The 144179-nt window shown below is 43.8% G+C and overlaps 2 protein-coding genes and 1 non-coding gene across 22 annotated transcripts; 1 reads left to right on the forward strand and 2 right to left on the reverse strand.

Moving 5' to 3' along the window:
* Positions 1-460: 460 nt before the first annotated feature.
* ZBTB38 (zinc finger and BTB domain containing 38) lies at positions 461-78457 on the reverse strand. 20 transcript variants are annotated; one of them, XM_088840211.1, is made up of 6 exons: positions 78026-78457; positions 76826-76900; positions 44580-44684; positions 37773-37996; positions 17208-17245; positions 461-7355 (listed from the first exon to the last, which is right to left on the reverse strand). In XM_088840211.1, exon 6 carries the CDS (start codon positions 7353-7355, stop codon positions 3735-3737), a length of 3621 nt encoding a protein of 1206 aa, XP_088696337.1. In that variant the 5' UTR covers positions 17208-17245; positions 37773-37996; positions 44580-44684; positions 76826-76900; positions 78026-78457; the 3' UTR covers positions 461-3734. The 20 variants fall into 20 exon arrangements, with proteins under 20 accessions (XP_088696337.1, XP_055268682.2, XP_088696341.1 ...); XM_055412707.2 differs by lacking the exons at positions 17208-17245; positions 37773-37996 and adding exons at positions 9716-10033; positions 58824-58889; XM_088840215.1 differs by lacking the exon at positions 37773-37996 and adding an exon at positions 58824-58889.
* On the reverse strand, positions 39216-39287 carry TRNAY-AUA (transfer RNA tyrosine (anticodon AUA)). The gene has a single exon. It is a non-coding gene; the product is annotated as a tRNA-Tyr (tRNA).
* On the forward strand, positions 46156-46906 carry LOC148778871 (uncharacterized). Its single transcript, XM_088840234.1, has 2 exons — positions 46156-46414; positions 46683-46906. Exons 1-2 carry the CDS (start codon positions 46156-46158, stop codon positions 46904-46906), a joined length of 483 nt encoding a protein of 160 aa, XP_088696360.1.
* Positions 78458-144179: the final 65722 nt, after the last annotated feature.

Raw genomic sequence — 144179 nt, forward strand, 5'->3', positions numbered from 1 at the left:
CAGATGCCCAAAGTATCAAGGCCTCAGTAAGAAAATCAGAGTTGAGTCTGGGGAGCTGACCCTACCATGGCCTCCTTACAGCTGAGAATGTGACAGCTGCCATCACAAGCTGTACTACTTGGTCGGGTCTCTTCCTCACTCCCTGTTCAGTTTACATTAAGCATTTCCCTCTAAGATGCAGAGAAGGAACAAAAATGTGAGCTTTGGAGCCCATGGGCAGCCAAGGGCTGGGATCCCGGCTGGCTGGCTTTGGGATCTTCTCAAAGTCACTTATAAAACGCAGATAAAGAAGTCCATTTCCTAGGATTGTTGGGAAAGGACTGAATAAGACAGACCGTGGCAAGAACGTTGCCAAATATCTGGGAGTTAATAAGTGAAATCTCTTTTCTGTGGATGACTGGAGCAGAATACTTCCAACACTCAGGTTTATCATAATATCAGGCCTATCCAAAACACTAAATGATAACAAGATTTCAGTCGCTTTTATTCTGCTTTTTTTTTAATGTCATATTCCATTTGAGTCCTAAGCATGTAAGCAGGTACCATGGAATGTAAACAAGTGAGGAAACAGAAATATACTGAATGAATCATATGTGAAACAACGCTGTGACTCATACAAATGAAATTGCTGCCTGGCTACACAAAAGAATTAACACTAAAATGTTTAAAAAGAGACAACATGAGAATAAGCTATTTTAATCAAGCAAAAACAAATTTATATCCATTAGTTCTAAAAATAAAATTAGACTTTTCCAACCCTTAACATCTGCATTTAATAATATCTTCTAACCAAAATACAGATGCTAAAACAGCAAATTACAATATATCTTGTACAGCATACAGTATGTTTCACTGTTCACACTTACTTTAACTAGTTGGTCGTTATGTACTCAATGCATAAACATCACTTCGAATAAAATTTTCACAATTAACAAAAAATGTGACAAGGCTGTCTTAAAACGGCTCTGCTATAAATTGTATAGAATATACAGAATTACAAAGTCAAGTATTTTTTATCAAAATATACACCCCTCCCTGAAACTAACACAAGCTATCAACATTTTAAACGAATAATACAATTATAGAAAATATTTGCAAAATTATTTTTTCATGTATAAATATTCTGCCATATTTACTTTGGTCTAGAATTATTAGCATACAAGTCCACTTAAAAAATATCCACATGGAAGGGCTGGGAGACATCATTACATGTAATCATTTTATATTTAGAGTTACTTCAAATCAAAATGACTGAAATAGACAGTAATTCTTGATTCATAATCCTGATTGAGATAAAACAAATTGGTAGATCACAGGATTGCTTATTCAGTTTTCTAATTATCAATTCAAAATGATTTGCATAAGCCCTTTGTGACTATCTCTTTAACAAAACCCAAATGAATGGTTCAGGTGTACGTATATACAATGTATAAAATAAAGTTAACTCATTTGCATTTTTCCATTTTCCTCTATTACATAATACTGTTTGTAAGTGAAAGCAGATGAACAAAAGATAAATGCAAATACAATATTGGGGTTATTTAACAACAAAGTACTACAGTATAAAAAGATCAGCTTTGATTATGTCCTTTTCTGGGTGTTTAGATGCTTTCTGGTCCACCCCAATCCATATGAAGTCTTCTTTGTGGAGATATCACAACCCTTGAAGAGAGAACCTGGAGTCCTTCAAGCCATTTCTTCACAATGGCAACCTTGCAGCCTTGCGTAACCTTGGGTTTCCAGCTGTCAAATCCTGTGAACATGAATGACTGCAGGTCATCCTTGAATTGGGTTCCAGATTCTGCTCATACTGGTGTTCTGGTGATCAAAATGGGTAAGAATGTTTTCTCTCCCCCTCCTATTCTGGCAGTTTAAAAAGTTAAAGAATCATGATTTCCAGCTTCCCAGGAACCTAGTCCATGTGACGGAATATCCTACAGGGGGGTAAGATTTTGAGGGCAGTGTTGATGATGTGAGTCAAAGAAAAAGAACATTAAACACGGAAGTGGGTTTTTAGAAAAGGGGCTGAAAGTGGCTCAGTCATGTCTGACTCTGCAACCCCATGGACTATACAGTCCATGGAATTCTCCAGGCCAGAATACTGGAGTGGGTAGCCTTTCCCTTCTCCAAGGGATCTTCCTAACCCAGGGATCGAACCCAAGTCTCCTGCATTGCTGGTGGATTCTTTACCAGCTGAGCCACAAGGGAAGCCCAAGAATCCTGGAGTGGGTAGCCTATCCCTTCTCCAGCAAATCTTCCCGACCCAGGAATTGAACCAGGGTCTCAGTTGTCTGCAAACATGAAGACAAGGCATCTGACTTGTGAATATATTCTATATATATTTTTGAAGCATGTAAGTCATGGAACCTTGTCACTCCACATTCTATCTCCCCACCCTCCAAAGACAAAGCTCCATTTGAGGCAAGGAAGGTCATCACTTCCTACCCACTCAAGTCATTATTGGGTGGGCAGGGGTGTGTGTGTTTCTGTTGTCCTTTATTTTTTAAATAGTATATGCTTGTGGGCTGCATGATTTCCAAGAAGGCTGACAATTGTAGGGATTAGGCTTTCTGTCACTTTCAAGTGCCTGGGAATTCACCACCATACATGTGCCTTGCACTTAATTTCCAAGACACTCCTTCAGTGAAACAGGAGATGCCAGGTTTTACTTGAACCCTTGAAAATGGTTTAATCTATCTGGAAAGACCTCCACGTCCATGGCCTTGTGATGGATGGAAGACTTCAGGGAGTTTCAGAAGAATTTGACCTTTTTTCATTTTCTGAAGTGAGGCCACTAGAAAGTAATACACACCACAGCACAGGTAATCACAAGGAACTTCTGGGAAGGTTCTCCCCCGTGGATAAGGCATGACCTATGTTTTTTGGGACTTGAGAAGACCGGTTCTAGTAACAGCTCAGCCATAACTTCAAGAGAACAGCATTCCATCTAAAAGCATACACGTGCTCTGAAGTCGTACTCAAAATGCTTCCTACTGATTTTTACATCAGTTCTCATTATTTGCAGATCTATTGCTCATTGTTATAATTCACTACAGGGGACATGGACAGTTAAAAGTTATATAGTGCTTTATATCTGTATTTTACAAGGTTTGTGTTGCAGAAAAGTAGTTCTAGATAACGTATGAATGTCCTACTTGGGTTACTCATTTCACACGTATTTTCAGCTATACTATTATTTCATATGTACCCATTAATTTAAACACATTTTAATAGTGCAGAAGCTGGATGAGAATAATGACTGTCATAGCTCATTTACCTTTTAACATATTTATGAAGGTGACATTTTCATGATATCTGACCCTTATATCTCCAGTTACTAAAGACAGTTCAGCAGCCAGCTCCTGTGAGCACTCATCAGAAAGTTTTCAATTACGCTAAAATTAAACTCTTTTTTTCTCCCACTGGCAAAAATATCACAACTGAGAACTTCATAAACTTTCACAAGACACTTGGGATACTGGAAGATTCGGCTATTTTGTTTTTGCGTACTTTGCATGAAGTTAATGCTAAAACCCAGAGAGGATATTAGGATCCTTCTGGAATTTGAACAAATGAGATTTTCTTTGTTACATTTCACTCCTTCATAACTGTTAAGTGAACAAAACTAAACAGAAACAAAAGAAACAGCTAACTAAAAAAAAAAAAAAAAACCAAAACAAACCCACCAACTTGTATTCTCAAAGGTTTTTTTTTTTCCCCCTAAGGATCTCCATTCACAGGACATTATCAACAACGGTTTGTACATTATCCTTTTGGTCAGTGCCTTCTGAATCAACGAAATGTGGATTCTCCAGGGGACTGGCGTTTTCCTGGCCCGTGTCACCTTCTGCTTTCTCCTGCTGACTGGGGCTTTTGAACAAGTGTTTCTTCTGGTGCATTCCCAGGGCAGCAGCTGTTTTGCAAATTTTGGGGCATTGGAAACAGGCATAGCCCTTCCCGTTGTGCTCCCTGATATGCCTCTGCTCGTGATTCCTTTTCGTGGACAGATAGAGAAAACTCTGAAAGCAGAACTGACAGTGGTACCGTTTTTCTCCCGTGTGGATCCTTTCGTGGATTTTGAGGGTCTCGTTCAATGTGAAGGCCTTGTTGCAGTACTGACAGACGAACTCCTTCACGCCCAGGTGGATGCGCTCATGCTTCTGGAGGTTGCCGTGCACGGAGAAGCACCGGCCACAGGTCTTGCACTGGTATGGCTTCTCTCCCGTGTGGCACCGCATGTGCATTTTGAGGGTGGAGGGGCTCTGAAACTGCTTGGCGCAGAGCTCGCATGCGTAAGGCCGGGCCGTGAGATGCCGGTGGGGCCTCCCTTGGCTCCCGGCCCCCGAGGCTTTGTCTCCGTCGTCGCAGAGTTCACACTGCAGCTTAGGCATCTCTTTGTTTTCCTCTTCCTCGAAGGCCTTCTCCTGCGGAGCCCTGCCCACTGCACAGTCCAGGTCGGCCGGGTATCTGCACTTAGCGCTCGGGCTCCTGTTTTCATGCTCCTTCCTCCAGCTGGCCTTCCTCATTTTTCTCAACTGTCTGGATTTCTTCTTGGGTTTGTAGTTGTAGTATGGGCGCCACGGTTTGTCCGTGGAATCCTGGTCACTGGCATCGTCAAACATCTCGTTCATCTCCACGCACTCGGACTGGCAGAGCCCGAGAGGGTTGTCTCCGTTGGCTTCCTGGTCGCTCTCCTGGGGCAGTGTCTCCTCCTGCGTTTCGTACTTGGGTCTCCGCCCTCTCTTATAGAACAGTTTAGAGCCGAGGATGTGCCTCTTCACAATGGCTTCATTCCCGATTTTCACCGTAATTTGACAAAGGGGCGCGACGTTGCTGTTTGTGGAGGTTCCCGGGAGAGCGGGCTTTGCGATGTAGGTTTCAATTTTACTCGTTTCTTTAATGGTATTTGTAGGTTTGCCCAGTGAGCCTCCAGGATCAGCAGTGAACTTGGACTCCTCTGGTATTTCTCCCCTGTTACATGGGCCAGCTTTCTTTTTCTCCTTCATGCTCTTGGGTCTGCTGACGGCCCTCCCAACTTTGTCTGGCTCAGCGGGCTTGCCGTCCTCTTTTGGGGTCTGACTGACAGTCTGGTCTGAAGGGGTTCCTCTGGGGCTGCAGCTGGTCATGGCAGCAATGGCATTGCTGTGCATTATTACCGATGAAAACTGGCTGCTGTGCACGATGACCGAGGGGGCTGAGCCACTGTAGCTGATCACAGAGGTGGAGTTCTCACTGCCGTTACTCACAGCCAAAATGGGCACATCCCCTGCCCGGGGGTCCGAACTGACAGCGTTTTCAGTGGAAGAAACCGACACCTCTGTGGAATAAAATTTATTGTCCAGATCCACTTTCAACTCTCCCCTCTCGCCCCATTTGGTACCCTCTGCGTTTTGTATACTGGCCGAAGTGGGCACGTCCTGACGTGCTGGTGTTTCCAATGGGATGGCTGGACTGTTGGTCAAGGTGTTAACACTGTCCTGGAAATTCAGAGTAGGTAATTCAGAGCTGTGTGGATTCTGAATAACATAGGGACCAGGTGCAGGCTCATTCAGCTGACTGTTTTCTCGAGCATTTTCATAGGAAGAATGTCGGTAGCTCTTATAAGGAGCCCTCTTGCATTTCATGGGCAGGAGCCTGTAAAGTTTATATGGATAGACACTAGGCTTCAAGCCTCCGTTTGCCGTTTTTTTACTGATGGAAAGTCTATGATCGATGGCATGGAAAGACTTCTGGTGGTTTTTGAGTATATAGTAGGTCATGAATGTCTCCAGGCAGAAAATGCACTGATACCGCCTTTCCCCTGTGTGCCAAATCTCATGTCTTGTCCTGTACTCAGCCAAGGCAAACACTTTGTTGCAGTAATGGCAAGGATATGTTCTCCTCCAGGAGTGAACATTTGCATGTCTTCGGAGGCTGGATAAAGTCACATAACTGCGTTTGCACACCACGCAGCTGTAGAGCATTTGCCCATTAACAAATTTAACCATGTGTTCTGTTTCTGGCAGCGTACTCCCGGGACTGGAAAAGTCACCAATCCTATTCTCAGCTAATAAAGGTTCTGGACCTGTGAATGAACTTCCATTCTGCCCGATGGTGGGATAGTTTTCTAAGAAGCGCTGATTCCCTCCAGGAACGGGCACATGGCTTGCCCTCATGCAGATCTGCTCGTGCCGATCCAGCCTGTTGAGGGTGCTGAACTGCTTGTTGCAGTGCTTGCACACCAAGGGCTCCTGGGTCGGCTTGTGAAGCTGCATGTGGGCGCTGAGCAGAGTGCTGCTCTCGAAAGATTTGGAACAGCAGCTGCAGTTGTAAACGAGAGGCGGCACCTCGGCAGCTGGCGGCCCAGGGACATCAGAGGATTTATTTTCCTCCGCCCTGGGAAACTGGACCTCTCCTTCATTGTGGCTGGGAGATTTTGAAAGGGGAAGAACTGCAGCTGGCTGCGGACTTTCTTCTTGACGCACCTCCACGTTGCTTGCTGGAGGGGGTGGCATATTTTCCGGAGTAGAATCTGATTCCTGGCGTACGGAGAGTGTCTTTGGCTTTCGGCATGTTTTCGGTTTTGCTGCAACAGCTTCAGAGTTCTCCTTGCCTGTTTTCGCAGGTGAACTGCTGTCCTGTTCCTGGGCAGGCTGACTTCTGTAAGCCTCAGCCACGGCAGACACGGCAGACACGGCAGACACGGCGTAGGAGTGCTCGGCGAGGGTGCGCACGGGCTCCACCTCGTGGCAGACGTCAGTCCTCTCCAGGCAGAGGCTGGTGTTTCTCATGGAGTCGGAGACCTTTTTGAAACTTGCTCTCAAGTCCAGCGGAGAGAACATGTTATTACTGTTTTCAGTTTCGATGATGGAAAATGCATTTGTGATCCTTGGCCCGTTAGTGATGGCTGGTTCTTCATGCCTTTTTTCATTTTTTTCTTCCTTAACCACTCCCTTTTCGGTAATGCAGAATACATAGGGACCCGGGGAATTGGAGAAGTTGCGATCAGTAAGATCTTCCAAGAAGGATATTCCCAGCTTTTTCCCAGCAGCTGCGAGATCAGTGACAGTTTCCTGTCTCTTGACGACCACTGTGGAGCTGTAGATATAATTGAGAATTTCTGTAAACACTTCAGCTTTGAGATCATCCAGCTCCAGGACGTGGCTGGAAATACAGATGGTATGGCTCCAAAAGATGTTTTTGAAATAAAGGCTTGAAGCAGCCAGGACATTGCTGTGGGCTTTAAACTTGGTGTCTTCCACAATGATAGTGACATCACACAAAATGCCCCGAATGCGCTGCTCATTTAAGATGGAGAGCACTGTGTCGCTGTGTAAGTTGTCCTTGAGGTCCCTGGAAAGGGACATGACTGTCATCTAAAAGAAGAGGAGAGAAGTGGTCAGAGATAAAGGTCCTTCCATGAGGAGCTCTTTGGTTTATAGGCTATTTTGATTTTTTTGAAAAACTTACTTTTTGTATGAAAATACAGGGTTTTGTGGCCTTTGTTTCTTTTTAATCTCATTTTGTTGTTGCTCCAAAGACTTGGAGTCAGCCTTAGAAGCTTAATCTTTATCTTGCCCCAGCCTGTTTCTCATACCATTACTCATAGTTGTGATAGCTGGAAATCCTCCCAGAACTTTTTCTCTGACTTTCTCCAAAGTTGTAGGCTACATATACATGTCCAAATTTGGGGGGAGAAGGTTCCCCGATAAGTGTTAAGGGTCTCATCATCCCTCAGGGTGCTGTATTGAATTCTTACAATCAGGCAATGTCATGGTCCCATCACAAGACTCCTGTCTATTTCTGATGATCCACCCTAATGATTTGATCCAAACATAGCCTGCAATGCAGGAGACCTTGGTTCGATTCCTGGGTTGGGAAGATCTATTGGAAAAGGGATAGGTTACTCCCTCCAGTATTCTTGGGCTTCCCTTGTGGCTTAGCTGGTAAAGAATCTGCCTGCAATGAGGGAGACCTGGGTTCTAGCCTTGTGTTGGGAAGATCCCCTGGAGAAGGGAAAGGCTACCCACTTCAGTATTCTGGTCTGGAGAATTCCATGGGGTTGCAAAGAATCGGACACGACTGAGTGACTTTCACTTTCACCTTAGTTCATGAATCAAGAAAATTATTTTTTAAAAGTTTTCCTTAACTAAGCAGTGTGTGTGTGTGTGCGCGCACACACACGTGCACTCAGTCGTGTCTGACTCTTTGTGACCCCAAGGACTGTAGCCCGCCATGTTCTTCTGTCCATGGGATTTCCCATGCAAGAATACTGGAGTGGGCTGCCCTTTTCTGCTCCAGAGGATCTTCCCCACCCAGGGCCTCTTGCATTTCAGATGGAGGCTTTACTGCTGAGCCACTGGGGAAGCTGAAGCAAGCAGTATCTGTAACTATAGGTATTGAGTGCTCAGGGAAGAAGCAAGAACTGAAGGAATCATTCCTCATTTGTGGCTCTGAAGGGTCTATAAGTGGAAAGTCTGACCACCAGGGGCCCCCTGCCCTCTGCACTACTGGCCCGTATGGGGACCCATCTCATTCCTCTGATTTCCCTTTTATCATAGCCATAGTAGACTGGGGTGTTCAAAAATAACTCTGCGAGGTACTAAAGGCAACCAAAATGGAAACAAAACACAAAACCAGAGAAGTATGTTTCTGAGTTTATAATACTGTCTAGTCACAGGTTCTTAAATTAGCACAATTTAAAGGCACAGTGGCTCTTGTTCCGGTCTGAAGATCCCACTCCTGTTGTACTCAGGTCTTATTATGCTTTATGTTCTATAATGAGCCTGGGTTGGCCAGAGCCTACCCACTACTGTTCTAGTGAGGGACAGTCCAAAGCACCAGCTTTCATGGTTACCTTCAGTTAAAAAATACACGGTGCATAGGGACTCGAGACAAAAGTGAAACTAAAACTTACCTTTAAGAGGTGTGATGCTGTCTGTCCTGTTCTATTATCTTTCACTTAAAAAATGCTAACAGCAACTCACCAAACTAATTTCACTATATACTAAGAGATCACTCCTGCACTTAAACTGTAGTGCCCTGGCCAAAATACCTGCTCTGGTCTAAAAGACATAGTACCCAGCTGCTGTTCATCAAGTCTCTCTCTCTCTGATCAAGCGATGTCCAGAAAGCCCATACAGCTTCCCGCTCTTTAACTCCCAGTGGCCGTGTCTTCCTAGCACTGGAGTAAAACGTTTAGCTCATGGCATTCATTCATTCAGAAAGACCAGATGGCCATATAAAGCCTCTCTTTTTACCTTTTTGTAAAGCAATTATGAGCTGTGCCCATTATGTTATTTAGTGTCCTTTATACAAGAATCCATTTGATAATTCCTTTTATCTCATTTAGCCACTGGAAAAAGTGCATTTCTACTAACATATTCTTCATTATCCAGATAATGAGAACAATGCACTCACCACTTTTCTAATTCTCGAAATGAGGAAGCTTAGAACTAATGTTTACCGTCGACTGTTGTAACCACCGTGAGCCTGGGTTTCTGGTGTGATCACTGTCTCACTTTCTTTAGTGATAGCTCTTCTACTCTTGTTTTACCTGCCTTTACCTGTAACCTTCCATGAATCTTTTCCAGGGATGTGAGGGACTACATCTTTAAATAAAATTAAGTCAAAAGAAATCTTTATGGCCCCCTCTGTACCCCTGAAGAGAGAAAGGGTCACCCCTGAAAGGATTGCCAGAGTCTATCCTTCACTGGCTTACAGATCAATGACCTACCTACTTGGCAGGTGCCTCTTTGGTCTTCCGTGAGGTCTCTCTGTTTTGGGCCCCTGGGGGATCTACTTTCTCTCCCTTCTCATATCTTCTTCTCCTCTTTGGAAGGGTCGTGTGTGCTCAGTCGCTCGGTCATGTCTGACTCTTTTCAGCCCTACAGATTGTGGACCGCCAGCCTCCTCTGTCCATTGGATTTTTCAGGCAAGAATACTGGAGTGGGTTGCTATTTCCTCCTCCAGGGGATCTTCCAGACCCAGGACTTGAACCCTGTGTCTCCTGCATTGGCAAGTGGATTCTTTAACAGTGGCACCACCTGGGAAGCTTGAAACGGTCAGACCAGATCATAACAGGCTCTAGTGGACTCCCCACAGCAAGTTTTATATTGCAAGTACTAGTTATCATTAAAAGTTATCATTAGATTTGAGTTAAATCACTCAGGATCACTGAGGCTTCAGCACATGGAGAGGATTAGAGGGAGGCCAGCTGGTTGCAAACCATCAGGCCATCCTCTAGACCAGGTAAGAATTAATCCATCCACCCCAGACAGTGTGAGAGCCTGGGAAGGAATAGATGGCCTCAGCCCCACCTAAAAAGGTGAGATGGGGAGAGTTAGTATGGGAATTCAGAATTTCATTCTCTTGACCATTATTTCTTGAATATTGGCTGAGTGCTATAGGAAGGCAAGAGTTCATTTCTCCTTGAAATAGAGATTTACTGAATACCTACTTCATGCTTTGGGACAGAAGTTTTTGAACCTAGCTATACATCTGAATCACCTGGGAAGCTTTAATATAGTACAGAATTTACAAAGGCCCCTACTCTGCCCCTCCAAGATTCTCATTTGGAACAGCTGGGGTGAGACCCTGGAACCTAGATATATTTTTGTACTTTATTTAGCAAATAAGGAACATCCTATTTGTCCCTGTGATAACAAATTTGAAAGGCACACGAGTAAACACTGAAAAGTCTTGTCTCAGAGGATATCCACGTGGTTTTTATCCACCAGCCAGAACCAGGTCTGGGCGCTGACACTAATCCAGCACCATTACAGAAACAAAAATTCTGCCCCCAGAGGCCTGCAGTATAGCAGGGAAGGTAAGATTGGCAGTGAAGGTGTGGGACCAGGAGTGCTGGAACAAACAGGAGCGGGAGTGGCCCCGGGACGGGGCGAGGGAAGGCAGGAGAGCCTCACCAAAGCCCTTTCGGGAGAGGTGACACTGATTGCAGCGCTGCCTGCGGAAGCAGATAAAGCTGAGGGACACGAAGTTCAGTCAACGAGGCACAGCTGAGTTTCGTGCCCTCAAGAAGCTTGTAATCAGGAGCCCATGTCACAGTTTAGAACAAAGCATCCAAATCCATAAATGCAAGGTTAAGGCAGTGACAGTTGTCAAAGATGCAATTTCAAGTCATATTCTACATGTCCAGTGTGCAACGGAGTGTGAAGTCTGAAGACCACGGGGACCCACTGCGGGCCTTGAACACACCTGGTCCCGACCAGCGGTGTTGGACACACGTGGCATCTGGACCATGTTTTTGGAAAAAAAAAAAAAAAGCTGATGTCAAAGAAGAGCAAGATTTAACATAAAATCAATGTATCTTTTCTTGGGAAACAGGGAGATTGGACAACAAAGGGGCTGCTGCCTGCCTGGCAACCGAGCAGCTGTGTCCCTGCGTCCCTGCCACCTGCACGCACCCGCCACCTTTCCAAGCACTCACTGCCAAGTGGCTTCTCTCAGCACCAAGCCCAGCCTGGCCCCTTTAGTCAGTTTGGTTTGTGCAACTGACGAGAACATAAAGTAAAATCACATTGGACCCAGAGTTTTGAACAGTCATCCTTACTTTAAGGATATCCCTAAAATTAGAATTCAGACTTAAATGAGTTCGGGGGGAGGCAGTCATTCCCACCAAAAATAGTATTTAAAAAATACTTTTAAAAAAATCACTTAAAAAAAAGTGATCTCCTCTGCTATATTTCTTCATTGAGAGTAAGTGAAAACATAAGTCTTAGGAGTTCTTGCCAATGGAAAGCCCACAACAGACTTCAGAAAAAGAAATAGACACAGGAAAGCTGATGAGATTAAGTTTATATGTAACATTCTGAAACATGTACTAAAAAGCAAGTTTCATATAATATGTCTATTATTTTCAGTAGTATCACTGAGATGGAATAAATAAGCATGAAAAATGTTATTGTTACAAAATTTTTGGTGAGCCAATATTTTAAAACAATAAATCAATCTGTAATTAGCTAACTGTGATCATCTGATTTATGTTACTATTTTCCTGAGTTTGTTTTTTAGTTGTAAAGCTTTTAACATACACCTTCTAAACACACAAATACACATACGTATATGTCCACATGCACATACCAATAGATCTATGATTATATAAATATATGAGTATGTGATGGTGGAAACAGATTTTATAAGCACAATAAATATCATGAACATATAATTCAGCATCTAAAACAACAAGACACTTGAGAGAGAAAAGGGGATACAACTAATAACTGTGCCAGATAAACAGGTATACATTGGGACTATATCCTGGGAAATGAGGATGAAGGGTCATCCTGTATTTATATATATTAAAAAATATACATATCTATATAAACTAAATATAAAATTCTACATTATAGTTTTAATTACATGTGTATACTGAGATAAAGTATACTTCATAAGTATTTAAAATGCTTTTAAGAATTTTATAAATATATGATAAACATACTTTATACTTCATACCAGGGCCACTGGGAAATTCTACTTAATTAGCATATGTAGAATCTGCTGCTGCCTTTGTCTCCTGCATTATTCCAACCTTATATAATACATTCATATTATGTAAGGATGGGCGCTTAAGATGCTTTTGATGACTAAAATGACTTTTCTTTTTTTAAATTGATTTTCACTGGAGTATAGTTGCTTTACAATGTTGCGTTAGTTTCTGCTATTCAGCATAGTGAATCAGCAGCATGTTTACATTTATCCCTTCTTTTTTGGATGTGGTTCCTCTTTAGGTCACCGCAGAGCACCGAACTGAGTTCTCTGGGCTGTTCAGTAGGTTTTCATCAGTTATCTATACATTATACATAATATCAATAGTGTGAATATATTCATTCTCATCTCCCAATTCATCCCACCCCACCTAAAATGACTTCTTCGCTTACTTTTAGAGTTAATTAGTATTTTAAAAAGTTAAAAAAAAATCTGTGCTGATGGTAAAATATGCAAACAGTACAGAAGCGGATTAAGGTACAAAATAGAAGACCCCTCCCCGACGCTAGGCTCCTCAGCTCCACTCCAGTATATGCACAACACACACAACTCACGCACTCCCTACACGAGTCCTCTTCTCATAACTCAGAAAGATTTCTACATTCTGCCTGTATGAAGCTTTGGGAGAAACACTGCATTCCCTCTTGAGGCTCTTCTGTCCTCACCCCTAGCTCCTCTGCCTGGTAATTCCTGTAAGTGACTCATCTCAGGTGACATCTCCTTCGGTCAGCCTCCCTCCTCAGGAATTTCCAGTCTGGGGTTCCAACCTTTATTGTCACATGCAATATTGTGCATTTGTACACATTTCTATCCTTCCTATTTGCTCCTTGAGTTTAGGGACAGTATTGGTACCAATGCATTGTTGATTCTGACAGTGAGTGAGCAGAGAGACATTGGCTCCTCAGGCGCCGCAGCAAATGGCTTAAATAACATATTGTACTTAGAAAGCTACCTGATTTAAAGCTTTAAAAATCAGACCTGGGTGAACCCAAATGCTACTCAAGAGAAAGCAAAATTACTAGGAAAATAAAAATAAATTCCTGTGCCTTTTTTTCTTTCCTAGTTTCCTTGTAACCTGGAGGGTTCTCAAAGTATGTTTCATGGATCTCTGGGTCTCCCAAGACCCTTTCGGCAAGTTCTTGAGGTCAAAACTATTTTCATGGCCACACTAAGATGTCATGTGTCTTTTTTACTGTGTGAACGTGTGCACTAATGGTACAAAACCAAAGATGGGGAAAGCTTCTACAACCTTAGCTGACATCAAGCCAGTAAGACTTGGATTAAGCAGTCATTAATCATTCTATTACACCTGGACCCTGGAATATACATCTATTATTGCGTGTACAATCAGAAGGACACATAAAACACTTCTGCTGCATAATGAAAAATGATGACTGCCTTGAGAAAAAGCATTTGGTGTTTCCTAGAGCTCTGAGTCAAACTTAACAATTTTTTTTTCATGGAACATCATTTTTACTTGAAAAAAATTACTGATAAAATAACCATGGCTATTCAGATACTGGTACTTGGGCAAACACTTTCTTGAAAATGAAATAAGTGAGTCTGTCATTTCAAGGAAGCAGCCATTTTGCTGCCAGTAATAAAATCAGACTGGCGCAAAAAACAGAATTTTGGAAAACTTGTATCTACCACAATGAGCTCAACACTCCTCAATACATAATGACTTTTCTGATGATGTTGGTGGTGATGTTAATGGAAGTGATTTTTGGATACTGAGTAATGAATTTGGAAGATATACATGGCTCAGTGAACCAATATTTTCCAAATGACCAATGCATATTACCAAAAAAAACATGCATGAGCTAAAAGGTGTTTAAGAGAGAGCCATATATTTACATGTAACAAACTACAGAAAGTTCAGATACTGATTCCATGTTGCAATTAACCGTTAAAGTCCTACTGGTAGATACTGGTGTAGCATCAAAGAATATCCACAACTAACTAAAAAGGTTATTAAAAAAAAAAAAAACTTCCCTTTTCCAACTACCTAGCTGTGTGAGGCTGGATTTTTTCCCATATAGTTCAATTAAAACAACACATTGCAGCTGAATCCAGAAGCAGATTTGAAAATCCAGCTATCTTTCTATTAAGTCAGATAGTAAAGATACAGTATACCTTTGAACAGTGCAGGTTTGAACTGCTTAGATCCACACGGATTTTTTTCACTAAATACGTACTACGGTGCTACATGATCCACCGTTGGCTGAACCCACAGATGCAGAACTGGAGGAAGGGATACAGAGGGGAGATTTTGTGGAGTTTTGACCCAGTGGAGAGTCTGTGCTCTATCTAACACCTGTGTTGTTCAAGGGTCAACCATATTTGCAAAAAATAATACCACTCTTCCCACTAATTTTTGCTTTAGAAAATAGTTATTTTAAAAATAAAAATGTATCATTTTACCATGTAATCGGGTTTACCACAGTCAATTTTTTCAAGTTAACAAATAGTTTTTAAATTCTCGTTTAAAATTTTGAATGTAACTCAGATAAACAAAAGCTCTTTGGGTCCTTAAAGATTTATAAGAATGTAAGGGGGTCCTCCTGTGAATAAAAAGTTTGAGAACCACTGCTTTAAGCTGTAAGAAAATATTCAAAATCATATTTAAATAAACGACTCAGAAATTATTTTACTCAATAAAACGAATCACATGTAAGACAAAATGAATAAAAGTGTGCTAAAATACAAAGCAGAAATACCCAGGAGTCAGGAGACATCAAGGCACAGAGAAACACAGATAGATACACCCACGGTCACACAGATACATACACACACGCTATAGCTGTCTTTAATTTTCTAAGCCTGCAGTGACTGCTACCTATCACTTGAGTGTGAGCACAGCTGTAAAACCAGGTGGACCAATGGTCCCTTCACACTACACTCAGGTAAAAACTGCTCCTCGATTTGCTGCCTGTATTGTTTGTACAACCTATCATTGCTTGAATCTTTGCCTTCAAGTCTCAAAGGCTGGCTTGGTCATAGCATTCTGTTTGCCCTTAGAGTCTATCCATTCATCTACTAAATTAGGCCCCTCCCCATTATATCCTGGATACCTGTTCTGGCTTTGAACTTGAAAACAATTCTTGGCAATGATCTGAGCAACTAATTCCTAGTATTTCCAGCCTAATTAAATCTTCCCTTCCCCAAGTAGACAAGGCAATTTTACTAAAGCACAGAGAAATCAAAAACTTAAAATGACAGTTTCCATAAAAATTTTAACTCTTCCAATGTAAACCAAAAAAAAAAAAAAAAACTTGAAAAACCTCTTTAAATTGTTTAACCAGTGTAATTATTATGTAACTTCATAGAGCTTGTTAATAAAATCTGGTGTACTTTTATTAGCAAGTCTTTAAGACATCACAGATGGAGACTGAAGTAATCCTGTCCAGTCTGCATTCTTAGTGAGAACTTGAAGTCGCTTACTCAAGGCCACATTCCAGGGCCAGACTGAATCCCATTTTTCTGTATCTTCTGATCAGAGGAAAAGGCCAGGAGCCCTCTCGCAGCACCTTGGCCACTCAATTCCCAATGTACATAGTAATGAAACTGAATCAACGGAGCAACTTTCTCCTCTTTCTACTGCCATGCTTCTATAAAAAGACACTTAGAAATAAAACCCAACTAAAAAAAGAACACACTGTATTAGGATACTGACCTGGAAGCACGCACAAGTCAAACTCACAGTCTATTTGGGGCCAGCGCAAGGCCCATATTGAAGTAGAATCTACTGCGTGGACCCGCTTTTCTCTGCGGAAAGTGTTCTGACAAAGGACACCGCGTCGGTGATCTGGGTCCACATCCCACACACATCTTTGCAGCGCCTTTTCTCACAGTCATGTTGGGTGACTACGTCAGACCTCCTCACGTGACAGGGTCTTAGAAACACATGCATCAGATCTCGGAAACAGATTACAAAACAGAAGCCCTTTATGGAGTTCAGCGATGTCTAAGCAAAGGAAAATCCTCTCACGTTGCCTTCTAAATGCAGCCCAAAAGGAGCAGAGAAGAGCTGCATTTATCAGACTTTCACGCATTTAAGCTATCAGATTCAAGAAGGTGTAGCATGACAAGGGAGGTCTGTTTTTCATCTGAAATTCAGGTGGCTGGAAAGGTAACATCAGGAAACTGCTGCAGTCCACTCAACAGGGAGGCAACTTGGCTTGAGCCACCTTTCTTGAATATATTGTTTTGAAAAGGTAAACATTTGGTCTCCAGACTTGTAGTTGCATGCATATAGATTGTGAGAACGAGTATTATCAGATTCACAAGTGACGCAATGTGCCCGGTTAAATATTTTGGGTTGCTTGTTTGGAAAGATGAAAGGGGGAAAAGGTCCTTTGTTTCTTTTTTTTTATTATCCTTTTTGAAACACAGCAGTGTTTAGAGCAGGTAGCCCTTGGGTTCATCTCACGATTGAGCTTGCCCAGACACTTGCTTGCTTAAGAAAGCTGGCAAATGTGCTTGGAGACTCTTATCTCTAAATCCCTGAAGTGCTGCGTACGTTTCTTGTCCTACCAAATTCCACTGATATTTAGAGGTGCTGATGTGAAAAGGAATTTTAAAAGTCTGAATGCTGTGGGAACTGAGTTACCAGAATGACCAGGACAGGGGTCCCGTCCCCTGGAACTTCTCATTTTATGGGTGAGCTTATGATCTAGAGTTGGTATCAAAAGCCAAATACCTTTTTCTTAAAGGCCTACCTGATTGAATAGACCCGTTCCTCTCAGTTGACTGTGACCTGTCAGGGAGGATGGAGGGAAGAACCATTATACACCGTGGCTTCTGAGCAAAAATGAACTTCCTGCTCATTGCAAGATGGGTTATCCTAAAGAAAGGACAGAGAGCAACTTCTGCATGGTGTTAAAACTATCTAAATCCGCCTGCCATTGCACCCTTGTTCTCCACCCCTAGCTCCCTGCACCCCAGCTTTCTAGGGACTCCTGCAAGACAATGAATCACAGTTTGCATGGACTCTTTCTGGATGAACCAGAACCTGGGCAGAGAGGAATGAACCAGGTAATGCACGTGAAAAGCACCAAGCACAGTGCTCAGCACACAGCAGGGGTTCAAAGAATACGGGTGAGAATCAGCTTGAGAACTGACTCCCAGTTCTGTATTCTGCTCGCCTGTGACTGAACAGAACCACTTAGGCATGCAATGCGTAGGGTGGTCTTTTAACTGCACAGAGGAGATCAAGTCAGGCCCTGCCTAGAGCCCTTCAGTGGCTGTCCCCAGATGCTAAGGTGGAATGAAGACCCTCGCTGTGGCCTGTGAGGCCCTGCACTGTCCATGGGTCCCAGCCACTACTCCCAGACTCCCACCGCCTCTGCCACAACTCTGTGCTCACACTCGGTCCTCCCTCTGCTGCCAGTCTCTCCCGGCCCAATTCCAGTCCTGACCAGGGGGCTGGCGCACCCCTGCTGTAGACCCAGCTCAGATGTCAACTCCGAGGGCCCACCCCAACTCTCTATATGCTCCCGCCTCTACTTGCCCTCACATCACCTTCATGCTACATCCTTCAGCCTGCAATTATCACAAGTATTTGCCTGCTTGTTCGCCGTCCACTGTGTCTGCCAGAAAGTAAACTGCAGGAGGGAAAGGACTGTATTCGTCCCGTTCACGGCTGTGTCTCCAGGCCACAGGGCACGGCAGGCACTTGGGAACTATTTGAAAGCACAGAGACTCACCCCGATGAAAAGAGCCACCTACTCTCCTGGCCCCACTTATCTGCTCTGCTTTTTCTTTTCCACAACACTCACAGCATCCCCATACACTGCAGAATTTACTCATTATTGACTGTCCATCTGCCTGCTAGAAATTTAAGCATCACGAGGACAGAAATCTCTGCTTTTCTGCACTGATGCATCTTAGGCACCTAGAATAGTGCCTGATACATTGCAGGCCCTCAAAATAGTCATGTACTAAATGAACAATCTGTACTAAAAGCAGATACACGGTCCTAAATCTGCATTATGTATGGATAGGCACTGTATATACTTCGAATTACAAGGTTCATCTATGTGAATTTCCCCAACCAATTTTGAATAAAACTGCTTTCATCTGATACATTTCAGGTTGTAAAGCACTTTACATATTAATCTATTTAATCCCCTTCATAATCTCGTGAGGCAGACACATAAAATGGAGACACTACTACCAACTCAGGGTTAAATGCATGAACAGAGTCAGTGCTCACCACACGGAAGCTGCTAATCTCAAGCCCACGGTACAGATGTGGAAACGGAACCCAGGGCACTGCCTCACTCACAGCAGAGTGGTAACTGCTGATGCGTGCAGCGCCCAGCCCCCTGCAGGCTACCGCATCACGCATGGGCACAGAGCAGGAGGGAAGTCGGAGCAGCTGACTCGCCATCTCCGAGCACAAGATGGCTCGGCACCACACCCAAGCTGCAGGCGGGTGGTGCAGGCTCACCCCTGAAAAGCCCGAGGCAGGGAACAGACCCGGGTGAACTCCAAGAGCTAGGGCTGGCCAAGGGGTAGCCTGCCTGGGCCCCACACCCAGAAGTCACTGAAAAATGCTGCCTGACGTGAAGCAGAGTGTGCCAGAGGGGTCCCCTGAAAAACCAGCTGGGGATTGGAGCTCAGGCAAGCCGACCCGTGACCATGGACGGTAGTTACCAGGGCAACCTGCTCATTGCCAGAGGATGAGCCTCAGGCCTGGGACCTATCACGACTTCCCCGGGTGTACCGTAATGGGACACAAGGCAATTCCAAGGTGCCAGCTAAACACACAGTCAGTCAGCGTCTGCCCCACAGCCCAGAATTTACTAAACGGCCAAGGCTTTTACACTTCACTCACATGTAGCCAACTTAATATTTTTAGTATTAAAAAAAAAAAAGTTGATTTTTAAAAGTTTGTTGCCAATTCAGTCCAAGCATGTGGGCTGAATCCATCAGGAGGATGAGTTTTCATGTGACTCCCCCCACCCCCCACTTGAGTATTTAGACTTATCTTTTCATTACAGGCGTGGGGATGATACAATCTCAGGGATCATGAGACTCAGGCTGGGGACCTATCAGTAGGGATAAAGCATGAGACCCGTGGTGATGAAGCATCAGGGGAGGGTTAGGGAAAGAGAAGCTGTGGGGTGGGGCCGCCTTTGGGAGGAGGCCTTTCCATGACAGTGAAAAGAATCTCCTGGCCAACATGGAGCTGAGACACAGTTAGTGAGGCTCCTTAGAACTCTGAACCCAAATTCCAGTATCTTTACCAAGGCTTAGAAGGTCTCTGTGATTTGACCTCATTTCCTGCCACTCTAACCCACACCAGCCCTCCTTCTGCTCCTTGAATATGCCTAGGATCTTCCTACTTCAGGGCCTCTACACATGTGGCTTCTGAAACCAAGAATGCCTTTCCAGCCCAGGCAGCAGCCTATCCTGGTCTCTATCCAACAATCCATTACCCCTCAATCAGGTTTACCTGCCCTATACTCCTCAGCAGACTCTTCTTTCATAGTATATACTATTCCCAGGTGGAGCTAGTGGTAAAGAACCGTTGATCCCTGGGTAGGGAAGATCCCCTGGAGGAGGGCATGACAATCCACTCCCGTATTCTTGCCTGGAGAATCCCATGGACAGAGGAGCCTGGAGGGCTACAGTACATAGGCTCAGCAAGAGTCAGACATGACTGAAACAACTTAGCATGCGCACACACACACTATGGTTGTAGTTAAGTATTATTTGACAAATGTGTGCTTTACCACAAGTGTATGAATTCTGTGAAGGCTGAAACTATTTACCACAGTTTCCCCTAGCTCTCAGCACCACACTTGGCACATAACGCGCTGATAAACTTTTATGAAGTAAATGCAAAAACAAAAAACACCCAGACAACAAGCTCTCTAGAGCCCACCACACCTGGCAATGTTGACCAGGCTTTCTGGATCCAGAGTTAGGTCAACACGAATTGCCCTACTACTTGTCACTGATGCTAAAAGGTTGAACATTAAAAAGTCTGACACTGTAAAAGGAAAAACAAAACACACACACAAAAGCAACTCTGCTGATCTAAAACTGGAGCTGGATAAGACAAGCGAGGGCTGTGCACTGCCATAAAGTTACTGCTGCTCACACAAGGTAAAACAATGAAACACAGCTCTGAAGCACCAAAAAATTGCTTACTATTATTGCTTTGGCTCAAAGAAAGGAAAGAGTATTTCTTCAAGCTCTAATGACATGCTTTGTTCTGTTAAAGACAAAAACAACAGGCCCCAAATGGAGCTGCTTATGCTACGCCCCATGTCATCAAACTGGAACTTACTTAAGAGTTCTGGCTCTCCCTGCAATGCAATCCTAGACTAGATATCAGCTTAAATCAGGAATAGACCAATAAGCATTAGTTAGGTAATCTGCCTGACAATCCCTGTCACCCCCTATAAGGAAAGGAACCTTGCAATAACCAACCCACCTTTTTGCCTAGTATAATTTCCTTGTTCTGTTCCCTTCTGCCAATAAAACCTCTCACCTTCTGTAGCTCTTTGGAGCTCCGCTCTGTCTGCTAGATTGGATGTTGCCTGACTCATGAATCACTAAATAAAGTCAGTAAGATCTTTAAAATGTACTCAGTTGAATTTTGTCCTTTTGTCTTTAAGCCTTAAGCATTTGGCCTTTGTCTCCTGAATGCCTGGACTGAACTAGCAACAAACTTTTAAAAGTTAACTCTAAAAAAAATGCTAAAAATTTCAAGTTATCAACATGGGAGTGCAGCATAAGGTCCTGGTGCTGGGTGTCTAAAAAGGCTCCATTTTCGTATCTGTGCTCCCTGCAAGCACTCCCAGGGAGGTCCACTTTCTGGAACCACTTTTCAGTTCCTTCCAAGGTTGTTTCCCTCACTCAGCCTCCTCATGAGATGCTGATCAGGGGAAGGGTCTGCGTTAAGTGAAGCACAGCTGGGTCTGTGGCCTGCTTCTAGGTCCTGTAACTGTGGATGCTTGTGTTTCCTGGTACAGATTTGTGACCCCAAAGGCATACACAAGCCCTCTTTGCCCACCAGGCAACCAGCAGTAAGATGCAAGAGGCATCATAATGTGAGCTTACAATGGTGGTTCTCTGCAGAACGGTACATCGGACTCACCTGTGGAATTTCAAAAAGAATAGGAGCCAGGTGACACTGCTGATACTGAATCCGTTTTGGGAACAGGATCTGGATAGGTGGGTGTGTTGCATCCTGCTGAAAGTTACCCAGGTATGTTGTGTACACAAGCTGGCCCACTGCTTCTAATTACCCTTTGAAGAATCAGGTCACTGCGTCTCCTGTGGGTGTTGCAGCCCCTCTGGGTAGCCTCCCTGAGAACTGCTTTAAAGTGACATTGACATTCCACCATATGTGTGTCAGCGTCCCCCACTCATTCATGGGACAGGAGGAAGCTCACCTAAATATGCCAGCTGCGTGCTATGCCCCCAACACCACAAAAGCACATCCCTGTGCCCAGCAGCGCTCAACACACTCCGTATACGCTGTTCTGATGAGGCCTCACAGCAACCTTATTTTGAAAATGAGAAAACTGAGACTTGGAGAGGCTGTGTAATTTGACCAAGGTCATTTAGTCAGCGAGCAGCAAAACTGGGATTAAAACCTGAGCAGGATGACTCAAAAACTACACTCTCCACTATACGTTTGGAGCACCAAGAAACAAAGTACTTAGCTTTTCCTGCTATCAAAAGTCCTTTACTGGTATCAAAAGCTCCTATGCTCATGACCCCAGCCTACCAACCAGTGTGTGGGCGCTTAGCAATCGGTAGCCTGTATTTGAGCAGGGCACCACCTACAAGGGGACAGGTTATGCCCTATGGTATGCTGTGGGGTGAGGGTCTTGGGGGGGCTCATAGCCTGTCCACAGTTTGGTTGGCCCCAGGCAGGTACCCTGCTGAGGACTACAGCCCCCTGCCAGAAGGGGCTGTATCCCCCATTTGCACGACGATTCTATACGGATCATCAGATGGCCTTGGAGTGAACACTTAAGGTAATTCAGAATTTTCCATAAATTTCTACTTTTATTTTCTTTAAAAAATGTAAACTTCAGGGGCTTCCCTGGTGGTCCAGTGGCTCAGACCTTGTGCTCCCAATGCAGGGGGTCTGGGCTTGATCCCTGTTTGGGGAACTAGATCGCACATGCTGCAACTAAGAGTTCAAACGCTGCCATGAAGATCCAAGACCCTGCATGTCGCAACCAAGACCTGGGACAGCTAAATAAATAAGTAATTTTTTAAAAAAACTTCATTTTAAAAAAGTCATCAAAGTAATAGATGACACTATTAAATAAACATTATCATTTTGGTCCATTTCCATTTCAAGGTAATATTTATCAAATGTCTACCACCCTCCAGTTATTGAGTATAACACAAGGGGCTACCACAAGAAGTGGGCACAGAAGGGGCATACTGCTGCTGCTGCTAAGTTGCTTCAGTCATGTCCAACTCTGTGCAACCCCATAGACGGCAGCCCACCAGGCTCCGCCGTCCCTGGGATTCTCCAGGCAAGAACACTGGAGTGGGTTGCCATTTCCTTCTCCAGTGCATGAAAGGGAAAAGGGAAAGTGAAGTCGCTCAGTTGTGTCCGACTCTTCGTGACCCCGTGGACTGCAGCCTACCAGGCTCCTCCGTCCATGGGATTTTCCAGGCATGAGTACTACAGTGGGTTGCATAGGGGGGTGATTAAAGCGACTGAACTAAGAGAGCTGAGGGACCCCAGAACACTGTATTAGTCCACTCATGAAGCAGGGTTCTCCTGAAGGATAATGTGGGATACAGCAGACCATGTCCAGTCTGGCACCGTGGCTAAGAGCCTGAACTCTGGTGTCCAGTCTGGCTCTCATCACATTCTGGCTATGACCTTGGGCAAGCTTCTTACTCTGCACCTCAGCTTCTTCATGTGCAAAATGGAGCTAATAATAGCATCTTATCAGGTTAAAATGAAGATTAAATGACAGTAACCATGAAGTGGTTGGCTTAATATCTGGCACAAAGTCAAGCTTAATAAACATTAGCTATTATAACTATTACCAATTAATTATTATTAGTGGTAAATGTCAGTAGGAACAAGTATTACCAAGTCTTGACCACAGCCCCAAATACAGGGAATGTGAAATTCCTCAATGGTAGGGACAAATACTCTATTTCACGGAGTTCCCCAGTCCCCCTCACAGTGTTAACCACCCTAGAGGGGCTCATCAACTAATCATCTTCCTAAGGCCAAAAGCAGTTATTACATCTGAGCCTTAGCCTGTATGTGGGCATTGAGTTGCAAGAATCATCAAAATGATTTTCTTTAGTTGCATCATATTAGCACTTCTTCTAAGCCTATGGAAGAAAGCATTAAAATCTTAAATAAAAATTATTCAAGTTGGCTATTAGCAATTTTTTAGCAATTAGTAAAAGCTCGATAGGAAGGAAACTAAAATAATGTATTTCAGAGAAATAATTTATACATTTCTTTTGTGTGCACTTGTCTTTTTAAGTCAGAAGGTCATTCAACTTTTGGCTACAAAAACCAGGCCTGGGGCTGGTCGTTTATTGGATCATGTGCTTGTTTTATTTTTATTTTCTGGCCATTTGGCACATGGGATCTAAGATCTCCAACTAGGGATTGAACCCATACCCCCTGCAGTGGAAGCATGGAGTTTTAACCACTGGACTGTAGGGGAAGTCCCACGTGCTTGTTTTATATGGTGAAATTCTTTTATTTCATAAGAAAGCCTTCCCTGTGTTCTGCTTCATCACCTCTCCTATCTCTTTAGTCTCTTGGCAGACCACATTTGCTCCTCTGCCCTCACACAGAGGGTATTTTTGCAAGGGTAAAGTCTTAAGACGTCCTCTCTCTTACTTTAAACTAGGAACCTAATAACAGCAGTTTGGTTATGATTTATTTTAGAGAACATTTTGATGTTCTGGATTTTTCATTTAAAAATCTTTTTAGTTTCTGTGTCAGTTTAATGGATTCATTAGGTTGTGGCTGATTCAGTGAAATTTTGTTTGAAAATCTGGGTTTGGTCTTGGGTTTTGCACATTTATGTGCTGATTCTGGATTTTGGTTCAAGCTGCCATTGAATTCCCTGATTAAAAATTTTGACAACTGTCAGAAGGAGCCAGTTGTGCCAAGCTTTCTTTTTCTCGGTCCCCGAGCTGTCCTTTCTCCTCCTGTGGAGTCATCTTTATCCTCAGAGGGCAGAGCAGGGCCCCCACTCACACACTCCTGGGCTCAAACTCCAGTCCTGCCACTTAGTAGCTGTATGGATTTAAACAAGTTAATTAGCATCTCAAGACTTGGGCTTTTTTTTTTTAATCTATAAAATGGATATAATAGTGCAACTTAGTTCTTAATAGGATTAGAAGCGACAATCCAGACAAACCACAGTATCTCAGTCTATTGCTCTTTCACACCCTGATAATTTTCCATGAAAATTCCAGAAAACAAAACAATCCCAGCAACTCTTTTCTTTAGCTCATCTCATTATGATAATAGCAACCAATTTAACGCCTGTTGGTTGAAAGGGTGTTGGAAGCAGGGGGTCATTTTGTAAGTGGGGATTTCCCTGGGGCTGAAGTGGAGCAACGAGTGGCCTGGAGAGTCCCTGGCTTCAAGGGCTTCCAGGGAGCCTGGGCAACTTAGCTCTGGCGGGCCAGACAGGCAGGAGTTATGGGACTCAGGTCAGGCTGACCCCAACAGAAGGGAAGTTAGAAAAACATACTTGTGGAAAGGAAGTACAAAAATAAATACTCAGCAAAATAAGGGACTGTGGGTAACACACTGTGTGTTAGTCGCTCAGTCCTGTCTGACTCTTTGTGATCCCATGAATTGTAGCCCACTAGGCTCCTCTGTCCATGGAATTCTCCAGGCAAGAATACTGGAGTGGGTTGCCATTTCCTTCTCCAGGGGATCTTCCTGACCCAGGGATCGAACCTGGGTCTCCTGCATTACAGGCAGATCCTTTACCGTCTGAGCCTGTTAGGGAAGTCTGTTAACATGGGTATAGTAATGTAATTAAAAGAACACTTTCAAAGAACAGGTATATGTATCATAATATAGTATCAATAAAGCCAGTAACTATGTGTTAACAGGTGCAAAATCAGTGATTCTATTATTTGGGGGAGTCCTGCATGCCTGTTACACATATTTCTACCAACCCAACTATGAAGAACGAGCAGGGAAAAAGAAGCTGGGTTCTCAACAACCAGGGAGAGCTTCTACCCTCGAGTGGCCTCTTCAGGGCCACGGGTCGCTCTTTTCAGCCTGGTAAAGGCACTGAGCAACACCGCTTCAACCCTCATCTTAGCTCTGAATTAGATTATTGCTTAGTTTTTTCACATACAGAAATACCAAGAACATCCAGATGGCTAGTCTCACCATTATGAGGAGTAAGGGTTGGGGAAGGCAAAGCATTTTTCAGCTCCAGTGCTCTGTTCTCTTTACACCTTCAATCTGTTCCATCCTCACTTTGTGGAGAAGGCGGCCTTGAAGCACAACAGGGCAAGCGATGCTCTGAGTGGTGATCAATGCCAGCAAGAAGGAGAGGGGACGAAGCAGAGTCCTGGACCAGGAGAGGTGGGGCTGGATACAGGACATGGGAGAGGGAGGCCAGAGGAAAGGGGCCTGGGGCTCCCTCCTGAGGCCTCTGTACTGATGCCCCCCACCCTGCTAGGAAATAGGACCCCGGGTGCTGTACCACAACTCCTTGGAAGGTCTGGCTTACTGTGTCACTGAACATGCCCACTCTACTCTCCCAGGTGTCAAGGGCATAACAGGGTCAGAGACATAAAAGTAAATTCCCCAAGGCAGACCCTCACTTTGAGAGCAGGCAGTTCCTCTAAGGGATCAGCCCCTCATGATCCCTGAGGAGCCTTTCCCAAGGCAGCAACTCTTTCACGACTGTGTCCTGAAGTTCTTTTCCACTTGATGACTGGAGTACATTCCCAGTTCCCAGTGCCATGTCCACAAGATGGTGCTGAGTCCACACAAAGAGATGCTCTTGGGTCCTGAGTCACTGGGGATCCAGTCCCTAAAACCTTTCTCAAAATGGGCAGATGAACAAATTTCATTTCAAAATAAATAGACCTTGGGTGTTTTAGATAACAAAAAGCATAGAGCAAGTTTCTTAGTGGAGCACGCCTTCTACTTCTTCATTTGCTATAGATGGATTCTTGATATTCTTCAGACCAGGGGTGGGGACCACTACACCCAGTGTGGGAATTTCCTGCTTAGAGAAGCAGTCCTCACGTAGAGCCCTCAGTTGTGACCTCTGCATGTGACAGCCCTTAGAAGGTTTGCATGTCCCTTCCCTGGGCTAAACATCTAAAGTTCCTGCAACTAGGCCCCAGCAAAGAGAATTTTATAGACAAGGAACTTTAGATAGTTTAGTCCAACCCTCTCATTTTAGATATGAGAAAATGGAGGCACTGAGAAGTAGAATGACTTGCGTAAGGTCTCATGGTATCACTAAAACAGGATTCCAGATTTCTGGCTCCATACACCTTAAGCATATCACTATACTCCTCAACTGGCAGCCACCAGACCTGCTCACCGACACAGGACCTTAGAATGTTCTTGACTTCCGTAAGCCCCAGTCTCTTCACATATAAACTGGAGCAAATCATACAGACCTCGTGGGCTGCTGGGGGGATTCAATAAGAGTAGCAGGTGGCGCTAGTGGTAAAGAACCCACCTGCCAACGCAGGAGACATAAGAGATGCGAGTTCAATCCCTGAGTTGGGAAGATCCCCTGGAGAAGGCAATGGCAACCCACTCCAGTATTCTTGCCTAGAGAACCCCATGGATAGAGAAGCCTGGAGGGCTGCAGTGCATGGGGTTGCAAAGAGTCAGATGCGACTGAAGCAACTTCACACACACACACACAAACATACACACACACAACAAGGGCACCCAGTCAGGGCAAGTACATAGCAAACAGTGTGTGATAATTGATTTTATTTATAATATTCAGACTTATGTTTTGGCATGGAGTTCTCCTTTCTGCCTTTGTGTTCTTCTTCCTTGGCTTCCCAACTTTCAAGGCTGAATTTTTAAACTGATCAAAAATTCATGGCTTCCCATGCTACTCAGCTGGTAAAGAATCTACCTACAATGTGGGAGACCTGAGTTCCACTCCTGGGTCAGGAAGATCCCCTGAAGAAGGAAATGGCAACCCACTCTAGTATTCTTGCCTGGAGAATCTCCTGGACAGAGGAGCCTGGCGGGCTACAGTTCATGGGGTTGCAAGAGTCGAATACGACTTAGCGTTATCTTTCTTTCTTTCTTTTCTTTCAAAAATTCACTCATTCGCGTGAAATGTAGTTGTGTTCCTTTGGTCCATAATTTCTAGTCTGTTGGAATATTTCCGAAAGACAACGCTATCTTAAAATATAACTACTGATTCCTTAAACACGATATGCTGACTCCTCTTTCAGAAACTTCCAGGTAAGTCTAGGGTGGTAATGTCTGTGACAAAAGGTGGTCTCCTCTGCTCTCCTCCAAAGACTGGCAGAATGTGATCAGTCTTTTTATCCACTCAGACTTTACCATCAGGACTGTTATACTGATGACGACTTAGAAAATATTCTTCAACTTGTTAGAATAAAAAAAAGATAAAGCTCAGTTTCATCTAAAAGAGGAAGAAGGTTGCAGCCACGCTATCAGGAAGCAGCCCTGACTCTGCGAAGAGAAGCTCCAGTGTGTTAATACACTAATATGTTTGGATGGAGACACTTGGACCGCAGGGTAAGTGAGCTTTTACCCTGAGACCTCAAAACTTCAGAGTTGCTGGGGATAAAGTTGTTGGGAATAGACTATGAGCTAAAGAACAAGATGGCAAGGCCCTGGAGCTGATCTGTGGTTCCCGGGCTGGTCCTTGGTTATAGGCATTCTCCCAGCTCCATTGCTGGAGAAGGCACTGGCAACCCATGCCAATACTCCTGCCTGGAAAATCCCATGGACGGAGTAGTCTGGTAGGCTGCAGTCCATGGGGTCGCTAAGAGTTGGACACGACTAAGCGACTTCACTTTCCCTTTTCCCTTTCATGCATTGGAGAAGGAAATGGCAACCCACTCCAGTGTTCTTGCCTGGAGAATCTCAGGGACGGGGGAGCCTGGTGGGCTGCCATGGGGTCGCACAGAGTCGGACATGACTGAAGTGACTTAGCAGCAGCAGCAGCAGCTCCACTGTATCAACAAGCACAGCAAGACTAATTTTCCAAACATTCTTCTCATTCCCTCATCCTAACTAGCTCAGGCCACTTGTTTTTCAGGGGCTCCCATCCCAGCATCCTCGGATCCTGTTGCTCTGCAGAATACAGCCAGCCTGTAGTCATTCCAGTGCCCGTATCTGCTCACCCGGAAAAACACTGCCTTCCCCATCCTGCGTCTTTCCAGACATCAACTTTCTGAAAACTTTCTTGTTCAACAAACATAGAACAAAAAGAAAGAACACTTCACCTTAGTCCTGTTTAGCCCTCTACCATGTATAAGGCAGACTTCCCTGGTGGCTCAATGCTAAAGAATCTGCCTGCCAAGCAGGAGACATGGGTTGGATCAAATTCCTTCTAGCATACTTAAAAGGAAGACTGTATGTATGTGATTCTAAATATTAGTAAATATAAACCACCATCTCATCTTCTGATTGATATGTTTAGTAGCTGTGTATCTTTATTGGCCAAAGTCAGTGTCAAATGTGTACTTGCCACTCAAAAAAATACACATTAGCTATTTTTACCAATAAAATGGGTTTCTCCTGTTCAGCCTATATACCACAGACATACTGCTGACTAGCTGATCATTTATGCCTTTTACTTCACATTCTCTGCCATTCTGCATGACTTGACCACACAGGGATTTATTTAATTCGTTCCGTAAAGTGAGAATGATGCCTGAGATGATTATCATGATAGTTAAATGAGGCAATGATTACAGAGACCTCAGCTAGCAGGTGTTCCCTTCAGTTCAGTTCTGTTGCTCAGTCGTGTCCGACTCTTTGCGACCCCATGGGCTGCAGCACACCAAGCTTCTCTGTCCATCACCAACTCCCAGAGCTTACTCAAACCCATGTCCATTGAGTCGGTGATGCCATCCAACCATCTCATTCTCTGTCGTCCCCTTCTCCTCCTGCCCTCAACCTTTCCCAACATCAGGGTCTTTTCTAATGAGTCAGCTCTTCATATCAGGTGGTCAAAATATTGAAGTTTCAGCTTCAGCATCAGTCCTTCCAAAAAAATATTCAGGGTTGATTTCCTTTAGTATTGACTGGTTTGATCTCCTTGCAGTCCAAGAGTCTTCTCCAACACCATAGTTCATAAGCATCAATTCTTCGGTGCTCATCCTTCTCTGTGGTCCAACTCTCAGATCCATACATGACTAATGGAAAAGCCATAGCTTTGACTAGATTTGACTAGCTTTTAAGTAGCTGTTCACTTAATGGGATTATATACTACTGCTTCTACTGCTTCAACTTCATTACATTCACTAAAACCAAGTAGAGTTTTTTTTAATATTTATTGATCTGGCTGCTCCAGGACTATGCACTAGGGATCTTCATTCTTTATTGTGGCACACAGGATCGTCTTAGTTGTGGCATGCAAACTCTCAGTTGTGGAATGTGGGATCTAGTTTCCTTACCAGGGATCAAACTTGGGCCCCCTGTTTTGGGAGTGTGGAGTTTGAGCCACTGGACCACCAGGGAAGTCCTTTAGGTAGACTTTTGTTTTCTAAAAAGTGCCTGATGTACTATAAGGCAGTACGGATACCATGATTCAGAGAAGCAGAAAAATGATTTCGTCCCCTTGGCCTTATTTAATCCTTTATTTCTTTTCAGAAAGCTCCAGGAGCCCACAGTCCAATGGAGGACAACAGACATGCAGACAAACAGCTCCTCTGTGACGATGGAAGTGCTCCAGTGAGCACGCCCAGGGCTGTGAAGGAGGCAGCCTTACACGAGTTTGGGGAAGGATAGTCAGGGAAGAGGAGGTGGAACCGAGTCTGAGAGACACTGAGAATTTCTCTGGGATCCAAGAAGGAAAAAGGCATTCTATTCTAATAAGAGGTCAGGCAAAGGCAAAGGAGCAGGAAACAGAATGACACATTTGGAGAATGGCAAAGAGGTGGGGTTTCCCATATGGCTCAGTGTTAATGAATCTGCCTGCCAATGCAGGAGACACAAGAGACATGGGTTGGATTCCTGGACTGGAAAGATCCCCTAGAGAAGGGGATGGCAACCCGCTCCACTATTCTTGCCTGGGAAATTCCATGGCCAGAGAAGCCTGGTAGGCTACAGTCTGTGGGGTTGCAAAGAGTCAGACATGACTTAGTGACTAAACACACAAAGAGGTGGGATGTCTGCTGCACAGACGCCGGGCAGGGCCGGATGGGAGATGGAGATGGAGAGACTGGCAGGCACCTGGTCATGAAGAAAACACCAGGAGGGCCTTGGGTTTGATCCTCCAGCCTGGTAGAGAAACCTTACCTGCATACTGGAATGGGAACTCAAGCACATGAACATGAACACTCAGGCTCCATCTCGAGATTCTAATTCGTTTGGTCTTGGGTAAAAAGAAAAAACTCTCCAGGTGATTCTAATGTGCACCCAGGACAACGGTGAGTCCTTGAAAAGATCTGAAGCAGGAATCATTTAGACAAATATGCAGACAGGTCATTCTGGGAGCATTTTGATGAGAAGGATGTCCGGAGGGGGCTGGAAAGAAGGCAAAGAGACAGCGGGGGATGGCAAAGAGAGAAATAAGTAAAAGCTATTTGAATGGAAGAATCAACTAGTTATAAACTCGAGGAGAGAGAAAGGGGGAACCAGACCAGAGGGCTGGTCTGGCAGAAGAAGAATTAAGTCAGTGTGCCCTCTGAGGAGCCTGTGGGAGACGCAGCTGGCACTCTCAAGCAGGATGCCTCCACAGTGGACTTTGATCTATGATGGACTTTGATGCTAAGAGGAAGCTGGGCTGAAGATGCAGCCATGCATCGCACTGACACACAAGCTGGCTGCACACATGAGCATGGATGATGCCCAAAGAAAGCGGATGAAAATGATGAAAAAGAAATAGGGCAAAAGAAGGAACTTGATCAATACCGATACTGAGAGGTGACTGGATGTATCAGAATCACCTGGAGGTTCTTACTAAGAATTTGGTTTCTTGGTGCTACCCCAGACTGAATCGGAACAGCCAGGGGGTAAGACCCCAGAAACTGATTTTTCCCAAGTTCCCAGGCACTTCTGAATCAAGGTTAGGCTGGACACTGTATCAGTTTGCTAACACTGCCGTAACAAACTACCACAAACTTGGTGACTTAAAACAACAGAGATTTATTCTCTCACAGCTATGGAGGCCAGAGGTCCAAAATCAAGATGGAGGCAGGGCTGTGCCTGCTCTGAAGCCTCCAGGGGGACCCTTCCTGCCTCTTCCAGCTTGTGATGGTTTTACGGTCCCTTGGCCTGTGGCTGCATAACTCCAATTTCTGCCTTCATCTTCACATGGCCCTCCCCTCTTACTGCATCTCTCTTCTCTGTGTCTCTTATAAGGACACTTCTCATTGGATTCAGGGTCCACCTGATAATCCAGGATGAATTCATCTCAAGATCCTTAAAAATTTACATCTGTGAAGACCCTTTTTTTCCCCAAAAGGGTCACATTCACAGCTCTGGGGATGTAGAAACATCTTCTGGTGGGCTACCAGACACCATGACGATAACTCAACTGGGTGGATGGGGGAGGGGACTGGAATCCAGAACTTCAAGCTAAATTCTCCAACAGTGGCAGGAAGAGGTGGAAAAAAACAAACAAAAAACCAAGAGAGAGTCATCTGCTAAGTATGCAGCTCCACTTCTAAGTCTCGTGCAGCCCTAGGGATCCCAGGCCACTACGTGTCCAGGGCTCCATCTGAAGGTACTTTAGAAAACAGAAAAAAGCACCACAATTACCGATTGATTAAAATACTACACCACGTTACCCTCAAAACAGAGGTGAGCACTTTGAAGGGCTGAAAAGGCTTTTATTTAATTCACTTTCTAAACTAAATGAATTTGATATGAAGCTAGGATTTCATCTCTAAGATGCTGTGGCCATTTTCTCCTCACCACCTTCGTAACTTCCAGTCCAAACAATAAGTCACCATGGGAGAACGACATCAGTTATTTCCATTTTCCGAAATATTTCCTAGGAGGGATTTCCCTGGCAGTCAGCGGGTATGGGTTTGATCCTTGGTCGGGGGAGCTAAGATCCCATATGCTTTGTAGCCAAAAACCCAAAAAACATAAAAAAAAAAAAATCCACAGAAGCAATAATGTAACAAACTTAATAATGACTTTAAAAAACAGTGCACATCAAAAAAATCTTAAAAAGAAAAAAAAGGTGTTTCCAAGGAGCAGGCGATCCTCTCAGTCACCAACACTGAAGAAGGTTCGGCTATACCTCCCTTCTCATCACCTACCAGTGTCCCAAAATCTTCACAGACTGCCCTCATTTTTACATCTACACATGCTCTATCTTCAAAGTTCTACATTATTACTATTTGCGTGGGCCCCCTGATGCACATAAGTGGTCTATCCTCTAACAAGGAATTCCCCTGCTCGGCAAGAGGGTCTGCATGGCCAAAGGGTCGATGGCGAGTGTTGCGGGTGGGTGAGTAAGGAGTCGGGTACTTGGCTGAAGTTAAAGTCGCAGCCAGGGGGCAAAGCTTTCAGGATCAGATTCTCAGTGTGGTCAAAACCACCCCATCATACAAGCCTACAGTGTAATGTGAAAGGCACACCTCTCCGCAGCCTCCACCCAGACACTGTCCCAAAGAGACTGTGTAGAGGTACACAACCAAGTTTAAGGTTTAAGGAAACCAAGTTTCCATATCTGCTGGGGAAACGACAACAGTTATCATGGTGATGATGATGGTACCAATGACGATAAAAGCTAATATTTACTAAGCACTTTCTACATGCCAGGCCCTGTGCTGAGTGTTTGCAGACATTATGACTCACTTAGCACCAAGAGAGCTGATGAAAAGGAGAGTGATTAAAAGATGTTTAGAAAAAAGGGAAGGCATTATAAATTCCAGGATGTTCGGAAGGTCAATAGAGTGTCAACAGAGAAAGGGAGGACAATTTTCACATTGTCCCAGCCTAGGATGAGTTAGAAAGTAGCTAACTGCCTGATATTTCAGAAAGCATCCTTGGACCAAGGAGGTCAATATCACAGACCAGGTTTATCAAGATATGCCTGCTGTCCCCTGTTTTCACCCCATTGCCCAAGACTATCCAGATCAGCCTTGGCATTTAACTGCCTTGGGAGTGACGTGGCCAGATAAGATGGGGCTTCCTTTGGTGGGTTCTTCCTGTTGCATCCTGAAATGGGCACTCTGAGCACAGAGCAGCTTAATCAAGGCTGCTTTGTCTGATGCCTCTCCAGATGTCCTTGGACACAAAAGCTGTGTTCTCCCGACGAATCACTTTGCCCGTATGAGATGGACACACTTCACAGCCAAAGTAGCTCCTTTCTTTGCTGTGACATGGAGAAGGCTCGAGGGCCATGAATTTTTCTTGGGCTGGGCCTTGGAGAGCTCCAAGCCCAACACTCTGCAGGAAAAGACTGGGCAGGTTGCCACTGAGGAAATCCAGCCTGGTGGATTGAGTCAGATGGTGAAGCTCTACAACTGCTGAGCAGAGCAGCAGTCCAGAGGCTGAATCAGCCTGCAGACCTGGTTCATTCAGCCCTACAGTACTTTAGAAGTTTTCATGTCCTCCAGTTTGCCATGATCTGACCATTCTATCTTCTTAAATCCAGCCTACATTGAACATCCATATCACCTTTCTGTCCCTGTATATATCAACATTTTAGACTCTAATCTACAATGACATAGAGAGAGATCACTTACACCTGTAATGTATTAGTGACTCACGGGCCTCCGAAAATTTAAATGGTGAGATACCAGTATTCAAGTTTTCAAAACTACAGAAGTACACAATTTTAATGAAGAAGAGGCGGTCAGAAGCCCTCACACAGAGTATATTTGGGTCACATAATATTTCTTCAGGTTCCACCTCCAGTTTGTTCACTCCCATGTGGAAAACTTCCTACTGTATGAGTCCTGGGAGACAAAAAGCATAGGTATCATATTCTCCACTTTGATTCAAATTGTTTTATTTTTAAATTTTTATTTGCTTATTTTTGGCTGTACTGCAAAGCTTGCAGGCTCTTGGTTCCCTGACCAGGGATTGAACCCAGGTCCCAGCAGTGAAAGCATGGAATAATAACCACTGGACCACCAGGGCACTCCCTAAAGTCATTTTAAGGATATGGTCTGCTCAAACTCTGAGAAACGGATGATAACTCCTCATCAGACCTCCACACGATCAGACTCACACTCTCCATTTTTAGAGAGGGTTCCAGGGGCTTCCCTGGAGGCCCAGTGGTTAAGACGCCATGCTTCCACTGCAGGGGGTGCAGGTTTGATCCTCTGTTGGGAAACTAAGATCCTGCATCCCATGCAGCATGGCCAAAAAAAATTTTTTAACTAAAAAATTAAATCTAGGAAAAGAGGGTTCCATATTCATCATTAGCAGGTGATGTAACAAGGGAAGCAGTAACTACAGAAGATGCACAGCTCCCTACCAGGTAAGGGCATTTTGAATTGATATCATGTTCCTTCACTGCATGACCCAGACAATAACAATTCTAGAAACTAGATCAGAGAAGCACAGCCTGGATGTCAAACAATAGGGTCAACACAATAAAACCTAACCAGCAAGATCACAAATGTCCTTGGGTAATCTCAGAGAACTTCTCAGTGGAACAACGGCGATCTCTTCAAGGAAGCAACCGTACCTGGTCTAGAGACTTTGGGGGTGCTGGTGCAGAGCGAATCCTTGGTTTGGAGACCAATCTAAGCATCTGTCATACTGGGGGGGCCGGGTGGGAACCTCCTGGAGAAGAGCTGCTCATGCTCATGCTCTGTCATACTTCCTCCCTGTCAACAGACAGCCCCGTGTTCCCAGCAGATCCCCACCTGGATCCATCCAAAATGCCAACGCACAGAGATGATTTGTATGGCCCTGGGCTGTCAGCTATTTACTTGAATCCACGTAGATACTTTCCTTGCACACACATTCCTTCTCTTCTGTTTTCCACAATCTCTCCCCCCAGTGTTTTCCACCATTTCTCTTCCACCTCCCGTTTTCCCAGTTTGAAGCCGCCTCTGGTAATACCGCAATCTCTGGAAATAGGCCAGGCATGACACACACCTTGTAGAACTGTCACTTCGCCCTGCAGTTCAGGAGTGCGGGTGACTGGAGGGACCATCAAACAAGCCCACCAGCTGGGCTGACGCATGACCAGAGGCCCAGAAGCTTGTCTGCACTGTGGAAATGCTACCAAAACCCTGGCCAGACACACACATGGATGCACAATGGTTCAGACAAAAGAAGCCGACTGGGAAAAACTGTGGGGTGGGGGGAGGGCAGAGTATTAAAGGAACTAATTCCTGTTTGCTTCTGCCAAGTTTACCTTCAAAATAAATCTGATCAAAACTAAATGAAGGTTTCTGGCAGTAGGGATCCAAACAGTTCTCCCTGCTCACCTGTTTTAGAGTGAAATGATCTGGGGGCGAAGGGAACAGGGAACAATTACGTCAATAAATAAGTTGCCTGCATTAAAAAAAAAAAAGTAAAATTCCCCAGACAAACCTAAACTCAGTGTAGATATAAGCCCACAACAGACTGTTGAGAAAAATTATGCTTTAAATACACTGATTAAAAAAAAAATCTAAAAATAGGCTGTTCAGTAGAACAGCTCGAGTCTCTGCCTGTGCTTTCATTTTAGAAAACAAATGCTCATGGACTTCTCAGGGGGAGGGGTTTAGCACAGGGATTCAAACTCACAGAAAATGGCCACCGGGGTTTAGAAATCTGAACGCAACTGCCAGGGGCACTCAAGGGACCTTCTGGAAACACAGGGCACTTACCTTTCACAAGAGTCAGTGCTACAGACAGATATAACCTGGGGTTTTGCCCCACCAGCGACATAAATCATGGGCTCCGAAGTGTTTGTTTGCTGAACGCTACAATGACTAATCACCCGACTTTTATTTTTCTCCCTGAGCCAGAGAATCTCACGTGGAGGGGGGGAACAGGTCATTTCTAATGTAAGGGAGCTGCTAGGATTGGAGGTAAGATTCCTGTTTAAGCTTCATACAAGAAAAAGAGAAGTTAAGGACCTCGAAAAGTATTTCCTAAAATAGGGACGCGCAGTCTTCTTATCAGACATGCCAATCATTCAATAGAAAAGAAAGTCTTAAAATAGATCATTCAAACATGGTACAAAGCTCTTGAGTGATTTCCTGAAACTTGTCAAAAACATAAATGAATATTCCGACTTAAATAAACAACCAAACAAGGTCAGAACTCACTTCGCAGTGTATATTCATTCACAGGGAAAAAACAAAATGTTCTCCCAGGTAATTCACAATGCTTCTGTGCAAAAAAAGTCAACTTGCAGGGTAGAGTGGCTAAAGAAAACTCCAGAATTGCTAGACCTTGACAGGAAAAAATCTTAAAGGTCAGGCTTTTTTTTTTTTCTTCAAACCCGATTTAGCACAGCACCCGGGGTGGGCCAGTTCTCTAATGTCTGAGTGAAACCCCGTTTGGGGCTTCATTTCACTGCCACGTCATCCCTTTTTCCGTCTATCCCTGTGCCTTCGGCTTCCTCAGAGTGGTCCTCCCACCCCTTCCCGTTTGAAAGCAAAGATGGAACATGCATTAGTCTGAGGGAAAGGGTGGACCAGGCAACAGAAAGAATTTGCAGCAGGGACCCCGGAGGCAGTAAGACTGGCCATGGCCTCCCCTAGGAGTACCAAGGACCACCCGAGACCTTGCTCTCCAAGTTCGGATCAAGGACTATAGGACCAGAATAGACGGGTCTACACAGGGACAGACCAGAATGCTGAGTAGGTTCTGAGACCAAAAAAAAATCCTCCCTTTGGTCTAGAAGTGAATCGGCGTTCTATGAGAGCTCATCAGAAATCTCCGTGCCTGCGTGAAAATGCTTATGCGTTTGGGGAGACGGATTCTGAATGCCGCTGTCTTCTGCCTGGCGAGATAATAAATTCAGCTCTGTTTTTACTGAATCGCTGGTCTTATTATCTAGTGATAATCAACTCTGCAAATAATCACAAGGGTTCTAACACAAAAACAGGAAAAATAACACAAACAGAACGGGACCTAGAAACAATATCCCATGCACAAAGCAGGAAGTGGCAGCTTGTATCTATCTCACCTGGCACAAAGCTGGCCTTCAGGGGGTGGCCGAAAGAACCCCAGGATGCTCCTCTAGCACTTGAACAGCCACTGGACTCCTCAGGACCACAGGGCGATGAGGACCACGTGCACAGGTGTGGCCAGCGACATAGGCTGTGCGAGCTGGGTCTTCCTCTTTATACTCCTTGAAAAAATGCTTCATTCCTCTCAAAACTAAATTATTGGAGACCTTAGCAATTTTCACTTAAATAAGAGAGGGAAAATTTAAAAAATAGGAGATAGCCTTCTGCCTCTCTTAGTTTAAAAGGAAATTTTCTTGACTCTCTTAATTGACAGGAATCCAAGAGCTTCGATGGAACAGGAAGTTTGCATTGTGGTGTCTTTCTGGTGACGTGTGTGAGAAGCCCAGCAGGCATGGCGGGCTGCTCTCGTCAACAGAACAGTTGGAGAGAGCCAGTGCTTCCTTAGGCTTGGCGTGCTGACTGCCCGTTCCTGCTCTCCTGATAATCCATCTTATGACAGGACCTACCTGTTTTTGCAGCAAACTGGACAGGCAAGGGACACTAGCTTCTGTTCCCCGTCTGCCACAAGTGGTGTGACCCTGAGCAAATCCTACAACTTCCCCGCACTTCCGTTCCCTTGTCTGGAATGTGAAGAGGCTGGGCTAGTTTATTTCTCAGGTTCTTTCCAGCCATAAAGTTTCAAACCACGATTCCTTACCTCCCATTTTGTCACCTGTTGATTGATTCCCCAGCCAGTAGGAAAAAATCCTCATTTCCTCCAAAGCAGACCATCTCTCCTACCCTTAAACCCATGCACTTTCCTCAAAAGTGTATGGGGTAAAGGCTGGACTCAAGGTCTGGCCAGTACAAGTACCCCTTGGAGGACAGTGGGAGGGAGCTTTGCAACTGGGATCTCTGGCTAACCTCAGACGTGGAGTTACCTTCCGCTTGTTTTAGCACATCTGCTTTTCTGCTGGGGAGGAAGTAGAATTACTGCTGGAAGGAGTCTTTTCCATCACTGAACCAAACTCTCTCAGGTTACAGGTGAGGAAATCAAGCCAGCACATTTCTGTGCCTTTCTTTCCCAAGGCTGCCCAGTAGGTCACGGGAACCAGTCCTAGGTCTCCAGTCCCATCTTTTACAGGATGCTCTTTGACCTCCCGCTCAAACACCCACTGCAGGGTTCTGGGCTCTTTCCCCTGTAGACTTCCTTAGAGCCTCAGGGAAATCCCCTAAGGAACTGTTTTAAACTTTCAAAGTGACACAGCAACTCTGGGAACATAAAGCCCCACACAGGGACAGTGACAGTGATAGCTATGAAGTGAAAGTGAAAGTGAAGTCGCTCAGTCGTGTCTGACTCTTTGCAACCCCATGGACTGTAGCTCGCCAGGCTCCTCCGTCCATGGGATTTTCCAGGCAAGAGTACTAGAGTGGGTTGCCATTTTCTTCTCCAGATGATCTTCCCAAGCCAGGGATCGAACATGGGTCTCCTGCATTATAGGCAGATGCTTTACCATCTGAGCCACCAGGGAAGTCTAATGACAGCTACAGCAAGACACAAATCTTTGACCTTATTAGTGCAGCAATCTACTGGTGTCTTCCCTCTAAAAGACAAGCCTGAAGCAGCACTTGGATGGTAGATAAGAACAGGTGAGAAAGATAGGGAGGCCCTGAGGGTAGGGTCCTGATCTGATGATACCTAGCACCGAGCTCATATTTGTTGAATGAATTCAAGTGTGCACATTACCTCTGTCCATTCGCTTCTTGTCAAAAATTCTGAGATTACTGGAATACCAGGGGCACGGGTCTCTAAGCCACAATCAGGAACGATGAGCTATTTCATGCTCTCAGTATGTGGCTGGGGAAACTACATGGGGTGTGGAGACAGAAGGCTGGACTTTGGAGCCAGATAAGAGCCCAGAGTGTGAAAAACTCATGTTTACAACATCAGACGGAACCTCTCAGACTCACTTTCTGCCACACCAGTTATTTGGAGATTCCAGTAAGATGGCCGAGATAATGCATGTGAGGGGCATAATGGACTCCATGAAATTCAGTTCAGTCTTCTCCCCTCAGGGCCTATGGGTTTAGACATAGAAGTCCTGATTCTAAGCAAGGTTCCAGGACACTGGTATCCTGTTCCAAAAGAAGTGAACTGTCAGTGGAGTGCCAACAACAGTTATAAAATGACTCAGTAGAGTTTTAATAAACATATCCCCATTGAGTCACCTGATTTTTAAATTACATACAAGGAATGTAAAGTGCAATTTAATAAACATGAGTCAAATATGCTTTATATTCTCCATAAATAGCTTAACACCAAACATATATGGATGTCTCAATCCTTTCCTGTGAATAAATAAAGAGAGCTGGGACGAGGAGGAGGAAAAAGGATAAATTATTCTCTCACCTATAAAATGAGGTTGGAAACAATGTGAACCAGTCTAAAAAGTATATGATTACAAGATGCGAAGAAAAAGGAAATATAATGACACAGATATTTATCAACCAGAAGACAGAGTCAGACAGACAGATGCGTCAGACTATTTTAATGGTGTGCTTGTGCACCGTTACTGCCATTAAATACATTATTGGTAACAACATTTAAAGTTGCACTGGTTTTGCAAACTCTGGGCATAGGAACAGGGTGTTACCACAGGAAAAGAAGTTGATATGAGGGCTGTATCACCCAGTACTGCTGTGGATACACCGCAGATGGCGACAGTGGGGTGTGATAAGACTACCATTCCTTCACTATCTGGGAACCATGTGTCTTTATATCTTATTACAAAATAATTCGTAAACATGAAATGAATAACACAAAACTTTTGAGTACAGGCACGTCTTTATGGATTTTAAATCAACCTATCAAGTCTCAGGTTTATCTCCTTTCTCTGCTTCCTAACAACTGGCATTTGCTAATCTTCATCGCTGCAGTACTTGTTTAAAATGAAGAGTCTCAGGAGTCTGCCTGAAATTTACTGAATTTGAGTCTTTGTGCAAAGGACCCGAGAACCTACATTTTAGTCAATCCCTCAGGTGTAATCTTTTATAAAAAGAATTTTTTTGTGTGTGATGTGGACCATTTTTAAAGTCTTTATTGTATTTATTACAATATTTCTTCTGCTTTGGGTTCTGGTTTTTTGGCCATGAGGTGTGTGGGATCTTATCTCTCCTACCACAGATCGAACCCACACCACCTGCACTGAAAGGTGAAGTCTTAACCACTGGACCACCAGGGAACTCCTTCCCAGGTAGATTCTTATCCACACTAAATTGCAGGTCATTTCAACTCTCACAGGATAGACTAGCTATCATGGAAGGTATGCACGTGCCATGACAAAATGAACATGCTAAAATAAGTCACAAAAATAAGCCTTTAGGTATAGACAGACATTAGACAGACATTCGGAGAAGGCAATGGCACACCACTCCAGTACTCTTGCCTGGAAAATCCCATGGACGGAGGAGCCTGGTAGGCTGCAGTCCGTGGGGTCGCTACGGGTCGGACACGACTAAGCGACTTCACTTTTTTCACTTTCACACATTGGAGAAGGAAATGGCAACCCACTCCAGTGTTCTTGCCTGGAGAATCCCAGGGACGGGGGGGCCTGGTGGGCTGCCGTCTATGGGGTCACACAGAGTCGGACACGACTGAAGTGACTTAGCAATAGCAATAGCAATAGACAGACATTAGACAAATATACATATACCTAAAAAATTGTAAGGGGAATGGAATTAGCATTTATTAATTGCCTACTATGGCATGGATCCTGACCAAGTTATATATTACTCAATCTCCAAAACAATCCTATTTGAGTTATGGATGGAAAAAGTTAGGCTTAGAGAGTAACTTTTCTGAAGTCACAACCCTGGAAAATGGCCCAGCTAGGTTGTGAAACTAGATTTATCTGACCCCAGCCTTCTCATTCCATTGTACTAAGCTCATATGCCCATGAAATACATACACACACGCGCGCGTGCGCACACACACACACACACACACACACTTTCTTTCTCCCCTGTCATACAACAGTCATATGGCAAAAGGCAAAATACAAAGCTGATTACTGTTAGAAACCTTCGCATCAACAGAAATGTAGTTTTTAAGAACTTTCTATCAACGGATATTCTTTGGTTGTCTGTTGACAACAGAATAAAGAGGATGACAACTATCAAAACCACATTTAACATCTTGAGATTTTAGTAATCAGAAGTGTGTTTTGGGGCTTGCCAGGATAAAATTTTTGCAGTGATTCTTAATCTGTGCAAACTACACAGTTTTTTTGGAAATGAAACCACTTGATATCCATTCTGCAAGTCATAGCATGTTACAAAGGAAAACAACAAATAAGGAATCTAGCACTTGTCAATCCAATGGCTGTCTTGGGCCTCATATCCCCTGTCTTGTTCATCTGGGCTTCCCTGGTGGCCAAGTGGTAAAGAATCTGCCTGCAGTGCAGGAGACCTGGGTTCACTCCCTGAGTGGGGAAGATCCCCTGAAAGAGGGCATGGCAACTGACTCTAGTTCTCTTGCCTGGGAATCGTGACTGAAGTGACCTAACACTTCACGCTCTCTCCTCTGGGAAACCCTCTGCTGCTGGCTTCCAGAGCCCTGTTCTCTCATTCTTCCTTGCTCTCTTGTCAGACTTTTTGCTAGGTCCTCCATAGGTCCTTCTTTTCTCAGAAGGCTCCATCTTCAAGCTTTGCCTCTCTATGGTTTTTCACTGGAAAATTTGTTCTCTCATCTCTTAACTTTTTTTTCTATCAGTGATTCTAAATGAGCCCTGGCCTCCCTCTGGGGTGCAAAACCACTGATCGTCTGGGGGACATCATACTTCATACTTCAACACTTCAAACTCAGCCCCTCGAAAGTGCATTCCTCACCCTTTTTCAAGTTGTCTTCATTGGTACCACTGCTCTGGAAATCTCAGTGTCAGCTTTAGCTGTTTTTTCTCTACTCAGATGTCAGATTGGGTCAGTTTTTCCCTTTGCGTTGGTTCCTTTCCCATTTCACTGCTATCATCCATTTCCGGCCTTCCCCAAGTTCCCCCTACCCTGCCTTTTCCTTCATGGACTGTGGTGCCCTTCTAACTGGTCTCCCTGTCTCTGGTTTCTGCCCTGCCTTTTATTCTGATTTCAAAGCAGGTACTCGATAAATATTTGCTGTGACATTTACAGAACTCCTAGAAGTTTGCAAAGCACACTCACACTCAACATCTCATTTGTTCCATTTGGAGCTTAAGTTTATTACAAGTAGCATTCCAGGCTTACAATCTGATTTCTGTTACTTAAGGCAATCACTGGAGCTACTTCTAACTTTGAACCTTGTAAATTAAAGCATCTCTTAAATTGCTTTACTTTTGAAGATTCAGTGTCTTGTGTGGCCTACAAGCTAAAAGAGAAGAGCATTTCAGGTCAAAGTGAGCCCTCTTGCCAAAATGCTTTTTTCTCTGCTGATAAAGGTGATGGTGACAGCAAAATCAAAATTTAAAAGAAACTTCTTTCTGAAGATTTTTAAAAAAGGTTTTTCCTATTTATCCAGTTGGCATCCTATTTACAAGTCAATCTCCAACATCCTTGGAAGCTGATATTCTGGCATGGTAACAGAAAAATTCTAACAGTTGAGCAATAATTCCTCACTAAGAGAATGAATACGACCATTATCATGACTATAAAAACAGAGTAATATGTTTGGTCTTAAATACCCAAGTAAATGCCTTAAATACCCAAATAAGAGCTCAATAAACATTTGTTGAATGAATAAATGAATTCAGAGCCGGCCTTACTATTGTTCATAAATTGAAAGCATCAGTTTCCACAGATGGATGGAAAAGTACGTTAAATTTGCAAAAACAAAAACAAAAAACCTTGCATTGAGGGGCCAGAACTGTGATACATCAACTACCCCGGTCTCTTCTGGGTCCACTCCAACTGCTGCAGAAGCAGGCTGAGGAGACGGGGGCTACTGGCAGGCACTGTCCTCTTGACTTGGCCTCTTGACTTGGCCTCTCTGGAATTAAGGTTTCAAGCTCCTGGAGGGCAAGCACTCTACCTTGAACTCTGTGGTCCTAGCCCTGTGCTCTGCATACCAAATGTGCATCATAAATGTGGTCTGAGAGGCAAAGTCCTCCATGACCTGCCTGCATTTTCACCTTTCAATCCTTCACATCTATACTTCCTTACTTTGCAGAGGTAGTGTGAGGAGTAAAAACACAGCACTTAAAGCATTTAACTCTCTGCCTTGCACTCACACACAAAAGTGCTTGATCAATGGTGGCTGTTATCACCATCATCTGGGGCTCGGTCTATGCCTCAAAGGTGGAGCTTAGTGTGCTGGGCTGTCAATACCTGTCAGTGTAAACAGTGTGCGTCCTGGGGGTGGACTCTTCACTTGCGTATCCTCAGGGCCTAGCACAGTGTTCCCCCTGTAGCAGGGGAATGAGCAATTAGGATGCAAGCTCCAGGCCTGCCCCAACCCAGCCCACTGGGTCTCCCTGAAGAGTCATTTAAACTCTGTGGGCCTTGGTGACGTCTGTGGGCCCTTCCGGCCTGAAGAAGCCAGAAGACAAGACTCACAGAAGCTCTCACGACAGTCACTGGCAGAACTGGAACTAGAAGGCTTCCATTCCCCCTTCATCACCAGGCACCTCACACATCACGTCTCCTTAATAACAGCTTGCCTAAATGTCACTGTCACTTTGTAATCCCCAAACCTGGTGGATTGCTGGCCGCAAAGCATAAGCTCCTCGGGAGCGGTTTAGCCCCTTAGAAAAAAACATCGCCTATTTCAAGTAGAGAACAAAAGATGTAAATTCGATTACCTCAGTTAGAACAGACCAGCTTTAACAGAGTTAGTGTCTTGAGCTTTGGAAGAAATCACTTGGAAATCCTTGGTTCTGAGTCCTCCATTTCCTCCACATCTAGATCTAAAAAGAAGTAAAAGAATAATGTCTCATGACTAGGTGCCAGGACCGAACGCATCAGAAACAAAAGTGACTTCCATTAGCATATGGACTGAACACCGACTGTCAGTCCAGCACTGGGCAAAGCAATTGACACAGGTGATCTCATGCAGACCTCAAAACACAGGAGACATCCCCCCATTTTACAGCTACATCAAAAGAGGCTCTGAAAGGTCACAGAATCTGTTCAAGGTCACAGGGCTCGTCTATGTTAGACCTGGGACTTAAACACAGGTTCACCCCAGATTCCAAATCCTGGGTTATTAACCTGTAAATCAGGGTTTAAAAACTTTTTTGACAGTGACCCACCATTTTTAAAAATCATATTACATAAACGGAAAGTCCAAAGCCTGAAAACAACGCTTACTCTTATTATATACAATGCACTCTGATATTTTCTAGTCTATTCTTTTTAATATTGCATTATATATGCTATATCTTAAAAAAAAAATCTGGTGGCAACCCACTAAACTGATTTCATAATCCTCTAATGGGTCTCTATTTTTGCTGGAAAAACACTACCCTCAGAGATAGTACCTCACTAGAAGTTTCTCAGAAACCGCGAACCTAATCCTCCTATGCTTTTTAACCATGAGAACCTGACCGAGTCGTCGAGCTTCATAATTAGGAGAAAAGTTTCTAACCTTTAAAATATGTCTAAGGCACCAAAATACGTATCATCCATTACGGATCCTTAGAAGAGACATTTAATTTGGGCCAAAGTCCAGAATGGAATTAGTCACTTACCTATAGGAGAGGAGTTATAAAGTGGCACCGCGGACAGACTAAAACCTCAGGTGATTTACAAGATATCCTGCAAAGAAGTGGCTAACAGCGGGCGGTCATGTTGTACCAACAGAGGAGACCTAACTACTGCCGAAGTAGGAGGCTGAGATTGCAAAGCCCTGGGGGCAGGGCCCTGCCTTCGCGCTTCCCATTCAATTCCAGGGGCTTTGGTGTTCACCACGGAAATCCTCAGGTTCCGGATGGGTCAGGACGGGGGTCCAAGTCGCGGTCCGAGGGAGGGGAGATGCGACTGTCAGCGCCGTTCCCGAGCCTGCTGGACCGGAGCCCGTCACGTCCCCCGCCCTTGGGTGCGCGCCGGTCCCCGGACCCCCGCCCTTCAGCACAGCCGTGCAGCTGGGCCCCGGCTGCGGCGCAACGTGCCCGGCTCCGCGGCTGGACCCCGACTCCCAGGGCGCGGGCCCGGGCGTCCGGGCACCTGCGGGCGCCGGGTCCCCGCAACACGGCGGCTCCCCGGAGTCCGCGGAGCTCCCAGCCCCGCGCGAGCGTCCCCGGGCCGGGTTCTGGGGCTCCTTCCCGGGAGCGCGGGGGCCGGGTCGGCCTCGCCTCGCCCGCCCGCCCAGCACACGGCCCCTGCGCGGGCACTTACAGGGCTCGGCCGCTGCCCCGCGAGCGCGTTCCCCGGGGGTCCATGGCGCTTCCGGACCCGCGAGTCAGGCCGCGGCGTCTCGCAGCACCGCCCAGAAAATGGACGCCGGCGGCTCGGCTCGGCCGGCCCGGCCCGCCCCCGGCGCGGGGCTGGGGACGCCACCCGGCCGGGAAGACGGCTCCTCGGCCTCAGCCGCGGGCCGCGCTCCGGGGCACCAGCGAGCGAGCCCAGGACCAGGCCTCGGGAGGACACACCTCGGCCCCGCGGGACCCCAAACCCAACCTGGGCGCGACGGGGAGAGGTGCGCGGGGGGCCCCCGACGGCCCCAGATGCCACCCAGGGGGCTGCGGCCTCAGCCTCCCTCCTCTCGGGAGGTCCCAGAACCCGCCCCAAGGGCCACCACTTAGGGGTCTACGGCCACAAAACCTAGTCCGTACCAGAACCAGGCCTGGGTTTGCAGACGGGTCCCCAGGTTCCGCATCCAGATCCCAGACAGCATCCACCCCCTGCCCGTTTAAGAGAGGCAGGTTTCAGAGTAAGTCAACTGCAGTTTTCATTTAAATTCTCAGGAATCGAGTGTCACCTGCGCTTTCCCATGGCTGACAGGAGATATCTAGACAGATTTTCCCAACGTGCTGTGGAAACTAGTTCGCGCAAAAGATCCAGGCCTCCTCCTGAAATAAAGCGCACTGCCTGCCTGCTATGCTGGACCTTTCGTCCAAAGATTCAGGGACTGCTCATTGAAAAAGTATTTACTGAGGCCTGCCACAAACTCGCCTTATGGAGGAGCTAACAGCCTAGTTAGCTATATTGTACAGGTTTTGTTTGCTTGTTTTCTACAAAACCATCCACCTTCTCTGCGTTTTGGTGGTATGAGTCTTAATTTTTACATTTTCTTTTGAAAAGATGCATTCCCGGGTTACAGTTTAAAAAGATAAGTCTGTTCTTTACATGACTTCACATCCTGTTTTTAGTTTGGAATACAGCGCTCTGCATCCTAGTTCCTTATCACGTTTTAAGATTGTGAACACTCTTACGGAAAACAAACCTATGGTTACCAAAGGGCAAACGTGGGGGTAGGGGCGGCAGGGATAAATCAGGAGTTTCGGATGAATATACACACATTACTGTAAGACAGATAAGCAACAAGGGACTTACTGTATGGCACAGAGACTCTACTCAATATTCTGTGATAACTAAAGAGAAGAGAATTGGAAAAAGAATGAATATATGTATAACTAAATTATTTTGCTGTACCCCTGAAACTAACACAACATTGTAAACCAACTATACTCCCATAAAATTTTTAAAAAGTCACTCCCAATGTAAAAAGAAAAAAAGATTGTGATGATTCTGATTAATACAGTAGAATCCAATATTATATACAAAGTTGGTAAAGCATTTTAATAGTCAAGGAGAAATATACTGACTTAAAGTCAAATTAAAGCATCATGTAATTTAAAAATAAAGACGGGGTTTTGAAGGCCGATAGGCTGGGCAACATGCACACACATGTACACTAGCAATTCCTAACTTCCTCAAAGCCAAGCGTCCTTTATTCTTTCTTTGTGGGTCACATTCAAAAAGAGCTATTCCACTAAATTGCATTTATTAACTAATGATTCATCTTCCCACTTAAAAAAACAACAACCCTGGAATGTTTTTGTGTATGTCCTTGCCCATCAGAGCTTCAACCAAAACCTGAGTGAACCCATTGTTAATCATGGACTCCAAACTAAAGAAATCTCTGGTCTGATTGCAACTTTATGTGTTTCCAGTGAGGCTTTTTGGAAAACTAGGCATGGGGATTAGGAACCTCAGGTTGGGAAGTGCCAGTATGAGGCATTGCTCTCCATACTGCGATTGGAAGGTGGGAAGGTGACACAGTGAGGCAGTTTGGCCTTTGGATTCTGCCTGCCTAGGCTTAAAGCCTAGCTTTGTCACTTACAAGGCTACTCGTTGACTTTAGGCAAGTTACTTAACCTCCCTGAGCCTCAGCTTACTCATCTGTAAAATGGGGCTGATTTTAATATTACATTTACTTCATAGGGCTTTTTGATAGTTAAATGGGATAATAGGTGTGAAGCATCTGCATTACGGTTGTTGGTGCTGGAAGTCAAGTATTCAGAGTTCTAAGTTTCTACCATCCAAGCAGTAAGAATCATAGTTCCCATGTGTAAAGCAACTTTTATACCCTAGAAAATTTCCATGGGTAAGCTCCCAGGGTCACAGGCTGAGTGACATAAAGGGATTTAAATACAGGTCTGACTGTACAGTCCACTTTCTGTGCTGCTAACATGTTCCCCGTGGTACCTTGATCAGATGCTGTCAACAGCTTGTTAAGGTTGAAATCAGCTCTAGCTTTCCTAAGAGGCTTAGCAAGTGAATGGCTCCTTACATCCACTTGCGAATTCACAAACAGTGGCATTTCTTTCTCATTAGGGCCAAATGTTTCTCCAGAAGCGAGTAGATTTCCCCCAAATTGTTATTAATAACTAAAATATCACAGCAACAGTTTTAAACACCGCAGCCTAAAACTTACATAATCATCCTGTCCTTCAAAATTTTCCACCCTTCCTCATAACCAGTTACATATTCTCTCTCTTAATCATTCTTCTGAGTATGGGGAACTATCTGGAAATTTCCGAGAACGTCCCAACTTATTATAATATTTATTCTTTTCTATAAAGATTTATTCCTTTCAAAGCAACTAAGTATATATTTTTATATCCTTATAATACTTTTCAGTGCATTTGCAAATAAGAAAAAAATATCTTAAGACTTTTAATCTTAAAAGTCTTAAATTTCTACTATTTGTAGTTCTTCAACATCTCCCCACCATGGCTCCTGATCCTTTTCTAGTGGCCTTTTGTAAAAGGAAGTTTTCCTTGTTTTCTACCTCATTTTGTTTAATCCCCGCATGATTTCTATTATGCTACGACTGCCTGTTTGAGCTTTCTGATTTAAGATTCTTGGCCAATTTACTGCCCCCCTTCTTTCTCTTTTTTAAGGTTTCCATATTCTCATCATATATAAAAAGTCTAAAGCATGTCTCATAAACCCACTTGCTTCCTTTGTTTTCCACCATGGGTTAGGAATCTGTAAGTCATTCCGCTTCCCATTCTTCCTGTACTCTCTTAATTTATTGTTTTATTTCTCTCTTCCCCTCATCCTGGGCACTCACCAGGTTCTGTCACTTGGCTTCCTCTTCTATAGCTGCTTATCTCTTTCCCTTCAAGCATTTTAAGAAAGTCCCTGTCCAAATCTTCTATAATCCCTGCCACATTTTTGAAAGGCCTCTTGTGATGTTATGTTGAGAAGTCTACCAAAGTCCTTGCAGAGGTAGGGTGTAGACAGGGGTGGCCTCTCCCCATGTGTGGGAGCCAGGCAGGAAGTAGTAGGAACTGGGGCCTAGAGGGTCATTCATGTCCCACCTAAGTAGGGAATGGGGGTGTCACTCCCCAGCCCCAGACTTATTGTTGTCAGATGAGCATGCCAGATCTGCAGAGTTTTCCAATAGAGCCCAAATCAGGATTTTTATATGAAATATCCAAAATATTGACCACATTAAAAAAAGAAAATGAATTTGTATCTGATCAAGCCTTTAGCTGTAACTCTAATTTACAGAAACCTCTGAGACAGAGGAACATGTAAAACAGCATGAAGGAATGCAATCTCAAATTTCCGACTGTGGGAAACTGTGAGTCAGACAAATTGTTTCTTCAACAAAATTTTTATGATGATAGCAAGGATGACAGGGAGAGAGGGAAGGAAACCTATTAAATAAAATTTAAGGAAATATTAATTGCAGTATGAACCTTATTTGGAATTGTGCTTTGAACACTTTTTTTTTAATGACCTAACTGGACAGATTTGAATGCTGACTGTGATATTAGTAAAGAATTAGTGTTATTTGTTGATATGATAATGATACTGTGGTTATTTTTCTTTTTTACTAGTTGAGGATTTTTCATATTTTTTTTAGTATTCCACATTTTAAGAAGTTTTCATTTACTGTTTCAAAGTTATGGAAGACTTACTAGAGCAGTACCAAAAACCCCTATGTATACCACACCTATATCTACCTTTTAATCTATTTTTTTTCTTGAATCATTTGTACGTTGCAAATATTATTCTCTTCTATACCTAAATACATTAGCATTTATTTCCTTTAAAAAAGTCTTCTCTCTTAGTATCTTTATCTTTTAGAGACTCATACTAAAATATTTAAAGATAAAGCGATGAGATCTGGGATTTGCTTTAAAATAATACAGATGAGGATTTACATGAAACAAGATTGGCCAGTTATTGAGAATTGTTGAAACTGAGCCACGACTATATAGGATCTCATTGAAGTAGTTTTGCCATATTGTACACATGTTTAAGATTTTCATAATAAAGTTTTAAAAGATTATGTTAATGAAAGACTTTAAAGTGATATGCAATGCTAACGGTATAGTAAGTAAATAAAAAGATACGAAATTGCCTATAAAAATAATATCTCAACTATTAAAAAAATCAATGGGCATAGATAAAGGGCTGAAAGAATGCACGTCAAAATGGTAACATTCCAAATTATTTCAAAGTAAGTATATATTACTTTTATAATTAGAAGAAAAAGAGTAATATAGTTCAAAAAACAGAAAACAAAGTTGGCAACGGATTCAATTAAAACTATTGTTAGAATTCTGTCAAACAAAGCACATATGTAGGTTGGACTGACCAGTGGGCCCCCAGTTTGCAGCTTTTGACTTAGAAAATGAGTCCACAAACTGTATCCTACAGGTCAATTTCACCTGCCAACTGTTTTTGTATAACCTACAAGCTAAGGATGGTTTCAACATCTTTAAATGATTGAGAAAAAAGAAAAACAATATTTCATGACATGAAAACTTGCATGAAAATCAAATTTCATTGCCCATAAGTGAAATTTTATTGGGACACAGCCACAGCCATTCGTTTCTGTATCTATGACAGTATATACGTTATATATAATTCATATTATATATTAGTATATTTTTAATTTCATCAGTAGTTTGTGAAAAATTGTTTTCTTTGTTGTTATATAAATATGCAGATAACATCCTCAGTTTTGCCTCCACTCACAGAGCTAAAATATTTACTAGCTGGCCCTTTACAGAAAAAGTCTCCCAACCTCTGGTTTAGAAGCGGGCTTCCCATGTGACCTGATTTAGCAGAAAGAGCACTGGACTAGGAGTTAAGCGAGGCCACTTAACTCTCTGAGTGATCTAGAGAAGTCACAACTTTTCTGGGCCACAGTTCTCTCAATACGACCGAATAAAGTGAACCTATCTTTCCCACAGCAACTGAAGTCTGGGGTTCATGTTCCCATAAGAGCTGAGCAAGAAGTACAGGATGATGGCAGCACTACGTGCTGATGTGTCAGCTATGGGCAGCTTCTGGAGACCGTGGAGCTCAATCAGAATCTCCACTGCGGATGGCTTAATGGGCCCTCAGAGCAGGGCATGGATAGGCGGGTGAAGAGCAAGGAAAGACAGGCTTTGTGAGCTTCAAAACCTGAGCTGCATGCCTGCTGAGGGCAACATGACTTTGGGCAAAAGAGTTTCTAAAATTTTCCATGCATCTATGGCCATGGAATTCTCCAGGCAAGAATCCTGGAGTGGGTAGCCTTTCCCTTCTCCAGGGGATCTTCCTGACCCAGAGGTTCAAAGTTGAGTCTCCCACATTTCAGGCAGATTCTTTACCATCTGAGCCACCAGGGAAGCCACCTAAAACACATATTTTGGGTCTATCTCCAGGCTGAGCTTTGTGGAAAACAAAAAGCAATTGGTCACAACACAAGTAAAAATCTGCCCATTTAAAATTTAGTCCAGATCCAGTCAAGTGACAGCGGCAGGGCTAGGGGTGGTCCCAGCATGAAAATAGGAGCCTTGGGACAGAGACTTCCTAGATCCTGGGATAAATCACCCTTAGGGAGGCCAATCTGTAGGCTCTTGGTCACAGCCACGGTGGGACAGTGGAGCCCCAAGGCCAACATCATGACTGAAGCCAGACAGAACATCGGAGCACCCAGCCCACACACAGCCTGCATCTCAGGGGCTCTCCCAGCCTCTTTTTACTCCTTGCAACCCCTCCTACTCTTTCTCCTGTACCCGGCAACCCCAGCTTCAGGGTGCGGCACAGCAGCCTGCCTCCTGACTGCCCGCTTTGTTCCCTCTTCCCGATTTCCTGCACCCCCCTCCCCACCTCCTTGCTGCCGTCTCGGTCCGCAGTCGTTGCATCTCCCCACTTTGCCCCGCAGATGACCATCCCACTCGCTTTCACATCGTTTCCCCAATGCCTTGCATTTTCTAATCTTTCAGTGTAACCCCTCTGTTTCCCTAGTACAGGTCCCCTACTTCCCTTCCACAGCTCAAGAAACAAGAGAAAAGGGAGAAAAAAATTACAAGGGCACTGCCCTTCTGGGATTTAACCACATTCTCAGCTGGTGGCTTTTGTTTTCTCGTCTCACTGGCTTGTAAGGCCCTCGGGGCAGGGACACCACGTCACACTCGGCGCTGGGGAAGATGGGCAGGACTGTGAGGCCTTAATTAGAGCAAGGCCTCAGACAGGGTAGAAGATTTCAGCAGGCAAAAAAAAAGGAATTTCAAAATATATATTTGGCAGCAATGACCACAGGGTAAGGAAGAGGTTTATTTAATCATATAAAGAAAATCATGAAAGACTTCACAGCTTTTTATGAACACAGAAAAAAAATATTTATACTGGCATTTGAAAAACAAAATTGAATCAGAAAACAAACTTCCTCCATAGGCCAAATATAGTGACTGTAGACACAAACGCTAGTCTCGAACCCTGAACTGGAACAGCTGCAGAAGCAAGAAAACCATTAAAGGAAAAGATGCAAAACGAATCACAAGATCAAAAGAGCCATTTTCTGGTCAATGAGATGTTTGGGCCATGGCAGTGTCATGCTGAGCTCACCTAACAAAGATAAGGGCTTTGGCAACTGGTCTTTGATTTACCTGCTTCCCACAGAAGCAGAACAGGGCTTCAGGGAGACCCCCCACGACCTGTCAGGGAAGGTAAAAAAAGCAGAAGCATCTTGCCTGCATCACAAATTCAATTTTTTTGCATTCAAGGGCTTCTCAACTTAACATCTGTTCATGAATGCGAAAGAGTGGCAGCCCTTATGGAGGTCACCTGGCAAGGCAGGCAGACCAGCTTGGAGCAGGGCAGCCAGACATACGGTGGCTTATTAGGAGCCAAGACATTTTGGGAAGGTGACCGAGGATAAGACACAGAGTCCCAGGGAAGAACCATCCTTGCCATCAGTTGCAATGCCCCAAAACTGAAGGCTGACCTCCAGGAAACAGTATAAAAGGCCACTAAGAGAATAGCATGCCATTCATTTCTTTCTGAAACAGAGAGGACGTACAATTGTATGTCCATACAATGCCCTAGCTTTGTACACAAACCTGGACATGAGCTTCATAGGGAGTTTTATGTCACATTTCCATTCTGCTTGGGTGGCAGTGGTCTCTGTCACATAGGAGATGCTCAACAAATATTTGAAGAAGTGAACTGACTTGGTGAAGCCCCCTCCCACCCCTGCCCCCACCCCCAGTGATGAACAATAGTCTACTCCAAAGGGCTAGAACATTCTTCAATGCAGTGGAATGTTTCATGACTGGTCAAATCCAAACAAAGTGAACTGAGTCAGGCCACTTCTAACTTCTGATAAGCAAAGCCCAATAAATTGTAAATCAATTTTAGAAGGGGCTTTTGAAACATTCAGAAGACTTTGAAGGGCCTTATTGTTTCTAACTTGTAGAGGAAACCTATTCCTTTGTTCTTGGAGCTTCTTTAGCAGACGAACCTAAAAAGCACAAAAGATTTCTGGTTCTGAAGAATTTCCTTGGCATTATTTGTTCAAATAGAGAAAGATCAGTCCAAGCAGCAAAGTCTTTAGAAAGCCACCAACAAACAGGCAAAGAGTTCTGCAGAAATTGAAGCATTTGAGACGTTAAAGGACAAAGGCAATTTACTGGCAAGATGGGACAGACCCTTCCACTTCTTGCCTTTGAAAAAAAAATTAAAGGAAGTGGCTCTCTCAATGTTTTGCCATGAGTCAAAGTTCTGGAGTTCTTAAGAAAAACAAAGCAAGAGGCTTCCCAGAAATTTCCTCGCTCCAGGATTCCTTTCTTTTGTGGATTTCTTAGGTTAAACTGAACCTGTGCCTGAATTTCACCATCACCTAGGACTGCAATGTTCAGAGCTTCACTGCATCTTTGGAGCAGTGCTAGGGTGAGGCTGGGTCAAAGGCAATGCCTCTGATGGCACCAAGTTCTGGGAATTTGGGGGTCTGGGCCACTGTCTCACTACAGGGGCAGCTAACCTAAGCCAGGCTCAACCCACGAAGTCTCAGACCTGACTGATGCAATGGCAGTAACTCATTAGAAAGGAAAGTTTGTGGTCTGAGCATGAACAACTCTCTGCCTGGTAATGCTCTCCATCAGATCTTCACCTGTCTGGATCCATCTCACCATCTAGGTCTCCACCTAAATACCACCTCCTACAACACTTTGCCTGGCCAACCCTTCTCAAGTGGCTCTTCTCCTTCCCAAAAGACACCCTTGCTTTTTAAAATTTTATCTTCTCTTTCTCACTTGCATTTGTCTTCTATAATTATTTGTTTACATATTTATTTTTGTGCCCCTGGCCCCCCACCCTCCACCACACTAGGGTCGGTCTATGAGAGGCAGGCCCTGCTCTCTCTTGTTCATTACTCTATTCTAGTCTCTGGAATATGACTGGTAGGTAGTAGGTACTCAATATGTGTGTTGAATGTTTAATTACCAAAAAAGCTGTGAAGGATAGCATTTCCCACAGAAGGGAGCTGCTAGAATGAATCATATGGTACCAGGAACTCAAAGGCATCATGTCTCAAAAAGAAAAGTGCTAGATCATTTTCTAGATTCATCTCCCCATATCAACCAGCTCTAAGATGTGGTCTGGGCATTCAGACCCTCTATGGGGGGAATCCATGGAAATCATTGACCTAGATCAACATCACTCTAATAGCAAGAGATGCAATATTGGTAGTCTCACTGAGTTAAGGCTTGGGGAAAAAAATTCTATTCTCTAAAATAATAATAATAATTGATAACAATGATATATTATTTAATAATAATAATTATAAAATCTTATTATTATTATAAGCTTTGAGAATTGTAGACTCCAAATCATTCAGGTAGAAAACCACAGATTCATCCATTTTGTTTTGGTGGGAGCCAAGGAGTTGTTTGCACATTCTTTCTGTCGCTCCTGCCTTGGCCTGCCCAGTGTAAACACCTTAGCCAAAAAGTGTAAATGGGTGAAGCACTGCCTTTTCAACAATGAGCAGGAATAAGTGCGATTCTCTACAATTGGCAGGAAGTGTTTTTGGCTAATTTAGAAAATCCAATGATAATTGTAAATGGGTAAATTTAGATAAGCTTTGTGTCTGGTAAACATTTCTGTGAAATATGAAGGAAAAGCATTAAGGCAAAACACACAAAGTAATAAATAATAATTATTCTTCCATTCACTGGTCTATTTATTACAATGACAATGATACAATATACTTCCCACCAGTCTTATTTGGCTTTCAAGCTCCTTGACTTGTGTTTCAAATTCTTTCAGGAGAGACCAAGAGCAAAATAATGAAAAATGCCAGAAAAAAAATCATGAGGTATGAAAATCTACAAGATGACGCAACCATGCTTGAGTTAAAAACAAAAGGATCGACATTTTACAGAGAAGCAATACACTGTTGAATCTCTCTGGCATTCAATTGGAGGGTAAAACAATTCCATTGAATCTATCTAATCTTGTGATTAAGATTCAAATGGTTTCAAAATTATTAATTTGTACCAGCCTATCAAAATAGAAGACATTGAGTTGTAATCTTTCTGAACAGCAATGGTGTTTTAATTACAAATGCCAGGCTCATTATTTTCTCAAGAGCAAATGACAATTAGCCTGGTCCTACTGCAACTGTTAATGCTACTAATGCTAAAATAAATAGGCAATATGGAATCAGGGCTCTGACATTTCCCTTCAGTTTACGATCTTCTGATTGATGCTATATGCAAAATGTACTTAGTCATTTTAAGTCACAGAGAAGCAGGAAAATGGCTCCCAAACAGCAAAAAAAAAAAAGGAAAGGAGGGGGAAAAAAGGTGTTACAGGAAGAATATTTCATGGCAAGCCCACAGAACGAAATCACTGTGAGCTGAATCATGTTCTAATACAATTGAACCAGAGAAAATCTCCAAACAAGATGTTTAAGTTGGCCTCAAAACAATAACACAACAACAACAAATCTTTAGTCCATTAGAGGTTTGATTTTACAGACAGTGCTTTGGGATATTAGACAAACTGCTAGGATAAAGCAACTATTTACACAGATGGTTGTGCATCTCAACGTTCTACACGTTGGAGCAAACCTCAGGGAGGTTTTGGGTTTAGCAGCATCTTCCTCCTAACACACCTACAAAGACTTTTCTCACAGAGACTCAGTATGCACTTATTGTGGGGGTGGGCTCAGGTTTGGGTCCGTCTCTACCTATAGCACAGAGGTTACCGATGGAGGGATCAGGCAGAACAAGAGCATAAGCATTTTCTGATTCTGAGAATTTCTGAGATACCTTTTGTTTCAGTGGCGCTGTTGAACTCGTGATAATGAAACTACACCTTTGCACACAAGCCTTGACCAGCATTCTGGAGCACGTTACAAAGAAAAACCTTAATTTTGAAAGTACCGAGCACAAAGGAGGAAAGCAAAAGCTCTTACTGTGCAAGGTTTCTCTCTATGTGCAGAATTATGGCTTAATTTTTAAGGCTTGAAGACCGCATTTAAAAACGTCAAAAACCAGTTCAGACTCTCCAAGAGAGGAAAAGAACTGCAACATTTTCATGAAACATTTGGTTTTTCTTAAGACAATCTTTTGCATATCTGTTACTGCATTTTTAAATAAGATGTGGTTACTAAGGAAACAAGTTCTGGCCCAGTGTTAATTTGAAACCAAAATATATTTGAGAAGTTAAGCTCAAAGGAAAGAACCCATGAAATAATTTTGAAAAGTGCCAGAATTTGGTACTTACAGAACCACAGCTGTATGGTCTGCAATGAACCATTCTAGGGACTCTTTTATTCAGTGAAGCTCTCTTTCTTCTAACAGAGTCATCTATATTTAATATTTCCCCCTTTAAAAATTATAATTCCTTGTCTCCCCAAATAACAGATATATAAATAATGAACTTATTCTTGTGTATCATTTAAAATTGATTTTGGAAGCATCTAAGTTTTTATTTTCATCTTTCATATAACACGTTTAAAGACCGCTTCTTAAAATTTAAATATTTTAAATGTTTCTTATTAAGCTTATTTGCGCTGTTTGAAATTATCTCCAGAAACCCATTTATTTTTAGTTTCAAGCTAACATGGAGCTGAATCCACAGACTTTTCAAAAAATTCTTTTGTTGTCTGATGGCGCCACACCTATCATATATATGATTTTTTAAAAGGAATAATGTCACTTTTATAGCAGAATCATCTTAGAAGTTTATAAAAGTTATACATTTATATAGAATCTGAATAGGAAAGGCCATCCAAGTGAATACCCCCACCCCACAATTACAACTGTCTTATTTAATTTTTGTTTTAAAAGTCATATTTTAATCTAATGTTCTTGCTACATGGCTCAAAAAAAATCTATAAAACATGCAAATTTCAACCTACCTGTATTGTATCACTTAATGCAGTGCTAGCATGACAAGACACTCAGCCATTTTTATGTAAAGCGATGGAGACCAACTGATTTCTCCGTCTTCTTGCTCTCAAGTTTTAGATGCAATTGTCACACACACACAAAACCATACGCAGAACAGCTTGAATGTACTGTGATCACGAGAACTGAATTTATCAACAGGAAAACAGGTTTGAAAAAAACAAGTTTCTCATCCAAGGTTTCTCTGAGGCTGCAACCAAGGAGGTAGTGTGTTGAATTTTTTTCCCTTCCTCCTCTGAGAGTTCAAAGCCCGGAGCTGACCACTGCAAAGGCCACTGTCACATTTGCTGAAAATCAAACCACTGATACCAGCACTGAAAATACGAATTCAAGAACCAAGTTGCTTGCACACCATGGAGTGCATCAGAGTTAAAAATAGATTCCACCTTGCCTCCTACCTGCATAATAAACATGTAAGTTTCAAGTGTTTAATTTGATATTCACATTAATTAACAATACAACATACATTATTTAAAAGACAGCAAATGCAAGAAGAAAGGGGAGACACCATCTGGTAGCAGAGTTTAGTTGTTGTTTTTAAGGGTTGTTTTTTTTTTTGGCTTTGTTAAAAAAAAAAAAAAAGGTAAAAATCTATTTTGAATGTGATGAAAAGCAAACATCCAGAAGCAAATGAATCGGAACTGAAAGGTGATGCTGAAATAGCTAAGGCTGTAATGAGGCAAAAACAAGTCTTCGCTACCAGATGATATGGCATCCCGAGCATTTACATACTCACATCTGAAATACTAGGCAACGTGTAATGAATTCTCTACACAGCATGCACACAGCACAAGCACGGCTAATCCTGCCTGCCATCTTAGGCTCACAGAAGCCAGAGACGCACTGCATGCAGCACACGAGCTCTGGGGAAGGAGGAGGCAGGGGACAGCTCACCTTAAATGCGGTATCTGATTAATGTTGTAAGTGACATTGCATATCAGCCTCAGAGTCTTGGTTCAACTGAGTAGGAGGGAACAAAGAAAAATGTCATCAACTGGTGATGCAAGATGAGCCCAATCACTAAACACTGTTTAGCAAACTCCAAATTCTGCAACCAGGCAGTAGAAGGCATTTCATACAGTTCAGCAGAGCTGCTGCAAAATGACTGGGTCCTTCTGCTTCTGAGAATCAAACGGTCCTTTTTGCTAAGGAAGAAAATAAGCTGGAACGAACACTGTCATATCTTCTTGAAGAAAGCTTTCAATACAGTATGTATCTGGCTCGGAATGCATTTTATAGACTGTTGATTTCATAGAATTGCTAGCAAACAACAACAACAAAAACAAATCTTTTAAATCTATTGCAAAGCAAAGAGTCATAGCATTTCTAGACTATTTTTCAGAATCCTAACTGGTGCCGGCAGGCTTGTAGAAGAATGCATGATCAGCTGTCTGTATCCGTGCTATAACCTCTAACCACAAGTCGTGTAAATGTATTCTGCTAAATGTATCTGCAGTACAGAACAGCAGATACCTCCTCGTCAGAATGGTATGAAAATGTGAATGAATTTGCTTAAACTTAGAAGCAGAATAAAAGCAGTTACTGAAAGATAAATTAATGCTGAGTTCCTTTGGATGTATAACTGACCATCATGAACAATAAAAGCTGTCCTTAGGACACTGACCTAAATAATGTTAAGTCTTGCAACAGCATACTGTACTTGCTCAGAACCTGGGAAATGCAAAATGATTTTTCTCCTTATCCCCCCCTCCAAAAGCTAAATTGTAAAGTAACAAGCCATTCACAGGAATGCCAAGAGGCTTTGTGTGTATGTATCATGCAAACTGTAAGGGAAGAAATGGTGTTGAGCTGACATGCGATGTTTCTTTGTTTTACTTTGGGGCTTATCTTAGCTACGCTCCCACGATGACATTGACATCATGGAGGTCAGAGCTGACACTGGGGTGCTATCCGTTTTATGAGTGAAATGTTTTCCGAAAATTAAATCTCATCTACTCAAACACCGAATTTCATGTCTTCTTCAATATCCCCTCCCTAACCCTGCTGCTCAAGATTGATGGGCTTTACTTTGGCTGTATGTAATAAATCGGAATCACCTTCCGTAGAGGCTCCGATACATAATCGTAGGAATTAAATTTTTAAAGAAAAAACCTTCAAGAATCCTTAGGCATTCCCTTTCAGTCTTTCATATCAACACACACACACAATTGAAGCTCAAATTGCAGTGAAATGTTTAACATGTGGAACAAAAAATGTGGAAAGAGCTGCTTATTCAGGATTTTGAAGAAATGCCTAATAAGCAAAGACTGTTTTGCTACAAAACCAGTGTCACCATGTTCCCAAAGAGAGGAAAACAGCATAGCCTGCTAGAAAAATTTCCTCCAGATCCTGCCGGCAGGTAAAAAATCAGAAAAGCATTTCATTTATCATGCTGTAAAAAACATGAAGTCTTTTATTTTTAAGGAAATAGACCAGATTCTTTTCTACTCTTTCTTCAGCTACAAAGAAACCATACCCACCCCCACCCTTAGATCCTGGATGTAAGCCAACATTTTCATAAAATGCTATGAGACTGATTTTGAGTATATAATACTATGTTTTTCTTCCTCGTATTTCTCCAAAAGTCTTTAATTGCCTATTGCATCACTAAATATGCTAACGTTCATTCATTTCAACATGTGCAAAAATGAATCCATCTTTTCTGGGGTTGCCTCTATTTTCTGTAAGGACTGACTGAAAATAATCCGATCAGCAAAACATTCCAGTTCCCCAGAATTTTTTTAAGGGAGAAAATGCATTTGAACGTCTTAACCTGGGTACTAGGTTTCACAACCGGATCCTTTGTTTCTAACTTTCATTCTGTCTCCTTCCACAGCACCCAAGCGATTTTTAGCTCAATGTATGGAAAGTGCCCAACCTACCTCTAACCTGTACTCTTTAAAGTCTCTGAGTCGGGCTGGCCAGATGGTCGGTCATACCTGAACCACACTGAGTCCTCTTCTCTTTGGAGCACATTTCTCTCCCACAACTATTCCAGAAATAAATGTGGCTTTAACGGAAATTGTAGCTTCTGGTCTAATACCAATGGTGGAGCCATCTTCCCCACCCCCACAGTATTGCTCTATGAGCTCTGGTTAGCACTGACAGCGACGGAAAATTAGAATGGAGTGTCCTTAGGCTAATTCCTTCTTTGCTATGGCAGTTGAGAATTAGAGACTATAGCACTCAGTTACAAGGTATCAGTTTAATGTATGGTCATCTATAAAGCAGAGTCCTGGGAGTGGGGTTGGAGGAGGTTGAAGCGAAAACTCTTGCTGTCTGTCCAGATATTCCTCAGCAATAACTCAGACATTCACATTAAAATACTCACAAATCATCATGGAAGCTAAATACATACAATATGGAATCTACTCTGGACACACAAAATCAAGTCGCTTCCTCCTCTGTCTGAGATAGTAAATGACAGTGACAAGGACAGTAATCCATATCAGGTCCCACAAGATGAGTGCACAGTGTTACATCCACTTTGTAGGGGCAGGGTGGTGAAGACGGGCAGGTCCCTGACTACAGCTCGGAAGCCAGGTGCCAGGGCAAGCGGTTTCCATACCTCCCTGTGGGGCTCTCTGTCTACTTTTCTGTCAAAACGAGTCTAAAAGCCATGTATTGGTTTATTTTGTGAAGTTCCAAAACATTCAATAAACAAATGTGGCTCATTTAGCAAACCTGCGTGTGTTAAACAAATTTGAGCTGTAGTTGAGAGCACCTAGATGGATGAGCTTGTTTAGACAGACATTCTTGACTAGTAAATCCTGTTTTGTACTTAAAAAAAAAAAAAAAGCTCATGCCCAAATTACTTAAGCTTTGTCATGATTACAAGTGGCAAGGGTATGTGCTCACTTATGATTTTTAAAAACTGCCTGCTTGTCAACCTCCTCGGGGCACAGGCACAAATGTTCATTTATCAGGCAAATGCCTTTTCCGTGATGAAAATTTTAACCTGTTTTTGCCACTTTGATGAGTCAAGCACAAGGAACTCAAAATAATCTAGCAGGAGCGGACTGGAGAAGGACAAAGCTAACAGTAAGAGGTGCCTCTTTCACTTTGATTAATGCCCTTACTTGCTTACAGTCTCCTTCTACAATCTGAGTTCATTTTATTTTCAGTCCTGTAGGTTCAAGTCAAATTGCATGACTTACGCAAAGTACATAATTCAAGTATGAACAAAGCTTGACTCTCTGTTTAAAAAAAAAACAAAACATAAAGTCAGGGCACTGAGTCCCAGAGGAATTCTTGGTTTATAAACATTTGGATTGGTTTGCACATTTCTTTGCTCCATTCACTGCATTAAAAACTACAGCTGGTTTCCGTTTATACCTAATATAGATATTCAACATTTGTGGGTAAATTTGTTACCAGGTTCAGCTATTCTAATCTCAATTTTTAAAAATAAAATGTTTACCAGATGTAACATTTCTGCTTAAGTTCTTAGAATTTAAACATTTTTATGAGGTTGCTTTTTACATTTGTTTGTAGGATTTTCACAGAAGCAATATGGTGACAATTTACCAATGACTAAAAATGCCTTTGGATGATATTTCAGCTTAAATTCTTAGGAAAGTCCAGTGCTACTTTAAACATCTACATTTTGCCTAAAGATGTAGGTGGGAACTTCTGCTTTCTACCTTGATCAGAGCTAAGTCTATAGTAGCTACCATTTATTGAAAACCTACAACATACTCAATATTTTAGCTATCCCTGGTAGCTCAGCTGGTAAAGAATCCACCTACAATGCAGGAGACCCTGGTTCTATTCCTGGGTTGGGAAGATCCCCTGGAGAAGGGATAGGCTACCCACTCCAGTATTCATGGGTTTCCCTGGTGGCTCAGACGGTAAAGAATCTGCCCACGTTGCGGAAGACCTGGGTTTGATCCCTGGCTTGGGAAGATCTTCTGAGGAGGGCATGGCAACCCACTCCAGTATTTTTGCCTGGAGAATCCCCATGGACAGAGGAGCCTGGGCTACAGTCCGTGGGGTCACAAAGAGTCAGATATGACTGAGCAACTAAGCACAGCACATATTATTTAATTCTCACCCAATAATACTGCAAGATGAGTATTAGTTATCATCACCTTTAGGTGAGTAACTAATTGGAATTACCAGACACACACAGCAGAGTTAGGATTCAAACCAAGTCCAGTTGATTCCAAAGTCTGGGTCTTTCCACCAATCTAAGCTCTTGCCTGGAAAATCCCATGGATGGAGGAGCCTGGTGGGCTGCAGTCCATGGGGTCGCTAAGAGTCGGACATGACTGAGCGACTTCACTTTCACTTTCATGCATTGGAGAAGAAAATGGCAACCCACTCCAGTGTTCTTGCCTGGAGAATCCCAGGGACGGGGGAGCCTGGTGGGCTGCCGTCTATGGGGTCACACAGAGTCGGACACGACTGAAGTGACTTAGCAGCAGCAGCAGCAAAGAGGATAAAACCTGCTTCATCCACACTCTGCCCTGATGTAAGAATCTTCTTACCGCGCAGACTTGCGGTAGAGAAGACTTCTGCTCCCTGGAGCCAGGATCATCCCTGTTTAGATGAAACAGTTTCAACTATCCAAGCTCTGGGAACCGTGGGTAACAACTGCAGACAGTTTGGACCAGCAAGTGGAAAAGAATAAGAGGACAGGAATTAACTAGACTGTGTTGGAAAGTTAAGGGTAGAAACCAGGATAACAATTTTGGTCAGAGATTTGTCATCGTTTGGAAATGTTTTATCAGGCGAAATCAGTGGAAAAGCTTATGTATCTATCTGAACAGACTACTTTACCTAATGAAGTCCCGTCTTTCTGTGGTACAGATGAGGAAACCAAGGCTATGAGAGATATGGTCATTGGCCTAAGATCACACACTTAATAAGTGAGTTTACTCATTTCCTGTATTAAAATTTTTCTACAAGCCTGTATTTGTGGGTAAATCTGTTATCTGGTTGTTAGATGGTCCTAATCTAAATTATCAAAGAAAAATCAGTATAACAATCAAGATGGACCTGGTTTCTGCTAACAAATAGTATTTCTGTCCTAAATAGATAACTTAAGTCTGTATGATGAGTTCCTTCCCCCCAAATATTTTATTTCTTAAAAGATTCTTTTTTGATGCAGACCATTTTTAAAGCCTTTATTGAATTTGTTACAGGATTGCTCTCATTTTATGTTTTGGTTTTTTGGCTGTGTGGCATGTATGATCTTAACCCCTGGCCAGGGATTGAACCTGCACCCCTTGCACCAGAAGGTGAAGTCCCAACCACTGGACCACCAGGGAAGTCCCCCTAACACATTTTTAAAACAAACTTTTGAATGGGAAATTTTCCTCAACCAAGTTTAGAGTTTCAAGTGCATCATTTTAACAATTACCTCTTTATGTGGACATCTGCTTTTGCCCCCATTTAACATCCCTTCTAGCTCTAAAGGTTTGGGATTCTAAAAAGTCCAGCCGAGCTTGCTTCCTAGGTTGGTTAGGCCAAGAGCTGCACTCTGAGCCTCCTACTTTCAGGTTATACGGCCAGTTGACTGTCTCGCTCTTTGGCAGTAATTCTAGATGGCAACCAGAGAACTTGCGAAGGGGGCTTTCTAATCAACTCTATGAGCTCTAGCCTGCTCGATATAGAAATAGAAGAGGCGGATTATCTCTCTCGACGCTCCTAAGGTAGTAGAACAGAGTTAGATAAATGGAGGAGCATGATGAGTTTGAGCTCCAAGAAGCCTGCTCCAGTTCTTTTGTTGCTACTGTTCAGTCACTCAGTCATGTTTGACTCTTTGCGATGCCATAGTCAGCAGCACGTTAGGCTTCCCTGTCCTTAAACATCTCCAGGAATTTGCTCAAGACATGAGCTTTCTCACTTGCCTCCATCAGCATCTGTATAAGATGTGGGCGAGGAGCACACATTTGATGGCAAGGTCTGGGTAGCAAGCCCTGGGGACCAAACTGAGGTTACCTTCAAGGAAAGGGCTGCAGGGAGAAGGGAATGTGAACCATGGGGTTTTCAACTGAGACAAAGTGGTGTGTGACTTTGTGTTTCCAGGGAGACTGTGGTAGACAACTTCCCACTTCACCCTCATCCAGCTCAGACTCTCCTGTGCGAATACTCACCAGCATGGCTCACCATCATTTTCAATATCACAATCTCAGCTCTAGCAAGAGAATGCCCCTGCTTTCAATCTGCAGTGCGTTGGAAACATGGCACTAATAAGGATCTTGCCTGCCCACCGAGGCCAAGAGCATTCCTGCATCCTTGGTCACACATTTGTTTGCAGTCATCACTGTTTGCCACTCCCCAGATGGACAGCAAATGGAACAACAGGGTCTTCTAGATCCTGAACGGACCAAAGACATTCAGCAAGAAGGCTGAATTTCTTCTTTCTAGAGAGACTGGCAACTAGGTTGAACAGGGAAGGTGGGGACGCAAATGAAGGTAGAGGAGGAAGAAATCTTACAGATGGGGAAAATCTACCCTCACATGAGAGGATAACCCTCTCCTTGTATCTATGTGCATCCTGGGCAACAAACATTCCACGACAACCTGGGAACAAAGTCATTTGCTTTTTTTTCTCTCAGACAAATGACTTCGTATTTCAGAAAGGTCATGACCATCAACCTCTTCTCACCAGAGCAGCTTAACAAACCTCAGCGAATCTTTACTTCCTTTGCACTAAAGATAAAAGCACAGTACGTTTTTGTCGTATTGAACTATCTGCCTTTACTCATGTCTCTGGCTGGCACCCTGTGAGACCTGTGTCTCTTCCACGGCAAATAGAGCATTGCCTAGTGCGATGGAGGGGCTTCTATGGGTAGGCTCTTAATTGACCAACACCAAATTAGGGGTCCTTTCTCTGCTCCTACCACTCCCAGGGGAATCCTCAGCTTTATTCCCTGAAACCACTTCCTAAAATGAAAAAACTTCTTCTGTGAGTTAAGGAACGGATCTGGGAACTAAAAATACCTGTGGAAGTCTTTCAAGTTCTTAATCACTTGTTTACCAAGGTGGGGGGGGGGGTGGGCACAAGTTGTCTGGCGAGCAGACCACAGGCTATGTTTACATCTGTCCCTCCTAGGATAGGGAAAGGGGAGACAGAAATTAAGAGCGGCCTGATGACAACACCACAGCCTCCAAAATGTGCCTCAACATTTCCCTGCGCTGTCAGTGGCAGAGCCCATTACACAGAATTACAGGATGGGCAAGGCACTTGGGAAGATATCATCTAAACCCTTTCTTGAAGGGAGGAGAAAATCAGATTCAGGGAGTGTGATATCTGAGGACTTCAGCAACCAGGATAAAGGCCAGTTTCCTAAATTATGAGTATTCTACTCTTTCTAGTTCAACACACTGGCTCAACTAAAAAAAAAAAATCCACCTTTCACTTAAACAGATGCCTTAAAAATGATTATAGAATAAGTGAATTAACACATAGATTCCAGTATAGAGGGTTTGTAAGTTCTTTCCCAATTCCTCCCAGAAGAAAATGTTTAGCTATTTAACTTTTTTAAAGCTCAACAGAACATAATTTTAAGCAAAAATAGTTAATATTAGCCAAAAATTTCACTTGGGACCTAGTATTATTTGAGAAGTATCAGAGAAGCAGACTTGATTGCTATATTAAGTCAATCAGATTAAGTTCAGCCAGCTGAAGTAGCCTTTATCCTATTTGGTTTGCAAAGAAAAAAAAAATCTCATGAGTTAGCATTAGCAGCTAAAAATAAGTTGCAGGTTTCATTTTCCGTTGTTCAGTACGGTTTTGAAACCAAAAGGTGCAAAACTAGGAGATTCACCAACGCCTACTGAAGATCAACAACTCAAATAGTCAGTCCCCTTTCGGGTACAGCGTCCTGAATACAACTTACAGCCAGGCCTGAGACACGTACACTTAGGCCCCTCTCCTCACGGTCTCTTGAGATGACTGCCCCTAATAAATAAGATGCGGCAGGAAATCGGAGGCTGAGGCCAGTCCTGGGGGGGACAGTGGCTTATGTGTGTTTCTTGTCATATCCGGATAGGATGCCACGCAGACAGCAGCCCCATAGGCACAGCTTTGATCTTCGATGGTGCTGGGGACCCCTCCACAAAACCACTGAGTAAATAATGCTAGAATTTCGCTCGGATGAGGCCCTGAAGGTAATGAGCACAGCAGGGAGCACTTGACCTAAATGCCCCAGGGCCTTGTGCAATTCCCTACTGTGAACCCCGCCAGCTCACGATAAGTTTAATTTCAAAACTGTCTTCCCAGGGCCAAGTCTGGCAAAAAGGTGTTTGACAGAGGCGCAAATGCTTCAGAGGGAAGGCAGCCATCTCAGGCTGGGGCGTTCAGCTGTGGCACGAGGCCCAGAGAGAGCAGAGCTGGTGAGAGAAAGCCCTCTACTGAATGAGACTGGTCGGGGGCGGGGCACGCAGAGAAGGGTTAATCTCCTTCCATTAGAGGAAGGGCCCTTTGGTGAAGGTGACGAGAACAATCTGTCTGAAGCTCAGGGAAGACAAAGAGCCATTCCAGAGAAGAAATTACCGTGCTAGGGCTGGAAGGATGATTCGTCCTAGAGTTTCACCGTCAGACTGTTTCTTAGATCTGAGTCTTCATCTCGCTTTGAAGTCACAGCCCGGGTGGGGGAAGACGGGATGTTCACACGTAGCCCTGCAAGACTTGAGCTTCGATTGCATCCGAGATGGGCCAACTCTGACTGACTCCGAAATGCAGAGGGTGAGGCCAAAGCCACTAGGACGCCGCCTTAGAAGCCGAACCATAAATTAGCAATAAACAATAGGAGTTGCTCACAAAAGAGAAGCCAGGGGCTGAATACCCCTTTCTTGGGGACGAGGGACAACCTCCCTCTTTAATTAAACTTAAAATTTTAAAAAGTTGTTTTTAATAGTTTGGGGGGAACTAGTTTACGATTCACAAGAAGTTGCAAAAACAGTACAGTAGCTGTATGATGTCACCTGTCTTCTCAGAATGATGCTATCTTTTATCAATACTGTATCCGCTGGAAAAGACTGATGCTGGGAAAGGTTGGGGGCGGGAGGAGAAGGGGACGACCGAGAATGAGATGGCTGGATGGTATCACCGACCCTGTGGACATGAGTTTGAGTGAACTCAGGGAGTTGGTGATGGATAGGGAGGCCTGGCGTGCTGTGATTCATGGGGTCGCGGAGAGTCGGACACGACTGAGAGACTGAACTGAACTGAATACATTCTCTAAACCAGGAAAGCAATACTAATACTGGTACAACACTGTGAACTTAGGCACAGACTACTCCCGCAGATTTTAGCAGTTCTTACATGCTCTTGTGTGTGTGTGTCTAGAGTTCCATGAAATTTTATCACATGTGAAGATTGGAGTAGCTGTCAACACAACCCTGATACAAAACTACACCATCATCACGAAGAAACCCCCTGCGCTACCCCACCATAAGTCACACCTTCCCCCAAGCATAATCCCTGGCACTGATCTGTTCTCAGCACTGTAATTTTGCCCCTTTGATAATGTTATATAAATGGAATCTTGCACTCTGTAACCCTTTGGGACTGACTTTCTCTCACCCAGCAGAACGCCCTTATGAGCCATTCAAGTTGGATGGGTAGATGTGACTTTTTATTGCTGAATAGTATACCATGATATGAACGTATCACAGTTTGTTATCCATTCATCCACTAAAGGACATTTGGCGGGTATCCAGTTTTAAGCTAGAACAAATAAAAAGGCTATGAATATTCATGTGACTGCTAAGTCACTTCAGTGAAGTCCAATTCTTTGTGACCCTCTGGTTCCTCTGTCAGTGGAGTTCTCCAGACAAGAATACTGCAGTGGGTTGCCATGCTCTCCTCCAGGGGACCTTCCTAACCCAGGGATCAAACCCACGTCTCATGTCTCCTGAATTGGCAGGCAGGTTCTTGACCATTAGTGCCACCTGGAAGCCCCATTTGTGAAGGTACTTAGATTCATTCGTGTAAACCTAAGTTATCATTTCTCTTCTGTAAATATCCAAGAGTGGGAATATATGGTATATATCTGCTGCTGCTGCTGCTGCTAAGTCACTTCAGTCTGTCCGACCCTGTGCGACCCCATAGGCGGCAGCCCACCAGGCTCCCCCGTCCCTGAGATTCTCCAGGCAAGAACACTGGAGTGGGTTGCCATTTCCTTCTCCAATGCATGAAAATGAAAAGTGAAAGTGAAGTCGCTCAGTCATGTCCGACTCTTAGCGACCCCATGGACTGCAGCCTACCAGGCTCCTCCATCCGTGGGATTTTCCAGACAAGAGTACTGGAGTGGGGTGCCATTGCCTTCTCCATATATCTGCTAACCTTTATTAAAAACTATCGAACTCTTTCAGAGTGTTGCACCATTCATACTCCCACCAGCAACGTATGAGTGATCCATTTTCTCTGCATCCTCGCCAGCATTTAGTCACATCAGTATTTCTTTTTTTTATTTTAGCCATCCTGATAGACTCATCGGGGCTCATTCTGATGGCCCCCAGTCAGGGTGGCAGTCCACTTGTAGGGCCTTCAGAGCGTGACTGCTGTGGCTTCAGGCCTCTCTCACTTTCCAGCTTTCCAAATACTGTCTACATAGCACTGTGTGCTGTTTGGCATTTTGATGATGGAAAATGAGGCTCTCGATATAGGGTGAGGCCTCGGGTTTGTCCAGCTGCTCCTGACATCAGTAGTAGGACTTCACCATCTGTGAATGTTGGGTTTCTTTAAGGCAGTATTTCTTGGCCCAGACTTGATACCAGTGACATTCACTCCCGTGGCATAATATGAAGGCCATGATATAACAGCCATGTGATGGGGACAGACTTTGCCTGAAGCTTTGGCCAGAGACTGTGTAAGTGCTTTTTATTCCTAAAGTTACTACCTTATTAGCATGGGGCAGTGGGGTGGTGGTGGGATGTAGAGTCAGCACAGACAGGTAAGGGTGGGACCACCAGTGGCACTTGTCAGATGTCAGAGGCCCCACTGAACACTTCTTGCCCTTGGACCTCCTACTCTGAAAGCTCAAGACTCTCCTGCAGCATGTGGACACCTTGTCTGGATGTCATGGACCTCTGATTTCTACCTCCTGGGAGTTAGATTTGAGGCAATGCTGTCACCACCACAGGGAGCTTCCCAACCTAGGGATCCAGGTCTTGCCAACAAGTAGAATTCCATCTGAGTAGCAGAAGGTGCCTCAGCCAAGGAAGGTGTTCATATGACCAGGGAAATGGGCTTTGAAAAGGGCCAGCCCCATGGGGATGACTCAAACTGCCCCAGCCATGTCTGGAAAGTCAGCCTCCGTCTGTTGCACCCCTGATTCAAGGGAGGCTGTGAACCTTCCCAGAACCCATACTCATCAAGACCCTGCCTCCACAGGTTTGGCCAGGAGGTCAAGAATCAGGAGGGCAGAGATCCTGCATGAGGACAGCCAAGAGATCATGGAGATCCTGCACAGAAGCAGGGAAGCTTGGTGATCCTGGGTAGATTCCCTCACGCTTCCGTATGGAGGACGGATGCTGTGAAGGTTCTCCTCTGGGTTCCTCTCGGTTCGGGCTCTTGTGCCTCCCCTGGTGCATTCACAGGAGATGCATGTGAACTTGGGCATGGAGGAATCTAGATAGTGTCTTACAGAACCTGATCATGAACTGGGGACTGTTGGGGGCCGAACAGTCTCTGGAGGCTGAACCTGAAATGATGAGATGGTGGTCTGATGACTTTGAGAAGAGTCATGCAGATGGGATGGATAGTCACACTTCCTCTTAGCAGGCGGTGAGAATTTTAGAATTTGGCTGTTGTTTGTTCATTCCGTTCTCTGGTGTAACAGAACATTTTCCAGGTTTCCATTCTTGGGGACCTCTTCTCTGACTCACTGCTCCATTTGGCCATGTGCTCCCACTTACCTCCTGTCAGAAGGCAGCCAAGCACATAGCACCTTTCAGATACAATGAGGCAGGTGGAGACAGGGGCAGTGCCTCACCTGACCATGAATTTGGGTAATGAACCTCCATCCTTAAGGCTGAACCACAGCAGCGCCCCTCAGCTCTGGCTTTGTCTTTTCTACTCACGCCTCCTGTGACCTAACATTTGCCCACAGTGTGAATCTTGTTCTGTCCCTGCTCTGTTCTCTTGGCTTCTGACTCTGGACCCCACCTCCTACTTGGCTCTTATGGCCTGGATCCACATGGCTCCCTATGTCTTCCTCAGACTAAGCGTTATCATCTTGGTGCTCAGGGCACAGGGTAGTCTCTTATGGCGTCCCTCACAGGGTCTGGGCTGCCCACACATGTCCTGAGGTATGCCCTGCCTATCAGAAGGCAGATAAACATTCCCTGGTAGAACCAGGGGCTCACTTTAGGAGTCAGTGCCTTGTCTCTACTACTGCAACAGAGAAGAAAAAAATCTGACTTCATATTGGAGCTATTCCTCCAGCTCTAAGCCTTGCACTCTGTTGCCTGTGCTTAGGCATGCTGGCTCAACACTTTGTGAAAAAGAATGCTGCCAGTAGTCCAAAATGTACATGATATCCTATTCTCAAGACTGTGACCTTTAAAAGGATAACACTTCTCCATTCATATAGAGATACAAAGTTGCATAATAGAGAATAACATTTGTCTTGCTGGAGGTTTATAGGAACATTGTGACCAGATCTATGTGGAAGGCTGCAAGAACAAAGGATTCCAATATCTAGATGTTTGCAACAACCAGTCAAATCTGTTCCTATTTTAGCATAAAAGAAGCCTGAACTCTAACTTGGGTAAGATGGTTGCTGGCTTTCTGAATAAAGTTGGTATTCTTTGACCCAACAACTTGTCTCTCAATTTATTGTCCTGTTGTTCAGTAAGCAGTACAAGCTAGGACTTGGTAAAGCCACCCAGAGGTTGGGTGGATCCAGGCTCTTTGTCACTCAAGTTCTAACTCTTCCTCTGCCACTAGATCTCTGGGCAACAACCACAAGTGAGTAAAGGAACTATTCTGTGGCTCTGTTATCTTATATTTCAGTAAAGTTTCCAAACTCCCTAGCTGATAAACTTGCAACTGTATCATATCACGATTAAGGAGAAATCTAAAATTCAGAAGCCAAAAAACACTTTTAAGTTAAATTCTAGTTTGGATGTACTAGCTTAGAGTTCCTTGACTTTTTTCTGTCTGTGTTGTAAGTGCTGCTGCAAAATGAACATTTATTAAATTGAACACAGTATTATCAATAGTCCTCAGGCCTTAATGTGCATAGGGACTGGGAGGGTATATTAAAATACATATTCCTAGGCCCCCTCCTCAGAGCTTTCCATGCCACCAGGGTCTAGGAACAAGTATTTTAACATGAGAAACGGAAGGGGACTTAGATTTAGAAATAGACATTGGTAACTTTTCACGGGCTGATTTATGCATTAGAAACTTTAAAAATAGGCCATTTGACCTACCGATTCAATTCTAGGAATTTTCCCTCAGATGTCCACCAAGATTTATTTATAAGAACATTTTTACGTTTATAATAGCAGAACACTAGAGGCAATAAAAATGTACATAAAAAAGAATGGATAAATTAAGACATATCCATGCAATGGAAACACAGCCATTAAAAATAAAAATTTCAAAAGATCATTTAGTGACTTGGAAAAATGTTTACAACATAATGTTAAGTGGGGTGAAATCATTTAGTGACTTGGAAAAATGTTTATAACATATATAAAATTTAAAAAGAGGCATATAAAATAACATTTCAATAATGTTCAAAAGAAGAAAAGAATATATATGAGAAAACTGACAAGAAATACATCAACATGTTAATATTGACTTGTTGCTTGGTTGTTGGATTACTGGAGATTGTTGGTTTCTTCTTGATACTTTTCTATATTTTCCAGATTTTGTATAGTGACTAGTTATGGCTCTTTTTATTTGAAAAACAGTGCTACATTTTTTTTTTTAAGTAAAGAAAAAGAATTTGACTCCTGAGGAATGAAAAGAGAGGGAAGAGAGACCTCTTAGGAGCCTGGTCCAGCCGTGGCCTCGCTGCTGCAAGAGGACTTGGAAGACAGGCTGAGTCTGGTGCTGGGGTGAATTTTAAGCTACATTCTCTTTTGCAAAGTACCTTGGTATAGTCAATGCCCAGGAATTTGGGTCAATGATAAAATCCTTTTCACTAGATACTACTTTCTTGCCACATTTGAAGATAACAGTTTATAGGAACAGGGACATGGAACGGAATTCAGTTTGAACAACATCTTTACTGCTCTTGAGTTGATTTCATGCTTGTTGCCCCTGTGTATAATCCCCGTGGCCTCACCCCAGAACGCCACACAGACTGACTGCACTCTGCCTGGGGGCTTCTGGACAGATGATGGGCTTCATTCTAGCTTGGGAGACTCCACCCAGGGCCAGAGCTTCCATGGAGCTTCCAGCCTCCATCCATGGAGGCTTTCAAAGCCTCCTCTGGCCAATGCACTGGGAGCCCCATTGAATGCCAGGAAGCATCTTTTTTTGGCAGACAGATGGCTCAACTCTACTTTCTCTCATGGATCTCAGTGAATCCCAGGTCAAACCTGAGTAAGAGTAGAAGCTTCTTGGTTAGGCCCCTGGCTTAGGGGGCCTAACCCTTCCAAATGTCCTTGAAATTTTTACACCACATGCTTTGGCTAGTTAGGAAATGGTGCTAAGGATTTTAGGTGCAAGTCAATTTAGAAAGACCAATAAATAAATAAATAAAATGATACTTGCAGTACTATTAGCAATATCAAAATCCAAACACCAATACTGATCACAAAGACAGTGATTGTTTTCATCAACATCCTAACTTGCCACCTATTTTCCTAAGTTGTCCAAACCATTTCACATATATTACCTTACTTACTCTGACAGAACCTCAGCTTTACACTTTTAAAAATACGATTTTAGAGGTGGGAGGAAGCAATAAAGTTCTGATGAAAACCAGAGGCTTGAGTTAAAAACAAAACCCTGAAGTCTTCAGTGTGGTGTTTTCCAACTGCGTTCTTGACAAGAAGTCAGGGGATTTCAGCATGAGAAAGCACGAAGGCCTATTACCATGAATTCTCAGCTTTGGTGACTGTGACGTGGCCAGATTGCAAAATCTTCCAAAGGGAGTAACAGAACATTCATAATGCTGACCCAGGGCAAGAGGGGGGCTTGTACTTCTATGCCCTGAAAAGTATAAAACTTTTAACCTGGGGTTAAAAATAATCAACTGGTCCAAGCACTGTCTACATCAGCCAACTGTGCCCAGACCACATCTGAATCAACAGGCATGACCTAAGCTCTGAAAAGACTATGTAGCCTCCCACTGAACTGTACCCCTCATATGAATTGGAGAATGGGGAAAAAAAAACCAAATATATATATATATTTTAAACTGAATCACCTTGCTATACACCAGAAACTAACACAACACTGTATAAATCAACTATACTTCATGGAAACCCACTCCAGTACTCTTGCCTAAAAAATTTCATGATTGGAGGAGCCTGGTGGGCTACAGTCCATGGGGGTCACAAAGAGTCAGACACGACTGAGTGACTTCACTCACTTCAACAAAAAAATTTTAACTAAAATAAACTACAAAATTATAAGTTAAGGAAGCTTGAGAAAGTCTAGCTTTTCCCGTAATATCTACTTTGATGCATTTTTGAAAACATTGAAGATCAAAGTATTTACAAAGTGTGCTTGTTACCCCTGCCTCACTGTGGGTCTGTAGTGTTTACCTAGCATGTTGTACCAACACTGTAGAGGGGCTGTGTTGATGGCAGTGAGATTTTGATTTGGTGGTGGCACACCTCTCTCTGCCACACTAGGCAGCTAGACTTTAAAAATCAGGTTGACCCCAGCTCACTCCCTCACTCCTATGTCAATTCCTGCAGCCTTAATGCTTTGAGGAGTCATTCTCGCATGGCAGTTGAAATTAACAATCTGTGACTAACAGTCTCCCCAGTGAATAGACCTTGACTCCTTTTCCTTCTTGACCATGGTCTTGGCCCCGCCCTTCCTGGCAGACTCCTTTAGGCTTGGACATGTAGCAACCGATCATTCCCACTAGACTCCAGCTTTTGAAACCTGGTACTTGTTCTCAGCTTACTCTTTGGGGCTGTTCCCTAGTTGCAGGTCCTGGGCTCTCCCAGTCAACCTGGCCTTATCTTTAGTTTTCTCTGCTAACACAGCCAGCTCTCCACTCAGTAGGTTCTTTTGGGACCCATCAAACCAAGAAAGTGGACTTTCAAAGGTTGAAGCACTTTTGCAACAAATCAACTCATTCTTCTATCCCACTCCTCCTGATGTGAAGGGACTGGCGGGTGTGAGGCAGCAGTTACAGGAGGTGAGGCCAGGCTCTGAGAGCTGTGTTAAGTCAGTTAGTAGCTGGCCTTCCCACGCAAGGGACAATGTGTATTCTTCAGGGTGTGGGTGTGAGCACCAGAAATGTCAAGTCCAGGAGTAAAATACAATCCAAGACCAGAGTGTCTAGCCAGATATTGACAATGAAACTAGAGAAGTAGGTACCAGGCAGCTCAGGCAAGGACTGGAAACCATTTTTATAGTATGGGTGCTGCTAAAGTGAGCACATGCAGCCCATTTTTACTGGAGATCTTTATGATGCCTTGCGGCCATTATAAAGGCACCACCATATGGTTTCTGATATTTTCCAGCAAGGGGGATACTGCACCAAGACCAGAAATGGTGAAAAGACTACATAACATATAAAATTAGTTCAGGGTTCTTCAAACAGGGCTTATACCCTTTCCACTCATGATTGCAGTAAATGTTTTGCAACTTTTCCTGAAAAGAAAAAGCTAGAATTATACATCAAATCCTTTGGGTAGCATTAATATCCTCAGCAGGAGCCTTTTTTAGTCTACTTTCACATGTTTCTCTTATAACTTGGTTTCAGAATCCCATCTTGTCAGGAATTTCCCCCTCTATCCCCCAATATTAAAGATCATGCCAAGATCTGGAGCAGGGTAGCTTCCCAAAGCCCCCAGGAACAAACAGAACCATGAGCTAAAAAAAAGAAAAAGAAAAAAATACCTCCAAGAGCTTTCCTAGTGACCACCAGGAGAACAGAATTCTATTGGACAATTCCTACAAGCATGACAGAGCCAGAATGGTCTTAAACCAAAAGGACCCTGGAGGGGGTAAAAGTGGGGGGGAAGAATGCCCTTCATGGTTCTCTGGCCACTGGGGGCCTAGTGGTGCTTATGTAAAGGCTCAGCATTAGAACAGACAGAGGCATCTTGAAAAATCTGCTCCTTGCCCACTCCTTACCAAAAAGTGTCAGTTATATTAATATAATTCTAAATATCTGATCTCTTTTTACTTCCCCCACTACTCCATTCTGCTATCTTATCTTTGAGCATCTCTAAGTTCCTCATTATGCCTTGCAGAGAGAACGACCTCTTCTTCAGAAACACTCCAGAGCTGTTACTGGGAAGTGGCTGCTCCCATCCAGGGACTACATTTCCCAGACCCCTTTGCAGTTAGATCTGGTCATGTGACTAGCATTTTAACCAATAGAATGTGAGTAGATGTGTCCTGGCTACTTCTAGGCAGGGGCCATAAAAATCTCCATGTGCACTTTTTTCCCCCTCCACTGGGAAGTGGAAACAATCCCAGGTGACCTTTAAAATAACATACTGCAGAAGGTGGAGCCTCTCTCAACCTATGTCTCTGAATGAATGTGTGATCTCTTCTGTTACATGACCAAGAAATAAACTTCCATTGTGTTTGAGTCATTATACCTTTTCCAGTCTATTACAGCAATTAGCCTATCTTAACTATTATTATTATCCTCTTTGATACAGCTGTTATTGTTGTGTGCAGAAGTCCCTGTGCCTTCTTCCCTTTCCCTGTACCTTACAACAAAATTAAAGAATAGATTTAGTCAACTAAATTCAAGCAGCCATTAGGGACAAATGACACTCACCAAATCAATGGTCACAGCGTTCAGATCTTATAGCCAGATGAACAGTGGTTTAACAGAGCCTCACTTCGAGACAACCTGGTATATTAAGATAAAACAAAAAGTAAAATGTAAGATCTACAAAACAGATGTATTAGCACGCAATGGTTAATCTTCAAAGGGTGTTGTCAGTTTACAAAGGAATCTGCCGCTCTTTTCCAGTATGCAACAAGCTTTTCAATTGCATTTATAACTTATGATACATTTTAAAATACCCTTACCCCATCATTATAAAACTGAATTTATAAAAAACAATTCTACTCGGCTAAGTAGGCTATACAAAGACTAGATAATCACTTAGGAGATGACTTTGTATGCCAGGAGAACTCGGGATGATTTCTATGTCTGTGTGCTCTGCAATTCTTACGAACACGTTAAAACTTTACTCGTGGGAACTTAACTTTCTTGGGTAGAAACTTCCAGAGCTTGTAAAATTATAGGCTACACAAAGACTTAAACTTGTTTCAGTGAAATTAAAACAGACATCAAAGATACATTATCATCAGTCTCTGCGTTTCATATCATCCCAGATGCAGTGGCACAAGCAGGAATGAAAACAAGCTCTCTGAAAACAGGGAGATGAGACCATGGAGGCGCACGAACTGGAACAACCACAGAGAACCAGAAACACGCTGGGTATGGGTGGCAGGTTGTGGTCATTTTCTTACGAGAGCTGCCAACTTTTAGCAGGTTAGGTGCGAAAATACCACTTGACAGCACAGGGCACATATTTGCCTAGAATGGGGTTTATTTTTGTTTCTGATGACTTGGTTTAAGATCCAGGAAACAAACATTTCAGAACTCTGAACAAACACGCTGGCCGTCCAAAACAGAGCACTAGCGGGGAAGGGCGAAGAGGAAACAGAACTAGAGGGGTGACGGGGAAAGGCACGATGTGGGCCCTTTTCACCAGAATTTGGCCTTACTCTGTGTGTGTGTGTGTATTTTTTTTTTTTTTAAGAGGAAATGCGTCCTGGTCTGGGCCTGTGGAGAAGAGAAAGATCAGAGAGAGCCCCTCGGTGCCCTGTTTGGAGGGTCTCCCAGATGCAGCCCCCACACCCTCCCCCTGGGCTGGGGCCTGCCCGGTGCAGGTGTCAGGGAACAAGATGGCGCCCCACAGTGAAGGGCGCGGTGTGAGGGGGTCTGGGGGTGGCCTGCACTTACTCCGAGGCGCTGGCTCCTCTGAAACCCAGACGCTGCCAATTCCCTGGGCTCAGGAGTTCTAACCGCCTTCTTGCTCTGGGTTCTTCACTTCTGGACGAGATCAGCTCCACATATTTTTCTGATGATGTCACCCATTCTGACTTCCTACATTTTGAAAGTTGATCTATAAGTAAAACCTTCCGTGAAGCTTCAAAAAAACAAAAACAAAAAAAAGCAGCAGCATAAAAGAAAACCAAGGTGTGCTGTGGGGCGATGGAGAGGAGGAAGAGAGAGGCAGTTGCCTCCTTATTTTGAGATTTGCTGCAGCCTGCGAGTGCCACTCCCCAGCCAGTTTCCTGGCTGCAGAGGGAGGCCAGTGGCCGGGCGTGGGTGACGTCAGGGCCAGGCCTGAGTCATCGCCAGCGGCCGGTCTGCCCTGCCACTCGGAGGGGGACAAAAGGAACCTTTGATGTCCAGAGGCCCTCCTCTCGGGACACTCGCCTGTACGAGCAGCAGGCCAGAACATTCCTGCCGCCTCCCCACCCCCGGCGCCCTTCCTACTTCCGGAACCGTCCCAGGCAGATTCAGCAAGGCCTCCTCAGGGGACATTGCCCTCTTGCATGGCAGAGGCAAGGCCGCTCTCTGCCAAAGAAGCAGCAGGGGAGGGGGTTTCTCTGGGGATTTCTCACTTCACCCTCTGGCACTTCCCACCTCCCACTTCCCGGTGGTGGTGGTACCTTACGCAGGGAATCGCAGGGGTTCGAAAAGAGCGCAGGAAAGATGGAAGGTGCTCTTGTCACCCTCCCTGGACAGCACACAGTGCTCAGTGTCTATTCTCTGCCTTTGTGCCCTGACTCTGCGCTTCTGCACCCCGACCTCTGGGTACCAGTGTGAGTTTGTGCTGCCTGGATTTAAGGGGACTCCTCTCTTTGAGAGGGGGATTTATATCCCAGTGCCTGCCACAGGGTGCAGTAAACACACAGTGAATACATGAATGATCGTTTTAAAATAAAATAGTATACAACATATATTGTGTACTTGTAGTGATTATTGGCACTTCTGGGCTAAGTCCTTTACAAAAATTATTTCATTTATGGTTTTCATGACAAAACTATGAGGCAGGTACTGTTATTATCCCCAGTTCTACAGATGAGGTGCTCAGAGAGATTAAGACACTTCTCTGAAGTCTCACAGCTAGTTAGTGGCAGAGTCTAGATCGTCTGATCTCAAACCCTGTGTTCTCAAGCCTGATGCTGAGTGGCTGAGGGAATGAAGGAATAAAGACCAAGAGCAGCCTGTCCAGGTGAGGGGAACTGGGAGTAATGATGGGGCTTGAAACCAAATCCTACAAGGAAATAGTGGAGCAATTAGGTACGATCTGTCTACAGTAGTAGGCCTCAGGCCCGTCTGATGGGTCAACACTACGTCTGAGGCTTGGTGGGATACCCAGAATGGCCAAGGGGTAAGTCCGGTCAGGTCCAAGTGGCAATGAGGAGCCAGGAGGTTTGGTGGCACGTGGTGACTGCAGGCTCTGAGATCACAGTGGACAGAACAGGAGCCGAGTCCTAGACTTGTCTTAATAGCCCTGTGACCTCATGGGTATAGGCGGGAGGGTGAGTACAGCTCAAGGCACGAGCCTGGGGAAGACAGGACAGGGAAGGGCTTTCCCTGGTGGTCCAGTGGCTAAGCCCCTGTGCTCCCAATGCAGGCGGCCCAGGTTCGATCCCTGGTCAGGGAACTAGATCCTATGTATCACAGCTTTTACATGCTGCAACTAAAGATCCTGCATGCCACAACACCCAGTGCAGCCAAATAAAAAATAGGGAAGACTTGAGAGCATTCTCAAAGACCCCAAGACTTGGAGAACGTGTTGGAACTACCATATAGTTTCAAAGCACCTGGAGGAGATGGGAGTGACAGGAGCCAGAACTGGATCTGACAGTGGCAGTCACAGCCCTGAGCACTGCCCTGCCAGGAATCAGCTGCCTTCTGAGATGGTGTGAGAGTCCCGCTGGGGGTTGTGCTGGACCAGGGTGAGGAGGGCTGGCAAGAGGACATCTGATGATGGGGCTATCCGGGCTCTGGATAAGAATGACCTTGGAGGTCCCTTCTCCCTCTGTGGTTCATAATTCTGTGGTTTGTACTTTTCCATTATTCCAAGAGGAAGACAAAAGCCGGGACTTTTCAGCCCAGTGGGCAGTGGGCAGGGAGATGCCGGTGGCCTCAGTAAAGCCACTCCATGGCTCTTCTTTCCACTGTGGGGCAGGGTGTTCAGTCATGGGATCCCTCTCCTGGGCTCAGAAAATCTATGCCTCTGTTCGTTGGGGACGTTGTGTTGTTACCTTGTTCCAGGAACCACTGCCAGTTGCCACTCTGAGGAATTACACCTGTGCTGTGGGGTCTGACTCCCCAGGCAGGTGGAATTAGCAGAAGTGAGTTTCAGAAGGGAGAAAGCCACATGCTTTGGATGGAGGGAGTAGCGACAACTGACCAGGGTCATTGTCAGCGTCCGCACAAAGCCTGACCTTGGGCCGAGGAAAGCGCTGCAAGTTCCAGGCATTTTTTGGCACAGGCTTGCTGATTCTTTCCTTCTCAAAAAATGTCTCTGGCCACCTCCCTGTTGTTTCCCCAAAGGCTCCGTGGCCATGCTTGATTCACATACACGGGCGTTTATGTCTCTAATTAGATGAACAGAGGCTGATTATTTTTTCAGTCTACCTTGTGGGACCAAGAAAATGTGAAGAGAAAGATAAAGCGAAGACGGAGAAACGATGAGCAGGCACCAAGTGAAATGCTGCTCCTGGCATTGTTTGCTCTGGGGGTTGATTCTAACAGTGAGGATCAAATCAGAGAATCAGGCCAAACATCTCTTTGGGGACACAGAGGTGCAAGTACAGTGACACCCCTAACCTCTGTCCTGTCTGGAGAGCCCTCCTCTTCAGTGTGACAAACGCAGTTATATACTGGAAATTCACAAATAAAAGCAAGGACTTAGAAGACTTATCTATATTTACTTCCTCCAATTTCTCTCATCTCAAAACCTTTTTAAAAACAATTTTTTTTATTCTTATGGTATAATTTATGTGAAAAAGTTAACCCACTTACAGTGTACACATCAGTGGATTTTAGTCTATTCACAGAAGTGTGTGATCCATAACCTCATTTTTTAAAAAGTATTTATTTATTTAATTTACTTGGCTGTGCTGGGACTTGGTTGCAGCACCCAAAACTCTTAGTTGCAGCATGTGCGATCTAGTTCCCTTACCAGGGATCAAACCTGGGCCCCCTGCAAGGGGAGCATGGAGTCTTAGCCGCTAGATCACCAGGGCAGTCCCCATAACCTCATTCGAGAACATTTTGATCATCCCCAAAAGAACACTTCTGCCCAGTAGCAGTCACTGCTCATCTGCCCCCAATCCCAGCACTCGGCAAACACTAACCTTCTGTCTCTACATAGATTTGCCTCTTCTGGACATTTCGTACAAATAGAATCATGCAATATATGACCTTTTGTGTTTGGCTTCTTTCATTCAGCATAGTGTTCTTGAGGTTTGCCCATATTGTAGAATATATCAGCACTTCATTCCTTTTTGTGCCCAAATAATATTGCATTTTGTGATTATACTATGTTTTGTTTATCCATACATCAGCTTATGAACACATTTTGAGCTGTTGCAAATAATGTTGCCATGAACATTTTGAGTACAAGTTTTCATGTGGATATATGTTTTCATGTCTCTTGGGTACATACCAAAGAGTAGAATTGCTGGGTCATAAGATAATTCTATGTTTAACATTTTGAGGAACTGTTAAACTGTTTTCCAAAGAGCTGTACCATTTCACATTCCCATCAGTGATGTGTGAGATTTTAGCCATCCTACTAGGTATGATGTAGTATCTCATTTCAGTTTTGATTTGTATTACCCTAATTACACAGTTTTGCCAAGGGAACGCACTCATCATAGCAAACACCCTCTTCAAACAACACAAGAGAAGACTCTACACATGGACATCACCAGATGGCCAATACCAAAATCACATTGATTATATACTTTGCAGCCAAAGATGGAGAAGCTCTATATAGTCAGCAAAAATAAGATCGGGAGCTGACTGTGGCTCAGATCACAAACTCCTTATTGCCAAATTCAGACTTAAATTGAAGAAAGTAAGGAAAACCACTAGAACATTCAGGAATGACCTAAATCAAATTCCTTGTGATTATACAGTGGAAGTGAGAAATAGATTTAAGGGACTAGATCTGACAGAGGAGTGCCTGAAGAACTATGGATGGACATTGTACAGGAGGCAGTGATCAAGAACATCCGCAAGAAAAAGAAATGCAAAAAAGGCAAAATGGTTGTCTGAGGAGACCTTACGAATAGCTGAGAAAAGAAGAGAAGCTAAAGGGAAAGGAGAAAAGGAAAGATATACTCATCTGAATGCAGAGTTCCAAAGATTAGCAAGGAGAGATAAGAAAGCCTTCCTCAGCGATCAATGCAAAGAAATAGAGGAAAACAACAGAATGGGAAAGACTACAGATCTCTTCAAGAAAGTTAGAGAGACCAAGGGAACATTTCATGCAAAGATGGGCACAATAAAGGACAGAAATGGTATGGACCTAACAGAAGCAGAAGATATTAAGAAGAGGTGGCAAGAATACACACAAGAATTATACAAAAAAAGATCTTCATGACCCAGATAACCATGATGGTGTGATCACTCACCTAGAGCCAGATATCCTGGAATGTGAGGTCAAGTGGGCCTTAGGAAGCATTACTACAAACAAAGCTAGTGGAGGTAATAGAATTCCAGTAGAACTATTTCAAATCCTAAAAGATAATGCTGTGAAAGTGCTGCACTCAATATGCCAGCAAATTTGAAAACTCAGCAGTGGCCACAGGACAGGAAAAGGTCAGTTTTCATTCCAATCCCAGAAAGGCAAGGCCAAAGTATGTTCAAACTACTGCATGATTGCACTCATTTCACACATTAGCAAAGTAATGCTCAAAATTCTCCAAGCCAGTCTTCAACAGTACATGAACTGTGAACTTCCAGATGTTGAAGTTGGATTTAGAAAACGCAGAGGAACCAGAGATCAAATTGCCAACATCTGTTGGATCATCAAAAAAGTGAGAGAGTTCCAGAAAAACATCTACTTCTGCTTTATTGGCTATGCCAAAGCCTTTGACTGTGAGGATCACAACAAACTGTGGAAAATTCTTAAAGAGATGGGAATACCAGACCACCTTACCTGCCTCCTGAGAAATCTGTACGCAGGTCAAGAAGCAACAGTTAGAACTGGACGTGCAACAACAGGCTGGTTCCAAATTGGGAAAGGAGTACGTCAAGGCTGTATATTGTCACCCTGATTATTTAACTTATATTCAGAGTACATCATGCGAAATGCTGGGCTGGATGAAGCACAAGTTTGAATCAAGATTGATGGGAGACAACCTCAGATATGCAGATGACACCACCCTTATGGCAGAAAGTGAAGAAGAACTAAAAAGTCTCTTAATGAAAGTGAAAGAAGAGAGTGAAAAAGCTGGCTTAAAACTCAGCATTTAGAAAATGAAGATTATGGCTTCTGGTCCCATCACTTCATGGCAAATAAATGGGGAAACAGTGGAAATAGTGACAGACTTTATTTTTGGGGGCCCCAAAATCACTGCAGATGGTGACTACAGCCATGAAATTAATGGATGCTTGCCCCTTGGAAGAAAGCTGTGACCAACCCAGAGAGCATATTAAAAAGCAGAGACATTACTTTGCCAACAAAGGTCCATCTAGTTAAAGTTATGGGTTTTCCAGTAGTCATGTATGGATGTGAGAGTTGGACTATAAAGAAATCTGAGCTCCAAAGAATTTATTCTTTAGAAGTGTGGTGTTGGAGAAGACTCTTGAGAGTCCCTTGGACAGCAAGGAGATCCAACCAGTCAATCCTAAAGGAAATAAGTCCTGAATATTCACTGGAAGGACTAATGGTGAAGCTAAAACTCCAATAATTTGGCCACCTGATTCAAGGAACTGACTCACTGGAAAAGACCCTGATACTGGGAAAGATTGAAGGCAGGAGGAGAAGGGATTGACAGAGGATGAGGTGGTTGGATGGCATCATTGACTAGATGGACATGAGTTTGAGCAAGCTCCAGGAGTTGGTGATAGATAGGGAAGCCTGGCATGCTGCAGTCCATGAGGTCACAAAGAGTCAGACAAGACTGAGTGACTGAATTGACTGACTCACCCTAATAACTAATAATGTTGAGCATCCTTTCCTGAATTTATTGGCCATTTGTATAACTTCTTTGAAGAATTGTCTATACAAATCTTTTATTCATTTTTAAATTAAACTATTTGTCTTTTTTTATTAATATTTTAAAAGACGCTTACTCCTTGGAAGGAAAGTTATGACCAACCTAGACAGCATATTCAAAAGCATAGACATTACTTTGCCAACCAAGGTCCGTCTAGTCAAGGCTATGATTTTTCCAGTGGTCATGTGTGCATGTGAGAGTTGGACTGTGAAGAAAGCTGATTGCTAAAGAATTGATGGTTTTGAACTGTGGTGTTGGAGAAGACTCTTGAGAGTCCCCCGGACTGCAAGGAGGTCCAACCAGTCCATTCTAAAGGAGATCAATCCTGGGTGTTCATTGGAAGGACTGATACTAAAGCTGAAACTCCAATACTTTGGCCACCTCATGCAAAGAGCTGACTCATTTGAAAAGACCCTGATCCTGGGAAAGATTGAGGGCAGGAGGAGAAGGGGACGACAGAGGATGAGATGGTTGGATGGCATTACCAACTTGATGGACATGGGTGGGTGGACTCCCATGCCAGGGAGGCCTGGCATATTGCGGTTCATGGGGTCGCAAAGAGTCGGACACGACTGAGCGACTGAACTGAACTGATTAATATTTTACATATAGGGATTCTTAATATATTCTGGATACAAAATTTTTATCAGACATATGTTCTATAAATACAAATCACTGTCTGTAGTTATTTCTTTTTCTTTATGTTCTTTGAAGGAGAAAATTATTTTAACTTTGATGAAATCTAACTTCTCTATCTTCTCTTTTATCATTTGTGCTTTTGATGTCATACCTGAGAAACCACTGTGTAACCTAAGGTCATAAAGATCGACACCTGAGTTTTCTGAGAGTTTTAGTTTTAGTTCTTACCTCGAGGTCTTTGTGCCTGTGCACGTGCTTGGTCGCTTCAGTCGTGTCCAATTCTTTGCAACCCTATGGACTGTAGCCCGCCAGGGTCCTCTGTCCATGGGATTCTCCAGGCAAGAATATTGGAGTGGGTTGCCATGCTGTCCTCCCAGGGATCTTCCAGACCTAGGGATGGAACCCGCATCTCCTGTGTCTCCTGCATTGGAGGGCAGATTCTTTACTGCTGAGTCACTGGTGAAGCCCCCTAGATCTATGATTCACTTTATTTTTTATGTAAGGTAGAGATCCAAATCCATTCTTTTCACATGGACATCTATTTGTTCCAGAACCGTTCGTTGAAAAAGACTACTCTCACCAGAATTCTGCATATCTCAAACTGATCTAAAATTCTAAAAAGTTATTTAAAAAATAGTCTATTCTTTTCCCCATTGAATTTTCTTGACTGTTTTGTCAAAAAATCAACTGACCATAAGTATTAGTTTGTTTCTGGACTCTTCATTCTAGTCCATGGATCCAGATGTGTGTTCTTACACCAACAACACACTGTTTTATTTACTGAAGCTTCATAAAAAGTTTGGAAATTAGTAAGTGTGAGTCTTGGAGAAGGCAATGGCACCCCACTCCAGTACTCTTGCCTGGAAAAATCCCATGGATGGAGGAGCCTGGTAAGCTGCAGTCCATGGGGTTGCTAAGAGTCGGACATGACTGAGCGACTTCACTTTCACTTTTCACCTTCATGCATTGGAGAAGGAAATGGCAACCCACTCCAGTGTTCCTGCCTGGAGAATCCCAGGGGCGGGGGAGCCTGGTGGGGTGACGTCTATGGGGTCGCACAGAGTCAGACACGACTGAAGTGACTTAGCAGTAGCAGCAGCAGCAAGTGTGAGTCTACAACTTTGTTCTTTTTCACGATGATTTTGGCTATTCTGAATCTTTGGCATTTCCATATAATTTTCAGTATAATCTTCTCAATTTCTGCAAAATATCCAGCTGGGATTTTGATGGAGATTGTATTCTACCTATAGATCAATTTGGTGAGTATTTGTCCAAATTTATTAGCTATATGACTTTAAGTTTACTTAGCCTATATCAGCCTCCTTTTCTAATCTGAGAAAAAAAAAAATCTCATGTGTCTGTAATGAAGATTAAAAGAGAGAATGCTTATGCAACCCTACTGAAACCATGACTTACCTGGGCCAGTCTCAGGATGATGTTAGAGTCTGAGATATCCAGCCTAGTCACCACAGAGAAATTCAGATTAATTTATATTCAATACTTGCATTTCTCTAACAGTATACAGATTCCCCTGAAGTTCTTCTTAATATCCTTTTTCTCCTTGTATCCAAGCCCCTTACACCCCACAGCTTCAGCCTCCCCTTCTTTCTCCCAAGCTCCGTACAAAGCTTTTTCTTCAGCCCTAACCAACCTTCCTGCAGTCCCTCTACTTCCGTCCAGTTCTCATTCTGGTGGGGCTGGAAAAGGAACTGGGCAGGCAAAGCCAGACTCTTTTTAGTGGGTGGGAAGAAAGGAAAATCAGTGTGCACTAAGCTTATTTATGTCCCATCATTCATATGAAGTGCTTGGCACAATGTCTAATACATAAGAAGGGCTCAATAAAAGTAGGGTTTTTGCTTTTTGTGGTGGTGGAGGTTACATCATGCCCATCTATACTTTATGATGATGGTCAGGGCCTCTGAGAATCCAGCCTGGACTCTATGGACCAGCGGCCCATCCTCACTCATGGAGGTGAATTTGAAATTGTTGCTCATTTTTTCTTCCTCCTCAAAGAATCAGCCTCTGGGAAAATGTAAAAAGTTCACGTTTGAGGTTCCCTGAGTCATGTTTGGGAGTCATATTTCTGTTTCCTCCCTCCCCTAGCACCAGGGCCCCATGTTTCCTCCCCTCCTCCCATGAAAACTTCTGGCACAATATTTCTAAAACTGAAAGTCAGGACGCATTATCTACTGTGTCACAACTAGCATTGGTTTCAAGTGACAGAATAAAAGAAAACAGAAAATTTCCAAGTGTATCACACATCAGAATTTTGTTTCAGTTTTATAATGTGTGTGAGTTCGGTCACTCTGTGAAGTGTATTTCTTATTGTGGTTCAGGGTTTTTTAAAAGTTTAAAACAGTATTGGAGTAAGATCTTTCACTTTCATGAAGGTATTTATTATCTCCTAAGAGCAGAAGGACTGATGCTAAAGCTGAAACTGCAATACTTTGGCCACCTCATGCGACGAGTTGACTCACTGGAAAAAGACTCTGATGCTGGGAGGGATTGGGGGCGGGAGGAGAAGGGGATGACCGAGAATGAGATGGCTGGATGGCATCACCAACTCTGTGGACATGAGTTTGAGTGAACTCCGGGAGTTGGTGATGGACAGGGAGGCCTGGCGTGCTGTGATTCATGGGGTTGCGGAGAGTCGGACACGACTGAGCGACTGAACGGAACTGAACTGAACTGAAGAGCATAAAGTAACACCCTTCCAAGTAGCCTGTCCATTTTGATGGGGATTGAAACCTTATGTTCCATCAACAGTAAAGGATTTGGGAACATTGAAGCCTTTTCTTGTAATTTATAACACTTTGGTGGATGAATATCTTCAGTAACCTGTGTGGACCTGCCCTCACCTGGCTCCCTCCCTGCAACCACCTCCCCAGCAGGCTACCTCTTAGCCATCACCTCTTCTCACTCCCACAGTCTGGGCAAATCCACACCCTGAACTTGCACGGGGGTTTCTATTTTCAAAACTCTTTCACTTACTCCACCTCATTTGATTCTCACAACTATCCCACGAAGTTGGCAGGTCAGATCCAATCCATACTTGACCTTAGCATGGAACCTTAAGCAAGTAACTTCTCAGCCTATCTCCTCACCTTTCTTACATATAACCAGAAAGGTTAAGAGACTTGGCCAACATCACACAGCCTGGAAGTGGCAGGACCAGGAAGAGAACTAGATCTTTCACTTCTTAGTCTCCTTGTCACATAGACTCTCCTTACCGAGACACATAATTTCTTTTTAGTGATATGATTCATCTAACTGCCTTACAGACAACGTGGATAAGGCAAAGAACATTTTGCACTCTTCCACCATATCTAACAACACGACTTTTACGGCGCAAAGCACAAGACAAATAGCTCTTCATGCCTCGTGGTTAAGGGTTATCACTCTCCACATCAAAGGCTATTTATTAAAGACTGGGGCGTTGGGAACGGAGACAGCAAAGTCCACCGAGGGGAAAACAAGTTTCCCTGTGTGCTCTGTTTTGTCCTTTGTATTGCAGAGTGCTCCCTCTAGTGGCGCTGGAGAAAACAGCTTCTGGAAAGCATATTTATAGATTTCACTTTGTTGTGATTAGAGAACGCTGGTCCTTAGGTGGGAGTGTGGACAGCACTTGTTTCAAGGTCTCCCTTCAGTGATGATAAATTGAGAACTAGAGCAGTGGTTCTCAACTGGGGTGATTCTTCCCCTAGGAAACATTCGGCAGCGTCTGTAGACGTTTTTGGCTGTCTTTTGTTTGGGGTTAGGGGGATGCTACTGTCATGGATATGTAGAAGCCAGGGATGCTGCTAAAAATCCTATAATACACAGGACAGCTCCCCACCTCCCCCAACAAAGAATTAGCCAGCCCCAAATGTCAGTAGTGCTGAGGTGGATCATAGATATGGTGTGACCCTCCCAAGAAGGGTGCCCCACCCCCGCTTTATTAAGATATAATTGACACATAAAAGGAGAAGGCAATGGCAAGCCACTCCAGTACTATTGCCTAGAAAATCCCGTGGATGGAGGAGCCTGGTAGGCTGCAGTCCGTGGGGTCGCTAAGGGTCGGACATGACTGAGCGACTTCACTTTCACTTTTCACTTTCCACTTTCACACATTGGAGAAGGAAATGGCAACCCACTCCAGTGTTCTTGCCTGGAGAATCCCAGGGACGGGGGAGCCTGGTGGGCTTCCGTCTATGGGGTCACACAGAGTTGGACACGACTGAAGTGACGCAGCAGCAGCTTAGCAGACACATAAACAAAGACTTGCAGCTTATTCACAGTTTTCAGCAGCTCAGGTTAATTGCTCTCTTTCATTTCTTTTAAGGTATTTTTTATTAGAATAGAGAAAAATACAAGAGCAATACATGCTTATAATTAAAAACAAAGTGATAAAAGACTTTCACATAATCAATGTTAACATCCTTGGTGGTTTATTAGGAGGGACTATATTAAAATGCCAACTTCAGATCACTTCTGACTTTCAAAAATGGCAATGTCCTATGGTAATACTTAATGTTCATCCATTTCTCCATGTGCTCATCAAGACAAGCCTCAATCCACATACAGAGGATTCTTTTAAATTTGTTGTATACAAAAGCTGGGTTGTTTCACAACTTGCTTTTGTAATTTAGTAAACTCTGAATCTATCTTCAGATCAAAAATAAGGATCTCCTGGAGACTTCCCTGGTCATCCAATGGTTAAGACTTCTCTCTCTTCCACTGCAGGGGGCACAGGTTCAATTCCTGGTTGGGGAACTAAGATGCTGTATGCCATGTGGCACACCACAAAAATAAATAAATGGAAATAATCTGTTTATAATATATTATTATATATATTATAATAATCTCCTGTTTGTTTCCAGAAGTTGGGGATGCTGAGTACCACGGAATCCCAGAAACTTGAAGTGAAGTGAAAGTCGCTCAGTTGTGTCTGACTCTTTGCAACCCCATGGACTATACAGTCCATGGAATTGTCCACTCCAGAATACTAGAGTGGGTATCCTTTTCTTTCTCCAATGGGTCTTTCCAGCCCAGGGATCGAACCCAGGTCTCCTGCATTGAAGGCCGATTCTTTACCAACTGGGCTATCAGAGAAATACCATTCAAGAAATTTAGATGGCCTATAACAGAGGATGAGATGGTTGGATGGCATCACCGATGCAATGGTCATGAACTTGGGCAAACTCCAAGAGATGATGGTAAGGGACAGGGAGGCCTGGCATGCCGCAGTCCATGGAGTCGCAAAGACTTGGATTCTACTGGGCTACTGAACAACAACAACAAAAATGACACTGCCTCACGTGGTAGGGCTTCAATATCTCTCCGATGGTAGCAAATTCACTCTTGTAGAGAGTCTGGCTCAGGATTAGGATCTTCTATAACATGCTATCTAACTAGAAATAAATAACGTCCTTTTGTTGTTGTATTAATTATTACAGATACTTTCTAGTTATAGCAGGTAATACTGGTTTTCAATTGATTGTGGGGCTATAAACCTTTATTTTGTAGCAAATTCCAAAATGTGCTGGTTCATTTTACATGCCAACTTGACTGGATCACAGGGTGCCCGGATATCTGGCTAAACAATATTTCTGAGTGTGTCTGTGAGTATGTTTTAAGATGAGATTAGCATTTCAGTTGGTAGATTGGGTAAAGTAGACGGACTTCCCTGGTGCGGTTCATGGGTGGTGTGATTGAGTGTCAGACAATCAGTTGAGGGCGTGACTACTAAATAAAGGTGGAGACAGCGAGAATCTGGCCCCTCTCCATCTTCTTGCTTGAGTTGGGCCAAAAATATTCTCCTGCCCTTTGACTGAGGGCAGAATCAGGGGCTCTCCTTGTTCTTAAGACTGTGCCACTGGCTTTCCTGGGACTACACCTTGCAGATGGTGTAGGGAACTCCTCAGCCCCTGTAATTGTGTGACCAATTCCTTATAATAAATCCTCTCTGTCATCTCTTTCTGTCTCTCTGTCTATACATGTGTGCATATATGTGTGTGTCTATGTATATATACACACATATATATGTGTGTGTGTGTATAAATATATGAGATAATATATCTCCTATTCTATTTTTCTGGAGAACTCTGAAGCCAACTCAAATAAGATTGTTTTAATGAGGGACTTCTCTGGTGGTCCACTGAAATCCACCTTGCAATGCAGAGGACTTGGGTTCAATCCCTGGTGGGGGAACTAAAATCCCACATACCATGGAGGAACTGAGCCCATGCATAGCAACCGAGTCTGTGAACTACAACGAAAGATCAGCATGATGCAGTGTGCCACAACCAATACCCCATGCAGCCAAATAAATAAATATTTTTTAAAAAAGAATGTTTTAATGGTATAAGGTGGATTCAAGTTTGGGAAAGAGTGATCTAACTCATTCTTGGTATGGCCAGTCATATGTTGCTCAATCATTCTGGTTCAGTTCAGTTCAGTCGCTCGGTTGTGTCTGACTCTTTGCGACCCCATGAATCACAGCACGCCAGGCCTCCCTGTCCATCACCAACTCCCAGAGTTCACTCAAACTCATGTCCACAGAGTCGGTGATGCCATCCAGCCATCTCATTCTCGGTCGTCCCCATCTCCTCCCACCCCCAATCCTTCCCAGCATCAGACTCTTTTCCAGTGAGTCAACTCGTCGCATGAGGTGGTCAAAGTATTGGAGTTTCAGCTTTAGCATCAGGCCTTCCAATGAACACTCAGGATTGATCTCCTTTAGAATGGACTGGTTGGAGCTTTTCCCCAGGTATTTTTGTTTGTTTTGCCACTAGAGCAATGCCACAATAAATATCCTTCCATTTATATTGTCATACTTTTACTCCTGTAGATTGTCCAAATGAGATTGTTGACTCATTTGGATGTTTTGTGTGTATTTTTAAGTTTAATGGATATTTACAGATTGTTTTTTAAAAAGCTGAAGCAAGTCATACTCCTACCAGCAATATATGAAACAAAATATTCTCTCACGCCTTTGCCATTATTGGGTATTATCACACTTTTTAAGTTTTACCCATCTGATGGGTAAAATTTGGCATCTTGTTTTTGTTTTAATTTGCATTTTCTTGACTCTTAGTTGTTAAGAGCATAGAGTCTGAAGCCAAAATACTGACACTTAATGGCTGTATTTCCTTAACTAAGATTCTTAATTCTTTTCACGTTTGTCAAACAGAGATAAAGTACCCGTCACAGGGTTGCTATGAAAATTACATAAGTAATTAGATGTAAAACTCTATGAACAGTTCCTGGATTATAGTGGTAACTATATAGGTATTAATATTATGGATGACTTTGAATAACTTTTAGTAATTTTATTGGTCATTTGTAAGTCATCTTAGTGAATTGCCTTTCCGTATCCTTTGCCTATTTTTCTGTTGATTTGTTCTTTTCTTATCAATTTGCAGGTGCTCTTTTATATCAGGTATTTTAGGCACATATTAGCTGTGTGTTGCAAATACACACTTTTCTTTATCATTGATCTTTTGATGCTATATGTAGTATATTTTTACATATCCAACACATTTAAATCTCTCACCAAATGCTTTCTCTTATGACTTTTGTGCTTTTTGTCTTCTCTAAGATCTCTTTGGTTTTTAATGTTAAGCAAATGTACTCCTGGGCTTCCCTGGTGGCTCAGTGGTAAAGAATCTGCCTGCCAATGCAGGAGACATGGGTTCCACCTCTGATCCAGGAAGATCCCACACGCAGTGAAGAAAGTAAGCCCATGTGCCACAACTACTGAGCCTGTGCTTTAGAGCCCATGCTCCACAAGAGAGGCCATGGCAATGAGAAGCCCTTGCATCGTGACTTGAGAGTAGCTCCCACTCGCCGCAACCAGAGAAAAGCCCGCGCACAGCAACAAAGACCCAGCACAGCCAGAAATAAATAAATAAAATTAGAAACAAATAAACAGAAAAAAATATACTCCTAATTTTGAAATAAATTTTCAATTATTTTTACTCCATTATTTAAATCTCCATGATTATGACCTAAGGTAGTGAGAACAAAAGCCACAAATTAATATCTAATAAGTTATCCTGTTATCCACAAAAATCTTTCCATCTTGAAAAACATTTTTCATTTAATCTCGTTGCCCAGTCTCTCTCCTGCTTTCTGTTTAAAAGGTTTTGTACTTTTTCTTTTGTTATTTTTTAACCACCTATCTCCTCTTTTCTCAAAGCTCTACGATCTACTACCTTCTTCTGTCCTCTTTCTAGAAGATAATAATTAAAGATATACAACATAATTAAGAGCTTCTCTGGTTGCTCAGCTGGTAAAGAATCTACCTGTAATGCAGGAGACCCCAGTTTGATCCCTAGGTCAAGAAGATCCCCTGGAGAAGGGATAGGCTACCCGCTCCAGTATTCTTGCCTGGAGAATTCCATGGACACAGGAACCCAGCAGGCTACAGTCCATGGAGTTGCAAAGAGTCGGGCACGACTGAGCGACTTTCACTTCCACTTTTTCACTTTCAGTAACCAAGAACCAATGCCATCACCTTTTTCTTGGTCTTCATCCTTCTTGTCCTCACTGTGTCATTTGGCTGTCCTGGTCACTGCCGTCTTCAGGAAAGACAGTCCTTTGTTGGACTAAGAATGCTGTTCCATCCTGAGTCTTTTTTGGCCCTTGTAGCAATCATTGTTGTTTACCTGCCCCAAAGTATCTCTCTCTCTCTCTTCCTTCTTGCTGGCAGAGACCACCACCCATCATAGAAGGTGACAATGTCAGACGAGCGCATTTTCAGCATACCCAAGCTGAGGCACGGATATGTGTTGTGGTCCTGACAGTGGTCCATGAGGGAAAATCTGTGGGGTAGGCTACAGGAAAAAAGTTTGCTCTCTTTAAAAACCAAAATGCATGCTTCTGTAAGCAACTATATGAAGAAGTGATAGCTTGAAAAGCAACAGGATGTCCTGCAACAATGAGGAGACAAGTCAGAGGATAAAAGCTACTACACTAAGATGATAGAGAGAAGGATAGAAGAATGTGGGTCCTTGGCAACACTGGTAAGCCATGAACCAATCTAGAAATGCCCATCTCCAGATTTCCTGTGAGTAAGATAATCAGTTCAGTTCAGTTCAGTTCAGTCGCTCAGTCGTGTCCGACTCTCCGCGACCCCATGAATCACAGCACGCCAGGCCTCCCTGTCCATCACCAACCCCCGGAGTACACTCAAATTCATGTCCACAGAGTCGGTGATGCCATCCAGCCATCTCATTCTCCGTCGTCCCCTTCTCCTCCCGCCCCCAACCTTTCCCAGCATCACAGTCTTTTCCAGTGAGTCAACTCGTCGCATGAGGTGGCCAAAGTATTGCAGTTTCAGCTTTAGCATCAGTCTCTCCAATGAACATCCAGGGTTGATCTCCTTTAGAATGGACTGAGTAAGATAATATGTCCCCGTTATTTAAGTTGTTTATAGCTCCATGTCTTCTGCTTGCAGCTAAAATTTCCTTATTGAGTGCTCACATAACCCTGAAACAGCTACTCATTCTAATGGCTCTCCTTGACCTTCCAGCCCCTTTCCACTATCTACATCTAGAACATTCTCTCTAAAGAGCCAGCCACTTTGATTGGAGAATTCTGTTGCTCAAACTATCAATGGTAATATTATGCCAAGCAGAAAAAGCCAGTTACCTAAGACCACATATTATATGATTCCTTTCATATGAAATGTCCAGAACAGAGATTAGTGTTTTCTTAGGCCTGGAATTGGGATGGAGGGTTAAGAGGTTACAGACAAAGAGTATAAATTTTCTTCTTTTTTCTTTCCTTTTTTTTGCTGCACTGTGAGACTTGTGCGATCTTAATTCCCTGACCAAGGTTCAAACCTGTGCCTCCTGCATTGGAAGTGTGAAGTCTTAACCACTGGACCACCAGGGAAGCCCCTAAGATTTCTTTCTGAAGTGATGCAAATGTTCTAAAATTGACTGTGATGCTGGTTGGACATATCTATGAATGTATTGAAAACCACTGAATTATACACTTTAAATGGATGAATTGTATGGTATATGAATTGTATCTCAATAAAGCTATTAGGAAAAAAAAAAAAAGCCTCTAGTGGTGATCCATTACTTAGAGAGTATAAAGCACAAATTCATTATCCTAGGAGTCCAGGCTCTTCACCCTGCAGGCTCAAACTACAGTTTAACTTAATCCTTTGCCACTTTCATATAAGGTAGACTATTGAACAGATCATGAGTGGTTCCTGAAAAGTGACCTGTGCTTTTCTGCTTCTCTGTCTTTGCTCCTATGTTCCTTTGGCCTAGAACGGCCTTTCCCATCACCCTGGTCTCTTAAAATTTAACTTGCTTTCAAGGTCCTGTTCAAATGTTTTCCCTCATCTTCCCAGGCAGAAATGCCCCTTGCTCCTCTGAATTCAAAGAATTCAATATACTTCATGTGGTGTTTATCTGTCTCATTTGCAGGCTTATGGACACACAACCTCACTGACTGTACTAGCACCACAGTTTCCAAATGAAAAGTTGGGTGATAATACTCTCGTAGGAAGAAAGTGTACCACGGGCTTCCCTGATGGCTCAGTGGTAAAGAATCTGCCTGCCAGTGCAGGAGACATGGGTTTGATCTCTGGCCTAGAAGATCCTACAACTAAACCCGTGTGCCACAACTACTGAACCTGTGTTCTAGAGTCTGGGAGCCATGACTACTGAAGCCCGAACACTCTAGAGCCCCATGCTCCATGACAAGAGAAGTCACTGCAATGAAATTCTCAAGCACAACAACCAGAGAGCAGCCCCAGCTCTTCATAACTAAAGAAAAGCCAAAGATCCAGCACAGCCAAATCGATCAATACTAATTTTTTTATAAAAAATAAATAAAGACTATTTAAAAAAAGAAAGAAAGAAAGACTATTGCAAATCAGGACCATCTTAGGAAGTTTAAATTATGTGATTGCCAAAATAGTCTTCCCACTAGAGTGGATGATCTTTGCTGGACATAGACTAGTGCTGCTCATCCTTTCCCCCCTTGGCAGAGTGGATGTCTCTCAGGTGGATGAAAGAGCTTGGTTTCCCTTTTGCTTCACAATGCATGGGAAAATGGAGTTAGGTGCTTATGATGAGTGGTCTGTGTCAAAGAATGGTCTGGTAGGTAGTGAAACCCTGTGTTATATGCCAAATAAATAAAAGCTAGATTGAAGATACAAACATTTTTAAAGACTATTAAAGTAGAAAAATTTTTTTAAAAAACAGAATATTTTTATAAACCCTATGATGCAGGAGACCTTTCTAAAGAAATCATAAAATCCAAGATACCATGAAGAAAGTCAGTGATGACTTTCTCTCTATGAAAACCCAAGCCTTCTGGCTGGCAAAAGACACCATAAAAAGTTAAAGACAAATGACAGACCCTGAGAAGATATTTTCGAGAGCTATAATAGTTAAAAGATGTATATCAGTACAGCTAAAAAAAAAAAAAAGAAACAGTGAATGAAAAAAGGGCAGAGAATATGAGCAAGTGATTCACAGAAAAAACAGAAGTAACAAATAGCATATGAAATACGCTTATGAGAGAGTCATTTCCTAGGCAGGTTGATAAGAAGTCAAGGGGTCCCCAAGGAGAGAGGGGTCTGGAATTCTCAAGGAGGAAAAAGGGACAAACTTTTTCCCCTCTACATTCCTTAGGATTATATAACAATAACGTATCCTGCCAGAGGACAGTCTCTGGATTAAACCTTCTGGCTAATCCTGTTACCTTAAAATGTAAATTATGGGAGTAGGTCTGGTGAGGTCTTCACAACCTCCAGACATTATTTTGAATCACTGGAGAGTATATAACTCCACTGCTAACACTAGCAAGGGGGTACTCCTTCTGCCCCCTTCTGATGCCTATGTCAGAAGCTTTCTCTATCTCCTTTATACTTTAATAAAACTTTATTACACAAAAGCTCTGAGTGATCAAGCCTCGTCTCTGGCCCCGGACTGAATTCTTCTCCTCTGGAGGCCAAGAATCCCGGTGTCTTTTAGTGGTTCAGCAACAACCTTTCACTTAACATCGTTAGCATCAGGGAAATGGAGACAATGCATGAGGGTCATTTGCCTGTCAGATGGACCAACATGGAAAAGATTGAGACCACAAAAAACTGACAGGTGTACAGAGAAAAGATCAAACATATAGTAGTGTTGCATATACATTTTAATATATATAATTTTTAAAGAGCAATTTGGTAGGATCTAATTATTTCTGCCCTGAATAGGTATTATTCATAATTCCACAATCAACTTTTAAAAAGCCATTCTTGATGACTAATGAAGAGAATCTCAGATCCTTCTAATCCCAATTTCCGCATTCACGAACAAAGCTAGTGGAGGTGATGGAATTCCAGTTGAGCTATTTCAAATCCTGAAAGATGATGCTGTGAAAGTGCTGCACTCAATATGCCAGCAAATTTGGAAAACTCAGCAGTGGTCACAGGACTGGAAAAGGTCAGTCTTCATTCCAATCCCAAAGAAGTTCAGTTCAGTTCAGTTCAGTTGCTCAGTCGTGTCTGACTCTTTGCGACCCCATGAATCACAGCACGCCAGGCCTCCCTGTCCATCACCAACTCCTGGAGTTCACTCAAACTCATGTGCATCAAGTCGGTGATGCCATCCAGCCATCTCATCCTCTGTCGTCCGCTTCTCCTCCCGCCCCCAATCCTTCCCAGCATCAGAGTCTTTTCCAGTGAGTCAACTCGTCGCATGAGGGGGCCAAAGTATTGGAGTTTCAGCTTTAGCATCAGTCCTTCCAATGAACACCCAGGAATGATCTCCTTTAGAATGGACTGGTTGGATCTCCTTGCAGTCCAGGGGACTCTCAAGAGTCTTCTCCAACACCACAGTTCAAAAGCATCAATTCTTCGGCGATCAGCTTTCTTCACAGTCCAACTCTCACATCCATACATGACCACTGGAAGAACCATAGCCTTGACTAGACAGACCTTTGTTGGCAAAGTAATGTTTCTGCTTTTTATTATACTATCTAGCTTGGTCATAACTTTCCTTCCAAGGAGTAAGCATCTTTTAATTTCATGGCTGCAATCAGCATCCACAGTGATGTTGGAGCCCCAAAAAAATAAAGTCTGACACTGTTTCCACTGTTTTTCCATCTATTTCCCATGAAGTGATGGGACCAGATGCCATGATCTTTGTTTTCTGAATGTTGACTTCAAGTCAACCTTTTCACTCTCCTCTTTCACTTTCATCAAGAGGCTTTTGAGTTCCTCTTCATTTTCTGTCATATCATCTCCACATCTGAGGTTATCGATATTTCTCCCAGCAATCTTGATTCCAGCTTGTGCTTCTTCTAGCCCAGCATTCCTCATGATGTACTCTGCATATAAGTTAAATAAGCAAGGTGACAATATAAAGCCTTGAAGTACTCCTTTTCTTATTTGGAACCAGTCTGTTGTTCCATGTACAGTTCTGACTGTTGCTTCCTGACCTGCATACAGGTTTCTCAAGAGGCAGGTCAGGTGGTCTGGTATTCCCATCTCATGCTCAAACTACCACACAGTTCCACTCATCTCACATGCTAGTAAAGTCATGCTCAAAATTCTCCAAGCCAGGCTTCAGCAATACGTGAACCGTGAACTTCCAGACGTTCAAGCTGGTTTTAGAAAAGGTAGAGGCACCAGAGATCAAATTGCCAACATCCACTGGATCATAGAGAGAGCAAGAGAGTTCCAGAAAATCATCTATTTCTGCTTCATTGACTATGCCAAAGTCTTTGACTGTCTTCAGTTCAGTTCAGTTCAATTCAGTCGCTCAGTTGTGTCCGACTCTCCGCGACCCCATGAATCACAGCACGCCAGGCCTCCCTGTCCATCACCAACTCCTGGAGTTCACTCAAACTCAAGTCCACAGAGTCGGTGATGCCATTCAGCCATCTCATTCTCTATCGTCCGCTTCTCCTCCCGCCCAGCATCAGACTCTTTTCCAGTGAGTCAACTCTTCGCATGAGGGGGCCAAAGTATTGGAGTTTCAGCTTTAGCATCAGTCCTTCCAATGAACACCCAGGAGTGATCTCCTTTAGAATGGACTGGTTGGATCTCCTTGCAGTCCAAGGGACTCTCAAGAGTCTTCTCCAACACCACAGTTCAAAAGCATCAATTCTTCGGCGATCAGCTTTCTTCACAGTCCAACTCTCACATCCATACATTCCCACTGGAAAAACCATAGCCTTGACTAGACGGACCTTTGTTGGCAAAGTAATGTCTCTGCTTTTTAATATACTATCAAGGTTGGTCATAACTTTCCTTCCAAGGAGAAGGCGTCTTTTAATTTCATGGCTGCAATCAGCATCCTCAGTGATTTTGGAGCCCCCAAAAATAAAGTCTGACACTGTTTCCACTGTTTTTCCATCTATTTCCCATGAAGTGATGGGACTGTGTGGATCACAATAAACTGTGGAAAATTCTGAAAGAGATGGGAATACCAGACCACCTGACCTGCCTCTTGAGAAACTTGTATGCAGGTCAGGAAGCAACAGTTAGAACTGGACATGGAACAACAGACTGGTTCCAAATAGGAAAAGGAGTACATCAAGGTTGTATATTGTCACCCTGTTTATTTAACTTATATGCAGAGTACATCATGAGGAACGCCAGGCTGGAAGAAGCACAAGCTGGAATCAAGATTGCTGGGAGAAATATCAATAACCTCAGATATGCAGATGATACCACCCTTATGGCAGAAAATGAAGAGGAACTCAAAAGCCTCTTGATGAAAGTGAAAGAGGAGAGTGAAAAGGTTGGCTTGAAGTCAACATTCAGAAAACAAAGATCATGGCATCTGGTCCCATCACTTCATGGGAAATAGATGGGGAAACAGTGGAAACTGTGTCAAGTGTCAGACTTTATTTTTCTGGGCTCCAAAATCACTGCGGATGCTGATTGCAGCCATAAAATTAAAAGACGCTTACTCCTTGGAAGGAAAGTTATGACCAAGCTAGATAGTATATTAAAAAGCAGAAACATTACTTTGCCAACAAAGGTCTGTCTAGTCAAGGCTATGGTTCTTCCAGTGGTCATGTATGGATGTGAGAGTTGGACTGTGAAGAAAGCTGATCGCCGAAGAATTGATGCTTTTGAACTGTGGTGTTGGAGAAGACTTTTGAGAGTCCCCTGGACTGCAAGGAGATCCAACCAGTCATTCTAAAGATCATTCCTGGGTGTTCATTGGAAGGACTGATGCTAAAGCTGAAACTCCAATACTTTGGCCCCCTCATGCGAAGAGTTGACTCACTTGAAAAGACTCTGATGCTGGGAGGGATTAGGGGCAGGAGGAGAAGGAAACGACAGAGAATGAGATGGCTGGATGGCATCACCGACTCGATGCACATGAGTTTGTGTGAACTCCGCGGTTGGTGATAGACAGGGAGGCCTGGTGTGCTGTGATTCATGGGGTTGCAAAGAGCTGGACGGCTGAGCGACTGAACTGAACTAACTGAATGAGGTTTATAGAGAACACTTTTTTAAAAAATGTGAACCATTTTTAAGTCTTTATTGAATTTGTTACAATGTTGTTTCTGTTTTATCTTTTGTTTTTTTTTGGCCAGGAGGCATGTGGGATCTTAACTCCCTGACCAAGGATCAAACTCATGCCTCCGGAACTGGAAGCAAATCTTAACTAAAGGATTGCCAGGGAACTCCCCTAGAGCACACTTTTAAAGATAATTTTCTGTTGCTTACAACTGAATAAGGAACCCTGACAGTGATTGCTGTCTTTAAAAGCCCTACTCTATCTCTTTAAGTGAGAATATAATTTTAAAATTCTCCTTTGTTTGTCTGGACTGATATTTGCCATATTACCTGGTTATTTCTTAACATGGTGCAGGACCAACTGACTGACTCTATGAACAGGGGCAAGGGCTGGTGCAGAGGATGCGGGGGGGTGGATGGGGGGAGGGAGTGAAGGAGAGTGGGAGGGGTGGATGGGGGGAGCAAATATGTCCTGATTCCCTTCTGCTTGGCTTCCCTTGATCAAGGGTCAGTTGAATGCTTTTCATTTTTCTGCTTTGGTCTCCCTGCTTTCATATAATGTTGGGTCTCGGTTTAGAGTTTCATAATCTTTGTTTTTGCTTAGTTGCTATGTTGTGACCGACTCTGTGATCCCATGGACTGTAGCCCTCCAGGCTTCTCTGTCCATGGGATTCTCCAGGCAAGAATACTGGAGTGGGTTGCTATTTCCTTCTCCAGGGGATCTTCCTGTCCCAGGGATCAAACTCTATCTCCTGCACTGGCAGGCAGATTCTTTACCACTGAGTCAGTCTTATAATCTTTACAGTCTATCAAATATGCAGATTTTTCCCAAGCCTGGTATATTCCCTTATCCCACTGTCCTTCTTAAATAGCGTCATATCAATCTTATAACCCAGGGGTCCCCAACCTCTGAGATCTAATACCTGATGATCTGAGGTGGAGCTGATGTAGTAATAATAGAAATGAAGTGCACAATAAATGTAATGAGCTTGAATCATCCTGAAACCATCCCCCACCCCACCCAGTCTGTGGAAAAACTGTCTTGCACAAAACTGATCCCTGGTGCCAAAAAGGTTGGGGACCATAGATTTGGTGAGTTAGAAAAAGGTGTCCCTTCAGGTACAGCCCCCCACCAGGCTTCAGGGCTCTGTGAGTGGAGCAAAAGGGGTCTTCAGGCCCTTCTGAATCCCGAGCCACTATACTATCAGCCCTGCTCCTCATGCCAGCCGTAGACCAATAACTGCACAGGAAATCTTTGCAAATTGCCATTTCCTCATTTCACATGGTCACAGGACACAGAGGCACCTGCTACAGTTAATGCTGCAGACACGTGGTTTGGCTTTCTTTCCTCAGCTTCTCCTGCTAAGCTGCCCTTTGAGATTTCATCAGGGGTGCAAGTCTCCTGTGCTAATGTTTTTAGCCACCACTTCCCCACCCCCACCACACACACACACACACACCCCACAGCTCAGTGTTCACCCATGAAGCAGTGAGTGACGGGAGAAATTAATCGGTGTCTTATCCGGTTTTTTTTTTATTGCTGGGCCCTTATCAGCAAAAAAGAATGATAAGATAGTTTTCTTCTTGGCCTTGAGTTTTAACTTCTGGGCTTCCTTTACTCAGGGGAAAAGAAATACTCCTTTGTGCTTTGGAGTCTTAAACAGAGAAGTTTCTAGGCCCTAGGTTAAGGCCTTTGACTCAGGTCTTTGGTTGGTAACCAATATACATTAAGAAGAATTATTCAGGATGGCAGAGAAGGTGCTGCTTTTAAAGAGAAGGTATTTAGCCCAGCCTTATCGGTGGCTTCCCTGAGATGGAGAAGTCCGTGTGTGCTTGTATGTGTATGGGGTAGTGGGGGCAGGTTTCCAAGTGTCAGGGAGTCAGTGTCCTACCACCCCGGCAGACACTCAGATGAGGGGTTACCTGAAAGCCAGTGGGTACTGCATGCCACACACTCCTGCTTCGAGAGCCTGGGTGGGGGTCCCCACAGATAACTGTGGTCAGTGGTAAGAGGAACGGAGCATCAAGAAGCCTCTCTGTGGTCCTTCAGGATAGCAGAAGGAGAGGTGTAACCATGGCACCCACCATGGCCTATGGATCAGGATATTCCTCTTTCCTGGGCCTGTGAGACCCTGAGAGACCCAATAATGATGATTATTATTGGGTCTCTTCCACAACCTTGGAGAGTGAGAAATCTAAAGCCAAGTTTAATTTGATTTTAGAGAAATAGAGAACATAACACACCTGGGTATGTCAGAGCAGTTCTTCCCTGCCAGCTGCAGTTTTTACCTGTTACATTTCTCTGTACAATGTAATCCATAGAATTCCACTTTGGAATGGGAGGGGCTCCTGCATTTTGACCAGCGCTTCCTTACCTCCACCCTCTCATCATAATCTTTATTTCTTATGAATCTGCTCTTCTCTAAACGACATGCATCGTTTCATTCATAGTGTGTACATATTAATTTGGTGGAAACGTGAGTTCTCATGAGTTTCCCAGGCGCTCTACTCTCCATTTTCAAAAAAGATAGAGGAGACTTTCCTGGTGGCTCAGCGGATAAGGATCCACCTGCCAGTGCAGGAGACATAGGTTTGATCCCTGATATGGGAAGATCCCACAGGCTGCGGGGCGACAGATGCCATGGTCCACAACTACTGAGCCTGTGCTCTAGAGGCTGGGAGCCTTGCACCCTAGAGCCCGTGCTCCACCAGAGAAACCACTGCAGGGAGAAGCCTGCACACAGCAGCTGGAGACAGTCGGCCCGACCAGAGAAGAGCCGAAGAGCAGTGAAAACCCAGTGCAGCCATAAGTAAATAATATAAAGGCATTATTTCTTAAAAAAAAAAAAAGTCTAAAAAAAGGATTTATATCCACTAAGGCCGTATTCAATCCTGGCTGTTCATTGGAAGGACTGATGCTAAAGCTGAAACTGCAATACTTTGGCCACCTCATGCGACGAGTTGACTCACTGGTAAAGACTCTGATGCTGGGAGGGATTGGGGGCGGGAGGAGAAGGGGACGACAGAGAATGAGATGGCTGGATGGCATCACTGACTTGATGGACATGAGTTTGAGTGAACTCCAGGAGTTGGTGATGGACAGGGAGGCCTGGCGTGCTGTGATTCATGGGGTTGCAAAGAGTCGGACACGACTGAGTGACTGAACTGAACTGAAGGCAGTATGGAAGGTGCAGACTCCACCAATGAGTAACAAAGTCTCTATAATCCACTGAGAGAGACAGAAGTGCACAGAAATTATGGCAGCTCAAAGACATGTTTCTCTCTCCTTCTTCACCCTGCCGCCTCCCCACCACCCCCACCTGCTGGAAAACTGAAATAGCTGTTGTATTGGTAGGTGATTGGTTCTCAGTTTTCCTCCATGAGTTCCAGTGCCAACTCTTGCTTTCTGTTTAGTGACATAAGTGAAGACATTCATTGATAAATTTCTAGAATTCCTTCCTTGTTAAGGGCTGTGGGCTGGAAGATAGGCCTTTGGTTTGTCTGAGTTGAGGTAAGGGATGCAAAATGGCACAGGCTAGAGATGAGGGTCACCCTTGGGTGAAAGAGGTCAGAGCTCCCTGGAAGAAGACAGGGTTAGGATCAGGTTGGGGATGGGGGTTGGCTTGGAGAGAATAAAAGGGGGAGGGAAGCAGGAGGAGGAGAAACAGTGAAGGAGATGGAGACGGAGAGTCTGGTGGAGAGAGGAAGAGAGAGGGTCTGAGTAGTCCCGGTGGCCGAGCAGCGGGTTGGCAGAAAGGAACTGTTTTCTCTTTGGAGGAAGCTTTGCTGTGCATTATACTGTGCTAGGCTCTTCCCAGGTAGATTGCCAGTGCAAGAGATAAAAGAGACGCAGTTTCCATTCCTGGGTCGGGAAGATTCCTTTGTAGGAGGAGGGCGTGGCAACCCACTCCAGTATTCTTGCCTGGAGAATCCCATGGACAGAGGAGCTTGGTGGGCTAGGCTTGCAGAGTTGGACACGGTTGAAGTGATAACACACACACACATGCTGTGTTAGGCTCCCACCTTGGCCTGCACCAGGCTACCTTTCAAGGTTTTTGGATGGGGAGAGAAGGCTTTTTGTTTGGTTGGTTGGGTTTCTGAGTGGAAATCAGCTCTAAGACTGAAGACTGCTGCTGCTAAGTCGCTTCAGTCGTGTCCGACTCTGTGCGACCCCATAGATGGCAGCCCACCAGGCTCCCCCGTTCCCGGGATTCTCCAGGCAAGAACACTGGAGTGGGTTGTCATTTCCTTCTCCAATGCATGAAAGTGGAAAGTGAAAGTGAAGTCGCTCAGTCGTGTCCGACTCTTAGTGACCCCATGGACTGCAGCCTACAAGGCTCCTCCATCCATGGGATTTTCCAGGCACATACCAAAATAAATATTTTTAACAGTATTATACAGAAACATTAATGACAGCAAAAAGCATCCTCCAATTAATGTGGGGAAAATAATAATGAACATAAATCTAATAAATAAATAAGAACACAAAGTTGGTGAACTAGGGCTGAGACTAAAACTAATGAAATCTAATTCTTAGTTAACAAGGAAAATTTTAAATCTGATGTGTGTGGACAAAGGTATGAAATTGGCTGCGAACTTACCTGCTGATGGAAAAGCTACGTACTATACTTTTTCTTTATGTTGTAACCAATTTTATATTTAAATGTGAACGTTATAATTGCAATAAAGGTGATGACAGAATTTAAACTAATTTATATAAAAGGCAGATAAAATGCATTCAACACACATTTCTCACATGGGCCAGCTTAAGACTAAAGGCAGCTTATTGTTATTTGGGGTTGTTCCTGCTTCGATTTTGTGGTCAAGTTTCCTCGGCCTTCTGTATCTGGGCATGTTTGGTGTCTGAGCCCACTGGCCTGTGGGCCCATAATGTTTACATATATGACCTTTAAGGCTGCAGCATGATTTGAAGGTCTTCCCCAGTTCCCTCACCCAGCAACACTGTTGTTTCTGCCATTTTCTTAGCCCTTCCCATGGCCCAATCTAGCCAGCCCTCCCTGTTGAATGCCTCCTCGACTTGTTTCTTTCCTCATCTTTCTTTAAACTTGAATATCTTTCACTGAGCTTATTCTCATCTTCACTCTACCACATACTTTGAATCCTAGGATTCCATGAAATTCAGATTCTGAGAGTTCAGATGATCACCTGGGTCTTTCATAACCTGTATGCACCATGAGGACAGAAAGACAGATTTGTGTGTGTGTGTCCACAGAAGCAGGCAAGGTGCTGAATGCTTCTCCTTCCCCAAGATCTGCCCAAGACAGTCACATCGCTCCCTCCCTCACTGCCTTGCAGAGAATAGCAGCCCTCTTGCTCACTCCTCAGCTCCTTTTCCTGCCTTATTGTGAGATACACTGTACATTTATTTATTAAATTACTGAATATCTATCTCCCCTGCTCCCCTGGAATATAAGCTCTGTGAGGGCAGGCACCTCATCTATACCTCAGGCCCAGAACCAAACTGGCATAAATGCTTATGTATGTATGAATTCCTGGTAAATTCAGGTACTCAGTCAAGCAGGAACTGAATTAAAGAATTGGGAGTCTATGTCTAAAAATACAGCCTCATACAACAAGGCTTTCACTTTGTGTTGAAGTCTTCAGCAACCTGAAGATCAAACTGCATCTTCTCTTTCTCTTCCATAGAGATTTTTTAAGTCCTCAAAAAATACCAACTTAACTGAGATAAAAATAATATACTGTGAGATGAGGATTGCACTTAATATTTTCAGTTTATAATATTGAATTTGGAAGAATTCTGTTTTATATATTGGACTTGGACTATGAATTTGAACGGGCCTTTGGAATGAAAGTTTGTCATCTGTCTTTTAAAAAAAATTGCGTATCAATTATCAGAATTCATGAAACACGTGACCTCCCTGGTGGTACAGTGGATAAGAATCCGCTTGCCAATGCAGGGGACACAGGTTCAATATCCCTGGTCAGGGAAGACTGCACTTGCCCCGGAGCAACTAAACCCATGTACTGCAACAACTGAAGCCACAGCCATGAGAAGCCTGCACGCCACGACATAGAGTAGCCTCTGCTTACCACAACTAGAGAAAGCCCACAAGCATCAGCAAAGACCCAACACCATCAAAAATAAATAATTAATTTTAAAAAGAATTTATGAAACACATAAGTATAGATATAAAGCCATGACTTCATCCTTATGAAGGATAAGTATGAGCCAAGCTACTGGTTAATCGTTCCCAAGCCAAATGTTACTAGCAGAGAGGTGAGCTCTCAGGAGCTCCCAGCACCTCCTCCTTGAGTCCTGAGCACAGGTGTCTCCCTGACCCAGAGGTAGCGCCACCCTGACTTGTGTAATCATCTTTCACTTGCTTTTCTTTGGAGTTTTGCAACCCATGTTTTATGGTTTTTAAAGCTTTGACAAAATAATCATGCACATTGTGAAGCTAAAATAAAAGCAGTGGTTTTCTTACTTCCTCAGTCCGATTCTGCAGAGGGAACCACTTCTGACCTTCCAAAGCATTTCTTCTGGTGGGTACCTCCATGGCCATGCGTGTGTTGCTTCAGCTGTGTCTAACTCTTTGCAACCCTATAAACTATAGCTCACCAGGTTCCTCTGTCCATGGGATTTCCCAGGCAAGGATACTGGAGTGGGTTGCCATGCCCTCCTCCAGGGGATCTTCCCGACCTAGGGATTGAATCCCTGTCTCATGTCTCCTGCATTAGGAGGCAGGTTCTTTACCACTAGCACCACCTGGAAAGCCCAGATACCTCCATAATATGCTTACGTTGATATGCATGAATGAGTCCCTTTTAAGAGAGTCGGGGTCGGGGTAGTAGAGGAGAGAAGTGAGCTTACCAACAGAAAAAAAATTTGAATTATATCTGGCGTGTCATTAACAACACTGTATGCTAAGAGGCATTGGAGCAATTTTTCAACATTCCAAGAAAAAAATGATTTCAATGTAAAAGTCCCCTCCTCCTAGCCAAGGTATTAATTAAATGTGAAAATTGAATACAAAGTGGAGGAACATTGATTGCTTACACACGCTTCCTAAAGAAGTTACTTAAGGATCTTGCTTCAGTAAACCAAGGGAGTAAGACCAAAAAGAACAAGATGTGGGGTTTGGGAAATAATCAAATACAGGGAAGACGCTGAGTGATTCTGGTACAGGAGCCTGGAGAGCAAACTGTCCAAACTGGAGTGTCTTAGCATTAAAGACACGACTGAGCGACTTCACTTTCACTTTTCACTTTCACACATTGGAGAAGGAAATGGCAACCCACTCCAGTGTTCTTGCCTGGAGAATCCCAGGGACAGGGGAGCCTGGTGGGCTTCCGTCTATGGGGTCACACAGAGTCGGACACGACTGAAGTGACTTAGCAGCAGCAGCATTAAAGAGGGCTTCCCAGGTGGCTCTAGTGGTAAAGACCCTGCCTGCCAATGCAGGAGATATAAGAGATGAGGGTTCGATCCCTGGGTCAGGAAGAGTCCCTGGAGGAGGGCATGGCAACCTACTCCAGTACTCTTGCCTGGAGAATGCCATGGACAGAGGAGTCAAGTGGGTTACAGTCCATGGGGTCGCAAAGAGTCGGACACGACTGAAGCAACCTAGCACACATGGGGGCAGTGAAGGAGATCTGAGAGACTGCTTGATCAGATAAGGAGATCAGGTAGACTTGAGAATAAAATAATGGGAAAGATTCCCTCAAAGGCAAATACAAACTCCAGGGGTAAAAAGCCAAAAAGCTATACAGGAAAAGACATGTAATCGGAGTGAATACTAGCCCGACGGCACACAGTATTTTCAGTCACAATAATGTAGACTCTGTTGCTCATTTTCAACACCTGGACTATTGAAAGAACACCAGAAACAGTTTGGTTCTCAGAACAGACTATAGACATCATAGAGGACCTCTTTGACATCCTTGATGTGTAAATGTTATAAGTCTAGGAGACTTGTGGCTTTCACCTCTGGGAAACAATCTATATTTCACGTTATTTAATAATTTTTCTTTCTGTAAATTCTGTTGGTCAGATGTAGGACATCCTAGATTAGCCTCTAAGACTTTTTTCTCTTGTCATTTCCATCTCTTTGTCCTTTCTCTGGGAGACTTCCTTGAATTTATATTCTAATGTTTCTGTTAAAATTTTCATATAAATGTGATTTTTAACCTACAGGGACAATTTATACTTCCCTGATTATTTCTTTTTCATTGTATTCTGTTCTTTTACAATGAAATATCTTTTCAAACTTCTCTGAGGACAGTAGCAGGAGATTTCTTTCTTCCTTTCTGTCTCATGTCTTTACTCTTTCCTCTGGGTCACTCTTGTGTCAGGGTTCATCTATCTTTATGCTGTGACCATTCTTCACAACATCCTCAATTGTCTTTACTTCAGAATGAGGCAATGAAATACTAATTTTTTTTTTTTTTTGCACTTGGATGGGGCTTATTGGTTGCACCTTTATGTTGTGGATGACCTAGCTCTGCCTGTTACTTGCTGTGTGATCTTCAGTTCAGTTAAGTTCAGTCGCTCAGTCGTGTCCGACTCTTTGCGACCCCATGTATCACAGCACACCAGGTCTCCCTGTTCATCATCAACTCCCAGAGTTCACTCAAACTCATGTCCATCGAGTCGGTGATGCCATCCAGACATCTCATTCTCTGTCATCCCCGTCTCCTCCCACTCCCAGTCCTTCCCAGCATCAGTCTTTTCCAGTGAGTCAACTCGTTGCATGAGGTAGCCAAAGTATTGGAGTTTCAGCTTCAGCATCAGTCCTTCCAATGAACACCCAAGACTGATCTCCTCTAGAATGGACTGGTTGGATCTCCTTGCAGTCCAAGGGACTCTCAAGAGTCTTCTCCAACACCACAGTTCAAAAGCATCAATTCTTCAGTGATCAGCTTTCTTCACAGTCCAACTCTCACATCCATACGTGACCACGGGAAAAACCATAGCCTTGACTAGATGGACCTTTGTTGACAAAGTAATGTCTCTGCTTTTTAATATACTATCTAGGTTGGTCATAACTTTCCTTCCAAGGAGTAATCGTCTTTTAATTTCATGGCTGCAATCAGCATCCGCAGTGATTTTGGAGCCCAGAAAAATAAAGTCTGACCAACCACTCTGTTCTTCAGGTTCTACTGGAGTTGTGAACATTAAATTAATTAATACATAATATATTCATTACAGTGCTATATAACTATTTGCTGTTTCTAGTACTTTTACTACTTTTACTCTGCAGAGATCCATCTACAGAATTCCTAAATCCCAGACTTTCAGAGTCTTGCTATGGGGGCCATAACATATTGTAGAAAGGAGAACAAGGTTGTTAATATTTACTGAGAGGAGAGATGCAGAAGGGAAACCATATCTGGCTGCAAATGGGGTGAGAGGTCATCTACTCCTTTGTGCCATTTTATCAGTCACCATAGCTTCAGCCCCATCATTCACTCAGCTGCTATTTATGAATTGCCTAGTGTCCCAAGTTCTGTCTTGCAAAAGGTTTCCTTCTCTGTTCTATCCTCCTCCAAATTCCCACTCATGTAACATAAACTTAGCTTCCTCTATTCTCTTTCCTCTGCCACTACCCCTCTATCCACTGTCTACGCTCTCCAGAAATTCTTTGAAACCTATTACCTGCTGAGAGTCCCTCTGCCATTACTGGTATTTATCACTTTTTCAAAGTCATTATTATCATTTTAGTGGGGTTTTGGCAAGGACAAAACCAAGCATGGCTTCACCTCCCATCTTTTTAATGATTTTTCTCATTTATATTAATATATTACATTGATTGATGTTTACATGTACAACCAAGCTTACATTCCAGGAATAAGTCCTACTTGGTCTTTATGCATTAGACATTTTAAAATTACTGGATTCAATTTACTATTTTTTTTAATTTGAGTATAATTGCTTAAGGAGCACGTGGACACAGAGGGGGAAAAGGAGAGTGGGATGAATTGGGAGATAAAGATTGGCCTATATACACTACAGTGTGTGAAACAGATGGCTAGTGGGAACCTGCTATAAAGCCCAGGAAGCTCATTTCAGTGCTCTGTGATGGCCTGCAGGGGTGGGATGACATGGGGCGTGGGAGAGACGTTCAAGAGGGAGGGGCTATATGTCCACATACAGCTGATACACTTCATCGTACAGCAGAAGCAACACAGCTGCCATCTTTAATCAGGCATCCATATTCTCTCATGATAGATACAGCACCAGTTTCCGTGTTTGAAATCCTGGCTCATTCACATGCTTTTCTTTCACTTCTAGGGTACTTTAAGTTTGGGCAAGATGTGGAAGGGAAGGAAGAAAGGAAGTGGTAGCCAAAGTGACTTGCTACAGTTGAGGGCGCTTAGAGGACTGTCTACTAATGCATTCCCCTCCTGGAGTGATACAGTCAATCTGAATTTGCAGTCAGCAGAAGAAAGGGTTTTAGGCAAAGGTTCAGGAAAGATATTACAAGTAATGATCAACATAAATCACTTAAAGAGGGAGGTATAAATTACTTCCCAGTTTCAATGCAGTGATTGTATTTCGTTTACAGTAACTACTACCAGATAATTCCTCTGTGATGTTATAGATGGAAGTCAGTGAGTACATCAGCTCAAGAATGAATGTGAGCTATTTCTGCGAAATATAAGAGTGGCAGTTCTATTATGAATGACAATCATTCGTGGGCTCATGATGCACTATTTCCATTACATTTATCCTATGAATGTATTGAGTAAAACTAGGCCACTGCTTTGAAGTCCAAGATAGTAGAATTCACAATCATTTATGAAATTTAAGTTTTTAAAAATTTTATGGGTAAGTAATAATAATTTCCATAGATTCTGAGATGTCCTTAAAAGAAATAATTACAGAATATAATATATTGGTACCTACAACCTTAATTAAAGAATTTCCAAAGGCTAGCTTTTGTTAAGGGCTTCTCTGGTGGCTCAGTGGTAAACAATCCTCCTGCCAATGCAGGAGATGTGAGTTCAGTCCCAGGGTCAGGAAGATGCCCTGGAGCAGGAAATGGCAACCCACTCCACTATACTTGCCTGGGAAATCCCACGTACAGGGGAGTCTGGTGGGCTATAGTCCATGGGGTTGCAAAGAGTCAGATACAACTTAGTGACTAAACTACAAAAACTTTGTTAAAGAAAAATTTCCTTTTAATTGAAGTATAGTTGATTTACAATATTGTGTTAAAAATACGTTTTCACCATGATACATTATGCTCTGCCCAGAACAATAGAAATTACCACATGTTTACAACAGAAGTAATTTAATGCAGGGAATTGGTTACACAGTTGATGGATGTTCTGAGAAGCTTAGATTACTGATAGTGCAAGTCACTGCCACACCTGGGCCAGAGGGAAAGTCATAGAAGATGGTGTTACCAGAGCCCAGAGGTTGGGTTCACTGACGGTGGCTGGAAGCACAGCTGGTCCTATCAGCAGGGGCTGGAGCCTTGCTAAGGTACTATCAGAAAAGTCACTAAAGGGCCAGTGGATTCCTGGGAGAGATACACCCTGGTTTTTCCCTTACCCCAATCCAGTGCTTCTCATTGTCTGAACCAAGCTGGAACACATGTGACCTCAGTTCAGTTCAGTTCAGTCACTCAGTCGTATCCGACTCTTTGCGACCTCATGGACAACAGCACACAAGGCTTCCCTCTCCATCACCAACTCCCGAAGCTTGCTCAAACTCCTGTCCACCTAGTTGATGATGACCTCCAACCATCTCATCCTCTGTCATCCCCTTCTCCTCCTGCCTTCAATCTTTCCCAGCATCAGGGTCTTTTCCAGTGAGTCAGTTCCTCGAATCAGGTGGCCAAATTATTGGAGTTTTAGCTTCACCATTAGTCCTTCCAGTGAATATTCAGGACTGATTTCCTTTAGGATTGACTGGTTGGATCTCCTTGCTGTCCAAGGGACTCTCAAGAGTCTTCTCCAACACCACACTTCTAAAGAATAAATTCTTTGGAGCTCAGCTTTCTTTATAGTCCAACTCTCACATCCATACATGACTACTGGAAAACCCATAACTTTAACTAAATGGACCTTTGTTGGCAAAGTAATGTCTCTGCTTTTTAATATGCTCTCTGGGTTGGTCACAGCTTTTCTTCCAAGGGGCAAGCATCCATTAATTTCATGGCTGTAGTCACCATTTGCAGTGATTTTGGGGCCCCCCAAAATAAAGTCTGTCACTATTTCCACTGTTTCCCCATTTATTTGCCATGAAGTGATGGGACCAGAAGCCATAATCTTCATTTTCTAAATGTTGAGTTTTAAGCCAGCTTTTTCACTCTCTTCTTTCACTTTCATTAAGAGACTTTTTAATTCTTCTTCACTTTCTGCAATAAGGGTGGTGTCATCTGCATATCTGAGGTTGTCTCCCATCAATCTTGATTCAAACTTGTGCTTCATCCAGCCCAGCATTTCGCATGATGTACTCTGAATATAAGTTAAATAAGCAGGGTGACAATATACAGCCTTGACGTACTCCTTTCCCAATTTGGAACCAGCCTGTTGTTGCACGTCCAGTTCTAACTGTTGCTTCTTGACCTGCATACAGATTTCTCAGGAGGCAGGTAAGGTGGTCTGGTATTCCCATCTCTTTTAGAATTTTCCAGTTTGTTGTGATCCAGATTTGGTGTAATCAATAAAGCAGACGTAGATGTTTTTCTGGAATTCTCTTGCTTTTTCGATGATCCGATGGATGTTGGCAATTTGATCTCTGGTTCCTCTGCCTTTTCTAAGTCCAGCTTGAACATCTGGAAGTTTACAGTTCACGTACTGTTGAAGACTGACTTGGAGAATTTTGAGCATTACTTTGCTAGCATGTGAGATGAGTGCAATCATGCAGTAGTTTGAACATACTTTGTCCTTGCCTTTCTTTGGGATTGGAATGAAAAGTGACCTGCAGTCCTGTGGCCACTGCTGAGTTTTCCAAATTTGCTGGCATATTGAGTGCAGCACTTTCACAGCATCATCTTTCAGGATTTGAAATAGTTCTACTGGAATTCCATCACCTCCACTAGCTTTGTTCGTAGTGATGCTTCCTAAGGCCCACTTGACCTCACATCCCAGGATATCTGGCTCTAGGTGAGTGATCACACCATCATGGTTATCTGGGCCATGAAGATCTTTTTTTGTATAATTCTTGTGTGTATTCTTGCCACCTCTTCTTAATATCTTCTGCTTCTATTAGGTCAATACCATTTCTGTCCTTTACTGTGCCCATCTTTGCATGAAATGTTCCCTTGATGTCTTTAATTTTCTTGAAGAGATCTGTAGTCTTTCCCATTCTGTTGTTTTCCTCTATTTCTTTGCATTGATCACTGAGGAAGGTTTTCTTATCTCTCCTTGCTATTCTTTGGAACTTTGCATTCAAATGGGTATATCTTTCCTTTTCTCCTTTGCCTTTAGCTTCTCTTCTTTTCTCAGCTATTTGTAAGGTCTCCTCAGGCAGATATTTTGCCTTTTTGCATTTATTTTTCTTGGCAATGTTCTTGATCACTGCCTTCTGTACAATGTCTGTCCATAGTTCTCCAGGCACTCTGTCTATCAGATCTAGTCCCTTGACTCTATTTGTCACTTCCACTGTATAATTGTAAGGGATTTGATTTAGGTCATACCTGAATGGTCTAGTGGTTTTCCCTACTTTCTTCAATTTAAGTCTGAATTTTGCAATAAGGAGTTCATGATCTGAGCCACAGTCAGCTCCCAGTCTTGTTTTTGCCAACTGTATAGAGCTTCTCCATCTTTGGCTGCAAAGAATATAATCAGTCTGATTTTTGTATTGACCATCTGGTGATGTCCATGTGTGGAGTCTTCTCTTGTGTTGTTGGAAGAGGGTGTTTGCTATGACCAGTGCATTCTCTTGGCAAAATTCTGTTAGCCTTTGCCCTGCTTCATTTTGTTTTCCAAGGCCAAAGTTGCCTGTTATTCCAGGTATGTCTTAACTTCCTACTTTTGCATTCTCCTATGATGGAAAGCTGGGAAAGACTGGGGGCGGGAGGAGAAGGGGACGACAGAGAATGAAATGGCTGGATGGCATCACCGACTCTATGGACATGAGTTGAGTGAACTCTGGGAATTGGTGATGGACAGGGAGGCCTGGCGTGCTGTGATTCATGGGGTCGCAAAGAGTCGGACACGACTGAGCGACTGAACTGAACTGATGATGGAAAGGGCATCTTTTTTTGGTGTTAGTTCTAGAAGGTCTTTTAGGTCTTCATAGAACCTTCAACTTCAGCTTCTTCAGCATTACTGGTTGGGCATTAACTTGGATTACTGTGATATTGAATGGTTTGCCTTGGAAAGGAACAGAAATCATTCTGTCGTTTTTGAGATTGCACCCAAGTACTGCATTTTGGACTCTTTTGTTGACCATGAGGGCTACTTCATTTCTTCCATGGGATTCTTGCCCACAGTAGTAGATATAATGGTCATCTGAATTAAATTTGCCCATTCCAATCCATTTTAGTTCACTGATTCCTAAAATGTTGATGGTTACTCTTGCTATCTCCTGTTTGACCGCTTCCAATTTACCTTGATTCATGGAACTAACATTCCAGGTTCCTATGCAATATTGCTCTTTACAGCATCAGAGTTTATTCCATCACCAGTCACATCCACCACTGGGCATTGCTTTCAGTTTGGCTCCTCTCTTCATTCTTTCTGGATTTATTTCTTCACTCTTCTCCAGTAGCATATTGGACACCTACCAACCTGGAGAGTTCATTTTTCATCGTCGTATTTTTTCCTTTTCATACTGTTCATGGGGTTCTCAAGGCACGAATATTGAAGTGTTGTCATTCCCTTTTCCATTGGACCACGTTTTGTCAGAACTGTCTACCATGACCTGTCTGTCTTAGGTGGCCCTACACAGCATGGCTCATTGTTTCATTGAATTAGACAAGGCTGTGATCCATGTGATCAGTTTGGTTAGTTTTCTGTGATTGTGGTTTTCATTCTATCTGCCCTCTGATGGACAAGGATAAGAGGCTTATAGAAGCTTCCTGATGGGAGAGACTGACTGCAGAGGCCTTGAAACCCCGTCTGATGGGCGGGGCCATGCTCAGTAAATCTTTAACTCAATTTTCTGTTGATCGGTGGGGCTGTGGTCCCTCCATTGTTCGACCCCAGACCAAACTATGGTGGAGGTAATGAAGATAATGGCGACCTCCTGCAAAAGGGCCCATGCACACACTGCTGCACTCAGTGCCCCCGAGCCTGCAGCAGGCTACCGCCCACCCACGCCTCCACCGGAGACTCTCGGACACTCACAGGTAAGTCTCGCTCAGTCTCTTGTGGGGTCACTGCTCCTTTCTCCTGGGTGTTGGTGCACACAAGGTTTTGTTTGTGCCCTCCAAGAGTCTGTTTCCCCAGTCCTGTGCAAGTTCTGTAATCAAATCCCACTGGCCGCCAAAGTCAAATTCCCTGGGGGTTCTCAGTCCATTTGCCAGATCTCCATTTTGGGAAATCTGTTGTGGGTCCTAGAACTTTCTTAAGAGTCTGAGAATTTATTTGGTATAATTGTTCTGCAGTTTGTGGGTCGTCTGTTTGGTGACTGTATGGTGGGGTTAATGGCGACCTCCTCCAGGAGGGCTCATGCCACAGGTCTGCTGCACCCAGAGTCCCTGCCCCTATGGCAGACTACTGCTGACCCATACCTCTGCAGGAGACTCAAACACAGGTCTGGCTCAGACACAAGATGGTGGAGTAGAAGGATGTGCGCTTATCTTCTCCTGCAAGAACCCCAAAATTGTAACTCACTGCTGAACAACCACTAGCAGAAGAATGTTGGATTCCATGAAAAAAAGATATCCCACATCCAAGGGCAAAGGAGAAGTCCAAGCAAGATGGTAGGAGGGACAAAATCACATTTAGAATCAAACCCCATACCCACCAGAGACTGGGAGGACTCAAACAAAACCTTGTGCACATCAGGACCCAGAGACCCCACAGAGACTGAGTCAGGCGACCTAGAAACCTGGGAAACGGCAGTGGCCAGTTTCCCTGAGACTCAGTAAAGCAGGGAAGGTGAGGAATGAATCTGAAACCAATAGGCCCATGATCTGAGCAACATGAACATAATATTACAGTATGGACAATGCATTAGGTTAAATATATAAGTGTCTATGTATGATATAAATTTTTGTGTGTATATCAATACCTCTGCAGCTCTGTTTGCATTCAGATGAAACTGAAGCCATAGTCTTGGCCAGTTGAACCAGGACTATCAATGGGTTAAGATCAGATTCAAGAGATTTCCCTGGTGGTCCAGTGGCTAAGACTCCCTGCTTCTAATGCGGGAGGCCCAGGTTTGATCCCTGGTCGGGGTGCTAGATCCCACATGCCACAACTAAGACTTGGCACAGCCCCCTCCCCTCCCAAAAAAATTAGGTTCAAATGAGCCATAAATGGTTGCTAATATAGCTGCCAATTAAATGACATTTTCATTTTTTAAATCAGGAAACACATCAATCAGCCTTTGGATGTGGAAACCATTTCCTTCCTCTCATTTTATCTCTAATTCTAACACTAGAAGCCTAACATCTAAGATACACAACTACAGTTTCCATGATGGCAAAAGTGCTCATACACACAGAACACACACACTGTATGGCTTTTGAACCAACACCACCTAAGTTTAAGATTCTTCAGCAAAATGTCATGAGTATAAAAGAAGAATATTCTGAAACCCCAGCTTTGCTTAAAAAATGAAGAATAGTTCTTTGATTCTTCCTTTATAAAAGCTAGTAGTGGAAGTGCTGGGCAGCTGTTCTCTCACACTAATTTCCTCCTGGCAGACAGCGGAATAAAACATTCATGGTAGACAGTGCCTTCTTTCAGGGATTCTGAAATCTACCAGGTTTGTGCATCTTAGTCTCCTTCAGACGTGAGCATTAAGTCATAAAGGAAACCAGAGAGTCTGAGACACGCCTTCTGCCTGAGTTTTCTAGAAAGTCTGATGCTACACAGAACAGGCCAGGCTGGAGCAAACTGTGCATTGACTCATTTCCTATTTACCCCGAGTCTGAATGTCTCACCCCAACTCCCTTAACAAGACTTTCAAGCCAAGAGGAAATAAAAACATCAAGAAACTCTAGACTGTGCTGCCTTTTTCACCCTCACCCTTTGTTGCAATGGAACAATAGCTTGAATGAACAAAAGGGAACTGTACAATTAATTCTAAGTAATTATAATAAAAAAGGGGTAGAAGGGAGAAAAGGAGAAAGAGTAGCATAAATTAAAGGGGGAGGAGCTACCAAAGAAACTTCCCAACTAATGGGTAGTATTTATTTCAAGGCTGCTACCCTCACCCCCACCCCAGCCTCACAGTTATTCACAAAGACTCCTGGTAATTGGTTAGCCCTGTGGGCTGATCCCGGAGCATTTGACTAGCTGGACTCCCAAGTTGGCTAAGTCAGAGGATGGGATGAAAAACCAGGTGCCAGTATTTTTTTTTAACATCCCAGTGATTCTTCTTTTTTGACTAGGGTTGCGGGGGTGAGGAGATTGGGGGCTGAGGGGCAGCGGGGAGGAGGCAGGCAGAACTTCCCCGGCCAGGGATCAAACCCTTGTTCCTTGCAGTGGAAGTGCTGAGTCATCCAGACAGGATTGAAAACATGGCGATTACCTCCTGCCTTGGGCTGAATGTGGTCAAAGGGAGAATGCTGGGGTTTGGAAGGTGATTGCTTTAACTGGTAAGAAATCATAGTCACTATTTAGGGAACTGGCTGCCAGTCGGGGATTGTTCCAGGAAATCTCTTCCCAGAGAGTAGCCTCAGGAAGCCAGAAACTACTATCCCAGCCCCTGCTGAGGAGAGGCACTGCAGGCTCTGAGCACAAGTTCTTGGGGTCGGGGGGAGGGTGAGCTTGTCTTCTGAGAGGTCTTTGGGGACTCCACAGGGGTGTTTTCAGTTGCCACCAAGATGGGAGCTTTGAGAGGAAGCTAAACTGTTGGAATGGGTAAAGGAGGGATGGGGAGGGAAACTATTAGACTGGTGAAAAAGTAATTGTGGTTTCGGACCATGAATTTTAAGTCGTTACAGCTAAGCTCAAACACATCTTTATTAATCAAAATAGGAACCATTACAATCAACACATTTTTGCCAATGAGAAATAAGTTTGCTTGTTCCTGTAGCATAAAAATCTGTGCTTCGGGATTTGATGAACTCTTGGGAAGTATTTTCTGCCTCCTGCTAGTTGTGGAAGTATTTTCTCTGGAAAAAGTTGTCGAGATGCTTGAAGAGGTGGTAGTCAGTTGGTGAGAGGTCAGGTGAATATGGCGGATGAAGCAAAACTTTGTAGCCCAATTCATTCAACTTTCGAAGTGTTGGTTGTACAATATTTGGTCAGGCATTGTTGTGGTCCTTTCTGTTGACCAATCCCGGCTGCAGATGTTGCAGTTTTGGGTGCATCTCATTGATTTGCTGATCATACTTCTCGGATGTAATGGTTTTGCCAGGATTCAGAAAACTGTAATAGATCATACTGGCAGCAGACCACCAAACAGTGACCATGATCTTTTTTTTTTTTTTTTTGGTGCAAGTTTGGGACTTCCCTGATGGCTCAGATGGTAAAGCATTTGCCTACAAGGCAGGGGACCCGGGTTCGATCCCTGGGTCAGGAAGATCCTCTGGAGAAGGAAATGGCAACCCACTCCAGTATTCTTGCCTGGAAAATTCCATGGACAGAGGAGCATGGTAGGCTCCTACAGTCCATGGGTTTGCAGAGTCCAACACGACTGAGTGACTTCACTCACTCACTCACTGGCTTTGGGAAGTACTTTGGAGCTTCTTCTCAGTCCAACCACTGAACTGGTTGTGGCCAGTTGTATAAAATCCACTTTTCATTGTATGTCACAATCTGATCGAGAAATGGTTTGTTGTTGTTGCGTAGAATAAAAGAAGACGACACTTCAGAAAAGACGATTTTTTTGATTTGTGGTCAGTTCATGAGGCACCCACTTTTTCACCTTTCCAATTTGCTTCAAATGCCAAATGGCCGTATAATGGTCGATGTTGAGTTCTTGAGCAACTTCTGATGTAGTTGTAAGGTCAGCTTCGATGATGGCTCTCAACTGTCATTGTCAACTTCTGATAGCTCCCTTTTTCAGCTTCTTTCTTTTGCAAAAGTTCTCAGAACATGTCCAGGGAAGGCTTGCAGATATACAGTAAAGTCTATATCCTTGATGACAAGCAGTGTCCAGATATATATCAGGCCCGGCTACCTTCTCAGAAAGATAGAAAGTTACTTTTATTTCTTCCCTAGGATTGGGGCTTCCCAGGTGGTGCTAGCAATAAAGAACCCACCTGCTAATGCAGGAGACGTAAGGGACTCAGGTTCAATCCCTGGGTAGGGAAGATCCCTTGCAGGAGGGCATGGCAACCCACTCCAGGATTATTGCCTGGAAAATCCCATGGACAGAGGAGCCTGGCAGGCTACAGCCCATAGTGTTGCAAAGAGTTGGACACGACTGAAGTGACTTGGCACAGGATTAACAGAAGGGCTTCTTGTCATACCAACTGTAGTGGGCAGAATGATGATCCCCCAGAGATGTCCACATCCTACTCCCTAGAACCTATGGACATGTTACTTCACATGGCAAAGGGGGCTTTGCAGAAGTGGTTAAAGTCATGAACCTTGAGGCAGGAAGATTATGCTGGATTATCTGGGTGAGCACATTATAAGGATTTCACAGGAGTCTTTAGCCTTCTCAGCTGACGTCAGTAAGGGAGGCGTAACTATGGAAGAAAGGCTACGGGGACACAACATCACTGACTTTGAAGACAGAGGACAAGAGCCACAAGCCAAGGAAAGTGGCCAGCTTCTAGAGCTGGGGAAGATGGGGAAAGTGGTTCTCCCCAGGAGCCCTCAGAAGGAAACACAACCCTGCTGATACCTTGACTTTGGTCCACTGGGACCCTTATCAAACCTCTCACCCAGAGAACTGTCAGATAATAAGTATGTATTTTAAACCACCAAGTATTCGGTTGGCCAAAAAGTTCCTTTGGTTTTAAAATAAAAATAAAAGACACATCTTTGGTTTTCACTGACAATTCTGTGGAACAATGTATTCACCGTTTTGTTCCACTATCCTCTGCCATTTTTCAGACAACTTCATAATTCCATCTTCCCAAAACTTTTTGTCTTTTTGAGCAAAGACTAGATCCATGTGCCTTTTATAGTTTTCCAGGGAATTTAATTTTTTTTCCATTAAGAGAATTTTGTAAAGACTGAAATAAATGGCAATCCAGAGGTGCAAGGTCTGGTGATTACGGTAGATGAATCAGAATTTCCCAGCCAAGCTGTAACAGTTCTTGCTTGGTCATCAGAGAAACATGTGGTCTTACGTTATCCTGGTGGAAGATTTTGCATTTTCTGCTGACTAATTCCAGACGCTCTTCCTCCAGGGCTGCTTTTAGTTGGGTTAAGTGGGAAGAGTACCTGCTGGAACTAATCATTTGGTTTTCTGAGAAGGAGTTCATACCCTTCCAATCCCATCATATACACAACATCACCTTCTTTGGATGAAGCCCAGCCTTTGGTGTGGTTGGTGGTGGTTCATTTCACTTGCCCTATGATCTCTTCTGTCCCACATTATTGAACACTATCCACTTTTCATCACCCGTCACAGCTTGTTTTTAAAAAGGAATATTTTCATTATATTTAAGTAGAGAATCACATGTGGAAATATGGTCAAGAAGGATTTTTTTTTTTTTCTTAACATATGTGGAACCCAAACATCAAAGTGACTGATGAAACCAAGCTGGTGCAAATGATTTTCAAGACTTGATTTGGGTATTTTGAGTATGTCGGCTATCTCCTTCAAGGCATAATGATGGTTGTTCTTAATTAATGTCTCAATTTGATCATTATCAGCTTCAACTGGTTGACCAAACCATGAGCATCATCCAGCAAGAAATCTCCAGCACAAAACTTCACAACCCACTTTTGACATGTTTGATCAGTCATAGCAACTTCTCCGTACATTGTGCAGATCTTTTTTGCATTTCAGCTATGTTTTTAGCTTTCTTGAAATAACATGCCAGAAATGTTGCTTTTTCCCTTCCGACTACAATATTAAAATGACTACACAAAATTGACCAACTTTGCTAAGTTTTTAAAAAATGCACATTGATATGACAGCTGTCACAACACAATCTAACTAAATTGTTTTGAATGAAGTTAAAGACAACTAAGTGCTACTGGAGCCATCTTACAGAAAACACCAAATGACCTTTATTGCTAACCCAGTATATGGTGATTTTTACAGCAACAATGGAAAACTATTACAGAGCTGACTAAGAGGTAACCAAAGTTGACCAGAATTTAAGGTCTCTTGTCCTGCTATTACTAGAATACAAAGTACACCCGGGTTCTTAAGGCAAATGGGACATGTGAAGTAAAATCTGTGCTTTGGACTTAACTCTTAGAGCCACAACCCCCAGAGTTCCCAGGATCCAGGTTTTCTCTCCTCTACTGTTAGAGATTCTTGGATAGAGAAGTTTGAGAATCACTGACAAGAGAATCCGTTGGCCTCATTCATAATTCGCACAATGGAGCATATCGCTGTGACATGCAAACAAGGGAGAAAACTGACATGAATCTGAGCCATCTAACCTTCTCAAGGATACACCATGTTTGAGGCAGAGCTTTTATGGATATTCTTTACCCAGAAGGAGGATCATACTTTGGTATCTGCTTGATCTTGGCTTTACTGTGGTCATTCAAAATGTCAGTCCATTTCTTTCTCTTCAGTGGCTTCAGAATTTTTCTTTTGGTCTGCCTTGAAATCTTCAACTGACAGGGAGCCAAGGATACCACTTTCTGCTCTATGGACCAGAAGACTATGTGTGGACAGGAAGTCTAAGCATGCTGTGGTCTTAGGCACCATCTTCCAGCATCTGTGGCCATCAAGGGCGGGGCAAGTCACTTGCTCAGCCCACTTTGCTCAGAGTTCCTTTCCACTGCCATCTTCCCTCCTCCACTCCTGGGAGCTGTCCAGCCTGCAGTTTGGAGGGCTCATGCCACGTCTGTCTCCAAGGGCTGCATGTCTGCTCCCAGATTCTCCAGTCACACTGACTTTATGACTTAACACCAGAGTTCCCAGTGATGCTGCTGTCCTGCTCCTCAGATGGAACCTCCTGGAATCCTGAGGAAGGTCCGAAGTTTTCACTGGAGTCTGTCCCCACTACTGGGGTCTTGGATGCTATGAATTGATCATTTTTTCCCTTTGCCAGTTTTTTAATTGGGCTATTCATCTTTTCATTATTGAGTTGTAAACGTTATTACACATTCTAGATACAAGTCCCTTATCAGAAATACAATTTACGGGACTTCCCTGGCCATCCAGTGGTTAAGAATTTGCCTTCCAATGGAGGGGGTGAGGGTTCAGTCCCTGGTCAGAGAGTTAAGATCCCAGATGCCTCTTGGCCAAAAAAACAAAACATAAAACAGAAGCTGTATTGTAACAAGTTCAATAAAGACTTTTAAAAAATGACAAACATCAAAAAAATCTTAAAAGAGAAATACAATTTGCAAATATTTTATTTCCTCCTATTCTATGGGCTGTCTTCTCTAGCACAGTAGGTATTCAATAGATCCTTATTAAATTCAACTGAATTCCTCTTAGGTCTAAGGCAAAGCCTTTACCTTCCACTAAACTTCAAATTTATTTCTTAGAGTATAAGAAAGTACAAATAAAAATAAACAATATGAGCAATGCAGACTGGACATATGCATTTTAAAAAAAATCTAAAATGTGTGTCTTTTCTTTTTTGGCCATGCCACATGACTTATGAGATCTTAGTTTCCTGACCAGGGGTTGAACCCATACCCTGTGCAGTGGAAACATGGAGTCTTAGCCACTGGACTTCCAAGGAAATCCCATAAAATATAAGTGGTTTCTAAACAACAGATTTTAACAAAGCACTTAATCTTTCTAGGCCTCAATTTCCTCTGCTATAAACTGGAGAGCAGTATGGGAGCTTGAACTTGATTATCTCTTAAGTTTGTTTCTACTCTAACATTTAACAAATTTAATAATAACAGAGGTTGAGACCATTCCTCATGGCATGCTGGGTTTAGAGCAAACCACTTCAGAGTAATGACCATGTCTATCTTGCTTGCTGCTGTATTCCAAGTACAAAGTGCCGTGAGCTACACATATGAGGTAATCAGCTAGATGAATGGAGAAGGAAATGGCAACCCACTCCAGTATTCTTGCCTAGAGTGTCCCGTGGACAGAGGAGCCTGGTGCGCTGCTGTCCATAGGGTCGCCCAGAGTCAGACACGACTGAAGCAACTTAGTATGCATGCATTCATTGGAGAAGGAAATGGCAACCCACTCCAGTATTCTTGCCTAGAGAATCCCAGGGATAGAGGAGCCTGGTGGGCTGCTGTCTATGGGGTCGCACAGAGTTGGACACAACTGAAGAAACTTAGCAGCAGCAGCAGCTAGATGAATAGTTCTACTCAATTCCCAGAAGTAAACTCATCGAGTGCCACACTTGTAAATGCATCAGTGTTTCCCAAATGTATCTCTAGTGTGGATTCAATTCTGATGGATCCGTTTGCTGATTCAGCACTTCCATCTGCAGGTCTAACAGTCATCACAATGGCAATGTGTCAAAAACAGAACTCTTGAATCTCCTCACCTCCCCAAATTTACTCTGTACTCCCATACCAGGTTTTCTCACTTCAGTAATGGTACCATCTCCATGAGATGCTCGGGCAAAAACCTAGGAGTCATTCTTAACTGCTCTTCTTCCTCCTTAAGGGTTATCCAATTCACCAAAAGGCCTTATCAGTTCTACCTCCAAAACATACTAATCCAGCCACTCTTAGCCACTCAGCCTACCACTCTGGCTCACACCACTATCTTCTCTTCCCGGGATTCCTACCAGGCCTTCTAACTGAGGTCCTTGAATCTACACTACCCTACCTACAATATTCCTTCTTATGGGAGACGGATGATTCTAAAAACTTAATCCATACCATACCACTCCCCTGTTCAAAAGTCTCCAACAACTTCCTGTCACAGCGGGAATCCATCTGAAGTCTTAACCATGACCTAGAAAGCTCAAGTGATCAGGACCTGGCTTCTCTCTGGCCTGCCCTCCACATCTCCCTGCCTCGCTGACTCCAGTCTGGACTTGCTGACCTCCTCTGCTCTTTGGAAATGCCCTGCCCAGCATGTTCCACCACAGGGCCTCTGAACCGGCTGATTTCTGCCTGGTTCACCTCAGTTTTCAGCATGGCTTGCTCAGGTCTCTGCTTAAATGTCACCGCCTCAGAGAGGGCTTATTCAAGATCTTTTCTAAAGAAGCCCTTTCTGGGACTTCTCTGGTGGTCCAGTGGCTGACATCACCTTCCAGGGTCTGAGTTCGATCCCTGGCTGGAGCTGAGATCCCACATGCCTCTCAACCAAAAATCCAAAATACAAAACAGAAGCAATATTGTAACAAATTCAATATGGACTTTAAAAATAATAAAACTAAAACATAAGGAAGCCCCTTCTGCACCTCTCTGTCCCTTTATTCAGCTTTCTATTCACTCAGGGTACTTAGCATCCCCTAAGTTACAGTACGTATTTGTCTGTTTACTTCTTAATCATTTCCCTGACTAGAAGGTAAGCTCTATGAAGGTAAAGATCCCTTTTTGTTTATTCAGTGCCATATTCCTGGAACTGGGTACCATTTCTAGCACATTATAGACATTCAATAAATATTGTTGACTAAATAAATAAATCTATGGTATCACAGTTTATCATCTGAAAGCAAGCCCTGGGTTTGTGCCCTGGCTGTCTGCTCAATAACTGAACAGTTTGGTCAAATCATCCAAACTCTCTAGGTCTCAGTTTCTTTATTTAAAAAAATTAACTGATAATACCTATCATGAAGGATGTTGGGGAGCTTAGAGATAAAGGATGAAAGTACCTGATACTAGGTACTCACTTCACGGACCTACAGTGGCTCATAAAAGCAGACATCTTTCTCTATGCGTTACTTGGTTCAGGGGCAAAGGCATTCATCAAATCTGCTCTCTTGGAACCAGGACTTATTGATGGAACACGGCACACTGGAGGCTGAGGAAGGAAAGGAATCCATTTTGGCGCAGGAGACTCAGAGAGCTGGGCTCATATGCCAGTCAGAGTAGCCAGCCTTAAAGATACTACTTCTGGATACTGCTTTGTTCTATGGACGGCAGTAGGGTTGGAGGCAATGATTCAAAATGACCTCAGCTTTTGTCTAATCTGGTCCTGTGACCAGACCACAGGCGATACCTTGTCAGTAATTTCCTTTGCTGCTCTCTGCTAAGAGGCCCATCATCACGGTAAAATATTGTGAGCTACTACAAAGGAGGAGGCAACTCTATGAGTTCTGTTTTTCCTTAAAGGATGTCTTTTGTTTGTTTACAATTTTTATTTATTTACTTATTTGACTGAACCGGGTCTTTGTTGGGGCATGTGGGCTCTCTAGTTGTGGCATGTGGGATCTATTCCCTGATCAGGGATCGAACCTGGGACCCTTGCATTGGGAGTGTAGAGTCTTAGCTCACTAGACCACCAGGAAAGTCCTGCTGTATGTGTTTTGACATGCAGAGATCTTCAACACATATTGCCAAGTGAAAATCTCAAATGCAGATGAGATGCGTGGGTACAAACACACACTAATGACACTCTACCGGACTTCTATACAGGTTTCTATAAATGTATGGAAGCACATAGAAAGGGACAGAAATCATATCAATTACCCTCATTTTCACAGAGAAGTGGACAGGTGATAAAACTGCAAGTAGGTGTCAAGGCAGACTTCAGTTTTATCCAAAATACATTTATACAAAGAGACGATTACTTCTGTAATTAAAAATTATTTTTAAAAACCTTCCAAACAAGCTGATGCTAAAATACCACGTTTAAGGTCAAACGAAATGACTTACTTTCCCCTTAACTAGCATTTCTCACATGGGTCAGTCTCACCCCCAAGGAGTGTTTGGAAATGCCTGGTGGTGTTTTGTTGATATCCAGGGTATTGGCATTTAGTTCCCCAAAGACAGGGATGTTAGATATCTAGTGTGCTAAAAAGTCCCACACCACAAAGTAGGACCTCTGCCAAAATGCCAACAACGGTCTTTGTGAGAGACACTAGAAGTTTGGGTGAGTTGTACTTATAAATTCATCTGTGACTCCCAATTAGAAACTTTCTGTCTTTGATTTGAACTACCCAGATGCCTGGGCCATGTTCCATCTGGGTATATGAAATAGGAAATTTTATACCTGATGGTCTTGAGAAGGAAGTTGAAAAGCATGCTAGTTGCTCTGGCTGGGAAGGCCAAGTGACTTGGGTTTTATGTCTCTGTGTAAAGTATGCAAATATTTCTGATAAGGGTTGTCCAAGGCACCAGCCGGTGTCCCTGTACCTAGCTGAGACCTGAAGACAAATGTCCCACCAGCCAGCAGTCAAGGCAGGGCTGACAGTCTTCCAGGGGAAGTCGGGAGGGTCCTTTTCCAATGGTTAGCGATTTCCACACCAGACTGGCTGCCCTCAGACCCCTGCAGCCCTTGGGAAGCAGCTCCCAGCTCATAGGAATGAGAGCTTGAAAGAGGACAATTGGCAAAGCAGAATGAACCTGTTATATTTTCCCCTTCGGTTCTCTACTCTCTGACACTGATGTGGTACATGCATTCACAAATATGAATCGGGCATCTCCTCTGTGTCAAAGATTGTACACTGGGCACAGAGTACAGCAGAGAATGAGACAGACATGCTTCCGTTCTGGCAAGGAAGATACCATGTTAAACACGGTTAAGCAGATCATGTTAAACAGTGATGACCATAAGGATGAAACAACATGGGGTAATGTGATTGACAGAGTCTAGGGGTGGGGTCGACGTGTGACAGAGTCCAGCAGAGACCTCTGCAGGGAGATGGTCTGAGGAAGTGAGCTTGACTCTGGGGAGGATAACCGTGCTGGTTCTGGGAATTGGGGTGGCAGCTGTGAATGCCCTGTGTCTTTGGGGGCTGTTCTTTCAGCTCAGCCGCCTAGGACAGTGGATGTGGGTTAGATCTTTACCTGCTCCAAGGCAGGTAAAATTATGATGAATGACATTCACACTTCTTATTTTCTCTACCAGCTTTCTCCACCCAGGATTCCACCCGTATCTAAGAAATTGATTTCATTAATTTTGGAGGTGTAGGGATCAGACAACTAGCATGGGATTTTACAAATTATTGTTAATTAAAAACACTTCTGTGGCACTCGCTTTGTGTCAGGCACTGCTCTGAGTGGTTGACAAATGTTAAGCCATTTCGTCTTCACAACAAATCTACAAACCAGGTCCTGGGGAGGAGTATAATCCTCAGTTCATACGTGAGACTATGGGGCTGTTTTTCCCATCACAGCCCCTTCCGTGATGGTGTGGTCCTGCATTAGCCCTGGGCTGGGGACACGGCAGCACTGGCTATCTGATTCAAGCTATCGAATCAGAATCTGTTCTCTTCAGTGATCCTTATGGATGGCCAAGTTGAAGACCATGGATCCAGCGCCTCTGTTCATTTTTAGAGAAAGACCTCAAGGATGAGTCTTCCATCATTAGCTAATTGTTCAAAATTAGCTAATTTATCATATGTCCATAGTTAGCTAATTGTTCAAAATTCACTAAGTGTTTGGTTTTAGCGTACCTTTCCCCTTCCTTAAAGTTCACTTCTCAGGTAGGGGAACCAAGCACAGACGGGCAGAATTAACCAGGTGACCAAGGCACATCTGAGCAGGACATTGTACCTGCAGAGGGCTGGTGTTGCTGGTGAGAAGGAGAAGGGAGGGAAGAGACGCTTCAAACTACAAGAGGTTGTTCCTGCCGCAGAGAGTACCTGTCCCCGCGTGGACGGAGGACACCTGAGTGTCAAACGGGGTAGAGACAGAGCCCCTTCATTTTCCCAGTGAAATCCCATCCCATCCCAGGAACAAGTAAGTGATGTCAATAACTGTCACAGATCCTTGACGGAAAGAAAGAAAGGGACAAAGAAGGAAAGAAAGAGGGGGTTGGGAGTAAGGGAGAAAAGGAGAGAAAGAAAGAGATGATTGATAGAAAGAAGGAGGGAGGGAGGGAAAGAGAGAAGGAAGGAAGGAGGGAGGGAGGAGGGGGGAGGAGGGAGGGAGGGAGGGGGGAGGAGGGAGGAGGGAGGAGGAGGCAGGGGGAGGTAGGGAAGGGCAGGGAGAGGAGGTGGGGGAAGAGTAGGGCAGACCCGGGAGAAGATCTTAGGTCGTGGGGTATCCTCCCCACACTCCTACAAGGAGGTGCCTCAGAGGGAATGTGCACTTCTCCGTGCAGCTCTGTAGCTGAGACCGGATCTAACATTTAAAGGCTTTTTTCCTAACACATGGCCCCTGAAAGCACAATAATCACATCGCCTGGTTGTCAGCCAAAAAACACAGTCTGCTCTGGTGCTAAAGGAAAAACCGACTGTGTCGGGCTTGCTGGGAGTCATATGTGTCCCATACCTTCCGGGTGATTTGAAGAATTTTCCAGAGACATTTTGATTACATGTAGTTTCATTTTGGGCTTCCCTGGTGTCTCAGTCGGTAAAGAATCCGCCTGCAATGCAGGAGACCCGGGTTTGACCTCTGGGCTGGGAAAATTGCCTGGAGGAGGGCATGGCAGCCCACTCCAGTGTTCTTGCCTGGAGAATCCCAGGGACAGCGGAGCCTGGTGGGCTACAGTCCATGAGGTCGCAAAGAGTCGGACACAACTGAGCGACTAAGTAGCAACAGCAACAGCAGTTTCATTTTACGTGGCTGGTTTCAGTCACTGCTCTGTACGGAAGATACCGCACTGTGTGTGGAGGTCTCCTGTGTTCCGACTTCCTCTGTCACCAGAGCTGAGAAGCCGCTAACCAGGTCCGGTCTTATGCTGCAGAGTCCATGCTGGGGGAGAGGAAACGACGCTGCAGCCTCCAGAGGAAGCAAGAGCCTCACAGTTAGTCACTGATTCTGATGACGCGAATCCCCTGCTTCAACGTCCCTTTGCTCACACAATGGACTTGTGGGCTCAGAACCCCTGCAGCGCAGGGTCTGTCAGCCGGCTTGCCCTGTCGGGTCCCCCACCCGGTCTCCTACAGTCAGCCTGACCCCCTGGTGACCCCTCCTCTCCACTCAGCACGGGCTGGACCCAGGCTCTCCCTCTCACAATGTGAGGGGCAGCCGGACAACTGTGGGCTCTGGTGCAAGGAAGACCCATAGACGCTGGGCTGGTGGCCCCCTTGAGCACAGGAAGGGTGGCAACAGGCAAAGGGTGGCAGAGAGAAGTGGGGTGGGGAAGTCTGGGGTGAGCAACTCCGGCGGTTGGCAGCTTGTCCGTGCCTTGGTGCCCATCCCCTCTCACTGAGCTGATCCACTCCATCCTAACTCCTGCATCCAAACAAGGCTTTAGCGGCCCTGGCTTCACACGACCCCTGGGGGGCTCCAAGGCCTGCGCAGAAGAGACAGTCTAACTGTTGAATGATTCACTTCAGAGTGTTCATCACTTGTGACCTCTGGTCCCCCAAAATGCAAACTTCGAAGCATTTAGACGGTCTCGGCAAGTTCACGTGTCCTTTTCGTACAGGTCAGCTCTTTTTACTGGGTTCTGTGTAAAGTGCCCACTCTGAGCCAAACTCTTCCTTTTTTGATGGTTTCTTAGTGTTACAGGCACCACTTTTCAACAGTGGGCACGAGTTTTTCCTACTATTTATCTCTTGAGCCATGAAAATAATCACAATGGTTTTCAAATTTTCAGTACATGCTTTTTTTCTTAAATGTGACTTGAGACCCCTGTACAGAAGAGGTGTAAGCCTAGTTAGCTCTGGCTTTCTTTTTTCTGTGCCCCTCCGCCACTCTCAGCCACAGGCGCTCCTAAAACCCAAGGGCCCTGGGAACAAACATTGGGTGCACGGTTCAGGGCGGCAGCTTGTTTCATCCTTATCTCAGGCAAACATCAAGGAGCACCTGTTAATATTACAGATGTACTCTAGCCTGCCCTGAGCTCTGGGAATGCTCTGGAAACAGAGCAAAGTGAGAGACGTGTCCCTGACACAAAGGAAAGGCAGGAAGATAAGATGCCAGAAGCCATCAACCCTGCCCAGTCCAAGGGGGTCACAAGTACACTTAATGGTAGGGGCTCAGAGATGGGTGGAGAGGCCAGGTGAGACTTGGGCAGGGTTTCTGTAGATTTACATAAGAAGAGACAGTAAAACCTGAAAGGTGAGTGTGGTGGGTACAGCCTGTGCGGCGTCCAGGGAAGAGTTGGCTGATGAATTTGTTTGGAGAACAGGGCATTCGGAATGGGAAAATAGTAAGGAGCCAGAATTCGAATGGAAGGCTAGGAAAATTCAACTCATTTCAGAGGCCATGAAAAGACTTGAATGATTCAACTTAGGAAAAAAAAAATTAGGACAAAGGAAAACAAGATAAGAGCAAGAATCAGACACTGCATGCTGCTGAGATGCGCTGACACCATCTGCAGGAAAAGAGAGGGGTGAGCAAAGGGAAGACGTTGATGACACATTTCCCCACTGCTGACCCTCCCCCCAAAGGGTCACATGCCCTGAGACCAGAGAAGGCAAAATGCACTATCACCACTTATTCATCAGACATCGATCGGCGTGGTGACTCATGCGAAGTCACCCAGCTGAGGACTCTGGGGGTCCTGACTCACAGGCCTTCCCAGAAGAAGCCTCTCCATCAGGAACACGTGAGCTCCGAATACTTGTGCAGCTGCCAGAGAGTACGATCTCCACCCTAGCTCTGTGCTTCTCAGATCTTCCCCTTTCCACCCAAATCCAGGGATGGGGAACACCCAATGTCTCTTCCAGCCCAGGTTCAGCTTACAATGCACAGCCAAAGGAATTCAGAGAAGAACGGCCTTCTGTTGAAACCCCTCCGAGATCATCACAGTGAAACACCCACACACGACATGCACACACAGGCACTCTGGGAGCAGACATGAGCAACCGTGACGAATGGGTCCTGGAAAGGTGAGGGCTGCACTCAGCCTGCCCTGAGGGAAGGACCTCAATGCTACAAAATTCTCTAGGGGTGATGGTTTAGGATGCTCCCTCATCGGACACGGTTTGATGGTAACACGTGTGGGCTGGCTGGCTCTCTCTGCCTTTTTGTCCCCTACATGGTGCTGTGGATAGGAGTCCATCTGCCAATGCAGGGGACACAGGCTCGATCCCTGGTCTGGGAAGATCCCACATGCTGCAGAGAAGCTGAGCCACAACTACTGAAGCCTGCGCCCTCTGGAGCCAGCGTGCTGTGAATACTGAAGCCTACGTGCCGAGAGCCCCTGCTCTGTAACCAGAGAGCCACCGCAATGAGAAAAGCTCGCTCACCACAACTGAAGAGTAGCCCCTACTCTCCTTAACTAGAGAAAAACCTGCTTGCAGCAAGGTAGACCCAGCGCAGCAAAATAACAAAGAAAGATTACACTAAAAAACAAAAGAAAAAGAATCCAGAGAGCTGGGGGAGGATGGGAGGCAAGTGAGGGATAGAGTCTGAGTACCCTACACAAGACTCCCCAACAAGGCAGTGGGTGGCCCCCTCTCAGCTTGGTCTTGCAGGTGCAGAGGCTGTGCTTTGTCCAACAGCTCCACAGGATGGACAAGAAATGACTTCATCAGAAAAGGGGACAAAGAGGAAGAAGAAGGTGCCGCACATCCCACCATCATGGGAGGAGGGGAAGGCTTTCCGGGAGGGAGGTTGTGCAGGTCTCCCCAGCACCTCTGCTGAATTTCCAGGAGAATTCTCTGTTCTGGAGAGCCAGGGGAGGGCACAGTGGTGGCCTTGCAGTCAGGAGAGCACGTCAGCTAGTGACTCAGCACTGATGGGAAGGCCAGACCTCCCTGAGGTCACTGACTGCACTCAACACTGGGCTTTTTTACCTCCCAGCTCCTGTCCCCACAGGTGAGGAGGGAACGCAGACAGCCTCCAGGTGACAGGACCCCCTCTTCTGCAATACGCATGCCATCTCCTCTTCACTGGTTTGCTAATCCAACTTGTTTTCTAAATTTACAAATACAATAGTGTGCATCTGATTTAACAAAAATCTCAAACAGGACTAAAGGCTGTCCAAAAAAAAGGAGCAACAGAGGTGTGGAATGATTTTCTAGTTCTTGACACACTGGGGCAAGGCAAGCTTTTGGGGCACTTCCACCTTTGTCCCGGAGAAAATTGCTCTGCATTGCATGTCCATCCACTCCTACTCTCCTCCACGCAATCCCTAAGCTCTGGCCCCTGGACTATCACGGTTCTGTGGCAACAAAGTTTATGACATCCTTGCTCTGTTCCAGAAATAGAATTGTTTGTGCTTCATCTGGAGCTTGATTCTTAAAAACAACTAACATTTACAATATTCTGGTTGTGCAAGAACTGTCCTCCCCAGAGGCAAGAGGACACCCCTGGCGAAGAACATGCAGATGTGCCACTAAACTTCTGCTGCTCAATGGAAAGGAAATTAACCAAATTGGGAAGATTAGGGAGGGTATGGAGTGAGGCCTTCCAGTTGTTTTTGCTCGGCATGTTGAAGGCATTTTCTCTAACTCTTATCCTTGAGTTGGCGTGAAGGATGGTCCATACAGATGGACTATTCATCTGTATTTTTTGCACACCAATTATGTGCTGTGTACTGTGTTAAGTACTTAAGATGCATATAAGAACAGTTCTCACCTTCAAAATCTAACCCAGGGAGAAGGAAAATCGAAGGCAGTGTGCAAAGAAAAATCGAAGGCAGGACGCTCCAAGAAGACAGGGTTTTTTGTTTTGTTCATTGCTGTATTTTCTAGTTTTTAGACTAGCCAATTACTGCATTCATGACTGAGGACAATGGATGAGTTATGCACAGTGGTGGTGGGGAGAAGGGGGAAGGGGGCCCCTATCAGAACACTAACGAGGAGTCCTGAGGGCACCTGCCTCAGGCTTGAAGCCCAAGTAGGAGAAGGACATGAGAGGAAGTTGAACAAGGGGATTCCCGGTTGTATGGCAGAAGCAGAAGGTGAAGTGGGGAACATGGCAGGAGATGACAGGACAATGACGAGAGGAAGCAATTCATGAAGGGACTGTGTGCTGGGCTGACGAGCCTGGCCTTTATTCCAGGGGTGAGGGAGAATCCTGGAGCGCTGTCCCAGGGGAGCGGTGTGGTCAGGTCTGTGCGTTAGAGACATCCCTGCATGGGCAGCTGGTGGGTGGATGAGCTGGAGGTGGGAATCCAGCTGGGGGACCGAGGCTGTCTCTGGGATGGGATGTGTGAAGAAGCTGAACTGATGCTTCTTAACTCAGGCTATTTTCTGAGAGCTGAGCCTTTGGACAGAAGGCTCAACTCTTGGAAACATTCAGGAGGTGGCAGGATTCTGTAGCTCAGGGGCTTTGTGGAACAGCTCAGCACAGGGTGAGCTCCTGATTTGGGATGCTGAGCAGTGGGTGGTGGCATCATCCACCAAGAGAGAGACTGAAAGAGCAGTGGGCTCAGCAAGTTTTGAGGAGCTCTGAGTACCGCTGTGTGTTGTGCATGGAAGGAAGTCTTCAGACAGGTGGATCTATTTACTGATGAGAGGATTATGGCGATAAGTTGTAGATGAAGCCAAGGACCGAACGACTTAGGCTAGTAGGCACATGAAAGTGCCTGATAAACACCACCTGTACAGATGGATAGACACAGAGAAGCCCATGGAGACTGGGAGAGCTGTTTTGAAAAGAGGGTATCACCGTTTCACTGGATTGGTGTGTGTGCATGAATGAATGAGCGTGTATATTAAATGATTTATCCCTGCCATTCCTCCTGGCTCCTCCCTCTTGAAATAACTTCAAGCACTAGACTGTATGACCAGAATCTGTCCCCATTTATCTTGGGGTAACAGCCACCAGAGGCAGCACCTAATTCTTGATGTGACTACAAAGTCTGTCTTGGATTTCCAGGAAATATTGAAAGTCAGAAAGACTCTCATCTGGCCATACTTTGTGCAGATTTCCTTAGGTTTGGAGGCGATATACATTTTTTTGTTCCAGGAAAACATTCATGGTACCATATTACATTTAGTTGTCAAGCTTCCTTAGGCTGCTCTAGGCTGTCATAGTTTCTTACACTTTCCTTGGTTTTTTTTTTTTTTTGTTTGTTTTATTTTGGTTTGGTTTTGGCCATAACACATGGCATGCAGGATCCGAGTTCCCTGACCAGAAATCGAACCTCTGGCCTGCAGTGAAAGCATGGAGTCTCAACCATTAGACCTCCAGGAGCTAACTTTCCTTGGTTTTGGTGACTCTGACTGTTTTGAGGGGGCTTCCCTGGTGGCTCAGTTAGTAAAGTTCCCACCCACCAATGCAGGAGACACACAAGACGCGGCTTCAATCCCTGCATCGGGAAGATCCCCTGGAGAAGGAAATGGTAAGTCAGGTATTTATAGAATTTCCTTCAACGTGGGTTTGTCTGTTGTTTTTCTCATTATTACACTGGCGTTACAGATACTGGAGAGGTAGACCATAGAGGGAAAGTGCCATTCTCATCATCAAGGTGAGCACTGTTGACTTAAGTTATCACTGCTGATGTTGACCTTGGTCACCTGGCTGAGTTCATCTCTGCCAGGTTTCTCCACTGTAAAGTCACTCTCTGCCCCCTTCCAGATTGTGCCCTTCAGAAGGAAGTCACACTTAAGGAGTGCAGAGTTATGTTCCCCCCTCTTTGAGGGAGGAGGCAGTTAGCTCAAATCCCTGCCTTTTCATCTGAAGAAAATCTCTTCAGGCTCCTTTCCTCCTTTCAGACAGTCTTTTAAGAACACACAGACCTGTCAGCTATGGAGCCCAACTGATACTGTGCAGGGCCCCGTGGGGCTCCTAAGCACAGAGACTTTCTGTGCCCCCACATTTCTTTGATTATAGGGAACAGCCTTCATTCAGCCTCCAGCGCCTTTCCTGGGTTCCAATGGGAAGATTCAAGCAGTTGTGCATTAGAGACTGTGGGGATGTGAGACCAAGGAGAAACAAACAGTCAAGAGCAGCCTTGGGGCAAGGTCCTGTTTCCCCATCGATGGAAACACGCGAGTTATCTTTGAGCTGTTTTGTGGATACTGAAAACGCCTCCCTGCCCCCCCCCCGCCCCCCACTGCCCTGAGGTGAGAGAAGTTAACAGTTAATGATTAACTGGTAGGCTGCCCATAAGCATGCAGACCTCAGACCAGATGAGAAGAGAAGGTGATGATGCTTACTGCTGCTCACCGTACCGCCAGCCCATCAGAAGAATGTCCATGAGCTGATCACACCCTCTTTGGACAATGGCTATGAAACTTCTCACTACCTTCCCCAAGTGGGGACACATGGTTTTGAGGGCATTAGCCCACTGTGGCCCCCTTCACCTGATAAAGTAATAAAGTTATCGTTTTCTACTTCACCCAAAACTCTCTCCAAGATTCGATTCAGCACCAGCGTACAGAGAAGCTGAGCTTTCAGCATTATGACTTTAAAGGGACCTTTTCCAGGACTTAACATTTCTAAATGTTACCTGTGTGCACCTCAAAATACTATATGCCATGTTTAAAATACAAGTAGTGACGTCCCTCCAGGCAGGCACTGGTTTACTGCTGGGCCTCCAGGCCTGGAGTTTCCCTTTGAAGCGAGCCTGGAAGGTCTCTTGTCCAGGGCCTGTCTGGCAGCCTTGTCTACCTTGCTGGTGTCATGTATGATGCTGGCCTAACTTAAAAGTCAGGAATAAGGGAAAATTCCCCACAAGAGGAAGAGTCAGAAAGGCAGTGCTTGAAAAGAATAATGCTGTTTCATCGTATTATGTAATGTCCCACTTTGTTATAATAACAGCACTCACTTCTATAAACGCAGAGTATCACAGTAAAGACACATAATGTGGTCAGAGCTGGCATCATACAAAGGAGGTAAGGTAAAGAATTTTCCACCAAGACTGTAGAAAGAATTATTTCAAGACTTGGTGAAACTCCAACAAGAGTAAATGCCGTGTGAGTCAGGAAACATAGTGCTTGTATCTTAGGATAATACATTTTTATATCAATGATTTAATAAAGAATTATTGTGCTCTGGTAAGATAGGACTGCCCCCCCAACTTGGGTTCCCTCCACTGTCTGTGTTCAACATCAGCAGCTGACCCCTGTGGCCTCCCCACAGGGTAAGGAGAAGTGACAAGCCAATTGTTTCTCTCTCTCTGCTTTCCTCCTTAGTGCCTGGACTTTGAAGTTCATCGTCATGTAAACATTAACTTGCTTCTTAAATAAAGCCACAGAAGGCAAACTGTAATCTGAGCATATGATTTACCCAAACTCTTTCCCATGAGCTCTAAGGATTCTAATTTCTTCTCTACCAGGATGTCCCTGACTCATAGAATTAGTTTTGAAATAGGCTTAAATTATCATCAACATCATCATCATTATTATTATTTTGTTATTGAAGTGCTTTTCAAAGAATGCCCATCAGAGATGATGTTAGGTGGTAATATCCACCAAGTTTCTTTTTAAAATACATTTATGTTAAAAAAAAAAAGTTTGACACTATAAAGCAATTATCCTCCAACAAAAAATTAAGAAAAAAAATTTTGATTTAAAGGAAAAAAACATGTTAAATGGAGGTACAAGTGGCAAAACACAGGACAAAAATCATCACTGGTTTAAGTTTGGGACCCACTGAGCTCTTGCACTAATCAGTTTCACATGTGAAATTTATTGTACACAAAATGCCTGAATCATAACTTTGGGAACATCCCATAGCAACTAAGAAAGTACAGTTTTATTTTTTGGCAGTAGCCAGTCAACATCTACCTATGTTACCAACAGTTTTCTTTTATAACATAGTTTGGGCTGCCGTCTATGGGGTCGCACAGAGTCGGACACGACTGAAGTGACTTAGCAGCAGCAGCAGTGCTGATCATGAGAGTCTAAATCATGCTGGCAAATCCTTCAAAACAAATTACATGCCTCATTAATACAATCTTTGCAAGACTGGTGTTAAAACAGAGCTTTCTAGGAATTTTGCTTTGGAAATGTTTTTAGATTTTTCTAAGTAAAAATTTTATTCTCCTCAAATTAAAATGATATAAAATTATAGTGAGCTTTTCTAACACCAAGAACCTTAATACATGTCACTATCTGAATTGCTGAAGAAACAACACCTTAGTTTTGAGATCTTGACTTTACAAAAATGATATGTCTTAATTATTTCCCTTCTACATCCATCACAGCGGTGTGTTCTTTTGCCACATATGTGTCATATAGAATTATTTTGCTGGACTTGAACTGTGTAGCTTGTATGGTATCAAATAAATAAGAGATTGATACCTTAAAAATGTTAATTTCCTTAATCTTTTTCTGTCCTGAGATGCTTTTCATGTGCATGTAATAAAATATTTTGGAGTTGTTAATCTCTCTCCACAGAAGGAAGTCTACATATTTGTAAATTTATTTAATCCACAATTTCAGATTAGTTGGCTTTTTCTAAATACCAGACTGGCCAGCTGCAGTCAATTCAATCATTTCCATTATCATCTTGCATTTATCCATAACTAAAGTAGTTGGTTCGGAGAAGGCAATGGCACCCCACTCCAGTACTCTTGCCTGGAAAATACCATGGACGGAGGAGCCTGGTGGGCTGCAGTCCATGGGGTTGCTAAGAGTCATACATGACTGAGCGACTTCACTTTCACTTTTCACTTTCATGCATTGCAGAAGGAAATGGCAACCCACTCCAGTGTTCTTGCCTGGAGAATCCCAGGGACGGGGGAGCCTGGTGGGCTGCCGTCTATGGGGTTGCACAGAATCGGACACGACTGAAGTGACTTAGCAGCAGCAGCAGCAAAGTACTTGATTGTTTTAATCTGCTTTGGAGAATTTGGCATAGACAGAACAAATGGCAATTACATTACAGAGTTTTTGAATTTATCTTAAAATATGAGTACTGCTGTTTATGCTTAAGTTCCAAGAAACACTTTTTGATTGTTCTTGTTATTCTGGTTGTCTACTATTATTCTATCTTTATAAATACATCCTTTAATTTGCAAAGTGACTTAATTTGCTTTATTGATTCTAGGTGTCAGTGATAATGCCACTAATTAGCTTTGAAAACATAACTATGATATCATCGTACTATTTTTGAGCAATAAATGAGCATTCTTTCCATCCATGGCAATCTCCAATCCTTTCCTCCCCCCGGCCCCACTTTCCTTCTTTCTCCATCAAATATTTATTAGGCATTTGCCTGTCCAGCACTATACTAGATGTGGAGAATCAATGATGGATGAAACTTTCAGTCCGCCAAGAAGCTTATTCTATTGATTTAAAATTTTTTTCTTCCTGTTTATTCCAAAGGTCATTTGGACAAAACACACTAATGAAATTCATGGGAAAGAAAGCAAACATGGACAACTTTCACTGAGTTGGAGAAAAAGTATACCACCAACCTTTAGCAGCTGCAGTGAAATCTTTCTTCTCTGGGGGCTTGGCCTATATCAACAATTCTTCTTTTCCCCAAGAGCTGGTTCTGGGGCAGGCACTCTTCCTCCTCTAGCATAAATAACCTTGGCTGGGAATGTTTGGTTGGACACCAGTTGGGTGAGACCCAGAGCAGCCGGAGAGCCCTCCTAGAAACCCTAGGTGCCCACACTTGTTTGGTGTGGCCGCATGAGGCCTCTGGTACAGAGCTTCTGTAGAAAACCACAAATGCACAGGAAATTGGGGAAAATCAGATAAAGCCAAACCATTAAATGACACATGAACAGAAAGGAAACAGTTAAGAATTAACCCAAACTAATTTAAGGCTATAAGAATGAGTGGTGCAACGGTTTAGTTAATAAGTAGCTGGTCTCCAAAACTAGGACACTGGAGCCTAATGACTAAGGGCTTTTAGAGCCATCAGGGTACAGGTGGAAGGAGAAATGGGCTCACCACAGACAGAATCACAAATGGCTGTGGGTAATAGGAGAATGCACTGCATCCCTGACTCATACAGATTCGTACATCATGCACTCATCTACCTCTACATAAATCTATTGATCCATTCAGCAAATACTTGTAGAGTACCACTGTTCTAGATGCTGCTGCTGAGGACACAGCAGTGAGCACGACCTTAACAATCAGGAACCTGCTGGAGGCACCATGAGCAACCAGCTGGAATTTAGGTAGGGATTAAAGGAGATCCAGCCAGGCCATTCTAAAGGAGGTCAGTCCTGGGTGTTCATTGGAAGGACTGATGCTAAAGCTGAAACTCCAGTACTTTGGTCACCTCATGCGATGAGTTGACTCACTGGGAAAGACTCTGATGCTGGGAGGGAATGGGGGCAGGAGGAGAAGGGGACGACAGAGAATGAGATGGCTGGATGGCATCACCGACTTGATGGACGTGAATTTGAGTGAACTCTGGGAGTTGGTGATGGATAGGGAGGCCTGGCGTGCTGTGATTCATGGGGTCACAGAGAGTCGGACACGACTGAGCGACTGAACTGAACTGATAGAAAGAAAAAGGCAATGTTGAAACTCTAGAATAGGGAGAAAATACTTGCAAACGATGTGATTGACAAGGGCTTAATTTGCAAAATACACAAACACCTCATATAACAACAACAACAAAAAGAACCAAACAACCCAATCAAAAAAACGAGCAGAAGACCTAGAGACTTTTGTCCAAAGGAAAGATACAGACAGCCAATAGGCACATGAAAAGATGTTCAACATCACTAATTATTAGAGAAATGCAAATCAAAACTATAATGAGGTACCATCTCATGACGGTCAGAATGGCCATTATTAAAAAGTCTACAAATAATAAATGCTGGAGAGGGTGTGGAGAAAAGGAAACCCTCCTACACTGTTGGTGGGAATGTAAGTTGATACAGCCACTGTGGAAACAATATGGAGGTTCCTCAGAAAATTAAAAATAGAATTACCATATGGTCCAGCAATCCCTCTCCTGGGCATCCAGAGAAAAACATGGTTCAAAAAGATACATGCACCCCTATGTTTACAGCAGCGCTGTTTACACTAGCCAAGACATGGAAACCATCTAAATATCCATTGACAGATGAGAGGATAAAGAAGATGAGGTACATAAATACAGTGGAATACTACTGGGCCATAAAAAAGAACAAAATAATGCCATTTGCTGCAACATGGATGCAATGAGAGATTATCATACTAAGTGAAATAAGTCAGAAAGAGAAAGATAAATACCATATGATATCACTTACATGCGGAATCTAAAATAAGACGAACCTATCTATGAAACAGGAAAAAAATATTAGGGACAGAGAGAATAGACTGATGGTTGCCAGGGAGGAGGAGAATGGGAGACGGCGGGAAAGTCTGGGATTAGCAGATGCAAACTGGCGTATATAGAGTGCATGAACAACAAGGTCCTACTGTGCGACACTCAATATCCTGTGATAAACCATAATGGAAAAGAAAAAAAGAATGTACATATATGTGCAACTGAGTCACTTTGCTGGTACAGCAGTAATTAAAACAACACTGTAATTCAACTTTACTTCAATAAAAAGTAAATAAACAAGAAACTGAAATCTGCTGAGTGTGACTAGTTTCTGCAGGATACCAAGGCCTCTAGAAGCTTCCAGTGGGAAAAGCTATCACCTATTCCCTCATCCTTTCCCTAGTCTGAGGTTGTCTCCTCCTTCTTTAATTCACTCAGCCTAGTGAGGCCATGTTCACCATCCACATCTTTAGGCTCAAGACTGTCTCTACTCAGGCCTCCAGACGGCCACCTTCTTGCTGTGTCCGTGTCTCTGTGTGTGCACAATCCTGGTGTGGCTCACATGTCCCCAGATTTACTCTTCTTATAAAACCAGTCCGATTGGATTAGGACCCACTCTAATGGCCTCATTTAACTTAATAACCTTTTTAAAGGTCCCGTTTCCAAATATACAGTCACATTATGAAGCAACAGATGTTAGGGCTTTAACATATGAAATCAGGGGGTTATGATTCAGCCTATAACACCACCACTCCACTGCTGGAAGATTTTTGCTTTCTGGTTGCCCTGCGATTCACTGTGTGGAAAATGGCATGAACCACAGAGAAAGCCAGTGACCACAGGGCCTTCTACTTCCTAAAACCATGCCTGCCTCAAACCAAGAGAGAAGAGAGAGTCTTAGGGTTTGCATACCTACACCTTGTTGCAGGGAGACATGGTTCATGCCCTCCTAGGATCTGAAGCAACTTCCTAAGTTTTAAGAGACATAAGTTTCTACTAGAGGCAGCTGTACCCTATTTTTACCTTAGGATCACATGAGGAAGAGTCAAACCTTTGACCATCAGACAAAGGAGTCCTCAGATCGCGTTTGCTTTAGAGGCAAACTACAATGTAATAATAGAGCCAAGACAAGAGGAAGTAAAAGAACTCTGCAAGGCACAGTTAGTAGCATTCTGAAAATTAGTGTTTCCTGTTTGCTTCAAACCTTCTTCTTCTACAGGGACCTTGCTTAGTGTTAACAGGTCCTGTTTGCCAGTGGCTCTAGGTCAGTTCACTGAAAGCCAGTTGTTTCCATTTTACCTTCCGTTGCTGACAGGCCCACCGCCTTTCCCTCCCTCTTATTAAGTTTCTTCCTTCATTTCTAATCAGTCTCAGGTCTCCCATGGCCGTTTGCTCTCACTTCCCTCAGTCCTTTCAAATACCTTTTGGTCTCTCCAAACCCTCTGCCCTTTCCCTTTCACTCGTCAATCCCAGTCTGGCCAAATCATCCCCAGTCCCACAGATCCTTCCCCTTACACTCCAGTCCTTGATCCACTCCCCCCACATCATTCCCTAGCCCCGCCCACTCTGTCCTAGCTCCCCCTACTACCCCAAAGGAAATACAGACTCCCCTCCCAAACTTCAAACTTTTTATTTTTATTTTGTATTGGGGTATAGCCAATTAACAATGCTGTGGCAGTTTCAGGTGAGCAGCAAAGGGACCTAGTCATACATATATCTCTTCTGCCCTGAACTCCCACTCCCAACAAGGCTGGCATGTAACACTGAGCAGGGTTCCATGCGCTCTACAACAGGTCCTTGTTGGTGATCCATTTTGAATAAAGCAGTGTGTGCATGACCTTCCCAGACTTCCTAACTATCCCTTCCTCTTGGCAATCATAAGACTGTTTTCTGAGTCAACATAGACTTTTTAATGGTGATTGTTTTTTGGCTGCACTGGGTCTTTGCTGCCACACGGGGGCTTTCTCTTGTTGCAGAGCACAGGCTCTAGGACGTGTGGGCTCAGTAGTTGCGGGCCCCGGGCTCTAGAGCACAAACTCAGTAGTTGTGGCACAGGTGCTTAGTTGCTCCAAAGCAAGTGGGATCTTACCCGGACCAGGGATTGAACCTGTCTCTTGAATTGGGAGGCAGATTCTATATCACTGAGCCACCAGGGAAGCCCCCAACTGTATTTCTGAATCTGTGAATTGCCTGTTCATTTCTTTGTCCATTTTTTCAATTTGGTTGCCTTTTTCTTATAGTTTTATATATTTGTGTTATCTTTTATATATTCTCATGAATATTTTCTCTTAGATGTTCCTTCCCTTCTAACTAACTGGGCTGCAATAGACTGAATAGCCCTTAAAATGCTGTCATACAGTTATAACGGAATTCTGAACAACTAAGATTGTGCAGAAATGTTCAAAGGTTGTTTTAAAAATTCCATCCAGTAAGAATTGTTGTAAACTTTATAAACAGCAAAAGCAGCAAGTAAATATGGTGCATGGATCAGTAAATTGGGTTTCAGCAAATGGGTCTGCTTCTTCTACCAACATATGTCTCAATACCTCAAAATGTGACCGCGTTTATTTGTTTTTATATGTCTATTTCCCCTTCATATTCATTGCCTTTACTCATTTTTTTTAGTCACACAGCAATACATTTTATCGCGGAAAGATTTAAAAGACACATATATATGTGCACAAGTGTAGCAAACATGTTTGTGCTTGCCAACAGGCATTCCCCCCTCACCCACGATAGCCAAGCCCAGACTTTGTTCAGGTATCCCCTCAAATCTGTTACTTGGATTATATAATTATTTAACTTTCTACTTGGTTTATGCATTTCTGAGAAAGTAACATTAAGAGGAGGGGTAGGAGAGACCCAGCGGAGAAGGCAATGGCAAGCCACTCCAGTACTCTTGCCTAGAAAATCCCATGGATGGAGGAGCCTGGTAGGCTGCAGTCCGTGGGGTCGCTAAGGGTCGGACACGACTGGGCGACTTCACTTTCGCTTTTCACTTTCACACATTGGAGAAGGAAATGGCAGCCCACTCCAGTGTTCTTGCCTGGAGAATCCCAGGGACGGGGGAGCCTGGTGGGCTTCCGTCTATGGGGTCACACAGAGTCGGACATGACTGAAGTGACTTAGCAGCAGCAGCAGGAGAGACCCAGAAACCATGAATCCATAGCGCCAGGTCCTCAGTGTGCCATGGGAGCAGGTCCACTCATGCAGTGACAGTGCAGTGAGCCTGCCTTTGTACCTGTTGTGGGTTCCATTTAGAAGGTGCTCATACAAGTTCTAAAAGGGGTCTAAGTGGATTCAGTGTGTGGCAGTTTATAGAACTGGTGAGCTGGCAAACCTAGTTGATATCTCTTCTTGTTTGGGCTTTAGGTGAGGGAACTTAGCAAAGATGTGATGCGTGACAGACACTGGTATCCTGCTTGGCCTTAGGGGAGAAGGGACTAACCCAGAGAAGGGAAGGTCTTTTCATGAGGGACTTTGTACAACTTGAACT

The sequence above is a fragment of the Moschus berezovskii genome, chromosome 1 (genome assembly GCF_049115385.1).
Source record: "Moschus berezovskii isolate FMDL1 chromosome 1, NW_MosBer_1.0, whole genome shotgun sequence".
Classification (NCBI taxonomy): Eukaryota; Metazoa; Chordata; class Mammalia; order Artiodactyla; family Moschidae; genus Moschus; species Moschus berezovskii.

Coding starts and splice junctions, on each gene's coding strand:
- LOC148778871 (XM_088840234.1), top strand. CDS start 46,156: ATGGCGCTTCCGGACCCGCGAGTCAGGCCGCGGCGTCTCGCAGCACCG. Junction 46,415..46,682: donor CCTGGGCGCGACGGGGAGAG/GTGCGCGGGGGG, acceptor TTAAATTCTCAG/GAATCGAGTGTCACCTGCGC.
- ZBTB38 (XM_055412650.2), bottom strand. CDS start 7,355: ATGACAGTCATGTCCCTTTCCAGGGACCTCAAGGACAACTTACACAGC.